At 36.1% G+C, this 108,493-nt stretch overlaps 10 protein-coding genes across 11 annotated transcripts; 5 read left to right on the top strand and 5 right to left on the bottom strand.

Annotated features, from left to right (window-relative positions):
- Positions 1-7,489: 7,489 nt before the first annotated feature.
- On the bottom strand, positions 7,490-10,724 carry LOC148957526 (uncharacterized). The gene has a single exon (XM_089115205.1). It carries the CDS (start codon positions 10,443-10,445, stop codon positions 9,540-9,542), a length of 906 nt encoding a protein of 301 aa, XP_088971331.1. The 5' UTR covers positions 10,446-10,724; the 3' UTR covers positions 7,490-9,539.
- A 9,294-nt stretch (positions 10,725-20,018) lies between these two features.
- Positions 20,019-37,948, top strand: LOC135691214 (coiled-coil domain-containing protein 102B-like). 2 transcript variants are annotated; one of them, XM_089115276.1, is made up of 10 exons: positions 20,019-20,594; positions 26,292-26,834; positions 26,997-27,101; positions 27,876-28,004; positions 31,586-31,696; positions 31,899-31,997; positions 33,033-33,089; positions 34,169-34,282; positions 34,822-34,925; positions 35,782-37,948. In XM_089115276.1, the coding sequence occupies exons 1-10, from the start codon at positions 20,202-20,204 to the stop codon at positions 35,852-35,854; spliced, it is 1,728 nt and encodes a 575-aa protein (XP_088971402.1). In that variant the 5' UTR covers positions 20,019-20,201; the 3' UTR covers positions 35,855-37,948. The 2 variants fall into 2 exon arrangements, with proteins under 2 accessions (XP_088971402.1, XP_088971403.1); XM_089115277.1 differs by having other exon boundaries at positions 27,876-27,983.
- A 1,745-nt stretch (positions 37,949-39,693) lies between these two features.
- On the bottom strand, positions 39,694-42,642 carry LOC135691218 (tubulin polymerization-promoting protein family member 2). Its single transcript, XM_065209019.2, has 3 exons — positions 42,316-42,642; positions 40,912-41,053; positions 39,694-40,218 (listed from the first exon to the last, which is right to left on the bottom strand). Exons 1-3 carry the CDS (start codon positions 42,471-42,473, stop codon positions 40,030-40,032), a joined length of 489 nt encoding a protein of 162 aa, XP_065065091.1. The 5' UTR covers positions 42,474-42,642; the 3' UTR covers positions 39,694-40,029.
- A 2,448-nt stretch (positions 42,643-45,090) lies between these two features.
- On the top strand, positions 45,091-47,952 carry LOC148957527 (uncharacterized). Its single transcript, XM_089115278.1, has 2 exons — positions 45,091-45,650; positions 46,403-47,952. The coding sequence occupies exons 1-2, from the start codon at positions 45,315-45,317 to the stop codon at positions 46,703-46,705; spliced, it is 639 nt and encodes a 212-aa protein (XP_088971404.1). The 5' UTR covers positions 45,091-45,314; the 3' UTR covers positions 46,706-47,952.
- Positions 47,953-48,578: 626 nt separating this feature from the next.
- Positions 48,579-58,411, top strand: LOC135690930 (uncharacterized). The gene is made up of 9 exons (XM_089115184.1): positions 48,579-48,748; positions 49,406-49,517; positions 49,811-49,987; positions 50,143-50,249; positions 50,501-50,638; positions 50,867-51,245; positions 51,395-52,709; positions 53,068-57,767; positions 58,102-58,411. Exons 1-9 carry the CDS (start codon positions 48,579-48,581, stop codon positions 58,246-58,248), a joined length of 7,245 nt encoding a protein of 2,414 aa, XP_088971310.1. The 3' UTR covers positions 58,249-58,411.
- An 11,081-nt stretch (positions 58,412-69,492) lies between these two features.
- On the bottom strand, positions 69,493-76,166 carry LOC135691215 (inositol-3-phosphate synthase 1-B). The gene is made up of 3 exons (XM_065209016.2): positions 76,017-76,166; positions 72,088-72,467; positions 69,493-71,675 (listed from the first exon to the last, which is right to left on the bottom strand). Exons 2-3 carry the CDS (start codon positions 72,430-72,432, stop codon positions 70,410-70,412), a joined length of 1,611 nt encoding a protein of 536 aa, XP_065065088.1. The 5' UTR covers positions 72,433-72,467; positions 76,017-76,166; the 3' UTR covers positions 69,493-70,409.
- Positions 76,167-78,548: 2,382 nt separating this feature from the next.
- On the bottom strand, positions 78,549-81,499 carry LOC148957528 (cytochrome c oxidase subunit 4 isoform 2, mitochondrial-like). The gene is made up of 3 exons (XM_089115280.1): positions 81,261-81,499; positions 80,367-80,498; positions 78,549-78,817 (listed from the first exon to the last, which is right to left on the bottom strand). The coding sequence occupies exons 1-3, from the start codon at positions 81,460-81,462 to the stop codon at positions 78,714-78,716; spliced, it is 438 nt and encodes a 145-aa protein (XP_088971406.1). The 5' UTR covers positions 81,463-81,499; the 3' UTR covers positions 78,549-78,713.
- A 1,102-nt stretch (positions 81,500-82,601) lies between these two features.
- LOC135691217 (leukocyte receptor cluster member 1) lies at positions 82,602-93,186 on the bottom strand. Its single transcript, XM_065209018.2, has 9 exons — positions 93,033-93,186; positions 89,656-89,755; positions 88,861-88,983; positions 88,496-88,610; positions 87,847-87,904; positions 87,252-87,384; positions 86,734-86,894; positions 86,054-86,153; positions 82,602-85,500 (listed from the first exon to the last, which is right to left on the bottom strand). The coding sequence occupies exons 1-8, from the start codon at positions 93,053-93,055 to the stop codon at positions 86,090-86,092; spliced, it is 777 nt and encodes a 258-aa protein (XP_065065090.1). The 5' UTR covers positions 93,056-93,186; the 3' UTR covers positions 82,602-85,500; positions 86,054-86,089.
- Positions 93,175-95,385, top strand: LOC135691221 (uncharacterized). Its single transcript, XM_089115279.1, has 2 exons — positions 93,175-93,451; positions 94,478-95,385. Exons 1-2 carry the CDS (start codon positions 93,223-93,225, stop codon positions 94,831-94,833), a joined length of 585 nt encoding a protein of 194 aa, XP_088971405.1. The 5' UTR covers positions 93,175-93,222; the 3' UTR covers positions 94,834-95,385.
- Positions 95,386-96,963: 1,578 nt separating this feature from the next.
- LOC135691216 (zinc finger TRAF-type-containing protein 1-B) lies at positions 96,964-103,872 on the top strand. The gene is made up of 4 exons (XM_065209017.2): positions 96,964-97,327; positions 98,932-99,170; positions 101,830-102,041; positions 103,291-103,872. Exons 1-4 carry the CDS (start codon positions 97,121-97,123, stop codon positions 103,662-103,664), a joined length of 1,032 nt encoding a protein of 343 aa, XP_065065089.2. The 5' UTR covers positions 96,964-97,120; the 3' UTR covers positions 103,665-103,872.
- Positions 103,873-108,493: the final 4,621 nt, after the last annotated feature.

The following is a 108,493-nucleotide window of genomic DNA, read 5'->3' on the forward strand; positions in this document are numbered from 1 at the left end:
ACTTCCTATTTATCGCTTCTTCCTTGATAAAACCAATGTTTTCATTCAACACTCTCCCTGTCACGGAATTTTTACGCTTTTTGCTCTGAGTACACACTTTTGATATGAAAACCGTATTTTTTTCTGGATCACAATATTCATAAGAAATTGTGATTCTGAGCCTAAAATTTATCTAAAATTCTTCTTTAGAAGAATGTTCAAATCTTTGCTAATGTCTTTCTTCATTTCAAAAGTAATGTTCTTCCATGAAAAGATACCTAAGACAAAGATATCTAAGACGAAATTGCCTTTAATTAAAATTTGCCATTTTAACAATTGGTCTACATGAAATTAAAACAGTAACTTAACAGAATTTTTCTATATACATACTCATCTTCAATCTATATAACTATTTGTTTTCTGTAATTGACCACCCCTTTCTCCTACATTTCTTCTTCAAAAGAAGTCTTTGCAGATAACTAAATCTTAGAATGGATGTGTATATTTTGTTACTAAAGGCAGCCAATTCTTTACTAGGGATTGATTATACTAGTAAACAAGTGCTAAATTATTATTTGTATGACCAAAAGTTGACACATGCTTTTTTCTGAGAGTTAAAGCCCTGAAGCTTGTTTTCCTTGCTTCCCTGAAGCATATATTCTTACACTACAAAATTTTGTCATCTGGATTGATTACCACTGGCCTGAGATCAGGCTCGGACGGAGACTCCTCCTCCCCCGCCTCCTCCTCCCCCGCCTCCTCCTCCCCCGCCTCCTCCTCCCCCGCCTCCTCCTCCCCCGCCTCCTCCTCCCCCGCCTCCTCCTCCCCCGCCTCCTCCTCCCCCGCCTCCTGTGGTAGAGCTTTGTGTTATATTTAGTTTCACACTAAGGGAAACTCAACTTTGTAATTTTCACCATAATATCAACACGCAAATATCATTACAAGATAATCATTCTTCTGCAACTCAACAACTCTCCTCTTAATTACAACAACAAGACTTTTATACTATTTACAGTGCGCATGTGCAAGTACAACAATAGAGTGATAAACAAAGTATTAATCCTACTACAGTCACCCCTTTCTAAATAAAAAAAAATGCAATTTTTTTTTAAAGAGTTAGAATAATTAGATAAAAAGATCATAAATAAGGTAAGGATACACACTAAGTTAGATGGATTACGATATCTTAGAGAATAACTCCATATTTACAGAAATAATGTATGCACCACCATGTAAAGCACCATCTAGTTGGAGGTAGGGGCACGAGTTAACTAACCCACGTAAGCGACCATGTCGAGCAAGGATTTCCCTAGCGGAAGGGTAATGGGTGTACACATGCTTACAAGCTTGAGAAGAAATGGCAGATTTGGAAGGTAGAGAAGATAAGTATTTACCAAATTCGTATGCAATGGTGGCGAGATCAGGATCGATGGGAACGTGAGAACCTGATGATGAAGAAGTTTCCGATTCAACTAGTGCGTCTTCAGGTAAACGCAAATCATGGCGTTCTGGATCAGGCACGACTACTAGTTTTTCTATGTTGACAGGTCGTGGCAGAGGTTGACCAGAAGGAAAAGGGCGCAGATTGAGTAAATCAGAACGATTATAAGGATGACCAGTGACAATAAAAGGGCCATCAAAACGGCGCAAAAAGCGGGTGGATTGACCAATGTCTTTAGATGAAAGATCTTTGCGCATGTAAACTATTTTTCCTTCGGGAATGGAAATATGACGAGATTCAGCATCATAGATTTCGCGCTGATGGCGACGTAAATCAGCTTTAATAGATTTGAACTGAGAATGAGCATCTTTTATACGAGAAACAAGATGACGAGCATAATGATCAGCAGGTAAAGGTGTTGCTGGCAGATCTAAGGAGATAAGTTCAGGGGATGGGGCATCACGACCAAATACTAGGAAAAATGGCGTGATATCTGAGGTACCTGAAATTGGCGATGTATTATGTGCATAGACGGCAGGTTGAAGATAATCTTCCCAAAGATGTTGAGCTTTTTCACAATAGATACCTAAGGCACTATTAAGGAATCGGTGGACACGTTCAGTAGAACCATTTAATCTAGGACGATATCCAGAAGTAAAGACCTGTTTGATAGAAAGCAATGTGGTAATGCGATGTAAAATAGCATTTAGAAATTCACCACCGCGGTCACTCTGAAGGACAGATGGAAAGCCAAAAGGCAGAAAGACTTCTGTCAATAAGGCACGAGCAGTAGTCGTGGCACTCTTATCTGGTACTGCAATGGCACGAAGAAAGTTGGAAAAAGGGCAAAGAATGGTTAAAAGCCATTTATTACCAGAAGGTGATGTGGGAAGTTCACCCACGTAATCTATACCCAAGGTGTGAAAAGGGTACTGGTATATACGAATTTGCATAGGACCATGGGGTTGGTTTAAGGTCTTAAAGCGAATGCAATGAGGGCAACGACGAATCCAATTTCGAACATGTTTAGACATATTGCGCCAATAGAAATCCTTAGATATGGCGTTATAAGTGGCATCACGACCACGATGCATTCCGATAGGGCTGTCGTGATAAGCCTGGAGCATGAATTCATCCGAATAATAAAGAATGCCATCAATTAAAGAAGCACGCTTATGAACTGCTAAAAGCCAACGCTTAACTTTAGTATCAATGGTTGGAAGAACTGTTTCTGAACAATCAGATTCTAAGAACAGCATTAATGGACCTAACCATTTGTCTTTACGCTGTGTAGCTGCAAAAGTAAACCGATCAACATTGAGTGGTCGTAAAACATCAAAATCGACATTCCAAGCTGAGGAAGACGGAGTCTGGGGAGAAACTGGCAAAGCAGAAAGGTAGGAAGTACTTTCTGGAGGATGCAAGAGCGATTGAGAATTGCCAGATGTGCCTTTACATTGAGAATGATCTGAAGAGGGAATATTGCAGGCTAAAGTCAAACAATGAAAAGCATCACTGCACAAGGAATACAGTGAAGCAGGGGTGAATGTAAGAAGATCCAGAGCAAAATTAGCTTGAATAAAACTAGCAACGTTAGGTGGAGGAATAATTTCCGAATATGTGGCACATTCGAGTGGCAAAGGGGCTCTACTAAGAGCATCCGGAACTAAATTTTCCTTTCCCGGACGGTGTTCGATGATAAAATCAAACTCGGCTAAAGAGAGACACCAGCGTGCGAGCTTAGAGTTTTGAGGTGCCAAGGAAGATAAAAACTTCAAATTGGCATGATCGGTAACAACTTTAAATTTTTGTCCGATCAAGTAATGTCGAAATGTTTCTAAGGCCCATTTAACTGCGAAAAGCTCTTGATGGGCAGTAGGCCAGCGTGATTCTGTAGTGCTAAATGAGCGAGAAGCAAAGCGAACTGGCCTAAGTCTACCTTGGTTATGTTGTGCAAGCATTGCACCACATCCCTTTTTACTAGCGTCCGTATGCACTTCAAAAGGTGCATTCCAATTTGGATGGTAAAGAATAATGTCGGATGAAAGAAGTGCAGATTTGAGATCTTGAAATTCAGCCTCGTGTTGGACAGACCATGAAAACGAGGTACTCTTAGACAATAGCGAGCGAAGGTAAACACTTCTACATGACATGTTAGGAATATATTCTCGAAAATATCCTAGGATTCCAAGAAAACGTTTGACTCCCGAGGCATTAGTAGGTCTAGGCAAATTGACAATGGCTTCAGTACCCTTTTGGGTTGGAAAGCGACCATTAGGAGTAATACGATGGCCTAAAACCTGTAAATCTGTAGAGAAAAAGGCACATTTGGATGGCTTAAATTGTATACCAAATGTAGTAGCTTGAGCAAAAAGCTTTTCGTAGTGCTCAAGAGCAGATTCAAAATCGGAAGACCAGATTATACAGTCGTCGATATAAATAATAAGCCATTGGTAAAGAAATTCAGAGAAAACTGTGTTCAAAATTCGTTGGAAAGTTTGCGGAGCGGTTTTCAAACCAAAAGGCATACGTAAAAATTCCCACAAACCTAAGTGAGTGGCAAAGGCAGTTTTCTCAATGTCCTTTTCTGCTAAATTGACTTGCCAGTAACCGCTAGCTAAATCAAGCTTTGCAAAATATTGACCACCACTTATAGCATCTAAAATATTGGACACTGAAGGAATGGGGTAACCATCACCATGTGTCACGTTATTTAATCCACGATAATCAACAACAAAGCGGGGTGGCTGTGGTTTTCCTTTTTCTAAAGGTTTACGCACTAAAATAACGGGAGCACCCCAAGCAGACTTACTAGGACGGATAATCTGTAATTGAACCATACGTTCTATCTCAGATTTAATAGCTTTGAGTTCGGCTGGACTTTTCCGATAAGGCAAACGATAAACTGGGGGCGAAGAGCCAGTATTAATAGAATGAGTAAATCCTGTGATGGAAGTAAAAGGAGTATCAGGGAGGTAAAATGCATGCAAATTACTTCGCAGGAGAGCTTTAAATCTAAGCATAATCTCTGAAGGAACATGTGCGTATTTAGGCGTGTCCAGATCTATGGCCGTAACAACTTCATTATAATATTCTTCAAAAGAAAGGTGCCGCATGTTATCAGAACGAGGAACAGTGGAATTTGGATGATCAAAATCAGAATGATCCAAAAAGTCTGACAAAATCGATGAATCCAATTCAGAATTAATCATACAAAGCGGCTGTTGTTTGGTATTGTCATCACAAGGAAGCTGTGCGTCACTCGAGGTGTGATGTTCGCATGACGCAGAAGAAACGCAAGTAAACTCATTAACAGGAGGGAAAGTCTCAGCAGGACAATTGACGTAATGACAAGCTGACGTGTTGCATTGAAAATACGTTAATAGGTCATTAGTGACACGCTCGGTCGTAAAGGTAATAGCGTCCTCAAATAAGGTTTTGTCTCCTGTTGTTTGTGCGCGAACAAAGCCTAAAAATGAATTGAAGGGCACACAAAAATTATCCCTTGTAGAATGGACAATAACATTTGCGTAAAAAGGAAACTCTGGAGACGGCAAATCGTTAGTCTCAGAAGAGGCAGTCCTCTCAGGAGAGACAGCTAGCGTGGGAACTGGTGAATGTTGCCAAAATGCTGTAGCGTTAGCAGAAGGCGTGAAAGTGGGTAATGGCGAATCTGAGTCCATTAAAATGGGGATACGTGAAAATGAAATAGGCCCACTTAAAATAGATATCCCAGAGGCTAGGCAGGAACCTTCTAACCATAAAGGCTGAGTAAATAATGCAGTGCCAAGTAAAGAGGCAGTAAGAAGAAGGCATACTGGGATTAAATTAAACCCTGTCCTAAGAATAGGCGGTTCGTAAGAACGTGAAGGTGAAGGCATAGCAGTAAGCAAGCATGTGAGTTGGGCGGAAGAACCATGGGAGCGTGAAGAGAACCCCAAATTAGGAAATGCCTGTAATGGGTTAGAGGACTCACACTTAACATTAAACTGCATGCTACTATGGTTAAAAAAGACACGATGCTGGCTTGGAAACATACAGGCCTCTGTAGCAATTAAATGGTTGTTTCCGAACAAAATAGGCCATGCTAAATTAGGTACCACCAGCATTGAGAATGTCGAGGAACGTCCATTTTCCCAAACTATAGGAACCTGCATAACACCAACTGCTTGCAAGCTAGCAGAAGGGTTAGCGACAGAAATGCTAAAAGGCTGCTCAAGTTTGTTAAACTTAAGATGAGGACAGTCCTTCGCCACAGTGTCCGCATGGGCTTGACTCACTAAGGAGACTGAGCAACCACTATCTATGGGAAGCGGGAGGGAAACGCCTGCAGAGATAACTCTGGTCCACAAAATGGTTTTAGCAGCAAGATCAACCCCAGAAACTACTAAGGCAGAGGGCGGGGAAGCTATGGCTGGTAACCCAAAAAGATGATCTTGCTGTGAAGAGGCGGGTGTGGCGGAAGTGGAACGTGGAGGTTCTTCGACATTCTGACGTGAATCAGAAGAAGTAGTAGCAACATTAGATACGTGGTGATTAGGCAAGTTATTATAACGACTTCTCCGTGAACTATTAAAACGATAACTCTTATTCTGAGCTGGAGAATCAGATTTACGGTTGCTGTGAAACTTAGCCTTGCAATTAAATTTGCGACAAATAGTGCAACGGTGAATAAATCCTTTTGAGCATAAACCATTTGGAAGCTCGCAATGAACCTTATCAAATTTATTAAAATTACGACAAAGGTTTTCAGCAACATTAGTATTTGTCTTCTGAGGAGCTGAAAAATGTGCTTCAGGCTGCCATTCAACAAAATTTTGCTGTAATTCTACTACAAGAGGAACCCGAAGTTCATACCTTTTTGCTGCTTCGATGAGGGCGGCAAGAGACGGAAAAGCGAAATCTCTGCTAAGAAGTTCGGTCGAAATCTCCGTTTTTAGTTTGATAGCAAAAGCATGCATCAGTTCGAGATCATCTCCAGCAGCCGGACGGTGAATGCCTGGAACCAGCTTTTCTAAGGCATGCTGCGTTTCCTGAAAACGATGGGCAAAGTCAGCCACTGTTTCTGCTTGTCCCTGTGCCATGGTATAATACGTGGACAGAAGCTGGCGGATACGCTGATCTCTTGGAACTCCGCGCTGGTCCAACAAAACTCTGAGACAAACTTCAAACCATTGACGATGGTCATCGGCACTAGCATCAAGCGAAGGGCAAGAACTCTTCGATTCCTGACTGCAAATTATGTCGTAAGCACGGGCATCTTTTGCCACTTGCTGCTTTAAATAGGGCAACCATTGAAATGGAGGAACACCAGATGATTGTAGCACCGCTGTCAGCTGCTCAGCAAAACGATCCAAGTCTTCCTTGCCGGTAAAACTTGGCAAACTTAAATTAGGCAGTCGCAACGCAGTTGAAGAAGACGGCGGCTTCAAGGCAGCAACGGTCTGCGACAAATCAGCAACGGCTTTCGCCAAAACAGACAGTTGATCGGCTGTTGCTTTGCTGGCTTCATTTTGAAGAATTTGGTTGGTTTTTACAACACCTGCCAAGCCATTAATCAAACCAAGAACTTCTTCCGGCGACGCTTGAGACATTAAAAAAAAACGAGATCAACGGTCGGCTATTTATTAGCACAAACCGGGTCCTACACCAAACTGTGGTAGAGCTTTGTGTTATATTTAGTTTCACACTAAGGGAAACTCAACTTTGTAATTTTCACCATAATATCAACACGCAAATATCATTACAAGATAATCATTCTTCTGCAACTCAACAACTCTCCTCTTAATTACAACAACAAGACTTTTATACTATTTACAGTGCGCATGTGCAAGTACAACAATAGAGTGATAAACAAAGTATTAATCCTACTACACTCCTCCTCCCCCGCCTCCTCCTCCCCCGCCTCCTCCTCCCCCGCCTCCTCCTCCCCCACCTCCTCCTCTCCCGCCTCCTCCTCCCCCGCCTCCTCCTCTCCCGCCTCCTCCTCCCCCGCCTCCCCCGCCTCCCCCGCCCCTCGCCGCCTGAGGGTGGGATGATTTTCTCCATAATAAACAGGCTCTTAATTAACCTTCATATTAGATCTTAATTGGAAAGGTTTCTCAGGTATTGACTTTGTCAATTTTCTTTATAGGTAATTATTAAATTCAATGAATATCATTGAAGGATCATTGCTGCATTTTCATAATACTGTTGCACTCTGTGGTTTTGGCGGAGCTCTATCAGATGAGAAAAAATTATTTTTTTCAGCAAATCTGTTCAAAACATCTTTTCTCTGTTCCATTCTCAATCGCTGCATAATTTATCAAGCGTATAATTTGAAAAGATGCGTAAAGCCTAGGCCATTCTCAGGGAATCATTCTAGATTTTTTTGTAAAGAACGTTAAATAATGTTGACTGTTTCGATTCCTAGAGAAAGAAAGCCCATTTTCTACTCTTCTACTTCAGCCACGGAATATTCCTTTTCTGTGTTTCAGCGACAGTGTTAATTACCCGTTCACTCCTTACCTTCTCAAGGAAGCTGTTCCATTTTGCCTTAAGCGAATGGTCTCTGCTCTTGTAGAAATAAGTCATGCCTTCATTCCAGTGCTTTGTCCTAACGCTGGAGCAACTTTGGTCACTTTTATGTACTCTAGGCCGCTTGTTTCGCTGTTTTTCTTCGACAGCTTTTATATTTTGATTTATGAATAAAGGTGCTGATTCCCTATGCTAATGTTACCTATTATTTAAATTTATTTTCTAATTGACTTATGTTGCTGAGATGTATCCTCTCTATATGCTTCTTAAGAGATTCAAGACACAACCATTTTCTATTCATTGCTTCTTTGTAAGTGAAACCCCGTTTGTATTCAACACGTTTTTTTAAAAGGTTGTACATTTTCCTGAGCCACCATTTTTATCAATAATTGTGATCTTGAGCCTTAAATTGGTCTTAAAATCTCCTTGAGAAGAAGGTCAAAATCTATGCTAATTTTTTTCTTCTTTACGAAAATATGTTTTCCTTTAAAAGAAATCCATGTCGAGATGGCCCTTAATCTCAGTTCATAATTCTAGTAACAAAAAACACAACTATAGTTTAGGGAATGTAAAATTACAACGCAACAACAATCGTCCAAGAAAAAGAGAAATAAAACAGCTATGTAAGAGAGTTTTCTAGATATATAAGAAAACAAGTTGTATTGTGATAGTAAGAAACAAATTTGCTATGTGGAGTTTAGAGGAATCAGATCATAATATTTTATTTGCTTTCTTTATGAGGAATATAATCTTTTTACTTACTCTATGTTTGGAGTTTGGAGATACACTGATATCTAAGAATTGTGTATAGAAATTTAGTTTTTAAAAACGGGTACTTCATTACTAATGGTTGATTATACCGACAGTAAATAAGCGAGATTATGGTTTGTATGTCCACACGCTGTCATAGACGTCATTTTTTCTGTGAGTAAAAACCCGGAACATTGTTTCTCTGGCCTTTCTGAAACATATGTTTCTACATTACTAAATTGTATCAAAGTGTTTATTATAACAGCCTCTCCAATCATAATCATTCACAAGAAAGCTTTTGTGATGAGTTTATACTATAAAACTGAAATGATACTTGTTGCACCACGCTTTCTTTCAGGCATATTAACATTCCAAGGCTCTACGGCACCTTCTGATGAGAATAGAGAAAGTGTATACCTGACTCTGGAATATGCATCCTGTGGATAATTAAACAAAAAACATAAAAAAGAACTTATTTCAGCAATGGTAGTTATTAACAAGATTGTTGCGATTGATTTACTATTGTAGCTGTAAAGCGAATTGATTAAATTTCAATGCGAACTCGGAAAAAAATGAATTAGATTACAGGCACCGAGGAGAAGGGGGCTGGCTAAAGCCCCCCTCACCTTGTTCCAAAATGCAAAAAGAATTTCCAATGAATCACCAGTCAAGTCACTTTTTATTCGGTTTTAGCCATCCCCACTTTTTTAGACCCCCACTTTTCTCAACGCCTCGCGATACCTGAATTAAATTGCTAAATAAACTGCATTTCCAACGGATGTAGGAACATCACAGCCTTGTGTTTAATAGGCTACACTTTGCTATCAGTATTCTCTTTGTCCTGATCGTCCTTTCAGTCAGGCTCACAACCTCTGTTTTCTTGAGCCTTATCGACAGTTGTTTGCATACAAGCCAACTGAGTTCTATTGCTGACCCCGCTGTCTCCCGAGTGAAGATGCACTGATGTTCGATTTGCTGACCTACAAATATTGATCAATGTGGTTCTTGCTTTTGGATTCAGCATTACGTATATTATAGGGTTAAGTAAATTATTGAATCGAAAGAACAGAAGAATTAAAACTTCAACTATTTCGGGTTTTTTGTATGACAAGGATACGAGAGCAGAAAAGGAAATTTCGGGTATAGCTTCAAAGAATAGAAACGCAGTAAGCATGATTGTCACCATTCTTATCAGTTTCTGGTTGTCCCTGCTTCCGGTATTCTGGTTACTGCTAGGTCCTCCTCTTTTTAGCCGATAATAGATGCTCGAATATGTCACAACAAACAAGAGGAGAAAGACTCCATCCACTGCCAGATATATATATCCAAAAACACCTAAAATGTTTGGAAGCAAATAAAGTAAAATTGCAGTTATTACTCCTGTGATCCAGAGAGCAGCCGCCAAAATGCGATAATGTTTGTAGTTAACATTTGCTCTGTATTTAAGTGGAAAATTGACACCAAAAAACCGGTCAATGGTGAGAAATATGATTATCAAAAGCCACGTGAAAGATATTCCATGAACTGCGACGTAAACGATATCGAAGAAGACAATTTCTCCACCAGTGAAAAAGGAAATGTCGATCACCATCCACAACATAGAGAGCATGGCATCCACGATGCTCAAATTTTTTATCATAGTTATTTGATTAGAATTCTCAAAGTCTGTTTTCATGAGAATGCAAAAGCCAAATACATTCAGAAACATTGCAATAGTAGAAATAGTCAAGGAGAGTATTGTCAAGCTTTCTCCAGTCATTGCTACAATCTTGCCAATCTTCCAATGCAAAAAATATCTTGGTCACTCGCCTACTAAATGTCTAAAAATGAAACTCTTTATCCGTGGACAAGACCAAGATTTTCTGTACTTTCTACTTATGAAATTGCCTGAAATGTCAATGCTCTGATTTCTTTAGAATAGAAAGTTCATGCCATTCTCTTATCTTTTCCCATGCAATCCTGAACTTGCTGTGCATTTTCAAACTATGACTTTGAAAAGTTGTTCCAGAATGCCAGCTTTGACGTCTCTCCAGCCATGTAGTGCGATTGAACAGATATGTCATCTTTAATAAAAAGCAGAGGCAAACAATGATGGGCGTTTTTCAGAAGTATTGACCATATCATAACAACCTATGGGCAATCAATTGCTTGACATCTGTGCTTTTCAATTGAATTATTTACCAATCAAAATGCGATGTCCAAGGTACTTTTAAGCATTGAAATAGATTTTTGACGGAATTTGAAATCTTCTAAATTTGCTTGTTTGCTTCCTTGCTTGCTAGGCTCATTTCCTATGCCTTAATTGACCGTCATGTTTTCTCTTAATTGGAATGTTTTGCAAATACTAATTTTTGTGAATTTCTTAATCAATATTAAGTTCATTCAATAAATTTGCTTGAAAGGCCATCGCCGCACTTTTATGATGATTTTGCATTCTTTACTTTTCGTTAAGCTCTTTCCTCCGTCCATTTTTCGAAAAATCTTTTCTCTGCTCCATTCATTTACGTGCTTCACAATTTATCCAGGAAATAATTGGACAACAAGAAAACGCCTAGGTCATTTTCAAGTAATCTAAAAAAGAAATCAAGTAAAAAAAAGGAATTTAGATTAGATATTTTTCTTGTAAAGAAAAAATTGTTTACTGTTGCGACTCTTAGAAAAAGAAGTCCATATTCTGCTGTCCTACTTCAGCTACAAAATTTTCCACTTCTGTGTTAGTTAGAAAATTACCAGTTATCTCTTCACCTTTTCAAGGAAGCAATCCTAATTGACCTTAAAAGGATGGTCTTTGATAGAGCAACAAAAACCTCTTAGCTTTGCTTAACATCCTTCCAATGCCAAGAAAATATGGCGGTAACACAGTCAACGACGTTGAGGGATGCCAACACAACAAATGAAATGAAAGTACGATGCCCATACTCTGAAAGCCTGATATTGTCAGATGGACACTTCTCTGCACTCCAGGTGGCTAGTGCTAATTATCAATGCTAATGTTACCCGTTTGTCAAATTTGTTCTCTAATTGACTTATGTCGTGGGGATATACCCTCTCTATGCGCTTCATAAAAGGTTCAAGGAACAACCATTTTCTCTTCATTGCTTCTTCGTCAATGAAACCCCGTTTGTATTCAACACCTTTCCTTTCACGGTACAAACTTTTTGATTGAATAATTGTACATTTTTCTCAGCCGCTATCTTTATAAATAATTGTGATCCTGAGCCTAAAACTGATCTTAAATTTCCCTTGAGAAGTAAGGCAAGTCAAGAGAAGAAACTTCCTTTATAACGAAATTTTTATCATATGAAAGAAATCCAGGTCGAGATGGCCCTCAATTTAAATTTATACTTCTAGTTAACAAAACACAACTACAGTATAGAAAATATAAAAGTACAAGGTAACAAAAATCGATCTACGTAAAGACTACTAAAACAGCAATCTAAGAGATTTTACTAGATACATAAGAAACCAGTTGTGCTGTGACAATAAGAAACAAAATTGCTAAGTGAAGATAAATATTCAAAGGAACAAGATCATACTCTCTTACATGCTTACGTTACCAGGTATCTCTACGTTACCTATTTTCTTTCATCTTCGTAAATGGGACAGATCGTTAAGAGAGGAAACTTTGTCTTCTACGTTGTAGAATATGAAACATGGGACAGCCCAACAGTGCTAATTTTCTACCTGCCGTCATGCATTAGCACGCACTACTGCAAGAAGGGCTTTGAAAGACTGGCATTTCTTTATTTATACTGATGACGATACAAAAGACTACTTGAATGATGTGGATGACCATGAAATGATCCTTGTATGAAATATGCTTTTGTTTAGTTGGCAAGACATTTTATTGTATTTTATCTAAAACCCATATTTATCTCCATTTTTTACACATATCCTAAAGTCGCCTTTAACAATGTTTGACTTAACAGTTTGAAATTTGAACCAGCATAAAGCAATGAGATTTCATTTGTTTGTTTGCACCAGCTCTAAGCTTTTCTTGTGAACAACTCAAAAATCAGCAACAGGCAAAGACAACACAGGCTCGACAGCAATTTAGGCTGATCCTCAAGGCAATTACTTCTCAAGTTGAATTAGGAACTACAGTTTCTTGTTGCTGTTCCCTCAAATCATGTGCTCTCTCTGATACGAAAATCTTTCGCACGGTTTGCATAAGATGTTTTCTAGCAACCGGATTCAGCAGGACATAGATAAAAGGATCAATAAATATATTGAACTTGCAAACAAATAGAATACCATTTAACGGCTTGCTTTCTCTTATCTTCATAAATCCATAAAGTATTGTCAAGCTGATATCAGGGACAACCTGAAAGAATAGAAAGGCGACCAACATCAAAATGACCATTCTTCCAAACTTGTTCCATTTATGGCTTCTGTGGCTCCTGGGTGTGACGACAAGATTTGTGGCATTGCGACAGTATATCTTGGAATAAATTGAAACAAAAATAGCGAGGAAAACAATGTCAAAAAATGACCAAACATACTTCTCGAATATACTTTGCCATCTTTTTTGCTTGGTGAGGATCGTCATAATGACCATGCCAATAAATAAGTTAAATCCCATGATGAAGTTATACTTGTAAGGCATCTCAGAGTTTCTTCTAGGAACTATAGAGAATGCCAGTACAAGGATAGCCAGATATCGAGTACAATAAGCTCCAATATGACTTGCCATTACAAGGTTACGAACTGTTTCTGGATACTTAAAGCCAAATGCTGACTCTGCATTACGGAGGAGCCATCCAATCGCGACAGGGATGTCAATTGCGCTGATTCCTATGATTATCCAGTTTAATTTTGACTTGAAAAGAACGTATAGGCCGCACATAATAATAAGCAGCACATAATGATAAAACAAACGAAACAACTGCAATCATTTGCAAATATTCTATTATCAAAAACAGAGGTTTTCGATGCAAGTTACTTAAATTATAGTAGGGTCAGCAGCACTTGGAAAATATGTTGATTTGCAGCAGTTAAGGAATTTGCAGCACCTGCAATTTAAAGAGAAAGGCTAAACAGATTGCTCTAAACAATAAGAATAAGTATAGTTTATTCAGTCTTACCAAAGTTAGATTGATTTTTTTATTAGATATACGCAACATGAATATTTTAGCCAAATAATGCAAAGATCTTTTGGATCTGACCTAGGGGATCAAGCAGCTAGATAAAGAAATTTTTAATTTGGCATTTTTTGTTTCCATCTCACATTGGTTGAATAATCTATTCTAGCTGAATTAACATTAGGTCCAGTAACTAGATCGAATATCTTTAATAAAGATTAATGAAAATAAATATGAAATCGAATGATTTACGAAAAATTGTTTATGTAAGGTTAGTCTTCATACTTGAGACAGCAGATGTTATATAAAAAAATTCAATCAGTTTGAATTTACAGGTGCCGCCGTAGCCTAGAGGTAAGGCCGCTCCATTGCCATGCCAGTGCTCCGGGTTCGATCCCGGCTCGCAGAAGGCCTTTAGCTCACTCAAATGAGATCCTAGTAAACATACTAGGGAGGTAAAAATCAGCTTGGAAAGGAACTGGCCACCCTACCGCACAATGTCGTGGCTTAGGACGATGCGCCTCTAATAGCACATTCCCAGCTCGATATCGAATACCGATCTAGCCTTGAATTTACAAGGCATTAAACATTTCCTTATCTACAGATGCTATGCATGTTGTAGGGGTGGAGAAGATTCTTAAACTCTCTTTGAGAAAATTCATTATAAAAAAAATCGAGATTATAAAAAAGAAATCGATATTATAAAATTGGAATCGTGATTATCAAAAGAAATCGAGAAAAAAGAAAATTAAATCGAGATTGTAAAAAAGAAGTCAAGATAATAAAAAAGTAATTGAGATTATAAAAAAGAAAAGATTCAATTGATATTTGCTTGAAAAAAACGCTGTTTCTAAAGGATAGGAATTGAATTCAAAGAAAAGCAATACGGATTCATAATAGCTTTATTTTAATTTCAGACAGACATTGTCAATCGAAGATAAATCGGAAAATTTTGCAAGGTTTCTGGGGATAAAGTTGGTTCGTAATTGTTTGCAACAGCTCTGATTTTCAATAAGTTTTTCGTCGCTAGATATTAATACGTTGCTATCGGCGTCGTCAGCATGAAAAAATTGCTCTTAAACTGACACGAAAACTCATTTCTTCCTAAACTTTTTCCGTGTAGATTTTCCATAAAAGTATCGTTTCATCGCTGTAGAGATTACCTTAATACTGCTCCGTTTTACTTTCATTGATATAATGGTTATAGGTCTGCTGTATATCGATTAATAATGGAGGGCCTGAGATAGAAAATCAATCATGCTGTCTTTTTTATATTTTATATATAATAGAACATAACATACTTATAAAACGTGTGAGACTAACATGTGCTTAACTCAACATAATAAAATGTCTAATTGAAAAGTGCATAATTGTTCCTGTCACGTGACAGCTTATCATGTGAACTCGAACCAGGGGGTTGCCTTTCCAATAAGGTCAGGCCTGCCATAAATCTATCTTAGAACATGATACTTCCAGTTTGTTATCATCAGCATTGTCATCCTGAGTAGTAGTAAACATAATATTCACAAAATATATTTTTAAATGAAAAAATCAGTTTATGTAGGCCTAATTGCTATTAACAGCCAATGATAACATGAATTTCAGTGACTCCCAACCTTCACTGAGTATGATATATTATCCAATATCCATACTCTTTCTAAGCTTTCAAAATTCTAGATTGAGCTTCTAAACGGGTCTTAAGGATAAGACGCCTGGAAAGAAACCTGTCTTCGTGTGAGATTCGCAAGCACAGTCGTACTGAACGCTTGCTGGGTAGAGTCAAAACATTGCCACGTGAAATCCAACAAGTAAGAAATATAGGTTAACATAAATACTGAGTAAACAGTTTACTTTCTATCTCTATTAGGAATTGCAATCAAAATATCACATAGAAAACCGTATGAAAACTACCAAAATACTATTCTTTAACAACTGATTAAGTTGTTTGCTCTTGGCTCTTAATCAGTTAAATTCTAGTCCATTCACCTGTCTTGTATAAGATGCTGAGAGTGCAGATAGTTTTTATTGTTGACGCAAATCGAGAGCTAAAAGTTTGTTGAAAGATTCTTTAGAATCAGGGCTAGCAGAAAAAGAATAAGAAAAAAGAATTTGAAGGCATCACGGAAAAGCGGCAACATAACATACTAAGCTACTTTTCCTCCGACACACATTAGAAAATAAACGTCGAATAATAGTCAAAGGTAACCAAAAATTATATCCAAATGTTTCCGCACTTTCATGGTAGCTTCATATTTTGTGCTACCAAAGGCTTTTCTTATAAAAAAGAGCATGACAGGGATGCAATCGCTTTGAATTGTAACCAGAATATGACAAAAATATTTGAAAATTGTTGGCTTATTAGTTAATGCTAGAGACAATCAACGAATATAAAACTGGTAAACTTCCTTTACCTCTTAGGGAAGAGGGAAATAATCATAACGAAACTGCCCTTTGTCGGCAGACATTCCTTGGAATTATTTATTTTAAGATAGCTCACATTTTATACAGCACACATGTCTGCTGATTCTCCTTGAAGTTATATTGCTCATCAACGAAATTCCATCATCACCTCTTCTAAAAAACGCCTGAAAAGCTTCTTCATATCTGAACAGTACTGAAATTATACTTTTCGTTTGCGTTTGCGTTTGCAATTGCGTTTGCGCTTGTGCTTATGCCGCTAGTGTTGACCGAGCTTTAGGGCCTACCAAACCAAGTACTGCATTTCTTATACAAACAATTGCATTTCAAATCTCATTTCTTATTACTTTGATCAAAATATCTGCTATTCCTCTATGTTCAGAAACATCACTAGCTCTCCATTACAATTTAAAAGTATCAGTGACTCCACTCTAGCCAATAGTAGGTCTTTGTGCTCCCAAGCCTGTGTAGTCTCATTGAATGTTTTGATGTCAAATTTACTTTAAACTATATAACTTAATGATTGAAAATTAAACAAACCAATGCTTGTCAAATTCTCCTTCTCTTGAAATAGCTTGGATACCTGAATACCTCGAAGTTGAGTCACCTTGCTGTCTTTGGTTGTTATCGTTCTTGGTCGTTTCGAAAGTAACTTACAGCTATATACTTACGAGATTATATTTATGTATATTACAGATCTATCAACCTTGCTTACTAAGCATTAAACCAGAATGACGTAAGCCCGAAACAGGACTTAATGGCTATGAACAATTGATGGAAACAATAATCTGCGGTACGTAGTAAAGGAATGCGGAGCTTCTGACGTGCTATTGTGCCTGGGTCAAAATGCTACCTCTCTTTGTTTTAAGGAAAATTAACTTCAGTGAAAGCATTGTTGGACGTATTTTAGAATTTCCGGACAAATAAATTTTAAGACAAAACAATTCCTCATTTACAATATTAAAGCCGCATTTACACGAGCAAGTTTTCCTTGACAATTTTTCTTTGAGAAGGTAATTTTGCTCGTGCAGATTGGGTTGTATTGAGGAAAAATGACAATTTTTCACTTGACAAGTGTACTTGTTCAAAAGCTGGCGTGCCTTGAAAAATTTGACTCAATTCCAGACCCATTCTTTCTATACAATTGCTTGTTCTTGGCCGATCAAGGAGCATCAATGCTTTTAGATACTCTACAAAGCTGTGAACGCCTTCGGAATACAAAGTTGTAAAGTTGCAACATCAAGAAAAATGAGTATGCCCAGTATGAGTATGGGTATGCAGATGTTAAAGGAAGAAATTCCAGGGATTTCCCACCCACGAATAAAAGTATCTTTTTCGTAACATCCTCGAATAAGCTTCGATACATACCGTAAATCCCCGAATAAGCCCCTTAATCATTTTTGCAAATAAGTCCCCCCCCCTCGAATAATATTTCGAGGGCTTATTCAAGGAAAGCAAAATTGCAGAAAAATGTCTTATTTCAAGAAAACCTCCATAGGACAATAGCTATACAGTATTACTTCCTTTGACTGGAGACCAAAAAGCAAAAAAGCGACTTTGTGATGATAAAAAATTATAATATATTTGTTAGATCTTCGCAATTTATTTCATTGAGAAAATTATGTCGTTTTTATGTCGATCTTTGAGGAAAATACTAACCTTTTAAATAAGCCCCCCTTCGAATTAGCCCCCCCTTGAATAAGCCCCCACCCAAAAATTGATTTTTGCAAATAAGCTCCCGGGGGCTTATTCGAGGATTAACGATATGCACTCTTTTCTTTTTATAAGGACAATTATAAGAACAATGGTCAAAATTTAAAAACAAATCAAGAACAAGCTGAAGCTGAGCTACTGTAAAATGCAATTTTGAACAACGTTTTATCTCAAAAACGAGTATTTCTAGCCATATGTGGGTGTTTTTCGGTGAATATTCAAACTTCTTGATAAATGAAGGTTGTCGCACTCACTTTGTTGGCAAATGAGGCCTGAATCCCTCCCTAGAACGAAAAAGCTAGCAATCGCACTGCTTACACCCCCTTAATTTTAAAAACAAATTAAGAACAATCCAGCCTCGGATTTTTTAAAAAAAACAAGAACAGTCAGCCTGAACTTAAATATGCTGGTTCTTATATAAAAAAGAGCGTAATAGATAACAGTAAAATTTGTTTTTAAGCTGGCAAGGAGACCTGGTTATGTATTGAGCTGATTTAAGCCAACTTTTTACAGCAAACATAAAACGTCATTATCATAAAAATATAAATGTACAATAAATGTTATACATTATCTACAGCTGCAATTAAAGTTAAAATTTTTCTTAAAATATCCGGCAGTTTGGACTCTCTTATTTTTAAAGTAGGTAATCTTTCACCATATTTTTTAGACGATAAATCTAATAGTCTCAGTGCCAAATCTTTTTTTTCTTACGCTAGGTAAAACATTGCTGCTCTTTGCTGGATGTTGATATTTTGGGTTTCTAGAAACAAAAACCTTTGACTATTTTAATATGAAGAACTTGAATGAAAAAAGACTTTCGGAGCACTGAAGGTGGCTTTTGCTTCATCCCAAAGTTCAGATCAATTTTTTAAAGAGTTTTGTTGGAAAATCAACTTTGCTTGTGTTCTTGTATCAATGTCGTCAAATGCCTTCAGTATAAAAATGTAACACTCATTAAATGTATCTCTTCAACACTTTGCTTCAAATTTAAAGCTTTAAGCAATCCTTAGCAATCCTGCTTATTCTGTTGAAAAGGTTATACATACTTTTCTACCCCTAGTTCATTTCTAGTTTTTGAATAAACAGCTATTCCATTTTTTAAGCAAACATTGTCTTTGCTAGATGAGAACCTTATTCCAAAATTTTGCCTGAAGGGTTATTAATAAATACTGCTCTTAATACGAATTGTATGGACAATCTACTGGGAATTACTATATGGACCACTTAGTCTTAAACCGAAGTTCGCAACGCTCATTTTCCAAATATGCCCAATTCTAAAGAAATTCAAATTTGGAATACGGGAAGCATCCCCTGCATCCAATGCATCCCCTCATAATTTGCTAAGGCTAGAGTTACACTATACCGGCTTGCAATCGGAGCGGAGCGGAGTTACTTTTGCTCTGGAGCGATATTTGGGGTAGCAGTTACCAGGGGCGTCGCGACCAGGGAAATGTGGGGGGGGGGGGCTGTCACACCCCCAATAGCATCTCAACAGAAATTTTTAGGTAAAATCCGCTCAGTTGAAAAAACGCTTTAGGTAGTTCAGAGGCCTTCATATCTTGAAATCAATTAAGGATCAAACAAAGGTAGTTGCTTCGTTGGTTAAATATGATATTTAACAGACAACAGGATTTCGAAGATAATTAATAGAGAGTGCGGGAAAATAACCGACCCGAGCGAGGCTCGAACTATGATATTCCTTGATATGAAGATTTGAGAAACTATCAGGAAGTCCGTTATTATCATATAAAAATGGAAGTTGCGTTATAAGCTACAGAGTTAGATTGACAAAATGTTTTGCAGAGGTTTGTGTCAGCAAATAAAGAGTTTAGGGTAATTGTTTTTCAATCAGGTAAATTTGTAGCCCCCCCCCCCCCCACCTTAGGTTGCCTCGCGACGGCCCTGCTCTTGCGTAAAATTTACTTTCAATTTACTTTTATTCCTTTTGTCTCTTTTATCCGGGGCATGTATGCCAATTGAAGGTATGATGTTTTCAGAATTTTATTCTAGGATAGGGTCATATAACTTTTATGAGTTGACCAAGAGAGGGGCGGTCCCCTTTACTTGATCTTTGACATGTTTGACTGGCCTCGTACTGAAGTTTTCTCCCATATTGCGCATTCTCGCGGCGAAAACAAAAATAATATCCGAGGAGCAGATGTTGTTTTTCGCTTCTTCGCAGTCTTTAAAAGTTTTATCTCAAGATCAGTTCAATTCAAGGTTCAAAATTTTCTTTGCAAGATTTATCTGATGTTAGCGTGAATGTATAGATCAGTTGCTCATATAGTCGCTGTTCTCCAGGAATGAGCAACAAAAATCACCCAAAGATGGGCCTAAACTCAAACGAAAGGAAAAAAGGGAAATCTAGTGGAGAGCTTCCACCCTCAGGACGCAGCTGGCCATTCAGACGATCTAAGAGCAAAAGCAAGGCCACAGAGACTGGAGATGAAGCAACGGCAACCGACGTTGTTTTAGAGGATAGAAAATGTCTGATGGAATCTGGTGAGTACCCAAGCTCCCCTAGTAGTCCACCAAACGAGAAGGCAAGCACAATTAGCAGCGGATCTCAAGATGGAAGGATGGAAAATGAAGGTCAGGCACCATCTTATCAGCGTTCACAATCTAGGGAAGATCTGACAGAGACTTTCTCTCCTTTGACAGAACGCGAAAAGGTTCTCTTTCAAGACCTGCAAGAGGTATGAATATAATTTTTTTTATATTTCTCTTAGCTTAGATTCAATCTAGGTAGCATTCATTTTTTGTTCCAGGGGTTTTATATTATGTAATAGAAATTGATATGCCCTCAACCAAAATGTTTTCCCTATTTTATAGAACAAAAAAATAAAACGCTCAAGACTTAAAATGTGTAGATTTGTTGTGTCTGTAAAATAGGATTCCTATTTGTGCATTTTTGAGTCATTATTGAACTAGGTTTGGATAAAAGCCTTGACATTTTTTAACGGAGTCAAGAAAACAGCATAAGTGGTGAGTTAACAGAGTGTTAGGAGCAGTCTTTAGAATATAGCAGATCTCAGCAAGATCTATTTCAATGCAACTGAAAACATGTTGTGCAATTTCAAATTTTGCTGCCCTGGTGAACTCAGCCCAGACTAGAAAAAACATCAGGAGTGCACCAATCTTCACGAAGATTACAATAATCTGGTACACCATGCCTGGCATCATTTTTGTTTCTTTCATAATCTCACTTCAAGTTAGGAGTAATTTAATCTATTGTTCACAGTAAAGAAATTTGTTATGCAGCTAAGCCATTGAACCATGTTTATTCTTTCAAATATATTTGACAGAACTTTGTCACCCACTTTCCAACTGCAAATGAAGAAAATACTGCCCATTTTCTCCCCATACATTTTTTGAAGCACATTTGCCACAGCCGTGATCTTGTCAAATTGTCCCACACTTTCCAATCTGGATTCTGACATCATGCATGCATCTGCCTTACTCTGTAGACTAGGTGAAGGGCCAGTTATATAACATTCTCCAGGCTGCATGTTAAAAGTTGTAAAAAATTTCCTCATAGCCTTTTCAGTAGTAGTTTGAATAAAAGACTCAAAATTATGAGAAACATTATACAAATAATGAAATGATATATCAGTTTTTACTAGTGTTCGGTGTAATTATCAAAAGTTACATGTGGTTTTATGAAAAAGAATAAATCTGATGAGAAGTAATGTGATTTTCCAGTCTTTGTTTGGTAATCAATGTAAGTGTAAAGAAACCTTTGTGAAGTTTGTCAAGAAAACAGTATGTTTTTCTAACAGTGCCCTTAATGACATGCTGTTGTAGACCTGGTTTCATTTGAATATATAAAAAGACTTTTACAGTTGTATGTTGACAATTTATTAAACAAAAGCATTCTTCTCCATCATGAACAGCAATATTATATAATGTTGATATCTTGTTCATACTGCTTAAAACATCATGCCAGTTTTATCCTATATCTATCAACAAGAAAACTTATTTCTATCATTTTTGGCTATAAAAACTCAGGAAATGCTCATTTTGTTACTTTATATCTAAGGAGTTGATATCAAAGTTGAATTCATCAATTATCTGTGTAATGATATAGTTTCATGTGGTTGTAATGTAATGGTTCAAATTAATCTGCCATGATTGGTTTCTTACATTGGATTCACAGTATTTATTTTGTTTCCAGTATTTATATGCATTTATTACCCTTTGTTTTTACTATATCAAGCCTTACAGGTTCATATGTAGAGTCAAATGATTTGTAATCTGATCCATGAGATTTGCAACTTAAGATAAATTGAGACCTGCTAATGGGCATGTTTTAATCCCAGATCTACAGGTGTATGTATCCTTTTTTAAGTTTTAAGGGAGAATTTGTTGGCAGTATCCAAGTACACAAAGGATGGCTTTATAGCCAGATTTTTCAACTGCTCTGTAACAACTCAGTAAATATCTTTGGCATAGCTGTTTAAGTTTTTTAATAATGCCTTTTTTGTTCGCCCATCACTGCTTCTTAAAATAAAAATATCTTAACTATCCTAAATAATGCCAATATGTTTTATAAAATATGCAATTTTTTTGTTATTCTTTTTGCCATCAAAATTTGCTGCTTCGCTGATGAACATGTGATTTAGCCTTACTGTTGGCAGTTGGTACATGTTTTTTTGACTTACATGTTTTTCAATGTGGATGAGAATTGCAGTTAATTGCTGTTAATTTTATTTTCTAGCATCTTGACAATGACAAAAACTGCTAGGTTTTTTAGTAAACCGTGTTACTAAAGATAAGTTATGATTTTGTGAACAAAACAGCAGATATTCCTCAAACCAATGCAATAGTCCATTTTAGGGAAGAATCTGATATCTGAAGCTGAGTAGTATTACACCTTTTAACTTCAGTTAAAATTGTTGAGACAAAATTGTTTTCTGTGTCCAATGAGGTGAGTTGTTTTAGATGAGTTGTTCAAAGCTGTTGACTGACGGAAAGCTATTGGGGAAAATTACCCGTTGTCGTGATGTATTGTTAACAGGAGTTGCCCATTATTGAAGCTGTCCATTACTGGAGGTTTCACTACAGATGTTATGTTTGGGTATTTGGCGAAGTTTTGTTATCTTACGTATTGGTGCTGAGTTTACCCGTACATCTAACGTTTTTGGTCGTTGGTACAGGGTTAAATTACTAAATAACAGTCGAAAAATGCAAAAACTATCTAAGGATTCGATGGAGAAGCTTAAAATTGCGTGTTTGTTATATCATGAAAACATTTGTGGAGGCACAGATGTTGCTAGAAAAATTATGAACACTTTTCAGCAAACATGTTTAAAATATAGATAAATTGCTCTTCCTTGCACAAAAACTGTAGCTTTTACGAAGGGATGCCGAGTCATAACGTTTTTGAGATCGTGAAAATTTAAAATAAAAGAAACGATGAATGTGACGCAATTTAACAATGCAAACATAGCGATTTGGATGGTAAAGAACAGCGTAGGTCAAGCTAGGTCTGGCCTTAGTTCCACATAGAAAGTGACACGATACTAGTTCTTTTATGTGCGTAATTACCTGGGATCGTGTTGAAAAGTTAGTGTCGGCAGGGACGAAAACAAGTTGCTAATTTTGGGGGGGCGTGGAAGTATGAAAATTCCAACTTTAAGTGATAAATTTTTCATTCGACCAGTAGATCTGTTGTACCTACCAAATTGATATTTGTAAATAGCCCGAACACCATAGTTCTATTTTCTTTATAATTACCAAATCTTTACTCAATAATTAGCCTAAAGCATAAAAGCCTAAATCTCTAAATTTTGATTAACATGAAACAAACATTAAACATACTGTAAGAAGTAAAGCAACATTTAAGCAAAACCAGTATTAGATATACTTAATGATTAGTAGTATTCTTTCAGATCAATTGATCAATTTTATCTAAATTGATCAATTAATCAATTGGCGCAGATCAATCTTATCTAAAATATATTTTTTCACGATATAGAAGCACCAAGAATTTGGGCCTTTTATTTTCGTTCTTGATCGAAGAAAACTACCTTTAAACTTTTCAGAGGGCCAAATGCCTTTTCATTCTTTACAATTGAAATGATGATTTGAGAACAAACTTGTGCATATGCCTGATTCGAAAGATGAAATACTCTTCTTTGATCAAATACTTCTACTGCAGTTTTTGCAATGTGTTCTTGCTCCACAGCAGTTTTGTCATAGGAATTTATGATAAGGACTCAAGGACATTAACAAATAACAGGGGGAGTTTAGCATAAACTCGTTTTTTATAGGAAGCGTTGAGAATTTTTAGTACTGAAAGATTCTTAATCTTTTATTGAATTAACTACTCGTAGTTTCTAAAAAAATTCCCATTCTAATATTTTCTGATCAATGCGGGTATTATTATTCCAAACTGTAAGTTTCAAGTTTCTTATCCGTAAGTTCACCTTGCCTGTTCGTAATTTGATTCAACTCCCATCAGAAAGAAAGAAAAAGAAAACGGGGCAAGTGTGCAATTTGGATCCAGTGGAGACGGGATTCACAATAGAAAACGATTGGATGGGTCAGCTTCAGCCTGTGAATTTTAATGTTTAGAATTTTTATATTTAAAATAAAAAAACTTCTTAAAATATAAAATTCACAAGTTTGGTCTTAAGAAAAAAATTCCAAGTCAACCGTTATGTTTTCCAACTGTAACTGGATTTTCCAAACTTTGGGGGGGCGTTACGCCCCCCACGCCCCCCTATTATTTACGTGCCTGAGTGTCGGAAAGTGAAGGTCAAAAGTTAAAGCATTAAGATTATGTCAGAAAGAAGGCATCGACATTTCAAGAGGCATCGACGCTAAAAAATTGGCATCGCCAAAAAATATTTTTCGTAGTTTTAGTTTGTTATGTGAACAGCAAAGACTATCGCAAAAATGCTCAATGTTGTCTGGAATACAGAAAAGGGGTCTAATTTAGGGAAAGAAAGTTGTAGCGAGCAAGGGTACGGGTGCCTGCGAACGCGGGTCGTCTGGAGGCCGATATCGGAAGATTTAAACGAGTGCGTGATTGTCCTCACGCTCGCTGAAAATTGAAAACAAACCAATTTTGAACGAACATGGCGCAGAAAGGATGAAAGAGGAAAAAACGTTTTCTATTCTGGACAAGCTCTCACAGGGGGGGTTAGCAAGTAGTATAATTCTATCATACATAGGTTTGAACACCATTCTTTTCATTTTATAACGGGAAAGTTTAGCATCTAATACCTAGTAGGCCTGGAGAACGGTTTGAAACTTTATTTTTGACTGATTTAATTCTTTCTTTGTTATTTCAATCCTTTTAATTTCATCGATGTGAGCAGCCATTATCGTTAGGCAGAAGCTTGCCTTGTACCGAGAAATCCCCATCGACCGAGAGCAATCTCAATTACTTTCGGATTTCACATGATCAATCAATTTTTGTTGATGACCATCGGACCGTAAAAATACTAGGTTACAAAAAATTCATCCGTACTGGTTTCTCTCGCTTGTTTCTCGCAACAGTTAGCCACAGTTACTGCAAGCTTATGTAGACCTAAGAGGCTTGTGTTTTGAAATGTGGTATTTTCTTGCCACAGCTATCTGTTGCGCCTCGCGATTTGCCGAATTGCAAACTGTGTTTTGTATTGCTACAATAATGTTGGATTAATTATTCATAATAAGGACAGCTGTTTCATTATCCTCTTGTGAAACAGGTGACGCTTTTCTCTCTGTGAGTACAGCTCGTCTTCTTTTGTACGTCCGCTAATGTTATGTGGAAAACTGTGAGTGCGACAAGAAACATTTGCCTTCAGAGATGGAATGTTGATGAGATATGGCCATATGGTTTTGCATGATGTGGCCTTACATAATTTGGTCTTCATCATGTCAAACGATCCCAAACATCTATCGCTTCAGAACTTTCAAATCGTTATCCTCTATTCGCGGGGGGAGGGGCTATTCTTATAAAGAAAATCTCGTTTCCCCTTTGGTTCCTTTGAGTGCACTGAATCTTTTAATATTGCTAAAGTTCTGAATGTATTAGCTCCCCTGAAATTATGTGGTGTTTCCTTTCATCTCAAGTCCTCGTGCTACATTCATTTACTTTGAACTACCAGGACTGACCTGGAAAACTGGCTGGCAAAAATTATCTAATTTTTCGAGGTTAGTGTGCATGCGAATGTCTCTCCGCTGAAGCAAAACAGATGATGGTGCCTATTTGATAAGACTTTTTTGCAACGAAAGAAGAAGAAAAAGCCCTTAAGAAGTTAACAAAAATCCTCATTTTAAAATCGTGAAATTCTTGAACTTTCAGCGTTGCGCAGCCTCACGCTCATTTGATAGATAGATAATAGGCCTTGTGGCTATATGTGCCCATTTATACCTTCATGTATCTGTTTAATTTTTTCTAGTTAAAAGCAAAATGTGCTCAAATGGAAAAGACGATGAGATGGTGGTCGGATTGTACTGCCAGTTGGAGAGAAAAATGGGGTAAGGTTAGGGGTGAGAGGAACAAGTTAAAAGAGGAAGCGAAGGTACTTCATGTTCGCAATGAAACACTCACGAAAGAGTTCAACAAGACGAAAGCTGAGTTAGACGATTGCCTTCTAGAGAACCAATCTCTGAGAAATGAATTGAATAAGTGCAAGCTAGAGCTCAAGAAACTAGACAAAGAACGACGAACAGCAGTTGTGGAGCCTCATCTTGTACAGATGGAAGGGGTAACTAATGGTAAAATGGAGCTTGTAGACTCACGACCAAACAACAGTGTATACGCAGCCACTGTGCCGAAGTCAGGTGGAGAAATGCAATTTTTAGAGCAGATTCTCGGTGACCAGAGAGGAAGTGCAAGTGAGCCGCATGAGGTTAGCAAGAAAGAAAGAAAAGGAGATGAAACATCTAAGGCTCGAGATATCAAGGAATACGAGAAAGCTTTTGGACAGAAAACAAGGCAAGTATACCCAACAAAAAGTTTCTTGTACATACTTTTATGTTGTCATCTTGTAAAGTTAGGTACTTGGTGTAATTTGAATTTTATCAGATAAAAGGGTTTCGGTTAATTGGTGTTCATGTTGAATCCTTGTGATTGATTCATTGGCTCGTTATATTTTAGGGAGAACATAGCACTGAGATCTCAGCTAGAGCAAATGAGAAGATTCATCCAAGAGAGAGAGCAGAAATACATAGAGCTCAGCTCAGTCAACGAGGGTCTGAGTGCCGAGGTAATAATAACCCAAAATCAAGCATCTTATATAATCTTGTATGATCTCTAGCAAATTTTTCTAGGGCCGTTTCTCTTTGCCTCATACGGCGGAAATCGAAGGCCACGTGTTTAAGACTTGGGTCACTGCCAGAATTCTGGCACTGATTTGATTGGTCCAGACAAAGACTCTCTGACGTTATTCTTATTCTCTGCTGAATAATTTATAATGTTATTGACGATGTTTTTCTCACTCAATGGAAAAATAAACTGCTCTTATTGATATGAATTCTGCTTCACAAAGTTTTTCAAAGAAAGTAAGAGAAGTACGACAGCCTCTTTCTGGAAAGAAAGTAAGAAGAGTTTTAGAGACTCGACAGCCTCTTTCTGGAAATCCATCAAGAGCTGCATTGCAAAGCGGTGCTGAAGCTTTGGCGGGCTGTATGCCATCGCACAGAGTTACAAAACAAATTAAACTTCTCAAAAAAGCCCTTATTTTCGAAACTATGCGTGAAATGGACATTGAAACTTGGTATAAACTTGTTTGCTTTTTATCCAGATATCAGGATATAATTTTTGACTTTAGTTTATGATCGTTTTCGATGCGTGAATTTATGACGAGCTTACGATTCGATTTAATATTAAAATTATTATGCCTAACATACCTAGCCAGCAGTTTATTCTCTGACCACGTTTGCTATGGGTCTTCGCAAAAAAATAGACATTAATTCAAAGCTTCAGAGAGCGATTTAACCTAAAGCGATTGTAATGAGTTCTCCATGTGTCTCTATTGTAGATTGATAAGTTAAAAGAGAAGGGTGGAGAAAGCGATGAAATTGTCTTATCTCCAGACGCAGCAGGCACAAAGGCCCAAGACATCAAGCTAAAAGAACTCCGAGTCGAGGTAAAAGAGCCCCGAATCAATGTTTGTATTCTCATTCCCTTCTATTTAGTCACGATTTGCGTAGTCTTTAGCCGTGCTATGAATGCCCACGTCTTTGCAGTCAAACTATCTACGTAATGATCTAAAGTCACTGCTACTACTCATGTTCTTGAAGTGTCTGCATTAGGAATGTGTCTGAGGATTTTAAGAGCTTTGCTGAGAGTTTCTCAATGTTTATCGTAGTCTAAACATTTTCCCAGAGACTTCAAGGCTTGAATTCAAAGCTGAGATGAGTTTGCTAATGAAGTAGGATTTTGATGCTTTGTAGTTAAAGGAATGTAAACAGTTCTTTAGGTACTTCCAGAAGTGCTCTATGCTTTATAGACAAAGCTGTACACGCTTTGGTGTTTGAACGAACAGTTGCTTGATGACCTAATGGATACTGCTTTTAAGATGATTAAAAGTCCAGTGAAAACCTGGCTATATGCATCATTCCACAAAGATCTTATCGGGGCCCATTCTTTTTCACCATCTATCTTAATGATTTTGAAAAGTTGCCGTTGGCATTTTGCAGCTGCTGGTAAACATTTACTTTAAGATTACATGATAAGAAAGACTCTCATGAAAAGGCTCAGGAGGAGCTGCTTAACATTTCGGAGTGGATATATTAATTGCGCTTGGTATAATAATTAAGGGTTTGAATAGAATTGAAAAGTATCTGGTTGATTATCGTCTGTAAAACGATATCCAAAACTCCATCTTGGTTCTCTCTACTCTGTAGTTTTTAAAAACCACTTCGAAATCCCTCCGAGAATATGAATTGAATTCCAACAAAACTTTCTTGAACAAAACAACAAAACAACCCTTCCTCTAAATTATCAATTTTTATATAGATATCGTTCTTTCTAGCTGTATATATGTAGCTATGCTGAAAGGATTTCTTGTGTGTATAATTCCTCGAACTTCCTTTTATTTCCTATTGCAAGTTACAGTTACAACTATGCATCTCACTTTTTAAGCAGTTTACTTTTAAGGCAGTTTTTAGTTTTTTTATTTCAACGTTATACAACTATTTTCAATCGAAATTCCATCGAATCTCAATTTTTCAGTGTCCTGTTTTTTAGATAAAAGTGATATTTACTGAACCTGAAGGCCATATTCTTTGTTTCATTTACATATTTGTTAGGCAGATTTATCGAAGTTATCTTTGAGTATAGATATCAAAGAGTCAGATGAATTTATCATGATTCCAAGTGCACTCGTTAATATTTTTATGAAGTTGATAGTGAATTATTGTAGTTTAAGACTGAGAAGTAATGGATTGTATTTGAATGGTTTACGATCGTTGATCATTTGGGTGTTAGATTCGAAACCTAAAGTTACCTCAAGCAGATGAGGAGTTGATTTGCTTGAGGTTAGGATAAGATCTTGCTAGATAGAAGCACCAGTAATTAGGCATGGAGATTGAATTGTGGGCGGATCAGCATACAGTTAAGAGCTTTTGGATAATAAAAGAGTTTTTGCAAGTCAAAGAAGGACTGAGATATGGCGCCAGGTGAATCTACACTCGTCAGGGTATGATCTGCAGCTGGAGGGTTTCAGACAACGTGCAGCAGGGTTTCAGACTAGAAGCAGAAAGAGCATACAGATGTTTGAGAATCTGCAGATTTTTGAAAATCTGCAGATGTCACCACTTCCAGACATTTTTCCTAGTTGCAAGGGTATTGTTCAATTATTTAAGGATGAATTTGAAGATATTTTTTGGCATTTTCTGTTGCACTGTAGAGCGCAGAAGACAGGAGATTTTGCTGTCATGAGAAGTCAGCTCAAATTTTATGAAAACCTCTTTTGTTCCTTGGAGTGACATTGAGCATTTCCTTTGTTTTTCTATACTACTCGTACTGGATTTCGCAATTGAAACAAGTATCTGCCTCAATGATGTTAATTTCAGATTTAGGGGATGATTTTAGAGGGTTGTGTATAACTGTCTGGCACTGTGCAAATTAAATAAAGAAAGGGTAAAATAAGTGACATTTGGATCTGGTTAAGACAAAGGTGCCGAGCGTGCCATTTAACGGCAGCTCTGGACAAAATATTGTGGACACAATACTGTTAATGTTTATTATTTAGGTTAGAAATAGTGAAATGCTTGACAGTTTGGAAAGGACAAAACGTTGATCTAAAGGATGTTTGTTCTTTGAGCGGCAAGGTATGCTGTGTATTTTGCTCATAAGGTATTTGGTTAGATCTTAAACTTCTGACATATGATTCTTGTTATCCATGTTGGTTGAAGTACCTTTCTAAACATTTTGAAGGGTTACAAATTTCAACCAGGGGCGAGGGCAAAAACGAGCAATTTGTGGCTATTATTTTTAGCTTTTCCTGGTAGCGTTAGAATTAAGATTTCTTTCAAAACCTGTTCTTAGTTCAACTAGATATAAACAATTGTTAGTGTTTGTAAGAAGCAGGTCACGGATGTATACCTAACCAGATATGATACAAGGGAGATGAAGCGAGGTAAATGAACATATAATGAGGTATCTCTTTAATAAACATAAAGCAAAAATGTCTTTGAGGGTAGTGTCTCATAGTAAAACGCCCTTTATCATGTACTTTTGAAGTGCTGCAACATCAGGAAGTAGTGATGAAGGTTGCCCGCATAAAGAACACTCAGGAGTGGGGCTAAGTTTCTAAAGGCGCATGTTCTTCAGTGTAGAGAGTGCGTTAGTTGGACAGAACACTGTGAAATTAACAATGTGAAACATATGTTTTTGGCATCTTGCTTTGTACAGAAGACCAAGAAGAGTTTTTTGATTGATTCGTTTAGCATCGATGACAAGGTGGTCCCTTGCAAAGGAAAATATTCTGTTAACCGTTCTTGGTGTTCTTCGTGGAAAGTCTTGATAACTTGTTTAATGTTTTGATGGACGTCATGGTTGTTGACAGATGTAAGATAATATTGTCTTGATCTTATGACTTCAGTTGTTGGCAGATGTAAGATAAGACGTAAGATATTTTTCGGTCAGACGAGATGGCTAAATGTAGAAATGACTAATAGAAATTACGGTGTTGCAGCTTAGGATTATTATGTTCTACGCACCAAAGTATGATATAATATGTACGGAATAAATTCGTAAAAGCATGCTGTTAGGCTTGTACTCCCACTTGTCTACCTTATTGTTTTACATGCATTTTCTTTTTTAATTTCGTTAGGACCTTGATATTTATTCGGGTTGCACTTTTTTGGGCTGTTTGCTATACACTTTGTGTCTTGCAACTAATGTATTACCAATTATGGTAATACATTAGTTGCAAGACAAATTTTATACAATACATGTTCACATCGATTTCCCTGTACCTTAGATGTGGCACTAGAAACTAACGCTTCTAGATTACGTCATAACTCCGTTAAGCTAATATTTGAAGAAATGAACAGGAAAGTTTTGTAAAGACTGGTGTTGCAACCCTGAATGATTACCCTTAGACTGTCTCATTTAATGATACATAGCATAGGTAACAAAACCCAGACTATTAGCGTACCTTCTTCATTAATTATCTTCTTTAAATCAGGCTTTTTGATAATACTAGATCAATTTTTATGTTTTTATCTTTTCTTGTTGCAGATCGAGAGACTTCAAAAAGAAAACGCAGAAGAATGGAATAAGCGAGAACAGGTGGAGACAGAAAAATTGTCTTTGGAAAGGGAAATCAAAAGACTTAAGGCCCAGATTGAAGTGAGCAGCTGATCTTGATTCCCAGAAATGATTTCGTATTTGGAGATTTTTTTGACAAAGGGATCCTTCCTAAGGAAATTGTTTGTTTCCTTTCAATTCCCAATTTATCTAACTCTCCCAAGTTGTCATCTAAAGAGTTTCTGTCTTTTGAATCATACGCCCACATGCCTGCTTACTATAGCTTATTTTCTCTTCTATCCAGGATCTTGAAGATGAGATACGAAAAAAGACAGACCAGGTCGCCCATGCTCAAAATTCTGCCACGAAGTTCTTACAAGAAGAGCTTGAACACAAATCTCAGGTTCAGTTCGCAAATTTTCACAAATTTTATCTTGTGACATCTTTACTCACCGCATGTGTAGGGAGATATTGTTGGTTTCACGGAGCGTGTATCTTGAGTTTTCAGGTGTTTTGGACTGTTTCTTATGTTAAACAGATTTATTTTTACAGTTTGTGTGGCGTATTGTCTCACATTAATAAGAATATAAGTTTTAGTCCAAGATAAGCTTTTTAAAGAAATCTTTTTGTTCAGGTCGTTTCAAAATCTTAAGTCCATTCGTTAAATGATTGATAATTCTGAAGATTTTTCTCAAACAGCTGAAATGTTCCCACGGTTAGCACCTTGTTTCTTCATTCGGTTTTTAAACCTACCTTCCAGATTCTTTCTCGACCAGAGTCAGTTTTCCAACTATAGCACCACGTTGCCGCCAAACTCTTTGCACTTTCTGTCTATATTTTGATAGAGCAAACTTTGTTTATCTACGGGGTTAGATCATTTTTTTATTTCGGTACAAATTATCAACTTTCAAACATATTTTGCTTTCAAGTTAATTTTTATACTCGCTAACCATGCTGTTCCTTAGACATGGATTTAGTTTACGTGGCTTAAGACAATGGGACCATATTGTCTCCCCATTTTTTTAATTCAGTGTTTTGGACCTTGCACAGAAAGTGCAGCTGCAGTTTTGTGATATTTTCTCTAGCTAAAATTTTCATAACAGTTTTCACTATGAATCAAGGAATGTAAGCTGGTACTTTGGTCCATCGATTAAAAAATAATTTTGCAGAAAGCTGATTGTTCAAAAAAGTAAACAAATCACATTTCTTTCAACTGTCATCAGTTCGAAAGTTCGAAATCCTTTAGGCCACCAACAAACGTCGCGAATTCTTAACAGTTCAGGACAGTAATAAATTTTAGCTGTAAACATAAAATAGTTCTACTGTTGACAGAATTTCTGTCTGAATTTGTATGCCTTTGCTCCAGTAGTATAACCCTACTTTTTCTTAATATAGCAGAGATATCAAATCAATGCTGTCTCTTCTTTATTTCTTCCAGGAGCTTCTCGAACTAAAATTGGCACACAAAAGAGCTCAAAAGCAGCTGCAGGAAAAGGTAAGGTAGCTTGCTGTCGCTATGTAAAACAGAAATTTATTTTGCTCTAGTTTATTTGATAGCATCGTTGACACTTAATTGGTTCGCGCAGTTACATTAAGCGTGATAGCCTGTGATCTTCTTTTGATGTCAGGGAGAAGCATTGTTCTTGAAAATTTGAATACTTGTCAACATGTTTCCAACCGGCTTATTTTTTGAAAGGATTTTCAAGACTTTCTGTGAAGATCATCAAGAACAGTCGACAAAGATTTATTTAAATAACAAGCACTCATTTTGTAGATAATGTAACGAATGTTACAAAATCAATTTCAGACCCCAGAATTTCAAAATTTCCAACAAAAAATTAAGAAGATGCATTCTTAGCAAAGCAATTGCTTGCATATACGAAAAGTAGATAGGCCTAGGCCTTCCTTTTTTAAAAAAAAATTAGTCAACAGTTATGTTGAGGTGAGCGGCATTGTCTGGATTACACTGATTGACAATGTTTGTAAACTTGCGTAAAAGTGCAATGGTTCCAGTCTTAAAGGATTGAGACTACCACACAAAGCACAACAGCACTTTATTTCAGAGTCAGTTTTTTCTGTCCAGCTTTGTCTTCAGAGCTGTACGAAATATCGTCATAGACAGACTATAACCTTTTTTCCAGAGGAATTCGATCACAGCATTTGATTAGAATTCCTGAAGACTAAAGAATCTGATTTGTACTTCTACCAGAGCTCAATTAAAAATGAAAACCAAATTTAATGAAATCGGATTTTCCATGAATTGAATGCCCAACAATTGCACTGTATTTTTCGCGTTTTTTCAGACGGTTTTTATACTTTGAAACAGACTAGTTTATGGTTAAAGAGAACTAGTTTTACGCCTTTCTCGCGCACTCTAGTTCAGATTCGTGTTCTAAAATGAATCTTTATTCTCTGTGGTGGGAATCTAATAAGCCACAAAATAATGTTTTATAAAGGCATGATTTTGTGAAAATAGTTTTAAACTGCACTACATTTTTACGATGTTTTCTATTTCTATAATTTTATGTATGTTAGAAATGAAGTTTAATTCAGTATGACATTTAAAACTGCTAGATTGACGAGCTGGATCACGAGAAAAAGCGAACAGAGCAATATGAGGGAGAAATGAAGAAGCTTAGAGGAAGGGTTGAGGAGCTGAAGAAGAAGTTATGCTCAACAGAAGAAAATGTAAGTGTTTCAACTTATTTGGCGTTTTCATGTAGCTCTTTTTTAACCTCTGGATGCAAGTTTATTATTGACATCGACAATTAAACAAATGATCTCGCTACCAGCTAAGTATTATGTTACTGACGTTTTTCTTTGAATGTGTGTACTGCCATTTCACAAAAGAGTTATACTGCCCCAAAATGCAACTTTAGAATCTAAGGCTATGACTCAAGCGGAGTTTGATCGAATAATTTCTTATGTTTGAGCACAAGTTTTGTTTGCCATGACACTTGTTTCTGTGTTACCCTAGATAATGGTTTAATGGCACACTAAATAATTCTTAAAAAGCATTGACTGTAAGCGGAGTGTAAATGTAAGCGGATATTTATTGAATGGTTTTGCACGTGTTTGGTAAGAAGATAATGCACTTGTTATCTGTAGACTGACTTAAAATGTGGTGACTATTAGCAGTCGACTAGCAAAACTTTGAAGTACCAATTTATACTTCAATTTATACTTGAATGTTTTACCTTCTGAATCTTTTACTTGCCTGATTCAAGGCTGATGCCCAGTCAAACCTTGTGCGTCGTTTGCAACGACAACTTGAAGAACAGTCTCAGCAAGCGGAAAGTTTGCAATCTGAAATTGGCCATCTAAGCAGTAGGTATGTAATCGGTATTCCCAACTGATTTTTACCATACCGCATTTGATCTATTTAACGCCCTATTCCTTTTTAACGCCCCTTCCTAATTAACACCCACCCTAAAAGTGAAAAAAGTTAATTAACGCCCACTTCCTTTTTAATGCCCCCTTTCTATTTAACGCCACTGGACGCACCAAATGTTATGTTATGTTCTATTGTGTTATGTTATGTTGTTAGGTGTTATGTTGTGTTTTATGTTATTTTAAATTAACGCCCACTTCCTAATTAACGCCCCTTTGTAATTACCGCCCATTCTAAAAACTGCTTTATACACACTAGCCTTCTTTTTTCTTCTGCTTTATTTTCATAGCTGCATTGTAACTTCTATGTGTGCCCCATGATATAAAAACAACAACAGTGTTTTCATGATAATCTTTACACATCAAAGTTGTCTAGTACTTGTTCCGCTCGAAATTGAGACATAAGAATGCAATTGACTAGCAATTTTTTCTGCCAAAACTTTTTCTCATTTATCGTTTTCCTACATTACCAAATTACCACCACTTATATCAAGACCAAATCGCTGTCACTTTTTTGACGTTTTGCGATGCTTCTATGAATCTTAAAAGTATCAATTTGAATTTATTTGCACCTTCCTCTCTTTAAAGATCCAGCTAGCTTTCTTTTATTTTTTCTCTTAAATACTTACTAAGATTTACGTCAAACTTTGTTCGTAACACAATCAGCATTCTTTTATTGGTTTTGCAAAATGACCAGGTCTATATTGTAGGTTTTTATTCACAAGAACTGTCATAATATCATAGTTTCTCAGTGCGGTAGAATACTGTAATGACTGATCTTTTATGATTTTTCGTAGATTGAAAAGGCAAAGTTTTCCATTGAAAATGAAGCCTGGCGATGCATCAGACGAAGAAGCTGAACAAATGTAGAGAAGTAAAATTTAAAGTTTTCCAATTTCCTTGTGCTTTCATGACAACTAAAACAGTTAACAATCAACTTGGGGCTGACCCCTTGTAATAAAATGCTATTTGCATATTAAGTAATGCTGGTTAATGTTTTGGTCTGGTCTCTCCCTATCTAGGCAGAATCTAGGTTAATACCCACCGTTTATAGACCTAAGCCAGACGCTACCGAAGCAATGAGCTTGCGTACTGACAATTTAGAGATTTTTCGCAAGGTGTTAAGGAATACAATTTAGCAGACAGCCCCCTTATTTCCATAAATGCCCCTGCATTGACACCTGCAATATAAGGGGTCTAGAAATGACCAAACTTCCCTTTTAGCAGATACCTTATCAGCAGGTTCTTAAAGTGGGCTGACTGTGAACTTGTGAGGAAAGCACATGGAAAATTTGCGGGTTCATTCTAAAGAAATTCATTTTATGTTTTTTGGCTTATGTAATAGGCCATGTCAAATACAGTGTACCCATTGCCGCCATGAAATGTTTGCATTTTTAGTATAGTAGATATGTTCATTGTCAATAGTTTCAAAGAGTTCTCATATTATTTTAAATCCCAAATCTTTGCTTGCAAAGTATTAAGATATAGGTATTCTGCAAGTAAAGATTTAGGATTTTGACTGTATAAGCTTTAGGCCTCAGTTACACTTAACTGGATAGTCCTTCTCGTATTAAGATTTTTAAATTGGACAGGCCTTTAGTTTACATCTTAACGATGTTTGCTAAACTGTTTTGTAAGCATCGATATTTCTTGGAAAAATGTTTGCTCCAAGAGTGCCAAAAATATCATTCTTTTATGAAACTCAAATGTGTTCACCTAATGCGATGCCATCTCATATCAAGCATCAACTTTGCCATCGTTATCAAAAACCGAGTTCTGATACCTCTATGGCATCAATGTTGACAGATTTTTTAAATGAATACAGAAGCAAATTTCTTGCAGTTGTGTTTTGTTACTGCAATGGAAAACAGCAGGTAATTTTTGGAACGCTCAGGTGCAACCGTACGCTATCCAATACAGTGTAACTGGGAACCTTTATCCAGTGAAGTCAAATAATGTACAAAACTCCCTTTGAAAGTTTTCATAGTCATATGACTATATTATGCACGTTCCCGGTACTTTTACTGGTTCGCTGATTCTATGATAGCGTAGGTCACGGGCTGTCACAATAGACTGTCAATTGCAAATATAGAATGTATTCAGCACCAAATACACAACTCCTTTTAGAATTAGAAAAAATAGAAATTCATCCAGATATTATTCATTATTGATTTACTTGTTCCTACATGATTAAACGTATAATTGTAAAGTATAAAGGATAGAGATATAAGAATATATAGATATAGAATTATTGATACTTAGTAGATGCTGAGAATAGATAAGATATTTGCCTGGGAATGTCATGGGCTTTTATATTAAAATAATGACGAGCACTTGATTATAAACAATCAACCATGGAATATTGTATGTCAAATAAGAGATGGCAGAGAATCCCTTTGTTTAGGGGTAAAGCAATTCTTGTTTTGAGAGATCATGTCAGCTTTAAAAAGCTTAGACGAAAGTCTTCTTATAATGGCAAATGAAAGAAGTTACTTTTTATCATCAAAACATAGTAAACTAGGTTGATGGTCTCACTCAATTGTTTAAAAAATTATTTTGATTTTTATTGACAGGTGCATGGGTAAAAGATATGTTAAGGTATTATCAATAACCAATTGTAATTCCAATAATATTCTGCTTCTTTTAGTCAAATTGTCAAAAGAAAGTGTTTCACATTTAGAAAAGATATTTCAAAGATAAGAAATATTAGTAATCTTTTTTCCCTTAGGGAAGTTCTGTCTTTTATTTTATGAAAGATACTTTTATTTTGTGCATATTGTTTTATGAATACAGTTCAATTCAATTATAGAATTATTTATCCGTTTAAAGCATTATCTTGTATTTTAGTTAGCTGTTCAGAAAGTTAACTGATCTTGTTTTCTATTTTAGTTAGTATGTGAAAACAAACGATCATATATAGAAGTGTATTATCGGCATGCTAAAAATGCCTTTAAATGAGCAATATTTGTCGTTTATTTGTCTCTTGGCTTCCGATAATTGCTCTATCCTTTAAACATACTCACAATATGCATTTGATAGTTCTTTATGATCAACAAGGCTTTCATATCCAAAGGTTTGGAATAAAGATGGGACCAGTGGAAGTAGATAAATTGTATTTTATGGCCTTCCAATGTATAAGTTCAAGTCTTCAATATAACCCCAATTTTTAATATCATAAATTCTTTCTCGAATATTTTGCTACAAATGCTATGTTATTTCTCGAAGGTCAACTATTCTTAAAAGTTGCAGAATCGAAGCCATTTATACGATTTACGCTGTTTTTTTCTTTTTACAATGTAAAGAGACAAGAAAAATACAGTCAAAAAGTGCAATTTTTCCAACATCAATTTTTGGATGTTTTTCCAGTGGTTCTAATAGTGGTTTTATGGTTTAGACAGACATGAAATATGAGACATGGTTACCATTTAGACTGCTTTTCCCTTCTTTAATCCATAGAATAATGTTGTTAAACGAAAAAGATATGCCTTAAAGTGCCACTTTTCATGGCATATTGATTTACTTTTTTTATGTTTTTAACAGCAGTTTCAAAAATGTCTATAACCCTAAAAATAAACAGCATTTGAGCAATTTATACAGTTCAGGCTGCTAATTTTTCACATATGAATAAAAATGCTTTTTGAATGAAAAATATTTTTTCCTAAAAATGCAATTTTTCAAAGCCTATAGCCTTATTTTTTCAGGGAATCCTACAGTTGTTTTAAAAAGGTCCACTACTCTAAAGATACACAGAATATGAGCCATTTATAAAGCTCCAGTTGCTGATTTCATCCTAGAAATGTTTATTGAAAGAACAATATTTTTGCCTAAAAATGCTCAATTTTTCAAAGCCTATTATAGCCCTACTTTTTTGGAGATATTTACAGTGGTTTAAAAAACAACTACTCTAAGAAATACACAGAATATAAGCCATTTATAAAGCTCTGGTGGCTAATTTCATCCTAGAAATGATTTTTTAAACGGATAATATTTTTGCCTAAAAATACAATTTTTCAGAGTCTACAGCCTTCTTTTTTTAGGGTTTTTTAACAATGGTTTAAAAAGTTCCACTACTCTAACAGTAAACAGAATATGAGCCAATTCTACAATTAAGGCTGCTAACTTCTTACAAGAAATGGTTAAAAAAGGTTTTTTTAACAAAATAATTTTTGCTAATAAAAGAGATTTTTAAATTTACTTTTTGCAGATTTTAATGATGGTTTAAAAAAGATATAAAATTCTAAATACAAACACATATGAGCTATTTATGCAACTCAGACTGCTTTTCCCTTCTTTCAATGCAAGCAAAAAAGTATGCCCAAAATGCAATACTAAGCCTAGAGCCTTGCGTTTCTGGGGTTGAGTTAGTTTGTACTTCTCTTGGTTTTATAGTATACAAAGGCTACACTTCTTATGATTCTTAAACTTATATCGGAAAGGTCCACTGACCCATTCACAGGCAAAATATGAGCATTGATACGTATCAATTGCAATTTCTTAAGCAAGCTGATTTTGAAAAAAATAAACGCAAAAATGTGTTCTATAGTATTTTCTAGTCAATCAGGCTGACTTTTGTTTTGTTTGACACTTCTGTCTGGATGGTCTTCTACATTTAGTTTACATCAAATATAGAAGTGAGATACAAGTTATTTGATCTTTTTAACTTCATGGTATCTTTGCAAACAAAAGACAAAATCTAATCAAACAACAAATTTACAAAATTGCATGATAACATTGGCAAATAAACTTTTCAAAAATACAACTTACAGATCAAAATTACAATGTGCTTAATGTAACATGAAATAAAAAGAAGTCAATCATTATAGAATTACTACTGGGTAAAAAAAGTAAATAGTAAGAAAGATAAAACAGATAAAAAGATATAATAAACAATATATCAACTTTTTGTATCTTGGTTTTGTTGCATTAGCAATCTATGAATTTAAAATTACCTCAATCAAGTCACATGAAGGACAGAAAGAAAAAACAAAGTTTAAAGAAAAATGAAATCTGGATGCAAAAAGCTAGCAAAACAATAATCTAAACTGCTAATGCTTTCCGTCATATGTGTCTTTGCCCTTGTACCCGCCAACATAACCAGATGCAGCTTTTTCATCAAAATCTTTGCGACCTTCCAGCCCTTTTCCTTTACCAGATTCGTCAAATCTTTCTTTGTGACTGCCAGTGTACTTTGAAGTATCTGTAAGTCTATCCACACCTCCAGCTTTTACAGCTTTCTTTTATTTGGAAAGGAAAATTGAGTTGATTATACACAAAAGATAAAAGGATTGAACAAAAGTAAAATTTAAGAAACACAAGGTTTTTACATTATTGGAGGGGCAGGAGCCCCCTAACAGCAACAGTTCTTACAGCCATCGAGGGGCGATTCACTCTTGCAAATAATGTATGAGATTTTGCCTTAAACAAAAGGATTTTGGGGATTTTCAGCAAGGATGGGGATTTTCAGGTAAAACAAAAGGATTTTCACAAAAGGTGTACAAGATTTTCTTAGAGTGATTTGCCCCTCGACAACCATAGTATCTTGCTTCCACTGCTTAGACACTAGTCAAACTCTCAGGTAACAATAGCAGGCACCACAGAGCAAGGAGGGCTGGCGGGGCTTTAGCCTAAAAATGCCAAATTTTAAGTATCAAATTACAAGAAAAGCCTCTTTTTATACGGTTTTAGGCCCCCCCCCACTTTTTTTAGACCCCCCACTTTTTTCAACGCTTCATGGTGCCTGAATAGATGCACCACCAGCCCAATAAAATGCTATTAATGAAATTCCTGCCTTTTCCAAACAAAGAAAAAGTGATTTAAGGCTTAAAAATCATGAAATAATTAAGAAACATTTTTCAAAATCAATAACCATTTTGGTGTTGATAAAACAATTACAGGGTATTAATGATAACAAAAAAGTAATGGCTTACAGTGACTCCACTTGCTTTAGGCCCGCTAGTCTTTAGAATAACCTCTTCCAACTTCTCAACATTTGGTTCACCATACTTTTTTTCTGCAAGGAGCTTCAGGGCATCTTGGAACTGCTTATATGTTATTTTTCTTTCAGTCTTCCTAATAAAAATTACAAAAAACGATAATACCCCTTTTTTGTCAGTAGTTCCTTTGCCCAAATAAATTGATCATAGTTTTTTTGAAAGATTATAAGGAGTTAAACAATGATTAGTGGGTTCATTCCCCAACTTCTTGACAGGAACAATTTTCTATTTTGTCTAAATTTGATACATTTTTCAGTTTTATGTTCAGTTGATATTTTGGTTTTTTAATTGCTAGGATAATTTAGAAATTGAAATCCTGAAAAGTAGACTACTTCCTTTGTTGATTCTCAAGTTTAAGATTCAAGCCCATTTTCTGGAGATTGAAAAAACAATTCCGCCTCTATTATAATCCTGCCTCTTGAATAATCCTACATTTAATTAGGTGGTTTAATCAATAAACCCACAGCGGGAATATAAGAGAATCAGTATTAAAAAGAAAATAACATACACTTTTCTCTGTGGGAAAGCTTTGCTCTCTGTTCTAGAGAGAAGAATCCTAAGCCCTTCACCTTAGTTTTAATAGTTGCTGCCATTATTTGTCATTAAATGTCATTAACACACAAAAATATGTTTACTTTAGAGAGATTCCCCTATTATATCATTTTGTAAGGCACAAGAGTGCAACTTCAGTGTAATGCTGTCATTAAAAAGAGCCTTCAAAGTTTCTTTAGACAAAATTTGTTTCCCTACAATTTCCCTTTTGTTTAATGTGAACCTATTTCTTAGTTTTTAAATGATAAAACAGCAAGAGAAAATAACATAAAGATAATGGTATATAAGCTACGGATTGACAGACGTAGAAGTTCCTATCGTTTCTTCTCAAGTTTAAAGGCTTCTTTGGAAAATAAACGAATGAAAGGTGTGGCTTGGGTTTAATACTTTCCTTTCCTCTTATGTTTTATTTGTTCTACTTACAGTAGTAATGCTCAACGGTCTTTTAATACCACCCTAATAGATATATTTCTATTTGTAGAGTTGGCCGTTTTTATTCAAACAATGTTTAAGGATAGTCACTTTTTTGTTCATTTCGTCATTGCCCCTAACCATCCCTTCAATCAGAAAAGTTATTTTATGGCCCTTAATCGTGTAGTGTTATCAAAACGGAAAATAAAATGGAAAATTAGCTGAAGCTGGGTTTTCTCGAGAACTGTCAACCAATCTGTAACATCGTAGCAGAAAAACGATGACATATCCTCACATATTTAAAAGCATTGCTTTGTTTGGAATGCTAAATTTTGGCGAGAATCATGATGAAAAAGCATAACAAGATTGACTCACGCCTTTACTTTGCTGAAGATGATGTCAACATCAGTTGCAGTGAGTTTTTTGTCCAATATCTTCGTGTCTCGGGCGAATTTTGCAAATTTTGCATTGTCCATCAGTGGTGCTGCATCTTTGGCACCAAAGGAGCAGTAAGATTTGAAAAGTGTCTCCATTTTGCCTTCAATTTTACCCACCGCTGTCAGAAGCACAGTCTATTCGGGAAAGTCGATAACAGTAAGCTTGACGCCACCCCCACATTATGTTTGTTGACAAAATTCCACCTGTTTTGGCGGTAAACGACGTCTATTTTGCAGATCAGCCACTGCTCCTCCGCAACTCCCAAATGCTACTACTTTCTGACTCCTTTCTTTCACGTTCCAATGAAAAATCACATAAAAAGTTGTAATTTAAATTCAATAAAGATATGAACTGGAAACTGATGACACAACTTGGGATAAACATTCAAACATATTTCACTATTCACATTAGATATTTTGCCAGTATGTTTATTATTGGTTCGGTTTTATGTAAATAAGGAAACAAAGCTTGGTATTTATATTTTAATAACTATGAATGCAAGTAAATTTTACCAGGAATAAATAAAATGTTAATGATTAATCTTAATAATTTATCTTTTTATCTGGTCTTAATAAAATTTACTTCATCATTATATTTGTCGAATCTTTATGATATTTATCTTAGTTTCCTTAGCATGTTGTCAGTGTTTCATATGTTGTATTTTATCACTGCATTAACTTATCCTGATTAACGCTATATTGCAATATTAAGTTGTAACTGTGTTGAAATACATGGTTTTACTTACAGCTTAGCCAGACGAGTTGAACATAAAACTGGCTTAAAAATCAGCAAATCTTAGATACTGAGAGCAAATATTTACTCCTGTCACTCTATTTAATGTACATTATAAAAATGCCCAAACGTTTTTTTTAAAGAGGAGAAATAGAAATGACAGGATATTGATACCTGGAAAGCATTCTGGTCCGTGTTTTATGAAAGCTGTCCTGCGGCCTTGGAACTACCATCGTTGGCATGGCAGCTACAGTCAACAAAACTTCCTCGCGTATCGCATTACTGTTTAAAAATGTAGCCTGATCTCTTTACGTGTAAAAGATTAGGTGGATCTCAGCAAATTAAAAAGAAACCGTTCTGACATACGGAAAGTTGGTAAAGCGCCTTATGAAAATTCAATAGAGAATCTGGGCAGGGCCGTCATCAAACAACTCATAGACAATGGAAAGAAATCTCAGGGGGTTGATTGGCCTGAGAAGCCTCCGGGGGCGCCATAAAGAGGGTTATGAACAAAACCACAGCCAATGTTTGAAGGATTTAGCTAATATTTTCAAATTTAGGACAATTTCAAAATATTTTTTCATTATATGATCCAAATTCAAATATTCTAAAAGCAGATTTCTATGACGTAATAATTTACGAACTCTAATGGTGTAATATCCTCAGTAGGAAACATAAAAAGAAGCTTGCTTTAAAGTTTTAGCAGTTCAAGTAGGACTGGCAATCGAATGCGGATACTGTAATGGTCGACAAGAGGTGTACGTCTTCATAATGTCCCTTTGAATGTTGGGAAATCCTTCCTTGCATAAATATTTTCATCAAATGAAATAATTTTTGCAAAATTGAATTATTGTCTCAGACAAATAACCCTTCTCATAATTGTTGTTTAGTTACATAAATCAATTCAATGAATTAAAGCAAATATTTACTTTTAGTAAAATCAAGTAAATATATGCATTATAACTTTCTAAAAAATTAATGAAGAAATCGTTAGCTTCTGTTGTAAGCTTCAAACAAAGTTCCCTCTATCTGAGACAGTTTACAGTTACAATGAAACTGGGCGTAATGTGACAGAGTAAGGGCCAGCAAACTAGGCCTAGTTTTAATGAAACCAGATTTCAAAAAGCGCTAATAAAAAGACAGGATTGCTAGCCCAAGATTTTATATAATGTAGGCCTCTAAATAATGCTAAAAATTCTTCATAAATAAAAGATTTAGTCACCAACTGTGAAATAAAAACCCCGGCCTGCGCAGGCTAGTGTAGACGGAATTGAGTTTGTTGTTTCTGTTGGACTGCTCAACTGCGTGGGAGATAAGATATTGCTGATTGGTCAAAAACAAGGGACCAATCAACTCACCATTCTTCCACTCACGTTATCGTCGACTGGTGAAAAAGATATAAATTTCGGTTATATTATCCAACATTTTATATAAAGTGTTGGACGAGAATTACTTAATTAAGTAAGCTTTGTTTTATATTTTCTTTGAAACATTGAAGAAACAATTTACTTTTGCTTTTCCCTGACTTGTTAAAGGAGAAAAATTTCTTATAGGACTTTTTTAAGTGGTTGTTTGATCATGCTGCATCTTTTCAGTTTCCATCAGATGGATAAAGATTTCAAAATAGTTCGGATTCAACTGGAAATAAATATTCCAATCAGGCTTATACTGTAAAATTACTCTGGAATGACGAACAGGACACGATTAACGGTGGATTGATTCTCAAATCAAAGTTTGATATCTGTAGCTCTGTGCTTTTTGCACAGTACACCTCTGATATTGTTTTTCTTAGTAAATAAATCCATTTTGCAACTTTGATTATTTTACTAAAGTCCGTTAAAAAAACTAACAATTACTTTTCCAGAGCTGTAAACCGAAAAGCTGCAAATTTGTTTTTGATTTGTATTTAACAACTGTCTTAATCTGATATCATCTTTTTATCAGGATATCAAAACTTGAATGAAACAAAACCCCAAAGTGAAAATGATTTTCAAGATTAAAAGCTGGTTATTACAAAATTGATCTTTTTGGATACATCTCTTAACGAGTTAAATACTGGCAACGAGTTAAAATTTTGGAAATGCTTTAATACTAAGTAATGAGAGGTTAGCAACAATATTTACAAATTGAAATGAGAGCAGCAGGTAACCTTATTCTGTTTGGCCTAATCAAATGGATTTAAACAAAGCGCTTATAAATAATTAATGACCAATGCGATCTCTGTGACTTTACAAATCAAATTTTTTAAGAAAAAACTATGGAAACTTCAGGGAATTTTTTGCTTAAACAGAGAAACTAATCATTTCACACCAACTGTGAATCATGGACATGTGTGTGCCATGGAACGGCGAGTTTGTAAAGCTGAGTTGACTTTATTTGTTGCGATCCTTTTTGGGTCGATTGGGTTTTCCTGGCCTAACCCAAATCACTGCAAAGCCGACAAACACACAAATGGTTGTTCTGTTCCTCTTGGGATGAACGCGCCATTTAAAGACGAATTCAAGCCAGCATGTAACAAACATGATATATGTTACGGATGTGTGAGTTTGTTTTAAAAAAACTTGTTTAAAATGGCACACCGCTTAGTTAAAATTGGATATTTTGCTCTTTTTTTGTTACCTCTTGCTCTTTATGTTATTTCCTATTATAAAACACTTTAAAAAGCGCGTAAATGCTTAATGATTCACTTATTAGACTCAATAAAACTTCCTTTAAATCTTCTCAACTGCCTTATACACCGAAAGTTTTAAAGGTAAAATGAAAATATAAACAGAACTCTTCTAGCGTAACGTTGATAGCAAACTTATTTAAAATTTTCATCGCATTGGCATCACTGTTAACGGCAACACAAAGAGATGGGGTGATCAATATGAAGACGTTAAAAATTTCTAGCTCATCTTGAAGTTTTTCTAACGCATGCCAAGAAAATTTTTGAATTTTTGTTCTTCAAAAGCATTACCAAAGAAAATCTTCAGAGTTTGAATGTCAATGGCCAGGGATCAGCATCCTTGGCCATATGAAAAGTATCATAATAGAACATATAAAGTTAAGATATTATATCTGCAACAATTACCTTTATCTAACTCTGCTAGGATAATCAATTCCTTGCAACGGCGTATACCGGCCACTGGCCACACCTGTCCACTATGCTCTTCAAAATATCATAATCTGATCTCCTTAAAAGAAAACAGTAAAAACATCTTTGAAGTTGCAAACTGAATGTTAGGATGGAATCATGCTTCAGTTAGGTGTCCAGTTATTACACATCTGATATCTTGTGGTTTTTTCGCAGGGACATCACTACAACTGGAGTCGTGCTGAATGTGACAAGTCATTTTATGATGACATGAATTTCATTTGCAAAGACATGCATCACTGGAGACGCAAGAGATTTTTAGACATTCTTTTAGATATGTGGAACTTCTTCCATCGCATTGAAAACGGGGAAACTCGGTGCCGGTTAACTGCGGACATGTACTATGAGGGGGTCAGGTTGTTTGCGGATTCGCATTTCGATAGAATTGACCATGACTACTGCAGGTCGCCATGTTCGAGAAAGCACGGAAGTCCAAAGTTTAGAATAGAAACTACTTAGAATATCAATGAATAATCAGTATACATCAGATACAGTATGTTTATATCTGCCATTACTGTTTGGCCTCGAAGTTATCTAAAACTGTAGGCTGAGGGTCAGTAAGGCCTAAGTATCAATTAAACATTAAAATAGGTGCCAAACCATTGCAGCTTTTGCACAAAGCTTGAAAGGTTTGCTCTCCACTCACCCCTTTCCCATATTTTGTCGCTCATCTTACGTTTTCTAACCACTGGCTACTGAAATCTGTATGAGGGAATTAAGAAAACAATTATGGATAATTTTAGAGGATAAAGTGCGAAATATTAGAAGTAGCAGTAATATTTTAAGATAACATGGCCACTGGGGACCGCGGAGCACATTACAGATTGGGGTGGGGGGTGAGGTGGTCTAGAATACTTGTGGATTAACTTGCTAAAAGCTTTGAGAGAGATTATTCATTGTGTAGTTTTAAATTTAGAGGATGCTGGGGGGTGAGCCTCCACTTCCGCGACCCCTGAATTGTATTAGTTTAGCATCCTCTATTTTCATACTGTAACATTGCTGGCTTTTAAAGTATTTTAGTAATATTGCAATGGATATTCTAATGCTCTAGCTTGTTTAAATAAATAGTTTCTATATTTTGTACGTCATATAATGCCAATCAATATTATATCTGATTGAATAGTTTCATGGGTTTATTAAGCAAAAATGGCTAGCTGTTTTAAATGGCCTTAGGCTTATCATTTGTATTAAAACATTTCTATACGGCAATCAATTTCACAGCAGCAATTCAAAGTCAAGTAAACAGCTCAAAAACGATTTTTATTCAATATTTGAGACTTTTGAGTTTAAAATGTTAAAATATCTGGTTGTTTTTTCTTTCGTAACTTCTTAATCTTTGAAAATTGAAAAAAAACCTTTACAAACAGGCATGCAAAGTATTTCGTTAAGAAATATGGTGTATTTAATATTTTGCATAATTAGATGAGTTTAAAAATTAGATACATTTTTCGTATTCTCCCAAGTTGCCGTAAAATTCAGAATGGCTATATATCCAAAGCATTGTTGAAATGAACAAATATCTTTCTTGATTCTGATGCCTATCAGTACCAGTAAAACGAGTAAAATGGCGAAATTCATTTACAAATCATTTGAAATTTTCGTATGTTTTATTAAATACAACACTGAAGTTATATCAAGCTATGATTTAAAAGTTTCAATCCTGATTGATAAGATTGATTGCTTCCTGCCCTCCCCTTTGTGACTTATTTGTAAAAACTGTTTTTAAAGACTGGGGTTTTAATAAACATATGCAAAACAAATGATGAAAAATTTAGAAAATGAGTATAAGACTATGCATCTACGAAGTAATTCTTTACATCTAAATATTCTACGAATTTTCAGTGAAAAGTAGTGGAAGTCAGTGATGGGACAAGGAAAATGTTAAAAAAGGAAAATCAGTCTTTTGCCAATGAACAAAGCAGCAATTTCCCCTTAAATTAGGCAACCTTAACCTTTGGTGTCTTTCTAACGAACTCCTGTTCATCAATTTTCATTTTGAAATTTACACAAACTTAAGATAGCCTCACTCAAGAAAACTTTTTTCGTTTAACTGAAAACCAAGAAAATTTTTAGTTTCATCAGAGAAAGTGTAATCTGATGCAACACAATGATTCAATTCTGTACGCTATAATGCAAATAAAAGATGTATCCAAATATCTTCATGTAAAAAGGTGGCCAGATTAGAATCTAGCGCCCAGGCTCTCGCATCCGTGATTATGTATCAAATCAAAACTAAAACGTCTAATCTGACGTCACGATTTAGCTGTTACAAATACCTTTTACAATTTGATATCAATCTTCTTTCGTCGAATTCGTTCGTTGTGAAGGGATCATGTTCGCAAGATTTCATCGCAGATCTTCAACAAATGATAATAGCGACGGTGTAGATCCTTGGGGACTCCCGAGACTGCACCGGGCCGCTTATTCAAACCAAATTGAGAAGTTGGTGCAGCTCCTGAAGAAAAAAGGAGCTGATGTCAACAAAGAGGACAGCAAGCGGAGGTAAGTCGCTTAGTGTGTTACCTAAAGTTCTTTGCGAGTTATTTCCGTACATTATTATTTTCATTCGAGATCAATATTAATCTAAGTGGAATAAAACTAGTATTTCACGGTAAGAAGCGAATATTTGATACTTGGAAACATTAGATCTCGTTTTGATGGGGTTTTGTCAGAATTGAGCTGAAAAGGCAATCAACATTAAACTTTCATAGGAAATCAAAGAATTTTAAATAAGAAAATGAAGATAATTGTTTAAGACTGCTTCTTAACATTCCAACAAGTTTATAAATGAAAGAAGTTAATACAAATACTCTTTAGAAAATTAATTAATGAATAGAAAACATAAATAAATTCAAATCATATAGACGTTTTCTGAAATCAGTAAATATATCAAATCACGGCATTTTCTCAAGTAGGTAGTAGACATCTCGAACTTTTAATGAACCTTTGCTCTCCTGAACTCTACTTAGATTAATAAACGAATTTCCCCAATATTATCACATATTGATAACGGACATTGATCTTTGTACCGAAATTACTTGCCCGATAGAAGTTTAAAACCATACGCTCAAACTATATTAAAGTTTTCAACCACAAATGTTTTCTGGCAATCCTTTAGGCTTACAAAATTTATCAATACGAACTGAAAATACATTTCAGGACCGCATTGCACTACGCATGTCTGGCTGGGAGAATTGAAGCTGTAAAGCTTCTTTTAGAGGCCAACATCGTGATTTCCATGGATTCACATGGACAACGCCCGGTCTATTTGGTAAGTAAACATTCCTTCTTTCAGCAGACTTTTAAAATTACTTAAAAAAGCCGGAGACTCTGGTTTTATGACCCAATGTAGGTAGTAAAAAGATAAACTAGATTAGAGGTACACTAGAGAAAACCCTACGATAGGTACACTACAAAAACCTTTCAAAAAGGTAGACTAGGTAAGCCCTACGATAAATATTTCTGTCTCAACGAGTAAGTTGCCCTTAACCAGTATTCAATCAAGTTTACAAGCAGAATAATTTGCTGCAAACTAAACTGAGCATGAGCACTTTCTCCTAACAGGCAATCAAGAATGGTCATTTAGATGTGATCAAAGTCTTCTTGGTCATGAACTTCAACTTTGACATTTGTGATTACGGCGGGATGACACCTCTTCATTTCGCCATTCACAACAAACAAGCTGAGGTTGCAAAGTTCTTGATCTTAGAAGCAGATGTGAACGTAAACGTCGCTGATATGGTGAGTACTAAACGGATTCAAAAAGACATGTTTAATGACTAAACTATGATTAAAGAAAATAGACTTTCCTCTGAGACATTGAAATTTATTAAACTTAGTAAATTGTTTCGGTTCACAGTAAAATGTTATGGCAATATATTTTATGTCTCATTTAGTATTTGCTTACACCACTGCATTTGGGGAGCATATTCGGAATGCCTAGTATTCTGGAACTTCTTTTGCAACGCGGAGCAAGCATTGAAGCAACAGACTTTTACGGGAGGTAAGCGGCAGTTCACTGCAGAATATTTTGATCTATTATCAACAAAAGAAAATAGGAAAAAAGTATATGCAAATTGTAACTGAACTCCTGTATTTGCATCAAAATGAACACAGAGGTTTTTACCTCATACACTTTTAATCCACGTGCGAATCAATCTATATCAAATTTACCATTTAATTGCGTTTCTTTTTCATTAATGATCCATCACTTGTTTTAAAGATAAAATTAATTTATTTATTGTCATATTTCAGCACGTCACTAATAATGGCCTCTGCAAAAGGGCAGGCAGAGTGTGCTGACGTTTTGTTGACACATGGAGCAAACATTGATGCCAAAGACAACTGTGGGCTAACTGCTAAAGATTGGGCAATGAAGGAGAATAATAAAAGGTTAGATTAGAAAAATTTTATCGAACACTTAATCATTAAAAACAAGCAGGGTAAATTTTGCCAAATAAAACAATGAAATCATAGTAAAATGTTTATTCTTTAGCTGATAATCAAGCGATCATATCAACCAACTCATGTTCCGTACCACACCAACCTAAACCTTTCTCTTACAAATACATTTCTCCAATTATTCTGACAAATACTGATTTTAACACCGCCATAATGCAGGATCCTTCAAAAGCTACAAAACGCAGCAGTTGAAGCAAAAAGTCAGCTTTCAGCAACAGAAGACAAGGAAAAGAAATCATCAGTTGAGGAAGATGAGCAAATCCTCAAAGCAAAGAAGAGAAAGCTGGCAGCAGAACTGAGAGTGCATTTTCTAGAGAAACTTGAAAATGCCAAACGGGAAGTCTTCGAGTTAAAAACCCGACTTTCCCATCAAGAACGCAGAGAAAAGCATCTTGTTTTCAAAGATGAATTGAAGAGCAGAATTCTTGTCATGAGTGACAAGATGAAAGAGCAAAGCAATTCTGTCATAAAGAGCTACAATGCTTTATCTGAAGAAAACCGCAATCTTGAGAAAGACATTGAGCATGTAACAGAAGAGGTGAGATTTTTCTTGTTTTTTATTTAACTTCCCGACAAGGAAGATGTTCTAACGTTTGCTTAAATTGCAGATTACTAGAATTATAACCAAATGTCGTTACATTCTATTGTATACATTGTCATGACTCAGTTGTCTTTTCTTGTTTAAAGCTCCAAGCTGCCAAGGTAGAAATCGAAAGACTGAAAATGGCAGTGAAGGAGATCAGTGCAGCAGACAATGGCAACACCAAGAAATATGAGGAGGCAAAACAACGTCTTCAGCAGCATGACATGGTTGTTGCTCGAAACATGTTTCTAGAAGAGGCCCTTGAACAGGCCAATGCAAAAATAGAGGCACTTGAAAAGGAAAACATCGCATTAAAAGCAGAGAAGAAAACAGAAATTTCTCTAGGGCAGAGTGACAAGTGTCTTCAGACAGACATACTGGATAAAGAGCCAAGAGAAAACTATCACGGAACAGACTTCAAAAGCAGGGATGAAGCAGACAAATACAATGAATCAGTGAACACCAAAAGTGGAAACAAAAGAAGACGCAAAAGAGGCAAAAAAGGTGCCAGAAAGGGAAATGTGGTAGCAGCGCAAAGTGAGACAGCGGAGAGCTCGTCTGCTAAAGAATCAACTAGTGATGATTTACTTTCGGAGGATGCAAGCATTGGAAAATCGACATGTGCTGGTGACAAATCAGCCTTAGATGACACAGACCATCGCATTGCAACTCAAGCCAAAACAGAAAGTGACAAATCAGTTGATACAAAAGAGCCATGCAGCGCAACCCTGATCCCCATGGAAAGTGACAAGTCAGCCATTGATGCCAAAGAGCCATGCAGTGCAACCCAGACCCCCACGGAAAGTGGCAAATCAGCTGTTGATGCCAAAGAGCCATGCAGTGCAACCCCGATCCCCATGGAAAGTGACAAGTCAGCCATTGATGCCAAAGAGCCATGCAGTGCAACCCCGATCCCCATGGAAAGTGACAAGTCAGCCATTGATGCCAAAGAGCCATGCAGTGCAACCCTGACCCCAATTGGAAGTGGCATATCAGCTGTTGATGCCAAAGAGCCATGCAGTGCAACCCCGATCTCCATGGAAAGTGACAAGTCAGCCATTGATGCCAAAGAGCCATGCAGTGCAACCCTGACCCCAATTGGAAGTGGCATATCAGCTGTTGATGCCAAAGAGCCATGCAGTGCAACCCCGATCTCCATGGAAAGTGACAAGTCAGCCATTGACGCCAATGAACAAGCCGGTATTACCCAAGCCACAAGGAAAAGTGGAAGAGATTCAAATGAGAATAGTGGCAGTGAAATTATCAAGAAATCCAACATCAAGAAAGCAGATAAAAGCTCGAGGTATCTTGACGATAAGGCTACTACACAAAGAAGTATCGTGCTTGAAAAATCCTGTCAAACCGAGCTGGGACAAAATGCAGGGATGTTTCCGGAAAATATTGACTGGGGAATGCAAGGTACTTTACCCTTCATAACTTCAATAATTCCTAGAGAATTCAATTCATTTGGTCTTACGAAATTTTCAACATTTATATAGGCTAGTTGCATCTGCTTCTAAGATCGCAAAAGAAAGTGATTATTCTTCTATAACAATTAAGGAAGCTTTATAATAAAGAAAAAATTTACTTAGCTTTACCATTTTTACAAAACAATACAACCAATTGACTATCAACAAACCCGATAGCACAGCAGTGATTTTCTTAACATATATTTTCTAGTTCATTGTAAAAGGATGGGCGTTAAAATCGTCTCTCTTATCCGATATCGAAAACCGTCCCTTCAATTCTATAAAAGATTGTGGTTGATGTATTTCTTTATCACCAACTTCAACAAATCATCTCCATTCTATCAATGACTTTGCTGTAGCTTTCAGTCGTCAAGCTGACAACATAAGGGAACTTGAGGATGCCAGACTCAGCACAAATCGTTTCAAGCAACGCAATTCAAGCCTTTCAGACGAAAACATGGAGCTTTATAGCCAAATAGATTCCCTCACAAAGGAAAACATGAAGCTTTATAAACGAATAAACTACCTTGAAAATACTACGGACCAAAGGCAAGCGACAAGAGGCAGCAAAGATGAACTCATGATGGAGATGGAAAGCGTCTGCAAAGAGAACAAGAAGCTTCTTCGTGAAGCCAAAGATGCCAAGAGCTCACTTGAGACTATTGAAAGGGAAAAAACACGCTTAGAGAGAAAGATCAAAAGAATGAGCCAAGAGAGCAACCAGGGAAGCAAAGTTGCTCTGGCAAAGGGTAGTTTGTCAGCGAAATCTGTCGAGAAGGTGATGGAGGAGAATGAAAGATTGGCAATTGAAAACAGCCTTCTTCAGGCCCAGTTTAATGAAATGGCAAAGAAAGAAAGCAAAATACAAAAACCAAGCAATACCAAACCGACTGGCACCAAAATCTCTGATTCCAGGCCTTCCAATAGCCGTCTTGATAGAGGCAGCAGTGACTCATCTATGAGCTCATCTCAAAGTGGCGAGGAAATGATTGACAACAGTTCGACGAAGTACATTCGTCAAAGCACAAGTGGAAGCAGCACAGCATCAAAAGAACGTGAAGAATGTGAGCTGTATGATTTGGACACAAAAGACCGCAAGCAGAGCAAACTAAGCACACGCAAACGAGGAAGTGCCAAGAGCGACTCGAATGAATCAATGAAAAGCAAAAAGAGCGAGGACCAAACTATGCTGATGCTAGCTGAGAACCAAAGTCTGAAGAGCAAACTAACGTTTTTGGAAAAGACAAACGATGATCTAATAACGCAGATATGTTACCTTCAAGACCTGATTGGTGAGAAGCAGCAAAGACCCGAATCTACGAATCATAAGCCACAGTGGGCAGAGACTGGAACATACAGTGCAAAACTCAAAGTTGGACTTGGAGATGGGAATCGAAAACTTGCTTCGCAGGGTACAGGTAAAACTGACAGAGAAATGAAAACAGATTCTAGAATTCAAGGAACATCACTGAATTACGGCGGAGATGATCAGCTTGAAGGCATCATTTCACTGATAGAGAAGAATAAAACTTTGGAAAAGGAGAATATTCAGATAAAAAGGAAGTCAGATACAATGCTTGGAAAGATAAGAGAGTATGACGGGTTGAGGGAAAACCTGAAAGAGGCAGAGGAAAATTGCAAGAGAATGCAAGAAAGAGTGGTTGACCTCGAAAGGGTAAACGAAGAATCAGTCATGCAACTAAAAGCGGTGTCTAAAGAAAGTGATGACATGAAACAAAGGTATGTGGATGCGAGAAAGAATTATGATGCACTGTGCGTGAAGATTCAGTCTCTAACAGAAACAATTGCAGACTCACGAGTCAAAGTCTTTAATCTGCCAACTGCCCTCGAGGCAATAAAGAAATCATACATAGAGAGGCAATCACAAATTGCTAACCTTCAAAAACAATTAAAGGAACTGGAAACTATGAAAGCATTAGTTGTTAAAGAGAAAGAGACTGTTACGAAAGAAGTGCATAGTTTGAAGGAACACTCTAAGGTTCTGCAAAAGCAAATAGAGGAATTTCAAATAATGGAGAAGAATTTTCAAAATCTCAAAACCAAATTTGAAAAACAACAGAAACGCATGGAACAAGAAAGATCTGAAAAAGACAGTCTTGCTAGCAGCAACAAAAATTTGGTTGAGGAAAATAAAGGCTTAAGGAAAAAACTTGACCAGGTCACAGAAACATCCAAAAATCAATCTGAGTCGAAGGCGAGGCTAGAAAAAGAATGCCATGGGTTAAAAAGAGAAATTGAAAGAATATCTTTGGAAAAGAAGATCCAAGATGATGTTGTTATTGAGACACAACTGCTAAAAGAAAAGTTAATGAAAGTTGAAGATGATAATAAAGGCTTAAAGATAGATTTAGAACGAGCAAACAAGAGGTCCAACGAGATATGGGAGTCGGTAAGAATGAAATTGATTGAAAACGACTGTTTTGGTGAATCTCCTCAGTCTGAGTGTATTTTGAATGGGGATGAAACTTCAGAAACGACTATAATAGGAGAAGAAATACGAAACAAAGTTTTCAGTTTGATCGAGGCAAATAATGCCCTTCGTGAAGAAATAGAAAACCACAAGACTGAAAACAAATCTCTCGATGAAAAACTGAAAGCTATGACCAAAGAGCTAGAGGACACGGTTACAAGTTATGCAGAGGCAAAGCATTACAGGAAAGATTTGCTTGACAAGATTGTTTCCATTGGGGAAGCAATGACAGGACAAAGCATGGATGAATGCAATGAAGAGTGGATTCTAGAGGCGATGAAGAAAACATATCAAGATAAACTTTCCGATATTGTCAAATTGCAACTTTCAATAGAAGCCTTTGAAAAAACCAAAGAGTCAATGACAATAAATACAAAGACACAAACAGAAGAAATTAGTGATCTTGAATTTCGTTGCAACGAGCTTCAATGTAAGATAGAGGAGTATGAGGTGCAGCAGATGGAATATGAAGATCTAAAAAGAAACCTAGAAAAACGCCATGAAGATTTATTGCATCAGACCCGTGAAAAGGAGGCACATCAAGAAAAAAATAAAGATCTTAATAGAATTAATGAAGATCTACTCAAGGAAAACAACGATTTACAGAAACAGAGTTATGATGCAGGAATCAAGATGAAAGCAAAAGACGATTATATCTCCAGCCTAGAAAAAGAGGTCGAGAAACTAATGGAAGAGGTTAAAGAATTGTCTCTAACGGAATCTATCGTTAATTCAAGTGTGCAGGACGATTTAAGTGAAAAAGTCACGACTCTGGAAGTGGAATGCAAAAGATTGAGCAAGGAAATGGAGACGAAGGAGAAGGCAGACAGGAAATGGGTTGAGATAGGTAATTTTGTTGATATGAGGCTAGCAGAAAGTTGCATTTTAAATAAAACCACTGAAATTAGTGTTAATGAGAAGCATAAAGAAACAAAGTTTGCAACTATCATGGAGAAGATACAGCAGAAAATTATTGCCTTGTTTGACGAAAATGACGGCATTCTTGCTGTAATTGCAAACATGAAGAAAGATATGGACTCATTACAGGACAGATTCGACTTAATGACCATCCAGAACAAGGAGTATAGCCATCACATATCAAGACAAATTCTGACAGAAAGGGAAAATAGTGCACTGAGAACACGATTGCAAAAATTGTCAAGTGAGTGCTTTTCAATGAGAAAAGATTTTGACTATCTTCTAGAGAAGGAAAACGCATTTTCGGAGCTTGCAAAAGTGCACGATTCGCTTTTGGATGAATATGAAACTCTAAGAAAAGACAACAATAAACTAGCAAGCCAGTTCAGGGAAAATGAGCAAATGCTTGAGCTCTTGCAACAAGAAAATGAGATGCTTCACAAGAAATGTCAAAAGTTTGAGTATCAATCTCAAAATGACATCCAAGGGTTCCACAATGAGCTGCAAGACGTCGAGATCATTCTGAAACAAAACATTGAAGAAAAGCAAAAACTACAGGAAAATATTGCAGAGCTAAACGAGCAACTTGAAATAAAAGAATTTGAGATTTTGGAAGCGCAGGAAAAAGTCAAAGAATTAAGTCGAAAACTTGTGAAGCACGAGTCGGAAATACAAGACATGACAGAGCTGAAAAAAGAGAACGAGAAAATTCAAAAACTTATCTTGGAACAGCAAAATACAATGTCAGTATTGAAAGCCCATAAAGCTGAGATGGCTACCGAAATTGAAAATTTAAAGACATTAAATGCAAGGTTTGAGGACATCAAGGAACAAAATGTAGAACTGAACAGTATTCTTATGGAAACAAGAGAGAAAATTTCAGTCCTTGAAAAAGAAAACATGACCACCAAAGAAGAGGCAAGCAATTTTGTTAAAATGTACGAGGAAAGTCGTTCGGAGCTAGAACAATGTAGAGACAATCTTGACATTTTACAAAAGGAAAACGAACACCTCAATGATACTTGCAAAAGGATTGACTGCCAGCTACAAGCTAATCTGGAAAACAAGGCTGAATATGATAATGAGATCCGGCTGTCAGGAAACAAGATCGAGGTTCACGGAGATCAGCTGCTCAATACTAATGATGCAGATCAAGAAGACACTGCAAGTTCAACAGCAAAGTCACAAGAAATCAGTCATGAGGAGTTTGTTGATATCTTCCTAACACCAACTAGGATAGAAACTCAAGATACTGACTGCGAGGAAGACGTATCTAATATCGATTACTTTTTGCTTAATGATGACAAATTCGAGGAAGAGCTTCTGTCAAATGGAGACATAAAGGAGCAAAGAATCCTAGATATAGTCTCCAACTACGAAATGAAAGATTTATGCCACCAAAAGAGTAAGAAATCAGTCCATCCGATTCAAGGTGCTAGAGAAGACAAAAGACGGAACTCCGCAGAAAATGCCTTTCAAGAGCGTTTAGAGAATGTCCTGAAAGCAAATGTGGTACTAGCGGAAGAGAAATTTGAAATCGAAGCAAAGCTACAGGAGTCTTTGAAAGAGAACGAGGCTATGACTTTTCAAATAATAATGGTGAGTTTAAACATGCTCAAACGTTCAAAGGCTCCTGTTCTATTATATAGCTTCGTTCAAGTTAGAAAGTCAGAATAAAGAAAGTAGTTTCAAAACTTTTAATGAGATGTCCATGTTATCAAGGAAACAAAGAAACAACAAGTTTCCTTTAATTAAAACCATATAAATTTGATAGGCATAAAAAACTTAGTGACGTAAAGAGTTTAATGCAAGGATACAAATACAAAAATTAAGTATATAAAAATTGATCCTTTATTTTCTAGTTCTCATGATTTGAAGACGTTCTAACAATATATGATTTAACAGTCGGAGTTTATTTCAAATTTATTTACAGCTCGAGGATAAGCGAAGATTGGCTATGTCTCAAAACAAGGAACTTCAACAAGGTAACTTTTTTTTACATTCTAATCATCGCTATATCTTTAATTCTGAGTCTGAGTCTGGAGATGTGAACAACTTATGTATGCTGTTTGTTAAATGAAAATTTAACTACATTGGTAATTTAACATTTTACAGGCAGCAAACATGGCTATCCAAAATTTATGTATTTACTTTTTGAGTAGATTCACGTTGATATTGGTGACAAAGAAGTAAATTTATGACAGAATAAAAAAATCAACTTAATCTATATTGGAAATAACATATTTTCGTTTATTTATTGTAGAACTTGTAGAGTGCCGAAGAAAGCTAATGGTAAGATAATTATTAGAAGAAATATTTGTATCAGTTGTCTACTTAAAAAGAAAAAGTATTACAAAAAATCGATACCAGTATTTTAAAGAGGTAAACAGGCAAACGCGATGCATCCAAGAAGATATATTTTTGCCTTGTAGCATTTTACCTTATTGCTAAGTTCAAAGTATAACTGAACCAAAAATTAACTTGAATGCTTTTGAAACTATTAATGGCTAAGATATTTGCTAGTTTATAAACTGAATTATATGTTCAAAATGTACTTACAGCTATAAAAAGACACAAGAAAGTATTCTTTTTAATTTTTCAGATGATGGAGATTGATGTAAACAATTCAAAAGGTATGAAGTGATAATAATAATAATAATAATAAAGTCATTACAAAGAGCTAAAATTGAATGCAATGAAGCTATTATATAGCATAAAGTATGAACTGGATTTTTGAGGGGTTTAAGGCAAGCAGTGATAGTTTCCTTACAATAACTAGCTTCTTAAGAACCGAGTCGTGAGGTCAAAGCTAAACAAGGCATTGTGAAAAGACAATATAACTTAAATATGTGTTAGGAAATATTTCAAACCGTAGGATGTAACATAATCAAGATAAAATTATTGAATGTGTGATAAGTGTGAAGTACTGTAGGGCTTAAAGAAGACAAATTCACGGATTAGAAGCATACTGCTCTTAAAACTATAAAGATATCGAAATATCTAACCCATTAATTCGCACTTGTCACATCACCATTCTCAAGTACTATATTTGAACCAATCCAACAAGCAACAGTTTGAATCCCATATTTCCTGCAACTCAAAGACGTTGTCACCTATCTAGCCACTGTTAGTCGGATAAACAGAGTAAGCTAAAGCATTTCTCTTTGCCTATTCAGAAACTGATAACGATAATGAAAGCAAACAGGAGATACACAAATACAAATTACAGGTGAGCTGTAAACATGAATTTTATTTGATCCTAAATTACGAATTTATAAACAGTTTAATTGGTAGTTTATGAAGTATTGATTCATCAATGCTTGTTATGGCTCCTCTAAAGAAAACTGAAACGTTTTTTGAAAAAGATCCTCGTAAAAATAACAGAATTTTACCTTGATAGTCTTTCAATTTTTTTTAAAGATATTCTCTTTTTTAACAGCTGAAAGCTTGTATTGAGAAGATAACACAACTGGAACATGAAGTAGAGATGAGGGAAACCGGTAAAATTTATAAACTGTTTTAGTCTTAGAGAAAAGATACACATTGAAAACACTTACTAAATATAAAATAGAAAAAAGCTTAATTGAAAATGATTTGGACAATGAATTTTTTTAGACTTTTTATGATTTAGAATTTGAGTATTGATGTATTAATGAGTATTAATGGTACTAATAAGTATATGTAGATTATCAATAATGTACCATCCTGAGAAATAATAAACCATTCAATTATGGGATAATCTTTATAAGAAATAAAGTTTTTTTATTACAGTGATTAAAGCAAAATGCAACGAATATTTGGTGAGTAATTAAACTTACTTCTGATACGATCCTGAATTGAATAAATCAAATAAAACAACAAATAAAACAACAAATAAAACAAAGAATTGAATACTCACAGCAATTTTTTATTTGAAAACTTACTTCAACCTTAAAATGACAAAAAATAAGCTGATTTAAGGCTTTACATATTCATTTTTAGTGATGCTACTAACTATCCCATATTAAGAATTCCCAGAAAGAACTTGCCAGGCATGATCGTAACCCATATGATCATTATACGCATTATTTTTACTAATCAAAATAACATGGAAAATATCCAAATAATATAATTGCAATTATTTTGCAGATACTATCAGCCAAATATGAAGAAATGAAGGAAGAAAGAGATGAACTTCAGAAGAAATGCTCAAAGTCAAATGTAGGCCCTTCATAAGAATTTCTATAAATAAATAGAACATGCTATATTCAAACAGGAAAATTGATGATCATTTAACAAGAAAATTAGGGAATAATAACCAAGGAATAAACAGTATCCGAAGATTTAGCTATAGCTTAAACAATAGATGCAAGAGAATAGTCTATTATTTATTATTAACAGCCTGAAATGAAAGGAAATTTTGGGATTTAAACTCTCCCAATAAAAATTTAGTTGATATTTGACATATCGTCAAAGTTGGTGAGAAATGTTGATGTTCTACAGCAGAGCAAGGAGAAAAGTAAGGTGCAATAAATAAATAAATGAGTAAGTGATAAGATGTTAAAGAGACAAAAAATACAAAAGAGATTAAAATGAAAAAAGAGAAGAAAAGATGGCAGTAAGAAAGAATAACGTCCAGTGGAAATTAAGACGTTTTAGGGTCAAATGGGAAAAATGACAACAGAGAGGCGTAGGGACAATTAGAAACTATGGGAGTTAGGTTATCATAGTATTGGAATTAAAGAGTTAAACAATATGTTTGGGAAACAATGTTTTTGGAGTCTAAAGTTGCACTGGAGTATAGTCAATGATAGTGCATTGTGGAGAGAGACATTATGAAGAGAATGAGCCATTTATAGGAGCATTAAGAGGCATAATTGGGGAAAAGATATTAAGATTAAAGAAGAAATATGAAAGAAGGTTACTGAAATAGAAAAGAGAGAGAAGGAAGAAGCATTTCTAGCTCCTATTAGCAAGAAAGGGAAAGGGTAAGATGTAAAATAAGGCTGATTTGGAATAGCACGGTACTTTCTGATTAAAAGAGGAAAGGGTGAGAAAGGAGATAAGGAAAGCTAAGGCAGGGCAGTGCGAGGACATGTGTTAAAGTAAAGGGCTAATGATGTAACGAAACATAAGGAAAAAGCATAGAGGCACACGGAACCAAGCTGGAAAATAAGGCACCTCAAGATACTTAGAGAGAAATAAACAGGAAAAGGGAGAGAAGGGAAAGGGAGATAAGGGAAAGGGAGATAAGGGAAAGGGAGATAAGGGAAATGGGAAAGTGGGCGGAAACTGTAATGCAAGGAGATCAAGAAAAGAGTAAATACGATTTTTCACACGTTGGCTTAAGGGCCAAAACAAATATTTATATAGACACAGAAACAGAGGACTTAGGTTTTTCATCGCATTGGCATTACAGAATCAAACAATATTTTGAGGAATGAAAAGCAATACTGAAAAAAGATATATGATAGTGTAGCATAGATAGTCGAAAAGACAAGTGAATGAGCCATTGAAAGTCACATTGAAAAGGACAAACGAGTAAAAATATTAGGGTTGAAATGGACGCAAGGCAGTAAGTTTATTGCAACAAAATGGAGAGCAAGTGAAGCATTTCTTACCCTTAAAAAACGAAAAAAAGATAAAAATTACAGTAAGAATAGATTGAATCAGCACAATGCTAGGCCACTGAAAGGAAAACGGACAAGAAAAAGAGATAAAAGGCAGAAAACGTAAGACTGGAAATGATGAGAAAGGTTGATTAAGGAAAAGGAACATAGCATTGTTGTACAAGGATTCAAGAGATTATTCACCTTCGACTACTTAAAAAACAGGATTTGGGAGATTTGGGAAAGTCTAAGTGCATGTAATATTTAACTTGGGCTATCAACTATGGGACATAAATAAAAGATGAAACTTACTATGAAGGGCCTACAACAAGCACTAAGCTAGAGTCCTCAGCAAAGCAGTTCATTTTTACCTTGTTAACTAAAACTGATCAAATTTAAGTGAATGTCTAAACTTATGAAACGTGAACTGCTTAGCTGAGGGCCATTACGCTGTTTTTTGCAGATTTCCCTACACAAGGTCCAGTCACAGCGGGTCATGGCAGAGTACAACAGCAAAGGCCTGGAACTGACGGTATTGCATTATATCAGAATAAATTAACATAAGAAATTATGAACACTACTTACTCAGGACCGTTGCTAAGGTAGGGCGTTAAGGGTGTGACACCCTCTTGGAGAATGTCCGTTACATAACGACTTTTTAGACATGTAGGAGTGCTGCGTCGACAATTTCTTCGATTTGTGAGCAAATAAAAGAAAAGTTCTACCTTCACCCACTTTGTCGGAAAATAAGACCTAAGCAGCCCCTTTGAGCACAATAGCTAGCGACGGCCTTATTATTTGCAACAAAATAGAAGATATATCAAAGGGTTTTTTAATGTAGAAAGTGCATATGTTTTATAGTACAATTGTAGCTACATCCACATCCAAACTGACGATGTTTTTCATAGAAACCCTAGAAAAACTGAACACGCATAAATAGTGTAAAATAAATTTTCTGCTTACAAAAAAAACTATTAAGAAATAACATTACACTTTGTGAGGAGAATTCATTGAAGCTGTTGTTCTTTTGGCCTTGAAATCACATTAAAGCGAGGGTATCAATTTGATAGAACTATTATTAGAAATGTGCTTATTGATTCCCATATTTGAAGAAAAGATTTGACAAAATGCTCTTCAATTTTCTATCAGGTTGCTGACCTATCTTCACAGATGAACCTTCTTGATGAAGAATACAAAGAGGTATGATACCATTTCACATAAGCATTTCGCGGTTCTGATAACAGTCTATCAGATATGTCAAACTTCAATAAAAAGTTATTTCATACAAAATATAGTGAAAACTTGTCTTTTCTTTCAGCTGAATTCAATGTACCACAAAAGAACAAAGGAAAACGAAGAACTGAATCAAAATGTTCACTTTCTTGACTTACAGTAAGTTATAAAATCTAATTTTGCTTTGGTTTGAAAAATAATCAAATAAGAGACAGCACAAAGAAGCTGTTCTAAAACAGCACAATGGGCTCAAAGTTCTCAATTTTATTACTTAGAAGAGCATCTGCTTTATTTCAATTTATGAAAAGTGGCCCTTTTGGTACTGCCACTGAAATCGTGAGAGATCAACAACAAAAAGTTGAATTTAAGAACAATGCAAACCTTAGCATTTCTTCCTAACCATTCATTTTCTTACATTTTCTACCCAGAAAAACGCCTTATCTGTCAAATGACTTTCACATTACTTTTACCATATTGCAGGCTTAGGATTAGAAACGAAAATCACAACAAACTTTGGGATAAATACACAGATATCAGGAAACAGCTCAAGGTAAGATCTTACGAGAAATTTTTTTTGTATAATACAGAGGTATTTTTAGAATCATTTGAGGTCATTTCTTGACTGCTGAAATGGAATTTCAGGTCAATCAACCATTTAGAGATTAAAATTGGCTCTGAGGTAAAGAAAACGTTATTGAGAATTAGTCCTATGCTATAGTAACTTTAAAATAGCCAGAGGTAATGGGGTACTTGAAACAAACTTATCCATTTCATTATCAAACGATATTTTCTTAATGAGCTATTTGTACACCTGATAAACACATTATTTGCACACGCAATTCAGCAACACTTAGGGGCTCACAGTAACACCCCCTCTTTCTGAAATATATGGGGTTTTCTTAGGGAGTAAGGCATAGGGGATATTTAGTAAATTGCAAAAAATAAATCATAGCCAACTTTTGCCATATCTGTTGGCTGAATGCAATATATTACCAGCTTATAAACATGATGATAGCTGAAACAGAAATGGCTGCTAGTGTGATTTTTCAGAGACACTTCAGATGATTATTTTATCACATAGGAGCTGGAATGGAAGCACATTGAGAGCGCTAGCTTACAAAGAGAATTTACAGAAAAAGAAGGGGCTGCTTCCCTTAGCCAAAAGGAAATGAGCTTGTCAGAAGTGGTAAGAAATCTAGTTTATTATTAAACTATTTTGCTGTTTAATCAAAAGCTGTAACTCATTTAGAATGTGCCATTGTTTAATTGAAAAAGACATGTTGTCAATAATACTGCTAAAGAAAAGAATCTTGAAAAGTATGCGTTTTTTTATTTAAGCATCATTGAAACAGTTAACTACCCATCGAATGATGTTAATTCCAAATATAAGGAAACTAATATTGAAATACTACACAGCCAGAGAAAGTTCAACCAACTTGAATTATTGTGCAAAATTAACGCCTTTCAACATTAAGTCTTTGTCAGAGAGTGAGTTGCTAGAAAACAAAAATGCTTACCCAGAAATTGCCTGAAGGGACTCTTCAACAGCTGCAAGGCCAGACATCAACAGTTCAACAGCTGCAAGAGATTTCAACCTTATTGTCAATAAGGAAATTCAAATATCAGTCTTTCTGTCATTATTCTTTTTGTCAAAAGTAAATCTTTCCAATGATCATGGTTTAAATCCCTCATTTGATGAAATTGTGTGACTGGAAACTTTATTTTTTGACTCTGTTAAATTTCTTTAAACAGATTCATGGATCAAGCACATTTTGAGGCAACCTCTGTTGAACATTAGAGTAAATTTCAAGTTATATCAAACTTGAGATCAGAATTTATATTGTAATTGTTTATTTATTGGAAAGCATAAATTGCAGATATTTGATAGATTACAGGATATTTATGTAAATAGCATACTCATTTAGCTATATTGTGTTTGTTTGCTTGAAAATCTATGGTTGCTTTGGGAAATCAGATCGTCTACAGTACTGTGCAGAATCATTTATTGAAGCTAGGATGAAAGATCCCTTAAGATTCATCGATTAGATTCATCAAGTGAAGATTCATCGAGATCATAACTGCATATTATTGCTCACCTGTCGAAGCTTCCTCTATGCTCTATCGCTGCCACTGATCTATAAAAATGTTTTTACTCCGACTTCAAATCGAGGCCACAAGCGCGCGAAAAATTGGCAACCTTGCACCCAGGGACGCCTGCACAAGATTAGGGCAGGAGGGGCAGTGTTGGTGATGTGGGCAAATCTCAAAATTTTTCTACTAACATCATAGAGTATTCCTTGGTGGGGGGCGAGGGTGGTGGTAACATAATAAAATATTAACATGGATATATTAACGTCACATGGTTTTTTACCATCAAAGATTCTTAACTGACGAAATTGACGAAATTATCTTGTCACTATTCACAATATTTGGTTTTACAAATATCATAGCTAACAAGTCTTTTGTTTATCATCTATTATATTTGCAGCTCTCTTTCAGTGGCGTAACGGAACAGTGTGGAACCCTTACTAAGAGAAGCGTTTTAGGGCCCCTCTGCTTAACTAAATGATACTTAAAAAATTTGAGCCAAATTCTAGAGCTTCAAAAACCCATGAAGAAATGATAAACAACAACATCTGAAGATAAATTCTGCTGTCTAAGGTATTTCTTATTATCTTCATTCAAGCTTTTCCAGGATTTCCATGGATAAAATAACAGAGCCATAGCCTTTGAACTGAAATATTTTTAATGTCTTTATTAAAATATCTAGCACGAAAATTTGTAAAGACAGATCCATCCTCCTTTATGCATCCGAATGTACCACCTGGTCAACATGGCCCATGCTGCAAAATCAATCTATCAACATCAGCATCAAGCACATCTTCACAAAGATGACCATGATCAGTTGAATAACACTTTGAAAGATCTAGCTGACATGATTCTGCTTGTGTAAAAGGTTGACTCACACTTTCATCGTCCCTTTCAGGAGTTTCAGACAGGGCCTAAAATAAGAAATTTTTACAGATCCACATTTTTTATAAAAATTGGGGGTGGTACTTTGCTTTGATGGGTATCATGGGGGTGGCAAATATAGAAACTGCCATCATAGTGCAAATAGCATGTCCTAATTGGGCAAATACCTAAATGAATGAAGTATAAGTAGCAAAAGCTGATTCTTCACAATACATGGATTGGGTTAATAAGAAAATTAGCTACATATAGCGATGTCTTAATATGTGAGCGGAAAGTTATCGAAAGAAAACTCTTTTTCTTGGTTTGTTCGGGTCTCTGTCAAAGTTATTTTTTTCCCTTTCACCTTCAAAAACTCCCTTAAATCAGCCTTACTTCCCAGACTTGTGGTATTTTTCAGTATATTTTGGTTTTTTGGAACCATATCTTTGCAGCTTTTCTCGGAAATCGAAACTTGCGAGATCAAGCATATTAATTGCAATATTTATCTATTTGATAAGTTTTCTGGAGCTATGCTGCTTTCCCCACCTGCTTCTATCTTGTTATAGGTGGGAATCAGCCTCTCTGCATCGACAGAATTAGGGATTGCTGCGATGTCCGGGACAAAAGCTGGGTGAAGCTTTCTTAGGTCTTGTTTACTTATGGAAAGTTCTTAACTGCATTCAGCCCATCAAATTCTTTGCCATCAAATCTTTTCTTCAAAAGGTTTTGATACTATAAACGAAAACCTCGTTACAGATGGCAAATAAACTCTTCTCTCACTGATGTACAAATTGTGCTTGTTTCTTCTTATTTTCTTTTTGCCCAGTTTGAAAGCATGATCTTTACCCCCATCTTATTTGTAATGCAGAAACCACGCACCAGATCTCAATTACGCCAAATATGTCATAAGGTTGTGCTAGATTTGCAAAAATTATGCTAGATTTAAAATCAAGGCAATCTGCTCGAGAAAGAGGCTAATGCATGCTCAGAATATCAAAAGTGGCCAGAGTTGCAATTTGGCCATTTCGACAACCCAGTGTATTCATTCTTCATAAAAAAAAGGCAATTAAGATCCATGGTTTGATGGCCAAATTTCTCCATTTTGGCAGTTTCTCAAAACCCCTTGGCCGTCATAAATTGATTTGGCCGAAGAAGCAACATTTGGCTGAATTCTGACAGCATGTTGCAAAAAACAACGAAAATGCAAAGGAATCAAAAATTTTTGCACAGATAATATTCAAAAATTTTTAAAATAATTTCAAAATTGCAAATGATGAATGATGAAACAAAGCAAAAGATAACAAACAGTTTTAGATCAAAGCAAGTGAAAACTTTTGTAACCTACAAAGCAAATTTTGATTACGGTATCACTCCCAATAATTAGCGAAATTTAGCTTTTTTGTATACTGCGTTTAGCTGGCTGCATTTGGCTGCCAACCACAAAATATGTGGCTGCCAACCAACCAAAACAACTGGCAATATCCCGAAGGTGAAAAGTCACAATTTACTCCCAAAATGAAACCACAGATGCTGGTGCAAAGTATTTGCATTTGGTAACGATAGACAATGGATCAATGGAAACAATGTTTCTTCTAAATAATATCAGAATTATGCTAGATTTTATGCTAAATGACGATTTTTGGCCAATTTCATGTTAATATTACGCTAGATCAGGTCACACTGGCACCAGCCCACAAGGAAGTGGCTGGAACGGAACTTGCAGGCTTGCCCCTAAATTTTTTACGGCCACGCCCTTTGAAACACCGGAAATATAGGACTATTCCTTAGTCCTTGTTATACATTCCCCATTGAATGTTCCTCCCAGCTACCACCGAAAGGCTTATCATCGTTCAGCTGCTGTAGCCTTGAGGGGACTTTTTCCAATGCTTTTCCAATTTAAAAACCTTAGTTGAAAAGGTTTATAACTTTCTTTGAAATCTACTGAAAAATATCACATAAAAACCCCAAAATACATTACGGGCAGGAAATCATAATCTCGGTCTTGGTCTTAAGGCTCGGTGTCTTTTTTGAAGCAAGTCATAAAAGCAAACTAAATTGAGATGATGTCTTGAAGTTAAAGCTGTATACAGATTCCATCTTACTTCAAAATAGCACACAACAATATCATGAAGCGCAATTGATTTTTCTTCGCATGTACTGATGCTTCGAGCTCTGAAGTTTCTTAATTCTTCTTTATTATCCATTGCTTATTTCTTATCGCAATTTTCTTATAAAAAATGAGTGCAATACATAAGGCTGGGATCGGGCATTCACTCCGAGTTGAAAAAAGTTCCCATCTCTTTCTTAGGCGTTTTGATTGGTATTTTATGCTGCACTTTTGAGAGCATGCATTATTTACAAATCCACACTTTTTACAATCACAGGTCCACAATTTTAATTTACGACTCCACAAAGTGAGTGAGATCCACGCTTATTTTAGGCCTTGGTTTCAGAAGATTCATTTTATTCTCCCTGAGGAGTGAGACTTGAGCTTGGTAGATCTTGGTCTTTGCTTTTTTTAAAAAACAGTGAAAGTTGATGTAGCAGAATCCTTTATACCCTTTATGGTCTTGTCTTGCAGATATTTCCTGCTTCTCTCTTTTAGATGAGTATCTTTTCCATAAAAGTTACAAATAAAAATAGCAGACCTAGGGAATGACTGGGGCAGAAGTGGGAAGAAAGCCATATTTTGAGGCTAATGAGCTAATAGGAGACTCTAAATAGGGTCCTCTCTGCCTTAAACATTGAGGAGGACAGCCCAAAGAGATTTGTTATGAATGTAACAATATGAAGTAAAACCCGCAAGTAAAAACCTACCTTATAAGAAAAAATTAAACACAGCTGCAAACAAGTTTGTCATTAACCTATATCTTTAACTTTTCAGTACCAACCCAGCCCCCACCCCCAAAACAATAAAGAATATGTCAGTTTATACATTTACATCTATTCATATGCTTTGCCTAGTTGTACTATGCTTTAACTGTAACAATTTTTTCGTTATTTGAAATTGATATCATTTAGAGCAGGGTCCAAAATGTAAAAGAAATAAACCTTTGACTGATCCTGATTTAATGGACTTCTAAAAAGCTTTCTCATAGGAATGTTTATTCCAACTGTCCTTTTAAGTTTCAGTTTATGTTCGAAAGATAAGTCGCAAATTGTACACTGCCTGATAAAAGTGGGTGTAGAATTTTATGTCTTTAATGATATATAAAACGAAGAGTCTTAAAAAAATTATCAACTTTAGTGCATAATGTTGTGCTGATTTATATTTTGTTTAGAATACTTTGACAATCTACATACCTAGCACTCCTTTTTCTTTAAAAATTACAGCAATCGCAAATTCCTTCATTTCTTCAAATATGATTCTTATAATTCAGCTGTAATGCACTGGTATGGTCTTAAAAAATATAAATTTCTTATAGCTGCATGTTTATTGGGGTATAAATGAGCGAACAGGCGCTTAATTTTTGGTTCGTAGTTGCGTATTTTTAATGTACTTGATTCTTTCACAATACATGACAGAATTTAACACAGAAAGGAATGCGACATCCATTAACAAATTCGTAATATTTATCTAGAAGCATACCAAAGCATCAAGTTTTTATATTGCTACCAACGACTAATTTTTACTATCGCATACTGCTTATTTTCACTGAACTATTAAGCTAATTTTACCAAAAGATTATCATCTATTTTGAAAGGCAAATTGTTTTGTTGAATTCAGTGATATTATAGAAACTCTGGAGATTAATCTTTTGGACTACAAAAGAAAGTGGAAAAATCCATGTGAAATTAGGGTGCCGATTTTAATGTGTAAGAAAATACTATTCTTGAGCAAGATTGATTGTAAACCCAGTTGAATCAGAACAGCTGGAAAATTCATTCAAACATGACATGCAGAACTGTGATATTCAACGGATGTTAGGGATTCAAAATTTTATTATCTTACTGCTGTCCAACAGCCAGGCCCAAAGGTTTGTTAAACAAAGAGAGCGACTCTCAGTTTAGAGTTTCATTTGGCGGTTCAATCTTAGCCTTGGCACAAAAAAGAATTGAAATAATGGAAACTATGTGCGCTAATGTCTGATGCCTTCAGCCTGACAAATTGATCATGGGCACAAAAAAGCAAAACATTCATGAACAGGACGACAGTCTTTGTACATTGTCGAGAAATTCTACGATAGAAACAGCAGATTTGTAGGATAACTGAACAGCTCTCCATTGCTTCAATACAATTTTTGTTATTTTACCAGCATCGAAACATGGCATGGTTAAATGAAAGATGTTGGATTTAAACTCGCGGAGCAGACCTAAATTTGAATAAACTTGACCCCATGAAGTTGAATAAATAACGTCAAAGACTACGAAAACTAAAAAAATTTCAATGAGTACGAATCTGCTAATAAATATACTATTTGTTGTATGTCCTTGATAGAACTTAAATATATCCTTAAGGAAAATGGCTCTAGAATTTTCGTATTAACCCATCCGGTAAATACTGCATACTATCGGTCACACATTGCTGCTTCACGTGCTTGCAAAAAGATTCCATCTCTGCAACCTTGTACTCCATCAGCATATGATTCTGAGGTGGAAGGCCAATGCAAGCTCGCAGGACATTCTCAATGCATGCTCTTTGCTTGAACAGAGCATTCACAATCGGGGTCTTCTCTGGCACAAGCGGGGCTTTCAGCAAGTAGCTCAACAATGAGAGTACCGTGTGGAAAGATTGCAGTTCTTGGTTATCACCAACCCTGAACTTCACTCGCTGGAAAACCTCGGTCAGCAGGACCAGATCAAGAATGATTGGCGTGGCCAGAAGAGAATCTTCGCAGGTGTTATGAATGACAAGTGTGTTAGTACCATTCATGAAGATCTCAGATGTGTATTCATCCATCGCTCTTTTGCTGTCGCCAACGTACGGGACGTATTTAATCACCACGCAGTGGTCCGGCTTTTCCCCGGGCTTGTAAAGGATCCTGTTTGAGTCAACCATGTCATCAACCACATTGCTCTTAGAGACCTCTTTAGAACGGAATTGTGCAGGATTTGATAAGTTCTTTCCGTCGTTATTGCCCAGATGATTGTAGCTAACAATTGACACAGGTTTTATACCAGCACTGACTAAGAAATCAACAAGGACAGACTTGATTTTCGTTTGCCCGGACTTGAAATCGTCGCCTCCAATGAAAACTTTATGTTCCTTGGCAAGCTGGAGAACTCCTGGAACAAACGTGTTTTGTGGCGATCCGTTGATGTAGGCACACCCTTCTTGTATGGCAGCAACCGCGTACAAAGTCGAAGCGGAAATTTCCTTCTCGTTTTTCACAATTGAATTCAATAAATTTTGACTAGAGTCGTTAAGTCCAGTGCGGACGGCACAAAACCGCTCTGTATTTGCAGTCCAGACAACGATTACCTTGTCAAGGCTATTCGTTGCCTTGAAGTCCCTTATATCTGCACGGATTTGATTTACCTGCTCTTCCGCCGTTCCCGTTAGAACATTTTCCGCTCTCTCTGCTTGATTTGGCGCAATGAAGTCCTCGCGATAGATTGCTTTCCTCGGCTTCATGGAATTCATCATTGGTCTTAGTTTCTGTTGAAGTGAACAGTGTAGAACCGCTGCCCTGGTCATTGCCTCACCCAAAGTTAATGAGGACAAGTCCCAGCCGTCAATTACCAAGTCAGTTGGCTTCACCATGGGTAAAAGATCTCGCATCGGAACAAAAACCTAGCAGCAAAAAAAAAGAAAACTGCCAGTTGACAAACAGTGGAATCCCGCGATTATGAATTCTGTAGGGACCAATAAAAAATTTTGAATAGAGTGAGTTTTATATACCGAGGGTTCGTTTTACAGGAAGTATTCCAAGGGACTACACACTTAGTTCGTAATAACAAGATGTTGTGGGTTCGTAATAGCGAGAAATTTGTTATAATAGGGGTTTGTTATAATAGATAGCAAAATTGGACTGGGTGTATCCTTGTAGCCTTGAATCAAATACCATTTTAGCTATGCTTTTTGTAGTTTTGTAGATTTTGTTTACAGAGCATGAATTCATTGTGAATTGCGGTTTATAATAACAACAACTAACGACAAAACAGTTATCATCAAGATGTATTCTTGTAAACTTGAATATACCAACCTCTCCATTCTGATCAAAGCCAAGGCTAACAGTGGATGCTTCGAGGATTGAGCCAAAGAAATTTGGTTTCTTTACACCCGTCTTAGTCTCCCATGTGATGTTGTGCTTGTTGGCAAGAAGGGCTGCCGTCAGTGTTGTACCGTTGTTGCCACTCCATCCGACCATCATGAGGCCAACTTTTGGCACTTTTGTATCGGTGTGAAAGGTGAAATGAACATCAACTGGCTGTACATTACACGTGCCATTATCTTGGTTCACTTGGGTTGTTTGATAAATGTATTTGCTGATCACTGAGTCGTTCGTATACTTTACATTGGGGCTCTGGACTTTTACTTTGGGCTGCATGTTGCTAGTGCAATGTGACGTCAGCGTTTTTCAGCCTGGAGATAAAAAACCAATCAGTCAACCAATCAGGAAGGGACGAGTAAGTTTTGGCGCACACCTTAAAGGCATTATGTCCTTTCAGCCAACCGTTTACGTCAATAATTAAGGAATTGATGAGAGTTGGTCTTGCGTTTTTCGATTGGACAATGAACAGTAGCCGATTTTACAATAAAGCCAATTTGAATTTAGGTGACCACTGAAATCGCCTCTTAATAGCTCGGAGGTCTTCAAGAACAATCGAAAACCTCTAATGTTAATATGATTAGTTTTTTGGAAGCGTATATGCATATCATTGTTGCTGGCTGAAATTCAGTTCAAGCCAATTTGATCAGGCTTTCTACCTTTAAAAACACAAGATTTAAGGGAACAGAAATCGCAAGAAGGGTTTCAAACAAGCTGTTGTAGACCAGGCTGTTATTATTCTAAAGACCTCTTGTGGCCGTAAACTTCCTGAAGAAAATTTCCTGTGAACATAGTTTGGAATTTGTGGTTAGAAAACCTCAATTATATGATAAAACTATGTTGTTGAATACTAGCAAGAGTCTCCTAAAAATAGAAAACGAAATTTAAGATTTCATAAAAAACTTATTTCCATGCTTATAATCAGGGCTGCCGATAGGTTTCGGACGACAAGGGTAGACAAGCAACTGGGAAATATCAAAATGGTAATTCCTGCGTCTTGCTGAATGAAGCGATTTTACAAAAGATTGATTCCACAAATTTAAATTATGTACAAAAGAGATAAATTTATAGTGTTACGAGTGAGGTGCAAGCAGGAAATTCTGGCACAAATACAGAATACAGGAGGTCAGTTCTTTCTGTATAGCACTATCTGTATGGCCTGCATTAAAATGTATCTCAAACACTTATAACAGTAATTTGCTACTTTTGCAAGGGAAGCTGAACCCCTTTGAGCCTCCCTAGCACAATAACACTGTGCTAAATAAGTTTTGATCTATTTCAGTGTAATGAGGTATTTCCTGGGAACATTTTATTTTCTCCTTCAAAACTGCTCAACTTCTTGCAAAGTTATAAAACTATTGAATTATTTATCCACCCTTGTGGTCGCAGGGAAAATAACACCCTGTTAACCAGCCCTGAATTATGTTAATCAGCCTTTAATTAATTTTCAAATAATTCGTCATTATTCTCAATCATCACTGTTTCCTAAACAATTTCCGGAAAGCCGCACCATAAATAAGGAAATTTTTGGAAATTCTGTTGCCTTCATGCGAGAGGGTGAAGTAGATTTATCGTAATGTTTTCTGAGCATTTGTGCACAAGCCTGCTACGCATGTGAAAATTATTATGTTAAAGGGGTCAGCTGTGATGTGCATTACTCTTTCTTCAGAGTTCCTGGTCTGGGTTCATCAATCCAATTTCCCCTTCTCAATCCAATTATAACATAAATGGCAAATTCTTAAGGATATTCAAATTGGAAATTTCTCCTGGGGATCAGTCCAAGGAACCTCTTTTGGAGAATTTTTCTCCAATTATTGTAAATACGGGGGGGGGGGATATTTTACAAATTTCATGCTACGAGGGGGCTTAATATTGAGTTATTTCATTAGCAATTAGGGGTACAAGTTCCTCACTTCTTGGGAACAGCACCACACAGCAAGTATTCCATGAAGTGCTGGTGCCCAAGAGATTGCTATTATACCGATCAAAGTATAGAAAGTGGGTACAGGTGGGTGAGTCAGCATCCAAAAATTGTTTACATTTCACTTTTATTTGGCCCTTGGGTATATTTCTAGGTTTTTCTGTGCCCTGGGTGGAGACCTAGGTTTTTCTAGGCTTTGGGGTGGTGTACCCAAGTTTGCTGGAAATATGGATGGAGGCTTAAGCCTGATTGACACAAGACAAATTGTTCCACACAAAGATAATTTTTCACTGCAAATGCACAGAAGTAGAGATTAGAAAATTCTCTGAGAATTCACAGCAAATAATTCCCTTTGAAAAAATTAGAAACCTTTCCTTCTTTCCTGCAAAATTATTGAAGTTGTAAAATGAACCAATAAGAACAACACTTGAAGAGAGAGCTGACTTCTGTTTTGGTTCCTAATGGCCTGCATCTTTCCACAAACTCCTTTCTCAAACACTCTCACTTATATAACGCAAAAAAATAGGTTGGTAACTATTCATTTCCTGTCGCTCCTACACAATCCATGCCAGTGGATTTATATCAGATTATTATTCAAACATTTGAATTTCAAATCGACGAAAAATGGATCAAATTGATGAAATAAAGGATCGGCAAGAATTTCTTCAAAACGCTGAAATGTTGGCTGCTAATTTGCCTGCTCAACAGCAACAGTTACAGTCATAAAAGACTCAAGATTTGTTTGATGAAGATGTCATAACAGGATCTTGCATGTCTTTGCAAGCTTAAATGGAGACATTTGAAAGTATTTGAAGAAGTCTTTGTGGTAATGCAAATGCAAATGTTTATCCAAAGATGAAACTTGCCTTCTGAAGACGTTCTGAATAAATTGTTCTACATCAGTATCCATCGCTTTTTCAATAAAAATAACTTTAAAATTTTAAGCTTTCTGATAAAGCACTCTTCCAACAGTCACTATATTCTTTTGCAATATTTGCAGTCAATTAAAAAAAAATTTGCCAGTGTAAATTTGAACTTTAAATTTGAGAGAAAAATTGACAGCTAGAAAATTTGTAGCTTTTGTGTGGAGTCTAAGGTTTTTTTCTACATTCCAGAGAGAAGCTATAGATTACTGGGTTAGAGTCCCAAGAATTTTAATAAACAGTTTGGTTTGTTTCAGTTTACTGAAGTCAGATCTTTTTCTTGAATTAGATTTTGTGATAACCATTTCACTTTAGGAAACGATTCTGAACTGAAATTGAAATCCATCATGCATTACAGAGTAGAATAATCTGTTAGATGAAAAATCACCTAGTCTAACCATGTGGCCATATATTGCAACCTACTTTCCCTGGAATTGAAGAACAAATAATTTCCAGTAATTCACCTCTTCCTTGGACATTAATACTAATTACCAAGTCAAATTAGGGAAAATTGATTTAACTGTGGTGTAGATGTAGGGGAATCTACTTTGCATATAAAAAGAAATATCACCAGAAAGAGGGACTGCTTTAGCCCCATTCTAATGTTTTGACCATCTCATTAATGAAGGCCCCTTCCCAAAATCTGCAAAATGTTTCGAGGTCCTATCCTATCATAAATTGTAATTAACGATGCCCGTGCCAGTGGCAAAAAGAAATAAAAGTTTATCGATAGAGACTGTATATAAAAATAAAAGAAGTGAATATTTTGTCAGATATGGTCCAACAAAAAAACTTAACTGCCTTGCTAAGAAATACAGAGGGCGTGAATAAGGACCCTTTTCTTATAGCTTTAGGCCGGAATAAGTTTCTCTTAGGCCAAAAAAATTCTAGAAGGACTGCTTTTTACATATCCCCTATACAATCCTAGTCTAACCAATATACATTCTGCCTTGTGAATAGGAAGCTTGGCATTCCGTTAACATAAGACATGAAACAATTAAGAGGGTTAAATAACTCACCTTCCTTAGATTTGATGGCAGCTTTCACGCCTCCAGGATGGATATGAATGACTTGGTTTGAAACAACCCATCTGGCCTATCGTACGTTAAGTCACGTGTTAATTGTTGAAGAACAATGGCGTTTAAATTATGAATAGAGCCAGAATAGATAGAGCAAAGGAATTTCTATTCTGTAATAGAGCAAAGGAATTTTATTCAGAGATACTTGCCAAGAAGATGGTTGTGTAGGAAGCTTACGGAAAGCATAATTCTGACAGAGGAAAGCGAGAAAACGGGAAAATCAAAGTTTATCTGTTACAGTCTGATCCTCTTTTATATATGCCACGAAAAAGGCAACTTTGGCCACCTTAATGTTCGCGTGATGTGAACCATATGGTCTTTAAAATAAGATTCATTTTCAAAATTCTTTCTGGATTGTTTCATAAAGAATTGGAGAATCTGCATTCAAGACGGGGGATGGTTGAGTTTCAAAAGAATTTGTTACGAAAAGCATTGAGCAATAAAATTCCAGTTTGGCGTCTGGCTTTATCCGATGTCGTAACTATTGTAATGTTGTGAATACATCGAATCTTTTTGTCCGTTATGAAAAGGTTGCACTGTTGACAGTGATCTTGATTCTTCTTTATTTTATACCAGCTTTTTATTTTTATTATAAGTTTTTTTCAAAAATCGGGAGGATTTTTTAATTGTCGGGAGGTCGGGATATGACCTTTGAAATCGGGAGTCTCCTGGTCATATCGAGAGGGTTGGAACATATGCATTTTTAGGCGAAATCCCATTCCTTACGTATAGTTTATACGTATCTTTTTTGCAGCGGAAGCTGCCCATTGTTTTCCCTCTCAGTCTGACAATTATTAGGGGAGCTTCAGCCCCCCCCCCTCCGGTTCCGACAGGCCTGCTTTCCCTAAGAATCTTTCCCTGATGAATCTTTTACATTTCCCTGATATGTCCGTTACAATACTTTACAATAGTCTCTCTTCATAAGATAATTGAACAGCTGTATGGGTGGCACATATCCATGTTAATATTTTATTATGTTACCCCAACCTGGCCCCCCTTCCAGGAATACTCGATTATGTTAGTAGAAAAATTATACGATTTGCCCTCAGCACTAACACTGCCACTCCTGCCCTAATGTTGTGCAGGCATCCCTGCCCGCCAGGGCTTCAAGTGATAACGCGCATGAAAAGGGGGGCTAGTGCATAGTCTGGAGGACGGGCATGATTCATCCCCCAAACAAGAACCAAAAGAAAATCTCATTTCCAAGTTCAGGACTCGCTGCAGTCTCTATTTTACATACCGTCAGGCGGTTTCACAGGAACTGAACTGCAACTCCAAGATATTTTCCGGGATTGAAATAAATTGCTTTTCGAAATAAATCGCTTGCTGTAACGTTCTTACACTATATACGTACACTGAGATCTCATTCAACATGCAAAGTAGCATTGTCGTTTATTTCCATTTAGGAAATAACTTTAACAAATTTTTCATAAAAAGTGTGTATATGGGATCCTTGATGAACTATGAATTTTAGTATTTTTAGAAATTAAAGTACTTCTACAACCACTTGCATTTTTCTCGAAAACTGGCTAAGACTTTTTTCCTCACCATGATGCAAGTATATACTCTGGGTAGCTAAATAGGAAAGTTTTGTTAATTTTTGAAAATGTCTTTTATCAATTTCAATAAAAAAGGAAACTATTCGATAGATGATTGTTATAAACCCTGATTTACATTTATACTTGTCTAATTTATTCATATTCTGATCTGAGTTCAAGATCCCAAGTTCAACTAAAGTTCCCAACTTTTCTAGAAGCTTAAATGACATCAAATTTTGCTAAACTCACAGGCTTCTCAACCAACCAAATCCCAAACCAGCATGCAAAAACAATAGCCTAATAATTCAATAAAGAGTCTCCCTAGAAAAAGCCTCCTCCTTCACATCAAGTCCCACATTTGAATAAGCGTCTAGTTTTGAATGAACCCTTAATTATGATGGCAGATAAGAAGGGATGTTAAATTGATAACAACTACTTTAAAATGTTATTTACATTGGAGCACCTATGGATGGTATTATAAACGATGGGGTCCTACTATTTCAAACCTTACCAATAATGAGGCTCTGGCTATTATCAATTAAAGGTCTTCTCCTGTTATAATCTTGAGCTTTTTTAATGTCTTTTTTAAATATATTCTATGTGTCAAATAAGCCTCCACCTATAGAAGGTCAAGTTTTGGATAAAATATTACCTATAGACTGCAAGGGATCCATACTAGGGCACTGGCAACATACCTGGAAGGATGTTAGGAAATCTAAAAAAAATTACAACACTGACTTTGTCCATGAAGGCTTGCAAATAAGGAAAATGTAAGAAGATATTGCCATAAAAACTGCAATGCATGATTTGCCAAATAATGGTTCATACAAAAAGCTTGATTCCTGAAACAAAAAGAACAGGGCAGACCTAACCATTTACAGATACCATAGAGAATTTTGTTGGAAAAGATTTCAGACAAAAAACAGACAGTACCTCTCTAAGCCATTTTGACACACAAAAATCAAACTCAATTTTCACTGAACAACGGTTTGAAGAACTAAAACATTACAATGCATGTGTTCATATTTCGATTCATAAGCAACTAATGAACGTCTCTGACAATTATACTTTGATGGAATTCCCAAATAGTCAGAAATGCTCACAGATCAGCTGATGTGATTGGGTTTTGTCTATACAATTTTCTCTTCTCTTTACTGGCTGCTCTCCATTCTGGATTTACAGTTCTTGGTGCTTCTGGTCCAACTAAAAAAATATGTATAGCTATTATAAGGGCCTGGCCAAAGACTTTTAGCAGGGAAGCAGTAAACAGCTCTTCTGGTAATCTCCAGGTGAGCTATTTAATGTTAAATAAGAAAAGAAACAAAGGAAAATTGATATCAAGGAGAGCAATTTGTTTTTAGAACAGTTTAGGAGAGCAATCCGCAGCTCCAAAAGTTCAATTGAGAGAACACTACGATCCTCTCTCGAAGAGGGGGATGAGAGTTCATTGTTTCAAAGATTAGACAACTATTTCCTCTTCAATTAAAATGAATAAACGAAAGAAGAAGTTTTTGTAACTGTGTTTCATTTCATGATATTGTGTATTATGTTTGTAAGAAACCTTTAAGAAACTTAGTACACTAAAATCAACAAAACATTGAAACTGAATTCTAACCCCTAGCTTAGCTTCTCTTAAAAAGCATATACTGTCAGTGATGAGGTAGGAAAAGACAAATAACCCTGTCAATTTTTAATGGTGAATGTTGAAGCTTGATAACATCCTGCAAAGCTCAAGGGGTATGCAGTCCTGGTAATATTAGGTGTGCGATCGCACGCGCACGCCTCCACAGACGACTAGAACTCCTGAAACATGCTTTCTATCGCACCGGCAGTTCCACGTTTTGAATTATTGTTCTTTTCCTCTTTTGTTTCTTTTAATTTCTTTTGTGTGGGTTATATTGATAGCATTTCAGGAGGCATTTTAGATCTCTTTACTTTGTTTCCATTAGGCCTGGTTTCCGTTACTTCGTTTTTCTGCTACTCCGTTATTGTATGTCTCCGTTCTCTCTCTCCGTTCTTTTCTTATTTTCTTGAACACATTGCCCCGGGCCACTCTGTTTTGGTCAAAACGATAACGTGGGTGTTTCCATTACTCCATATTTGTCCGTTTTCATATCCTTAGCTCGAGCTCTTTTTGAAACTGAGATTGAATGACCATGTTTTTGAATGCCTCTGTCTTCCCTGTTCCCATTAAAATGATGTATATTCAAATGGTTCCGTTTTCCAATTACTCCACTTTGAACGGCGGTTTTGAATAACTTCGGTTTGGTATCAAATGACACCGTTTTTGAGCGTATCAATGAAACTCAAACTCAAAAACAGATTCAATCGAATTTGTTCTCATACGGAAACAGAGTAATGGCAACAGAGCCTATAAAACTTGTATCTTTTTTGTTAAATTATTTTGTTTTCAAGAAACTTTTTTCTAGAATTCCATGAAATCTTTTTGGTTTTACGAAAACCTCATACGCTTTTCTAATACAAAAATGACATCAGGTCTTCATAAAAATTGTAAGGTCTCCATTTTATTGATCGAACGTCATCGCACGCCTAAACTTTTCAAGGCGTGCGATTACCAGCATGCCGCCAAATTTCATATTACCAGGACTGGGTATGTGTGTGTGTTTCAAGTAGTTACTTAATTGCCTGCAAATTGCTTTCATAAAAACGCTATTCATCATCAATTACATCAAAAGCAAGCTAACAATTTCAAGCAAAAAGCTAGAAATAAAATCTTCCAAAATATACTTACTGTAAGTCTTTAAGAAAGCAAAAAACAAAACTGCAGCAGCAAGGCCAATTGCAATACCTCCAACAACAGGTTTTGTGTGGTCTTCTCCAGTCAAAGTCTCTTTAAAAGTCTCTGGGAACTGAGCTTTGTAGACTGAAACAGAAAATAAAAAAAATTTCTAACTAGAAAATTGTAAACAAATAACTGCATTGGTTACATGACTTTTGTGTGTTTAATTTACACTGGCAAACTATTACACAAAGGCCAATATGCTAAGGGCAGGGACTGGTCATTTATGAAAAATTACTGCCTTGTTCTAGAAATTACTCCAAACTTCATTATACAACTTTTTTGAGACCAGATTTGGTTTTATCACCATACTTTTGGCCAGATTCAACTTTACATATTGTTTGTGCTTATATTTTTGATTTTACTGAGAAATTAAGTTTGAAAACTTGTAAGGGATTTGACTGCAAAGTCATTTTTAGAGGAAATTTACCCCTTTTGTCGTCAATAACGGTCAAATCCCTTATAAAATTTTTATCTTTATGTCGTCATAAAATCAATATATTGAGAGCAACAACATAATGAAAACATCCAAGTGACTAAATTCTTGTTCTTAATCCGAATCTGGGGTCAAAAATTTTGTACAAGAAAAATGCAAATAGAAAAGTGGTCTACATATAGAAAATGCAAACAGTTGTCAGCATAACTTGAGCTATGCGTTGAAACAGCAGCTAAGCTGTGTGATTATGCGAGGTGCACCAAGAATAACTTCAAGGGAAATATGGCTGAGACACTTTTGTTTATGTTTATACGAAACTTTAACCTACTTTTCAAATATCATTATTAATGCCTACAAAAGAAAATGAACATTTCAAATTACCAATGAACAACAGTTTACGACAAACTTACGTTGTAGTTTTTCCTCTTTAGTCAAGGCCGACCACGGTCCCTTTTCCTTCGCAAGGAGTGCAGACAAGGATGAATCTGCCTCTACCCTTTCGTACGGAGTAGGATCAACTCGAATGTATGCCGATGAACGAGAGGCAAGGGAAAAATGTCTCGTGGCCAAACGACTCACAGGAAGCTTTGACAGTTGTCTGAGGCTCGCCATTTTGAATATATGGAAGTGAACCAAGGCTGTCCAACAATGCACTTCGGCCCTCGATCTGTCCCAGTGTCCGAAACTTATTGCCACAACAACAACATTTCTAGTTCATTGACGTTTTTTGGCAGCATCCATCTGAAATTTCGCGTCTAAAATTGCACAGAAAATAAAACTTTTAGAGCAAAGCGGTTGAACAATTCGCTTGAAAAATAGTTGAAATCGCTTAACGTTTCTACTTTTTGTCAAGTGGAATTATTCAAGGTAGACAATGACCCAAGGGCGCCGAGTCACGGGGGCAGCGGGGGCAGCGGGGGCAGCAAAGTGCCATTTTTATGAAATTGATTTCCAAGAATTATCAGTTCATATCAATATTTTGAATTCTAATGAAATCTGGGTTTCATATATCTCTTGTTACCTACATGCAAGAGAAAAGTCGATATTTTCCATTTAAATGAGAACTGATAATCGATTTGCCAAGCAATTTGACCACACACAAGATTTCGTTGATGAGTTCTCTTTAACCTTTACGATCATGCTGAAGAGATTTCAGATTGCTGCCAACTTTGACTCCAGATGTTCGATATATCAGTAAAGGCATTAATAATGTCTTAAATTCAAGCAAAGGCGTAGGAATCGGGGGACACAGAGTGTATATGCCCCCACTTTTCGAAAATTCAGGTAAAATGCTCCTTTGTAGCTTACCAAGTTGCTCTTTTTTGCCAGCTGCATAACCAAAAAATGCCCTTGAATTGCTTAGATGCTATACAAAATGAACAAAGGGGTGATATTTTGGGGCCATGATCTAAAATGTTTCCATCCGATCTGCTTTTAGTAACACCAAACAGCAAGATCACAACCAGGGTTACTGAAATGTGGTGGTGATGGCAAATTGGCCTTGGGCCTTGAGGTCTAGGGGGCCCTCGAGCTTTCCAGTTAGTGAAAGCAATTAGTAAGACATAACAAAATTTTACAACTTTTTAAACGATTGCAACAGAATAACTGCAAAAAATATTCTGAAATCGATTTTAAACTAATCTAGAGGCCATGCTCGCCAAAATTTTGCTTGTCCTGGTTGGCCTTTTTTGAATTCCCCCCATTTAATGTCCTTAAAAAATATCCTGAAGACTCGACTTGAATTGGTTAGCTTGAATTTATTTTTATGAGCCAGTACTAAAAGCTTCTTAAAGATTTGAGTGATTTGAGTTTCTTACGAGATCCTTATTGCAACCCTGGTGGCAACCCTGGTGAAATCTGAAATTTCAAAAGAAAATTTTTGAAGCCTTTTTGAAGCCAAGTTGTCTCTCTTCAGAAGTCCCAATGACAGAATGAAATGATTCCTTTAGCTGTTAAGATTTTGTCATACAAATGTAGCCCCAACTTTACGAATATTAAAAAAAATCTCAGAATTTTCATGGTTCATTTGTACGATTACTTGTGATTTTTGCAAGGAATATGTATGCAACGTCAGTTGAATTTGATTTAAATCATATTACCATAAAAGCTCTATTAAGGGCTCATTTATTTAGCAGCTTCGAAAGTTTAACAGGCCCGTCGGAACCGGGGGGGGGGGCTGGAGCCCCCCAATAATTGTCAAACTGTAGTATGTTTCCTTTATAACAGTGTAGTGAATTAGAAGGAAAACAATGGGCAGCCTCCCCCAATATGAATTCGTTCCGACCGCACTGTTTAATCAATCAATTATAAGATCATCATCTTCATCAATATCACCAGGATAAATTGATACCCCTCTGATATCTTCAAAACCAATTTCGATTGACTACTAAGTCGCACAAGTTAGTCTTTACATAGGCCGTATTTAACGCACGCGATCTTCAAGCGACCCACTAAATGCGCATGATTTCTATGTTTGACATCAAAGGCTAAACAGGGGGGTTCTTAATAGAGAGGTAGGCTCAATAGAGAGTGGGAGCTTAATAGAGCTTTTACGGTAAGCGTTAGTAATTTGAATTAGTTGGACTTCATCTGGTCTTCATCCGCACGCATTCATCAATGCAAATAGTACCGAACGGCTTAGTTCTAAAACTGCACACGAACACTTGACAATGGTCACTACACCCTACAATCACAACTTCACTTCCTCTCGCATCGTAATACCTTCTTTTATGCACAACACCAAATGGAACTTCTAATAGCGCAGCATCATCAAACAGCAGCAGAACTCAGAAGACACCTCAACATTTTATGGTTTCAACTTTCTCATGCTTGTACCAACACCTTACTTAACATTTATGTTGTAGTATTAGTTACTCATGTCATAATTTGAATAAGAAACTATTCCACAGACGTTCTAGTAAAATTAAAAGAGACCTACAACTACAATTTAATTTACCCTTTTATTCTATGACCCACCACCCTTCCCTCCCCCACTTCCATCATCCCTTTTCTTCTCCGCTGCGCGGCATTCACTCCATCCAACATCTCCCAATCCGGCATCACCATCTTACATTTTAAATTCATTCACTCTTTCGTTTCATTTACTCTGATGAAGCCCTGTATGCCGGGGCGAAATATTAGTATTCGTTTAATTTTATTCATTTTGAAAATTTATCTTATTACATTGGATTCTCGTCGCCGTTTTGCTTTGTTCCTGAATTACATCTTCGTACGTATTCATATGATACTCATTGCAAGATTCACAGAATCCGGCGGACAGCCTATCCTTTTTCTTTTCATACAAAAAACAGTATGTTCAGAGGAGTTATATCCACAAGTTTTATAAGCCATGTAGATGGTCATAAGAACAAAATTTTCTTTTTATGTAAAGTAGGATTGGGTCCAGCCTCCCTTGATGGTTGATGTTGTGGTGAAAGAAATTTCGAGAATTAAATTTGACTGTAGTCTTTATTCAAACGTATCATTATGGGCGGTGCCCTATCTGCAGTTCCTGACCCCGCCGCATCATGAAGCTTCCGGCGCCTCTGCATTGACCAATAGAACTACATGATTCTCGATACTAAAGTTACGTACCTCTTTAACGCTAATTCGTATCCAAACCCAAACCTTGGTTTGGTATGAGTGACCACATGCTGGTACATAATATTTTCTTTGAGTGACCACATGGGCCTTTGCGATATGGCGTTTTAACAGCAACCTGGATTAAACAGTGAAACTAACTTGCATGCAGCTACGTACTTTGCGGGGATCTTCGCCAATTTACCTGGGAAGTTCTTCGAACGTTTCTAGTAGCATACAAAGGTATTTAAAAACAATTCAAGGTCATGTAGTTTTAACGTCCTAACTAATCGATATTTACTTTTCTGATCTTTTCTTTGCATAATTTGCATACCCAACATTACGTGTTTCTTGATTTCTGCTCCAATAAAAGATATAACTAGAAACATTGACCATAATTCTATCCATAAAATATTTTGAATGGGGGGAAGAGCAGCAATATTAAGATTATTATGGCTTAATTCAGTCCAATTATGGAAGAAAGGGCCCACGAAAATGTACCTCATTACTTTCTAGGTGACGGCCTTATGACATTTTTGTGCTTTCGAAGCTGGAAGCAATATTTTCTCGCTCACGAATGAAATATATATTACATCCCTGAATTCGACCGAACTTGACATTTGACTTTTAATATAGAGACAAATTATAGGTGGAAACTTAACCTCAAATAAGACTTTTAAAAAGGTTTTTGAACGGGCTTACACCTTGCAAAAGTCGTGAAAATTAAATGACACTGATTCTCATTTGTGAAATAATTGTAACTCATTCCATCTTTTAATATCAAAACTTTGCAAAGTTACCAAAATATCTCATTGCACCTGCCTTGGCAAGTTTTTAACTGTCACCGTGACAGTGTCTCAACTTATTAAAACTGCAGATCTTCATATATCCTGTGAGTTCAGGCACAACTCCCAATAACACAATTTATGTTTGCCAGTCTTTGAAATACCAGTACCGTCATGTCTGCTATGGTATACACCTGCACATTCAAAAGTGGTGATGCAATGGTGCGTTCGTGGCACACGGACATCTGGCCGTAAAGATACGTGGTCAGTGCTATCATTCAAAGACCTACAAATATTCAAAAATGAATATGAAGTTTGCCGGAGAAGATATTGGATTGGATATTGTTTGCACCAAAACCGGTTAGCATGGAAGATTAGTTACAGAAAACAACACCTGCATTCAAGTGCTACAAAAAATTTCAAACCCGAGTTGAATCACGTTAAGTCGTACTCTGGATAACTCAGACTTTCACTAAGTAGGACCGATATTAAACTCCCATTGGGTATTCTTTCCTTATTCAAGTGATAATCGTATCTCGGCCAACTCGGACTTTCACTAAGTCAGACCATTTCGTCACCCCCTTGAAGGTCAGACTTAAAGGGATTCAACTGTAATATACTTTAACTCTATTCTTATATATTCCCCCAACAACAATGACACAGACAACGTAAACAATTAATTTTCAAAGCCTTAATAAAAGAACCATTTCGATGCTTAATGCTTTGAAATATTGTGATCAAACTATCAAAAAATTGAGACATTTATTAAACATGTTTTTGCAGGCTCTTTAATAACCAGTTCTTAAGTATTGTTGAACTTGGCTCATAAAAATACTTACGTCATTCTGTTTTTGCCGTCTGCACCACGACAGTGACTACCGCCTACTTGCAAAAGTCTTTGGTTTTCTCACAAATTCTGGGTTATATTGCGATGAATACCTGACAGGAAAGGAGAATAAAAATTCAAAACTTAGTAAATATATGATAAAGAGCTTACAGACTTACAGAGTAGATGATTGCTAATTCGGTTTGTTAAAGATATCGAAACTCGACGGGGGTTCCCTAATTAAACTGTGAATTAAGAGATCAATGATTTACATATTCAACAAAAACGTCGCAATTACATCATACAAGGACAACATGCAAAAACGTCTATACGCTATTAACAGAACAATATGCCAGGGAATAGAATTTTCTGCTAATATTGAATTAAAAGAATGAAGTTTATTTTGGCCTTTAAAACCAACAATGCTCCTGCACAGAAGTTCTTGCTATAGGCTTCGTAGATGTTATCCATCTTGTGTTTAGAGTTGAAAAAATGAACAAAGAATGGATCGCGAAAAAAGTCCCTTAAAAAAAAAGAGTTTCAAAGGTTACGGTATATATTGATGGCTGACTAAAATTATTGAATTTTGACAACATTTGCATATTCCTTACACGATATAAAACTGAATTAGCAAACAAACACTACCTTGTGTGTCTGAAATAACAAGACCTCATTCTTGAGATTCAACATTACCTTGACGGATCATAGCTGTCTCTTTGAAGCAGATCAGACTTTCCAGTTTTTTCCCTCGTCAGCTGATTAGCTCTTGCCCTCTCTTCTTTCTCTCTCTTCAGCCTCTTTGAACGGAGTAATTCAATGGATGAAGAAGGAGGCGCAGCTGATGCCTTTTCAATCTAAAATGTTTACAGCAACAATACATGAAACTATTGACAACAGATCAAATCGCTAAAATGATATACGTTACAACCTGTTCCACTTTGTCAGTTTCTGTAAAGAGTTCTAGCGAGATCAGCTTGAAAAGGTTGGTATTCTGAAGTGTTATTTTTCATAAGAGATTTCCAAGGGCCACAAAAGCAAGATATTTAGCGCATATAACGAGAAATTTCATGGAATCTAGGGTAAGACGTCGATCTTTAGGAAGCAATGAAATACCTTAGCATTTAGGATTCTGAAGCCCAAAAGTACAACGTGACTTCTAAATGAAATCGTGCGCTGTCCTTGTAATTCTAAAGTCGCGTAAAATCATTCACCTCTTTATACTTTCTTTTGTGCTTCTTATGTTTATCTTCAGTCTTTTTCTTCGTCTTTGCTTTTAAATATTTTTCAACTTCTACCATAGGGTCTAATTTTCTTTTTTTCTTTTCCTCGACCCGATCCAAAGTTCTAAATGCGTAAAAAGAAAGCATGCAGATATCCATCTATCAAATTTCTATGATCCATGGTGGCATTATTCAAATAAATTTTCAAGTTTATACTACTGCTTACTACTATTTAATGTATGTAACAGCTGATTATTCTATAAAAGTTCGACATTGTTGAATGCTTAAGCCTTCCTTTTTTGGTGCATCACAACCCATAACAGATTTATCAAAGAAGTGTATCAGTCAATTCAGCGCAATTCTTGACATTTTTCCACACAACAAAGAAGATTCATCATATTTTGAGCCTATTTGATTAAAATGTTGCACTGCACTTTGGTACTTTGGTGCTTTGGTGCACTGCAACAGGACTCTATTAAATTTAGTTTGTTGATAATGCAGGATTATAACTGTCAACGGGCTTTTTTCAAATACACAAATAAACTGTTCATTAATTTTAATGCTAGAAGCAAATGAATAAACTCACTCAAGTGAATTGTCTCTCTTTTTTCCTGTTTCAGTTTTTAGATACCATGGACTTTCATCTTCAAAATAAACAATATGACAACCACTAAAATCAAAGTTTATTAAATCAAATTTCCAGAAACATTGGTTAACAAAAGATGACCAATAAATAGTTCCCTTTCTGTATAGATAACAGCAACAAGTGCAGCGTTAACAACAGGGCACAATAGGAACTATGCTTTGGGAGATTTTCTGGGATGCATTTGGAAAAGAATTTATGACAATTGATGAGATTCCAACTTTTGGACAAATACATTTTAGTTCAGGCCCATTTGCAACCAGTATCACATTATCAGGTAGGGACATCTACACAAGAGCTCTTGTTATATTCTGTGTCCAGGGCCACAAAATTCTTAATGCAGACCCTGACAGAAACAGGTATGTGGTACACTATAGCAGTAAATTCTCATGACAATTCATGCTACATTATTCTTAACATTATCTCATTGTATGAGTTTGGCTATGGAGGCTTGGAGAAAGCTTATTACTAATTTCATTTTTTTGACAGGGCTGACTCTTATACACCAAGCATGATACTACTATTAACATTTGCGCAAGTTTCCAACAAATTACAAACAAAATATACAGCATTATGAAATGAAACAAATTACCTTTAGTAACAGATTGCCCCAAATATGTCAATAAACCGATTTTTTTCTCAAATGACTCTTGCTGCTCCTTTTTCTCTTTTTCATATTCTTTGTTTCCAACTTTTGCTCCTTTTGACTACAGAAACAGCAAATACTTGGTAACTATTCAAATACTTGGCTTGGTAATCAACTTCTGTTTCAAAATAATTCTTGGTCAATAGTCAAACAGATTTAATAATTATTTAAAATGAGAAACAATTATTTACTGCACTGCTCTCTTCCGCTTTTTTGCTTTGTCATGCTTCTTTAACTAGTTGCATATTAATAGCATAAAATAATGCTTCAATGTACAGTATTCTGCTATCGTTATAGAAATAAATAAATACCCCTTCTTCTATTTCTCTGAAAAGATTTAAATGAGTAGAATTTTCAAATGAGCCTTCCAATGAACTGTCTCCTTTTTCTTGCACCAGTCTTTTTCTCAATATTTCAAGTCTAGCTTCTTTTTCCTACAAACAAAAGCTATATGTCACTCAACTACACATAATTTCTTTTGAAATAAATTAGTACATTTAATTCTTAAACCAGCACTGTGCTTTCAGATGAAACAAGTCAGTCATAAATGTTGTAATTAATAACAACAGGGCAATAGAGGAAGATGATTCCATTCTTGGACACAAAAAGAAACATTTCAGAACACAGCACAGATTTTGCTAAGAACAAAGTAAAGTCAAATTATTATTCAGTAATTCAAGCATGTTTTCAACAGGTACAAGAACCCAGACTTGGCAGACATCTGACATGGGCAGGGTCACATGGTTCAAAAGCTTGGCTGAGCTTTTCCAGTGAGTTTAAGGCTTTCTTGCTTTATTTCAATCAGCTAACTAATATGTATCTTGTGATAAAAAGCATAATTAAATGCTAATGAGTTAATAAAGTGAGCCAGAAAATCATACAAACAAAATTATTGATGGAAGCAATGTTCTTTTAAAAGAAAAAGTATAAATTGAGCTAAATAAAAATGAGAAAAATGAACATGTAACTATGATTACTAACCAATAACGTTTATTTGAAAAGCACTTGCAAACGCTGACCTATGTGTACTTAAGTCAAACTCTATTAGAATCTAGAAATTAACTGTCCACTATCAACTTTTAGCAACTAAATAGAGTGTCACCAACCGAAAGATCTCTTCTTCTCTCTGCTTCCTCTGCTTCTTCTTTAGCTAGCTGTTCATCTCTTCTAACTCTTGCAACATTATCCTTATTACGAACATGCCACCTAAAAAAAGAATAGTGATTATCTTTTTAGCATCAGATCTGCCAACTCTTGCTTAACCTAGGAGTCTCTGTTGCCCACAGTGCTACCATAAAGAAAATAAAACTAAAACAAGCCCTCCTCAATAGGTTTAAAAAAAGGCAATTAAAAAATGAAAAATAATAAAAAAGAACAAGGAATTTAAAGAAAGTTGCTGGTACACTGACATTTTGCTTTTAAACTCATGGATTTTACCACAAATCCATACAATTATCATTTTTTTTAAAATAAATCTTTTTCAAAATCAATTTTTCAATTTACATTAATTTTTTAAAAATCTGTTAGTGACTCTATGTAATATGAAATTTTTCACAACTTCCTTCTCATTCATTGAGCATGTCATCACCACTTCTAAGTGAATTACCTATTAAAGGTAATTCATGGCATCTCATATCATAGGACATTCCCTTTATCATTCTTTTACAGCTTTTCTCATTCATGTTGACTTAGCTTTTCTTATTCTATATCTAGATCTTTCTCTATTTTTTTACTGCATCGTCTTCCTAATTCATCCTTAGTCAGCAATTTGATTTTCTATAAAATAATGTTCATTTGTATGTAATTAAGCTCCAATCAGGACACGCAATAGGTATATTGTCTCTTCTCTGGCTCCCTGTTCTTCACACATTAAACAGGAATGAGTTGGAAACAACACATAAGTCAATAGATGGATTTACTTAGTGGCTGCTTTGATCGATATCCCAAAGCACCCAAAAATGGTGACCATCATTGGTTAATCCTGATTCTTTTACAACATGTATACTTTGATGGCATCAAACACATGCCTCATCACAGCTGCTGTCGAACATTGTTCGATGAACACTTTCAAAAGTTGGTATTTGTATGTGAGTTTGACAAAATTCTGCTCCTGGAAAATGTTGGCAAACAATGCAAGGCAGCACTCAGCACTCAACCACAGTGTAATTCTCACTTGTCTTCTTCAACTGGGTACCAAGAGACCCACTGTCCTGTACACAAAACAGCTCTACCGGTTCATGGTCATCCAGCTCATAAAACCTTTGGCAATTCACTTGTTGCAGGTTCCTGGTAAACCTACTCACAAATCTTTGCTCAATATTGGACTTTGTTGTAACTAAAATTTTAATCACTGCTTGCATGGTATATGAAAGCGAGTTGACAAATACACTGGACTTTCGAATGTTGAAGTAATTTTCATATGTACCAGTTCTTTGCTACCGCTTGCCTTCAAGGAGAGAAGCTACACAGTGAATCTTCTTAGGCCATTTTCTATAATTTCCCATTCATTCATTGAGCATGCCATCACCAAGATCATTCATGGCATCACTTATCATCGGACATTCCCTTCACCAATGTTTACACCTCCTCTAATCTCTAAGTTTTGCTGACTCAGCTTCTCCTATTCTATGACTAGATTTTCACAATCATATTACGTCAGCCTTTCATCATCCTAATTCATCGTTGGTCAGTAATTTGATTTTTTTATACATACACTCCCCTCACAAAAGTATTGCACCACCTTGTTCAAAATGGCGGCACTTTTTGTCAATATTTTTACAATACAAAACATTTGAATGCATGAATTGGTGAAATAGGCATATTTTATAGCAAATTTCGGCGGGAAAAGTTTGCAAATTTTCCTGACGCCATATAATACCTAGTTAGAAATGTAAATTTAACGCAAAAGCATTATTGTTTGAAAAAGTGTAGACCACGCCAAAGGGAGAAAATTTGTCAAATGAGATGCGAGTCCCTACAAAATTTTTACAGGGAAGTGGTCTTTAGTTTTTGAAAAATTGTTGACCATGTTAGATGCAGCCACACAACAGCTTCAATAAATCAAAAAAGGTTTCTCAAGAGTGCTTCAGTAGTAATAAACCGAGAAGTGGGTTAATAAAAAAAATTGACGTTAGAGGGGTAGCGATTCTGTCTTTTTTATTTCACCATGTTTACACCAAGGTACAGTAAAAGACATGCAACTTGACGCTGAGCAATGTTTTGCAGCTCAAAATTCTTCCAAACAAAAAATAATGAGTGTCTTGCACAAATATAAAATAAAAATTCACCTGCGTAAAAGGAAACCATTTTTACAACGATTTATTTCCGAACAAGATAAATTTAAGTTTTTCTGTGGCGTCGTTCAAGTCCAGATTTGTACATCGTTGAAAATGTTTGGCTTCGTATGAAAAACAATCTGAACCATGATTTTAAAGGTTCTTGAAGAACTAAAGAATCGTTAATTAAAATAATTCTTCAGGTTTGGAATGAAATTCCACAATAATACGTTGCCCAATTATATGCAACCAATTCAAGGAGGCATAAAGCGGTTTCAAAGTTCACAGCTCCCGTCAAAATATTAAAATTTGAAACTGTTAAAAGACGTTTTGAGACTGTTATTTTGAAAAACGTTTTCTAAAAAGATTGAAGTTTTGATTGGTGGTTGTTTCACTTCCAACACACTCCCATTCGCCACTTAAACACAATCAATTCGCGCAACAATAGCTTTCGATAATTGTTGCGCCATTTTCCCTCCTTCGAGGTGGGGTGGTGCAATACTTTTGTGAGGGGAGTGTATGTTAATTTGTATGTAATTTAGCTCAGTTAGAATCAAGACACACAGTAGGCACATTCTCTCTTTACTGGCTCTGTGTCCTCCACATGTTAAACAGGAATGGCAGGGTTGGAAAAACACAGAAGTTGATGAATGGATTTATTTAGTGGCTGCATTGATTGATTTTCCAATGCACACTAAAAATCTGCATTTTTAAAAGAAATCTTGAGATACTTTAACATTAACTGTAAACAAAAAATAATGTACAAACTTCACAAAAGGGTCAATTAAGTGACAGTCATTTTACATAACAAAAGCTTTATTAAAAAATTTATTAAGAAAAACTGACAGGTTTTCAAGCTTCAGCTTCATTCTTATTTATATTTATTTATTTGCTTAGGCCTATTTGGACTATTGTTATGCAGTGCAGAGCTAAAAGGGAGTATGTAGGACTGAAAGTTTTGCTTATCAAGAAGTCCTGGTTACCTTCTTTAAATTGTGACTTCCTTGTTTGCCAGATTGTTGTCATGCTGGAAAATTATATAGGCAACATCCAGTTTAAACAATTCGGTAGCTTTTTGAGGAAATGTAATAGGAACGCTTACTGTTCTTTTAGCAATTCAATTTCAACACCAGAAAAAAAATTGGATACTATGGTAAAATAAAGAGTCTTGGAAATATAATAATAAATGACGCATAGAGATATCTGACCTTTTCTTTGGTAGAATATTCATCTTCTGGATTTATGTTCCTACCTAATGCGTTTTCTTCTTCAATCCATAAAATATTCTCGTTGTTTTCGTGGGACAGCACGAACGAGATTTTTAAAAAATGGCTTCATTTGTGAAAACGAGACAAATGTATTATGGAGTTTTTGTTGTAAGCACTGTAAGTGAAAGCCATGGAGGAAAGAGCAATTTTAACTGCATTTTCAGATTTAGTACTCTGTGTTGCTTCAGTTGCTGGCTTTAAGGTAGCAAATGACGGTTATACGTCAACAGTTTTTGGATTCTTTACGTTGGCACTTGCTAGCGGGCTTGGTTGCTTTCGCTTTGCAGTTGCTTTTCCTCAACAGCAACATGCCGTTCTAAAGCTTCACGAGTACTTTTCTTTTCTAGGATCAGCAATAGGTAATTCTTGGAGTTTTTCCATGCTTGTTGCTTTATCCAGTAAATTTTAAATTTATCAAAGTTTGCATGCCAGACTGAGATGCCAAAGAAAGCTTTTAGGGTGGGAAGATTACTAAATATAGGGGGTACCAATGCACTTAGCGACAAGCGTACCTCGTAAACACACTGAGGCTGACCAAAACCCTGTCAACATGTGCGATTTTATTAGAGAGATGCCTGCGGATAGATACCATAGTGCAGTGCTCTGAGTCAAAGTTTTGTCATGTCAGGGATTGGAACCACTGGCCCTTTGACCTGTTCCAGATTGGAAACTTTGTCGCGCGCTTGCGATATATTGCCAGCGCACTCACATTTTCCATCCATGCACTTTTGCATTTTGACCGTGCAAAATCCCTATTTGAATACATTTCACATTAATAACAATACAAATTTCTTAGAAGTGCTTTATTTCAGGCACGTAGTCATGCAGTCAGGCGTTTCCAGTCTGGGATCTGTTGCCACCCTGACCCAAGGTGACATCCATGTAAAGCTCACACCGAATATGCACCAAACAACAGTAGAAATATAACATTTTTCGTCCATGTCTGATATTTCATGCCTAAGCCACACAGATTCCATGCTGGATCCTGACCCTAGACTTCTGACATGTTTCTGCCTAGTGTTTTTCTCCTAATGTTTACTGATAGTCTGCATTGCATCTAAAGTGTCATCCCTAACCATATGTGTAAGGGGTTTGAAACACCGGAACAAGGGATTGCGTAAGAAAATAAATTAAGTAATTTTTGCTTCATTTTGCTGCTATTAGTGCCTTCATCAAAATTGAAGCAAAACTACTGAGGGAAACAAATCCCAAGGATGGGTGAAACAATATTTATGATGATCACCCAGGGATGGGTGAGACAATATTTTGGTTTCCTTCTGTAATGTTGCTTCAATTTTGATTAAAAGCACTTTTTGGTAGTCAGTAGCAACTAAATTATGCAAAACCTTTTTTAAATTTATTTTCTTCTCTCTATTCTTTGACAGGTCTTCCACTTCTTGCAAGCAGCTATTGTATGCAAGGGGGGATAAAGTATCTTCAAACTGCATATTTGATCACAAGTGTTGCTGGACCTGTTCTGCATGCATCTGGACTTTGCACAAAGAGCTTTATAAGAGAATTCAGTAGCACATTGGCTGTACTCTCTATCTTAATCATTTCCTTATTCTTATCAAAGAAGGGAATCAATTTTTATGGAGTGTTTGGGAGTCTTGCCTTCATCATTGGTGGCTTAGTGATTGGCACTAGGGGACATGGCCTGTTGGGGCTAGCCAATGTTGATTGGTTTCATTATGCACTTTCCATGGGTGTTTTGGCACTTGGAAAAGGACTTGCAGTATAAAAGAGTACTTGATCCTGCTCAAAATACTTTCTATTGAGACCCAATATCATATAGCATTGTACATTTTACACTTAAGGCATGTTAGCAATAGGTATGTAAAGACTGTTTAGATACTAAGTATCTGATAAAATAAGTGTACTCAGCAAAGAATCAGATTTATAGAATCCACTTTAATCATATCCAAATCATGTGTGAGAAGTCCTTTTAAATTGTTTGATACCATTTCCTGCAAGAAACTGCTCCTGTAAACGGTCATTACCAGTGGTGTAAAAGAGGAGCTCTTGGGGGTCAACCCCTCTCTACTTTCTCTCTATATTTGCCTCTGCATTTTCATTTTTTGGCTGTTTAAATAAATGGACCAAATTTGAATGTAAAAGAAAATCACCTTAGAAGGTCTCTTGCTACCCTCTGCCATCGGCAGCCTCCTTTGGCAGTTGCAATTAATTTTTTGGCTTTGCATTTTTCATTGCATTCAGTTTCTAATGTATGCTTATATAGTTAATATATATACTTATGTAGCTTAATGGGAGACTAAGACGTCATGACACTTTGCATCAGCTTTTGCATTGTTGCCTATAATCTGATTGCTGCTTACCGTATAATTTCAGCGACCCCATAACTGTTCCAACAATCATAGCGAAAAGACCTCTGAGATGATTTGTCCAGTTAATGCCTGTGAGCAGTGCTGAAGCCGAAAGTAGCTTTTCACAGATAAGTCTAACCTGTACCGTAATTTGTGCGATTTTAAGTGTAGATAATCTTTCTTTACTTATGTTCAACAGCATCAATAGACCTCTTGTTCTCCTATGGAAGTCGAAAAAATCTGTTTCAAGATGGCTTCAAAATCACAAATTGGCTGATTCCAAAAGCGCAAGGAAATGCGAGAATTTGAATTTAAAGATCTAAGTTGCACTGAAAAAAATTCTTGTGGGAAAAACTGTTGGACTACATGCTCCGACTGAATGAAACGTCTTTATGTTGTACATCTGTCATATTTTTATCGAATTTTTTTTCGAATGGAAAAGTTCAATCGTAGTATTAATGGCTTATATAGTAAGTTTTCTGTACCATCAGAGAACTGATAGACACATACGCGTCTCTACAGTAGGCTGAAAAATTGTATTAAAAAGATGCTTCCAATAATTAGGCTTTGGTCAGATATATAGACTGATATTATAGACTGTTATTTTAAAATATGTTAACTTGATAAGTTTCCTGCGCGACACATTTGGCTTTTAGATGGGTGTTGCAGTAAAAGCGCCTTTGTCGCACTATTAACCTCTCTTCTATCGCGCAGAAAGTGTTTGCTACTGCTTCTGTTGTTCTTAAGTGTCATTGTGTATCAAAATTGCGGCGATAAAATATACACATATTGCATTCATCTAGAAGGTGATACAGCAAGCTCAAGACCAACTCTTGTCGGCGAATGGCAAGGTGAATTATTTTAAAGCCAAAGAGCCTTGACACGAGAAAATTTCCCACGCCAAAACTGTTGCAGTAAACACAATCGTTGCGTTGTTACGCTCTCTTCAGATTTCTTTCGATAAAAAGAAAAAGACGAGGCTACAACTTCGTTTTAAGATGGACACTCAATCTCTATACCAAAGAAAAAAATTGACAAATGGGTAACACGGTATATACTCAAATTAGGCTTCTGGGTGTAATCAATTCAAGAAGTTCTTGGATGGTGCCTAATCCAGAGGGTCTTGTCTCGAAGTTTATAAATAGCTCGAAACGTAGCTTTTTCTCAATTTACAAGTTCATTTATAATTTTATCTAGTAGCTTTCTTAAATATCAAAATAAAGTTTAATTGAAAGCACTAAAGATTTATCCGTCAATTCCTCGTTGATTACAGTTTTTTTTATTTTTTGCCTAATTCAAATAAATATATGAATAAATAAATCACGGTATGTATTATTAATCGCTAACACTAATGGTATATTTTCTGTTTTATTTCGTTTAGTTCCCATGGGGGCTTATTAAAGGGGAAAAATAGCATTTTAGGAGGGTAGGGGCTTATTAAAAAATTTTTCTTCAAGAGTGGGAGCTTATTTGATTGAGAGTGATTGCTACGGCCATTTGCGGAGGAGCTGCCAACCTGCAAGAATTATGCAAACGAGGTTGCCAAAACATTTCGTCATCATAAACAAACGATCTGTGGTAATTTTTTGTCAGCTGATGGGAGGTAACCTGATTTGAAGCAGCAACTTAGTATTAGAACTGCATCGCAAAAGGAAAGAGCTGTGAACTGCATCTTTCAAACTAAAGCGAATTTTTTTCAAAGTGATGGCAGATGTCGAAGAGTCGATAACGCCAGAGGGTGAGAGCTCCGCTTGCCAAACGATCGGCGTCAGTGACGATCAGCCGCCCTTCAAGCGAAGAAAAGCCCAAGATTACAGCCAAGCGAGAAGTACAAGTGACCTCGAGACAAGATTGTTACGTGTTCTTTCTTGCTCGGTGTGCCTTGATTTGCCCTCAGGATCCACATATCAGGTAATTATAAAACTAGCTCCTTTTTAATTCTTGCTTTTCATTTCTAGCAGTTTTTCAATTGTTTTTACGGGTGGCAGATTTGCTTCATAGTGATGTAACAGCCTTGTACCAAAACATTATTACGCACATGTACGCATGATGAAATTAGTTTGTTTTTGTTGCTTGCTGGAGCCTTTGGCAAGTGAAGTGTTTTTTTAGTAAGAGGCGTCAGTTTAAAAGCAACATCGGTAGTTTGCAACTAATTTTTCGGTGCCTATGAAGTTTCAAAACGAAAGAAAACCTTCCTTTCGCTGATCCGCGTCAGGCTGACCTTCAAGTTTTCTCTTTTTACAGGGTACAGCAATGTATCAACAATGAAAGATCAATTATTACAACACTTGACCTTGTAGGGTGAAAAATTTGGCTGTCATTTTGTGATTTCGGTGGCCCTCTTCACGCTTAAATGATTTGCTTTGTGAAGGTGTCGCGTGACCCGCAAATTGAGGCAGGATCTGTTTTCAATTTGAGTTGCAAGAATGCTTTGAATTTCACATTATTGTTTTTGAGTCTTGGTTATAGGTTTCGGTAGAGCAAGCTGCGGTGTCTTTATTCATATTTTCGACTATTTTTTATGCTTCTTGAGTTACCAGATGTGGTGAGATTAGAACTGGATCCTAGGGTTACTGTCAGGGGCTGGGATACATCTACATCTATCACAATAATCAGTAAAGCCCATAATGAGCATCGCACTGATGAGGTTCTGGTCACTAAACTTGCAAACAAATTTCAAAATAACTGAAAATGGAAACAACTGTTCACTGGAGTGGGTATATGACTAACCTGGATATGATGTTTGCAGGTTGAGTGATCAGTCCCTATGTGGCTAAACATAGACATTACAAAATAATGAAAATAACAATAGATTAATGAATTAATGAATTAACTTTGTCCCAGAAAACTCACCACATGCCACAACAAATAAAAAAGAAGAAAAATTAATCTAATTTTAAATGCCATCTCAATGCTAATAATGTGTAATCTGCATGAACGTTTTGATATATTTTTGAAAATTTCAGCAATGAAAGATCAATAAGTATCCTTTTCCTCTATAAAAAGAATTTCTGTTTCTTGACTTAAAGGAACAAGCCATATGTTTGCTATCACACCAAAACAAGATAACTTTCTATCATTTGCTATTAATTTTTAACTTGTTTAGGCTTTCAAAAAAAAACCATTGCAATAATGAGGTTCACAAGTTGCCATCTGGAGCTTTGAATTCTTTTTAATATGATTTGTTTGAATATGTAATGTAAAGATGTCATCATCAGCCTTATTTATTTCCCATCAATTTTTCCTTTGGCTACAGCTGCATACAGCTTAGTTTTCATTTCTTGTTGAAATTAAAAAGCTGCTTGTCATAGTATTTGCAACTGTATGTTAAGACATTATGCATAAGGTGAGCCTGAAATCGTTTGTGGTGGAATGTTGTGGATCAAAACTCAATTAAAGTGTTCAAATATTGTTTACATAGGTCAGTAACAGTAAAGAGAGTAAAGTACCACAATTATCTTCAGATACATGAAAAGCTAGTTCTGAAATATATTTTAGGTTTTTATTTTATGCAGTGCCCAAATGGCCATCTCAGTTGCAGTGGATGCTTGAGCCACGTGCTTGCTGATGCGAGGTTGAAAAATGAGCCTGCCACCTGCCCTAGCTGCCGTATTGAGATCAGCCACAAAATATGCTCACGAAATTTGGCTGTTGAAAATGCAGTATTAGAGATGCCTATTGAATGTCACTTCTGTCACACAGAGTTTTCAAGAAGTCAGATTCGTTGGCATGAAAATGAGCAATGCCTTCAAAGGTACATTCTTGTTTTATTTCTTTTCAGTCGATCAAATTTTTTACAAGGTATTCAATATCTATTACAGTTGACAAAGTTTTTCTTTCAGTTCTTAGTGAAAACTAGGATTTTTCAGGCTGGTAAAGGTAAGTTCCTGAGAGATATTGTTGATTTACACAATTATTTGTCAGTCTAATTGTCAACAACAGGTGTAAAGTCAACAGCAGCAGCAGAATACCTTCACCACCTGCCAATCAAATTAAACTTTTGAACATTGGAAATCTATTGTACATACATTGATTTTTAGCTGTAAGGCTTTCCGGCACAAAATATTGGCACAGTGGCGGATTAAAAGGGGCAACTAGGGACAGTTGCCCCTCCCTCCATGAGTTAAAGCAAGTATGGTGCCCCTTTTTGGAATTGTGCACCCCTTTTGAAGAATGAGAATCAGGTGAAAAAGTTTCTGAGACCAATAGGTTAATTTGCTTCAAGGATTACTTAAAAGTTATGTTGTTTATTCCGAAAAATGGATCTAAAGTTGTTGTATACAGCATTTTCTCATCATCAATTTTTGAAAATTTTTCAGCACCCCCACTACCAACTGCCCCCCCTTCAAGTTTGCTCTGGATACGCCCCTGTATTGGCACATGTAATAGTCATTTTATTATTTTCTGTTTTAATATCTCAGATGTTCCTTATTTTTCCATTAAGCCTTAGATTAATCCCACAGAGGACCTGTTGCCCATTTAAGAATGGGAGGTGTAACAACAAATTATAATGAATTTTGCACTTCAGTTAATTTATCTTTAGAAAATGTCCTTTGCCATTATTGAAGACAGTGTACCTCAAAAAACAAGAATTTCAAAACAAACAGAATCCTGTTTCAATGTTTTAAACTGTGCTTGGCCATAGTTGACTATTTGATGTTATGTCAGTTTATTAACTGTTGGCAGCTTGTCCTTCTAGTTCTTTTCAGCTCTAACCAGAATTTTCAATTATTGTATTTCGCTTAGACCCAACTGCTGAAATGTATTCTATAACCAATGTATTCTATCACATTTGTATGCTTTATGGATAAGAATATTGAAATTTATCAACAACTGTGGTATTTTTTTGTACTTTCCTTTATTCTAATTTTGTGGTTAATAATTGGCAGCAACACTTGGTGAGAGAAGAGCCCTCTCAAACACTTTCAGCATCAACCTCTAGGTTTCAATTTTGTGCTTAAATACTTTAATAAGTAAATGGCTGATAAACCTGTAAAGCCAACCCTGCCCAGGTTGGCAAAGGCATTGGTCTACTACAATCCTGGACAAACAGTTTTTGATCCTGTTTAATGTGTGCACCCCAACTTTTAATTTCGGGGGGGGGGGTGTACATGCTTTGTCAAATTGGCTATCTCAAAGGGTGCTTAGAATTGTCATCACTAAATCGTGCAGAGTGAAATCTGATGGGCTGGTATTCATTTCTCATTTAAAACTAAGATTCGTGTAATTTAAAGTAAAGTTTGCTCTAAGTTTTTAAATTTATATTTCAAAGAAAGAGAAGATGTGTACATTTTACTATTTCTATGAAATGATGGAAACTATGCAAGTGCATACTTCTGTTTCTAGAAATACACAGTTCCTAGCACTTATACGCTTTTTTGTAAAAAAGATTTTGCAAAAGGAAGATTCGGTAAACTGAATGTCTTCACTAATAACTAAACACTGATAAAAAATATATTAGACTATTCATATAAAGACTCCATATGCGTGTTCATCTGATTGTACTATTTCTTATTTGCTTGGCAACAAAATTGATCATTTTCGAAAAATACTGGCAAGGCTCGATGTGATAAGGCTTCACAAATGTTGCCATAAAGTTTTTCGAAGGGTTTGATGCTCTAGCCACGTCCGAATGTTCAAGCAAAACAGTGGCGGAAGCATATTCACTGAATTTAAGAAAACATGAATTTGTGCTTTTATATTCAAAATATAACATTGCGAATGGTAGAGGGTGGTAAAGGGGAATCATAACCATGAAAAAATTGAATTTGCCGTTTCATATCAAAGATCTTTGCTTTCTCTTATTTCATGGAATCGAGAATGTTTTTATTCATGTTTCACAAAAAATTTATTCACCAAAAAATTATCGCCGATCAAGTTTCACGAATTTTCCTTTACCACCATCTTTTACATTGAAGTTTTTGGTTTTTATTTCTGATCTTGAGAGACCCCTAAAAAGCTTTCAATCGGAAATTAAGAAATACATTTCTGTGCTCAAAAGTACTTGCTATAGTTTCTATCCATAGAGTTTTGAGAGAAGTGTTCCCCGATCAATTCCTAGTTGCAGATGAATAAAAATTACTTGTAAATTTCTCCTTTTTCTTTGCCTTAAAATATCACACTATTCGTATTAATGTCTCCTTGATTGTTTCATCCATATCAGGACCTACAGCGCTGGAGAATTAGACACCGTTTCTCTAGGGCAACAAAGAGTGTACCAGGTACAGTAGTGAAGCAAGTATATTCTATTTAGTTATCTTGTAACATTAAGCGGGTGGGTGGGTTATTTCCCCCAGGGTGTATTCGTAGACGTATTGAAGTTGTATTTAATTAATTCTGGTATTCATGTTTAGATGTACGTTGACAGAACATTATGAATAACAGCCTCATTATTCATGTACGGTTACTTTTAGGATCTCGAATTGCAAGTACGCTGTTCTAGGCTGCTGTTGGGAAGGGCCTAAGGCCAAACAGGAAGAGCACGAGAATGTTTGCGATTTTCCCAAGAAGACTGGTTCCGAGCTGATTACGTCTGTCGTATCGCATTTCGAGAAGCTGAATGAGGCCATGTCTCATCAAAAACTGTTGGTGCAAATGATGTCTTGTGAAAAAATATCAATTTGTGGTTAGCAAAATTCACATGATATTTTGTATGAATCTAAATCTTAATACTTTATTGTTTTATCACCAAGATTAAGTGATAAGTTAAGTCTTATCACCAAGATTTTCATAAAATAGAATTGATGAATACCGACTGCTTATTCTATTAATATCATTTCAACGCATTTTACTGTTTCGTATGAAGGTCCAACTGTTAGCCATTCTTCCCTTTCGCTTTATTTTCGATGCGCATCTGGATGTAGATTTCTGCTGACCTTAATCATTACACGACCTTTGTTTTTTGAGGATCATCCGACAAAGATGTTTCCGTTCTTCCTACATACTCAATGGTTTTCATTTAGATGTATTGTTGTCGAAAGTTGCCTCCTCAGATTTTGATATTCTGTTACTCTATTTCATGCTTCTCTTCGATCGAGAGCCGTGTCTGCTCTACTGCTGACATACCCTCGTGTTTTGCAAGCTGCTTAACTATCGTGTCTCGTTTTATAACTCTATCTATCTTGCCCTCGACCTTGGCAATTTTACCATGGAATTCACTGCCCAGATGTTCAGCTTCATTGCACAAATCTAAGAAGCTTCATCTTCTCACAAGCTCAAAGAAGCTGAACTCTCGCTAAGAGCTGCCAGCTTGTCTGAGCGCTTTGTACTCCTACTTTATTTCTTATCATTGTAACAGAATATATTTTTAGCATTCGGCTAAGAAATCACTTTTCGGCAGCTGCTAGTCACCTCCTCATGGCTACTGCCTCAAACTTGTGCTACAGATATACCATCATCCAAGATCTCGTCCACACGGATGTAGATACCGCACGTGTCCCCGCATAGTGTAGTCAAATCCGTCCTAGACTTAAGAGCTTCTCAGTGAACATTTTCTGTAGAGCATGCACCATCAGGCATGCGCCATCAGGCATGTGAGCTAGTATTACATCGTCATATTAAAAATATCCGAATTGGAGCGTTCACACGCAACCGGATTTGTAGCGCATTCAAAAATTTCCACTCTGTAGAGCGATATCGAAAATTTGCGGATACGATTGCGTATTCGAGGAAGACGTTTAGACAGAAGCCCGCCCGATCCCCAGAAGAAAAAATTGCAGATTCAAAAATATCTGCATACGAATAGACTAAGAAAAAACTTTGAGCCGTTATAGTTGAATAAATAATATTTCGTTTTGCTATGTTAATATCAGCTACGTTGAGAAAAAATATAAAACATTCTGGTTGACAACAATTATCATCTTGTTCTGTTTTAGACTTGCAGCTTTCACCGAGTCGAACCGATGACTTCATTCCAAAATTATTTTACGAATCAAACCGTTTCAGTGCATTTGACCAAACTTGGATCATCAAGGCAAAGATTCAAGGTGACGAGAAAAGCATCGAGAGGAAATTCGCTTATCAACTGGTCTGCAGGAATAAATGCAATCTTGAATTGAAATATTTCGCTGTTAAAGGACCATTTGGCGACATGGATATTGTTCCTGAACTTCAGAGATTTGAGTTTCAGGAGGACCATCGCGAAAGTGTCTTTCACCCTATTGCATTAAAAACTCCGTCGGACTGCAACAAACTCCTAAGCTCAAAAACGATAAATTTAAGACTTCTGTTGTTTTTGATTGGCAAATAATACATTTTGCTAAAATGCTAAAATATATTTCAAGCCATATATATTTATATTTGTAACAAATTTTAACATCACTGCATATATTTGTGTTTAAAGCAATTTTTTGCTCTTCTGTTGTTGAATTTCCAACAATCTAGTCTTGAATTTTTTGTCGCAGACAAAACCATTGTAAATCTCTGTACTCATCAAATTATTTCAGTTGTGTGTAAAATGTTATATTTTTGGCTGTCTCTTACCTCTACCACTACCTACCCTAGTTCTTGTTCGGGAGACGAAACTATCAGTCTTAAACCAATCAGTGTTGCGGGGTCATAGCACATGCGCATTGATAACAGAATTCGCACAGTTGTTCTGTCTGCGACCACACAGAACTTCCTGCCAGGGCTTCAAGTGATAATGCGCATGTGCAATGACCCCGAAACGGGGGCTAGTGCGTGTCTGGAAGACGGGCATATAATAATAATAATAATAAATAATCTGTTTAAAGTTGGCGTACTAAATGAACGTCTGATAGCTATAAAGAAGCTAATTAAGGCCAACTATCTATAAAGAATTAGTATTAAATAAATAAAAAAATGATTCATCTCCCATACAAGTTTGATAATTTCAAAAAGTGTGAAAAGGTTATCCTTTTTAGACACACCTGAGACTATTGGCGTCAAATAGCGGGTATAACGTCATAGAATAAATGGCCGGCATAATGCTTTCATACGCGCTTCCAGAATTATCTTATCGCGAGAAATGTTGGTCATTATACACCTGTTGGATTACATTTTTATCATCAATATGTTTTAAAGCATCTCGTCACTGCAAATTGAATTCAATTAAAAAGCGGTTTTGCAATTCTAGATGTTAATAGAGTCAACTGTGTATAGCATATTCACTTCACTGCACTGCATGCTTCAGTCCCTTGACCTGACAACAGGTGTCAATAAAATCATAATCATGCCTCGTTATCCACGCACTTAAGCAGCTTCATGCTTTGCAGTCTTTTCCAGCAGATATTACTTGTGCCAGTTTTCGACGACGTGAAATAGCAATAGACATCAATTTCGCGGGTTTCGCTTCCTGTAAGGTGTAAATGGCTCTTGCTTCTTCAATAGAATGATAACCACGCAATAGAATGATAACTTCATATTCATGCATGTAAAAATGTTTTTCTTCATGGTACGCGATAACTGCCAAATGGGAAAAATTCAAAGAAACAGGTGGGTTTTGGAGGGCCTATCAATCCTCACTGAAACGTGTTTATGGTCACCTCAGTTTGATAAAGAATCTCAATTAAAAAATTGATCCTATTACGGGGAAAACTACATCAGCAAAGCTCGCGCCACGAGCTTGGTTATGGGGGAGGGGCCAAGGCTAAAATGTAGGGGGCCACGGCTTCTTACCCCTTTTACTGCAGCTTTAAAACTACTTGCTTTGCAAAAAGGTTGGGGGGCCATGGCTACCCCGGCCCCCCCAGTGGCGCAGGCCCTGATCAGTATTGTTGATTCTGTCAAATACCTTGGCATTACCATTGATAATAAATTAACTTGGGTCAAGCACATAAGTACAACTTGTAAAACGTTTTCATCAAATCATATGCTAGGACCATTAAAGAGGATGAAGTTCTTACCAACAACAACAAATGTCCTTGAAGAAATTTATTACAAAAAAATCATTTCAGGGATCACTTATTGTATATCAGCCTGGGGAAACTGCTCAATAGCTTTGTTTCACAAACTTGAGACAGTTCATTCAAGAGCTGCCAGACAGATTTTTAACTTGCCAAGGGGCAACCCCTCTCTTGCATTTACCCACGCAGCATTTTAAGTGGTTTGATAATTTCTAGGGCTTTCACTTTGTTTGTAATTAGGATTTATTTTGTTTTGCAGGTCCACATCAACCTTTGGTTGCCTTACATTTAACCTGCTGTAACAAATACAGGGCCCACGCCGCGAATTTGAAATTGGGGGGGGGGGGGCCAAGGCTTATGAAATTGGGAGGCCAAGGCTACTTCCACCTTTGATTGTAGCTTTGCAATTATCTGCTTCACAAAAAAGTGGAGGGGGGGGAGGCCATGGCCATTCCGGCCCACCCGGTGGCGTGGGCCCTGAAGTAATGTATATGATATGATATGATATGATATGATATGATATGATATGATATGATATGATATGATATGATATGATATGATATGATATGATATGATATGATATGATATGATATGATATGATATGATATGATATGATATGATATGATATGATATGATATGATATGATATGATATGATATGATATGATATGATATGACGCAGACTGTATTTAATTCTTAACTTCTCCATCTTAAAATACGTGACACGCTTAAAAAATATATTGCCCTCTTTACACCGTAATCTGTAGAAGGTATATAATATCTTACGGCAATTTGACGTAGAAAATGACATCATTTTGCTATATCTTCGATTTTATTATTGACATTGCTTAAGGCTATGTTCACATTGCTCCGTATTCGATTTTATTCGTTTTCATATCGACCCGTTTTACCTGTTCACAATGCTCCGGATACATTTGATAACGGTGTGAAAACGATGAAGCGTTCACATTGCTCCGCTCTGGAAAAAAGGAAAACGCCACGAAATGGTTTACAGACCTTGCGACTGCTAATACACTTTTCAATCAAGTCACTGCCACTAATATTCCTCCAAGTAGTGTAATAACTTCGAGTAAATCAACCATGTTAAGAGAAGTTGTTCAAATTAGCGTGGTCTAAGCATCTTGCTGTGCTGTTGTTGTTTTTATCCCTTTCAAAAGTATCCGTTTTCGGTGTTCACACTGCGTTTTGCGTTTTCGAAAGTCTCCGTTTTCAAAAGTCTCCGTTTTCAAAGTGCGTTTTCAAAAGTCTCCGTTTTTGCCGCGGAGCAGTGTGAGCGCAAGCTGAAAACGGATACTTTTTCATCCGTTTTCATTGGAATCCGGAGCAATGTAAACGTGGCCTAAGACTGTTCCCGGTTATTTTACTTCGAACAGTGAATGAAATCCAATTCGTCGACCACCCATGAGGTTGTTGTTCTCTTTGGAAAATCTCATTGAAAGAATTTCAGGCGCTAAGAGCTCTACCTGTTCATTGTTTATTTCTAGACATAATTAAGGTTCTCAAAGTGAAAATTAAAATAGCACAAAACCATAGTCGCAAGAAGGATGACTATGATAAAACCAATGATTCCCAGTCTACTGATTTCAACATTGAACATGTCTTTGCGGAAGATTGATGATTTCGTAACTTCCTGTTAATGAGTCATCTACATATGGTAAAGGCATCACATTCAATCGCCTCGATGTCGTATTTCCTGCGTCTCTTTCTAAATTTACAGCTCAAACAAATCTTTTTACCAGCAAGGTTACGAACTTCTGCTTGTAAAAAAATGTATAATAATGGGTCAGAAAGGAGATTTAGTGAATACAGCCAAGTTTTGATTTGCTCAAAAAGCAATGTCCTTTGCCTCCAGAACACCACAATGATCGTCGGAATGCATTCAAAAAGTATAAAGACGACAAGAAGTCCAAAAACGGTGTATAAAAATTTATTGCTTTGTGTTGCTTTATTTGTATGACCAACTGTTCGCCTTGATTTTATGAGTCGGGTGAATATTGAGAAGTAGGTCACGGCAAAGAGCACCAAGAAGGTAAAATCTAAGATTGCCCAAACATACTGCTTGTAAGCATAACGCAAAGGCACACTTGGATGAAAGCATTGAAAAATGCCAATCAGGAATCCTGCAATCCAACAAGCAATGACAATTTTGCGGACAATCATTCTGCACATAAGAATCCTATGCCTCAGCGGAAAATTGCACCCGAAAAAGCGATCGAGAGTAAGCAAATAGATCATTGTATACCAGGTGAGATACACCCCAGCTTTCAATGACCAAATGACATGAAATACCACGCTTGTTGTAGGCACTCCATGATAGACCACTTGCTCTTCTATGATCCAGCTAATTGCGAGTGTGATGTCAGTAGCACTGAGGCTTATGACAATCATAGATTGTATACTTGCTTCGTTTCCAAGGGATATTAGCAAGTAAATCCCGAAACTGTTAAAGAAAACAGCTAGCACAAGTGTTGTGTATAAAGCTGTGGGCACTGAAGTATCTAAAGTCATGCTATGTTAAAGTATACACAATCAGCAAGATTGAGCTAATATCCTCTTCTCGTCCGATACTGCATTCATTCGACAAATAAATCTTTCATGTGCGCATCATGACCCATCGAAAAGGTTTAGTCTGTGACAGGTAGCTTCGGTTGCTTTCAATCAAACACCGGTCCTTTGGGGATTAACGAAAGCATTATAAAATAATAGCTTACTGTGCTTTGAGATGAAAACAAATATTGGCTTCTGCTACTGTAGCCTGAAATGAATTGCCTTCTTGGTTTACTTGTGAACAAAATTAAACTGGCAATGCTTTATTTAACAAACAGATGTTTTTCAAAGAGGGTTTCAATTGACCGGTCTGATACATCCTATTATACAAAAAACCTTCGTTTACAAGGAAGTGAATGTAACCCGCACTATAGATTTCTTTTCACCAAAAAGACGAAAAAACACACATACTTTTTAAAGAACCTAGCTTGGGGCCCAGAACCTAGCTTGGGGCCTATCTGTTAAGTTCTTTATTTCTGGACATTTTTGTTCACACTGTAACACAAAAGTACCCTAATAGCGCTTTCAAGCACAAAGAAGGCATTAGAGAAGATTTACAAGAGTACAATTACAATACCCATCAAGAATTAATATGTCTATTACTTAGGTAATTGATATCTTTAATACAAGATAGTCTTTATTCGCATG

The sequence above is a fragment of the Rhopilema esculentum genome, unplaced genomic scaffold, assembly GCF_057945365.1.
Source record: "Rhopilema esculentum isolate cy_ngs unplaced genomic scaffold, ASM5794536v1 HiC_scaffold_23, whole genome shotgun sequence".
NCBI lineage: Eukaryota > Metazoa > Cnidaria > Scyphozoa > Rhizostomeae > Rhizostomatidae > Rhopilema > Rhopilema esculentum.

What these genes read in the sequence shown, in the direction of transcription:
- LOC135691221 (XM_089115279.1), top strand. Translation starts at nt 93,223, where the DNA reads ATGGAGGAAAGAGCAATTTTAACTGCATTTTCAGATTTAGTACTCTGT. An exon ending in TTTTCTAGGATCAGCAATAG is followed by an intron (nt 93,452 to 94,477) that starts GTAATTCTTGGA and finishes ATTCTTTGACAG; the next exon opens with GTCTTCCACTTCTTGCAAGC.
- LOC148957527 (XM_089115278.1), top strand. Translation starts at nt 45,315, where the DNA reads ATGACCAATGCGATCTCTGTGACTTTACAAATCAAATTTTTTAAGAAA. An exon ending in ATGATATATGTTACGGATGT is followed by an intron (nt 45,651 to 46,402) that starts GTGAGTTTGTTT and finishes GTTTTTTCGCAG; the next exon opens with GGACATCACTACAACTGGAG.
- LOC135691217 (XM_065209018.2), bottom strand. Translation starts at nt 93,055, where the DNA reads ATGAATATTCTACCAAAGAAAAG. An exon ending in GGGGCAATCTGTTACTAAAG is followed by an intron (nt 87,905 to 88,495) that starts GTAATTTGTTTC and finishes TTTATTTTGAAG; the next exon opens with ATGAAAGTCCATGGTATCTA. An exon ending in ACAAAAGAAAGTATAAAGAG is followed by an intron (nt 86,895 to 87,251) that starts GTGAATGATTTT and finishes TAAACATTTTAG; the next exon opens with ATTGAAAAGGCATCAGCTGC.
- LOC135691215 (XM_065209016.2), bottom strand. Translation starts at nt 72,432, where the DNA reads ATGCAGCCCAAAGTAAAAGTCCAGAGCCCCAATGTAAAGTATACGAAC. An exon ending in GCTTTGATCAGAATGGAGAG is followed by an intron (nt 71,676 to 72,087) that starts GTTGGTATATTC and finishes TTTTGCTGCTAG; the next exon opens with GTTTTTGTTCCGATGCGAGA.
- LOC135691216 (XM_065209017.2), top strand. Translation starts at nt 97,121, where the DNA reads ATGGCAGATGTCGAAGAGTCGATAACGCCAGAGGGTGAGAGCTCCGCT. An exon ending in AATGAGCAATGCCTTCAAAG is followed by an intron (nt 99,171 to 101,829) that starts GTACATTCTTGT and finishes GGTTACTTTTAG; the next exon opens with GATCTCGAATTGCAAGTACG. An exon ending in TGAAAAAATATCAATTTGTG is followed by an intron (nt 102,042 to 103,290) that starts GTTAGCAAAATT and finishes GTTCTGTTTTAG; the next exon opens with ACTTGCAGCTTTCACCGAGT.
- LOC135691218 (XM_065209019.2), bottom strand. Translation starts at nt 42,473, where the DNA reads ATGGAGACACTTTTCAAATCTTACTGCTCCTTTGGTGCCAAAGATGCA. An exon ending in ATCTTCAGCAAAGTAAAGGC is followed by an intron (nt 41,054 to 42,315) that starts GTGAGTCAATCT and finishes AATTTTTATTAG; the next exon opens with GAAGACTGAAAGAAAAATAA. An exon ending in CTAAAGCAAGTGGAGTCACT is followed by an intron (nt 40,219 to 40,911) that starts GTAAGCCATTAC and finishes TCCAAATAAAAG; the next exon opens with AAAGCTGTAAAAGCTGGAGG.
- LOC135691214 (XM_089115276.1), top strand. Translation starts at nt 20,202, where the DNA reads ATGAGCAACAAAAATCACCCAAAGATGGGCCTAAACTCAAACGAAAGG. An exon ending in ACGAGGGTCTGAGTGCCGAG is followed by an intron (nt 27,102 to 27,875) that starts GTAATAATAACC and finishes TCTCTATTGTAG; the next exon opens with ATTGATAAGTTAAAAGAGAA. An exon ending in AGCTTGAACACAAATCTCAG is followed by an intron (nt 31,998 to 33,032) that starts GTTCAGTTCGCA and finishes TATTTCTTCCAG; the next exon opens with GAGCTTCTCGAACTAAAATT.
- LOC148957528 (XM_089115280.1), bottom strand. Translation starts at nt 81,462, where the DNA reads ATGGCGAGCCTCAGACAACTGTCAAAGCTTCCTGTGAGTCGTTTGGCC. An exon ending in TAAAGAGGAAAAACTACAAC is followed by an intron (nt 80,499 to 81,260) that starts GTAAGTTTGTCG and finishes TTTCTGTTTCAG; the next exon opens with TCTACAAAGCTCAGTTCCCA. An exon ending in TGCTTTCTTAAAGACTTACA is followed by an intron (nt 78,818 to 80,366) that starts GTAAGTATATTT and finishes ATATTTTTTTAG; the next exon opens with TTGGACCAGAAGCACCAAGA.
- LOC148957526 (XM_089115205.1), bottom strand. Translation starts at nt 10,445, where the DNA reads ATGACTGGAGAAAGCTTGACAATACTCTCCTTGACTATTTCTACTATT.
- LOC135690930 (XM_089115184.1), top strand. Translation starts at nt 48,579, where the DNA reads ATGTTCGCAAGATTTCATCGCAGATCTTCAACAAATGATAATAGCGAC. An exon ending in ACGTAAACGTCGCTGATATG is followed by an intron (nt 49,988 to 50,142) that starts GTGAGTACTAAA and finishes TGTCTCATTTAG; the next exon opens with TATTTGCTTACACCACTGCA. An exon ending in GCAACAGACTTTTACGGGAG is followed by an intron (nt 50,250 to 50,500) that starts GTAAGCGGCAGT and finishes GTCATATTTCAG; the next exon opens with CACGTCACTAATAATGGCCT.